Source organism: Crocodylus siamensis, chromosome 2 (assembly GCF_052110815.1).
Source record: "Crocodylus siamensis isolate JL-2025a chromosome 2, ASM5211081v1, whole genome shotgun sequence".
Classification (NCBI taxonomy): domain Eukaryota; kingdom Metazoa; phylum Chordata; order Crocodylia; family Crocodylidae; genus Crocodylus; species Crocodylus siamensis.
Window position 1 is genome coordinate 76,669,757 of NC_143396.1, and position 144,179 is coordinate 76,813,935.

General features: G+C 41.6%; 2 protein-coding genes and 1 long non-coding RNA gene across 5 annotated transcripts; 2 read left to right on the plus strand and 1 right to left on the minus strand.

Annotated features, from left to right (window-relative positions):
• The first annotated feature begins 763 nt into the window (after positions 1-763).
• Positions 764-2,957, plus strand: HMGB2 (high mobility group box 2). Its single transcript, XM_090036184.1, has 5 exons — positions 764-920; positions 1,152-1,316; positions 1,476-1,621; positions 1,716-1,890; positions 2,392-2,957. The coding sequence occupies exons 2-5, from the start codon at positions 1,167-1,169 to the stop codon at positions 2,545-2,547; spliced, it is 627 nt and encodes a 208-aa protein (XP_089892310.1). The 5' UTR covers positions 764-920; positions 1,152-1,166; the 3' UTR covers positions 2,548-2,957.
• Positions 2,958-13,239: 10,282 nt separating this feature from the next.
• GALNT7 (polypeptide N-acetylgalactosaminyltransferase 7) lies at positions 13,240-117,938 on the minus strand. Of its 3 annotated transcripts, none has more exons than XM_090036187.1 (12): positions 112,470-117,938; positions 62,521-62,972; positions 43,769-43,935; positions 33,952-34,082; positions 33,630-33,709; positions 32,462-32,644; positions 28,986-29,103; positions 27,509-27,631; positions 23,261-23,479; positions 19,700-19,798; positions 17,936-18,064; positions 13,240-15,662 (listed from the first exon to the last, which is right to left on the minus strand). In XM_090036187.1, the coding sequence occupies exons 1-12, from the start codon at positions 112,470-112,472 to the stop codon at positions 15,525-15,527; spliced, it is 1,842 nt and encodes a 613-aa protein (XP_089892313.1). In that variant the 5' UTR covers positions 112,473-117,938; the 3' UTR covers positions 13,240-15,524. The 3 variants fall into 3 exon arrangements, with proteins under 3 accessions (XP_089892313.1, XP_089892311.1, XP_089892312.1); XM_090036185.1 differs by lacking the exon at positions 32,462-32,644 and adding an exon at positions 32,114-32,296 and having other exon boundaries at positions 111,928-117,937; XM_090036186.1 differs by having other exon boundaries at positions 111,928-117,937.
• On the plus strand, positions 52,411-94,656 carry LOC149870422 (uncharacterized). The gene is made up of 4 exons (XR_016440747.1): positions 52,411-52,817; positions 70,303-70,387; positions 87,451-87,530; positions 93,288-94,656. It is a non-coding gene; the product is annotated as an uncharacterized LOC149870422 (long non-coding RNA).
• Positions 117,939-144,179: the final 26,241 nt, after the last annotated feature.

Consider the following 144,179-nt stretch of genomic DNA (forward strand, 5'->3'; position numbering starts at 1 on the left):
CCCAGCCATCTCCTTTGCTTTAATCAACCTGACCCGCCATGACTTGGGCCTCCTCTAGCTTGGGACACGTTTGCCCTCTCAGGCCGCTCTCACGTGCCTGCCACTGTCGAGTCCCTGCAGCAGGTGCCCTGCCAGGCAAAGCGGCGACACAGGAACATCGCTGTCCCCCGCAATAAGGGGCCGCCCATATCCCCTTCGTGCAGGCCGGGCGGGGGAAGGGAAAAGACCATGCGCTCCTTCAGCAGACAGGGGCAGCCCCAGAGCCTCCAGCTCCCAGCATGCTGCGCGCCTCGAGGTTGAACGGCCCAGGCCCGGGCCCGCGCCCGCGCCCCTGCTACCAGCTGCAAGTCCCCGCGCCGCCCGGCCGCTCCTACCACCCTCACAACCTTCAGCCTCTCTGCACGCCTCGCAGGCCTCCCGCCGCCTTTGTATTTTTAAACCATGCTCCTTCATCCCGCCTGGGCCAATCAGCGCACGAGTAGGCCGCAGGAGCCAATGGCAGCTCTCCCCGCGGTTTTTTAAACGGTCACTGTCCTCCAATCGCCGCCTCCGCGCCTAGTCCCGCCCTTCCCTCTCCCCATCGAACCGGTTCCAACGAGTCCCCGAGCCCACGGCCCCGCCTCCCCTCCTCCCCCGCGCGCGACCTAACCTCCGCGGGTGACATCACCGGGCACGGCGACCAATGGGCTGCGCGGAGGCGCCGGGGGGCGTGATCGGGCGTGATTCGAACGCACACTGCAGCCAATGGGACGGCGTGGTGGGGAGGGGGCGCGGCCGGGCAGGGCAGGGCAAGCTGCTGTGGCGGGTGCGACTGTGGAAAACAAGAGGCTGCCAGTGCCCGGTGGGGGAACCATTTGGCGGCAGCAGCAGGCGGACGCGTCATCCACGCCGGAGCCCAGCAGCTGTCGTCGCCGCGCCAGGCAAGCGCCCCGCTGCGCCCGCTCGGCTTGGGGCGGCCGGGACAAGCCCTTGGGGCCGGGCGGGTGGGGGAGCGGGTGACTTGGGGCCCGTCGCGGCCCCCATCGCCCCGCGGGCCAGCGGCCGGGGTGGGGCGAGGAGGGGCCGCGGGGGCGTGTTTAGGCGGGAAGCCGCGGGTGGGGGAGGGGCTGCTGCCCCGTGACGCGCCGCCCGTTGCTGTGCTCCGCGTGTAGGGACCCGCCGCCGCCATGGGCAAGGGTGACCCCAACAAGCCGCGGGGCAAGATGTCTTCGTACGCCTACTTCGTGCAGACGTGCCGCGAGGAGCACAAGAAGAAGCACCCAGACTCCTCCGTCAACTTCGCTGAGTTCTCGCGGAAGTGCTCGGAGCGATGGAAGGTGAGTGCGGGCCGGGCCCGGCCGGGCGGGGCAGAGCGGGGAGGGGAGAAGAGAGCAGACGCCGCCTGGGCAGCAGCTGCCGGGGGTGGGCGCTGGAGGCGGGCGGGCCCAGCCGCCCTGCCGCGGCTCTGACCCCTCCTCCCTGCTCGGCGCTCGCAGACTATGTCCGGCAAGGAGAAGGGCAAGTTCGAGGAAATGGCAAAAGGAGACAAAGCTCGTTATGACAGAGAGATGAAGAATTACGTTCCCCCCAAAGGCGAGAAGAAGGGAAAGAAAAAGGACCCCAATGCCCCCAAAAGGCCACCGTAAGTTGTCATCCTGGAGGAAGGAGGAGGGAGTGGGCGTTCACCATTTTCACTCGTGTAAAACGTGGTTGGGTTTTTTCCCCTCCCTCCTTAGATCTGCCTTCTTCCTCTTCTGTTCTGAGCACCGCCCAAAGATCAAGACGGAACATCCTGGCCTGTCTATTGGGGACACAGCCAAGAAACTAGGTGAAATGTGGTCTGAGCAGTCAGCCAAAGATAAACAGCCATATGAACAGAAAGCAGCAAAACTAAAGGAGAAATACGAAAAGGTATGGTGAAAACAGCCAGGAATGCACAGGTTGAGCAGTTAGAAATGAGATAGCAGCATTCACCCTGCTGTACACAAAACTGCACTTGGCTCAGCTACAGTCCTGAACACTGTGTGATGTTTGAAACCTGAAGGATGGTCAAAATGCCGAGTCATTAGCCCCAAGGAAGGTGGTGTATTGATCTGAAGATTTTAAGCCTTGTTTGGGGGGAAACTAAAACAAATCATTTAACATGGTGGCTTTCTCTCTTCCATACTGCAACTGCAAATTAAAACAGAAATGCATCTGTGACCACTTCCATAAATGCCTCATAATACATAGCCTGAATGCCTGAACCCAGGTGAAAGACACAGGAGTCTTAAGTGGCAAACATCACTTGTATCTCATCTGTTTTACATGCATCTTGCTATCTAATATACTAACAAAATCTTTTAAAACTGGTATTAAACTAGCATTTATAAAACTTCTGTTACCAGAAACTCAGTGCCTTTATTTTTTCAGGATATTGCAGCGTATCGTGCCAAGAGCAAGAGTGATGCAGGGAAAAAGGGTCCAGGTAGGCCTGCAGGATCTAAGAAGAAGGCAGAGCCAGAAGAAGAGGATGAGGAGGAGGAAGATGATGATGAGGAAGAGGAGGAGGAAGAGGATGAGGAGTAAATAGTTCTTCTGCTGTAAAGATTTCTGCTCAAAGCCCAATGTTTTGCTAAGAATGTGAACTCAAGTGCAGCTCATTAGCTTCAGTATAAAAACTGTACAGAATTGTGTATAGGTAATGTGATTCTCTGTAGGGAGACCTATATTTTTTAATGTAAGTGGTAGCTGAGGGCTGCTACACTTCAGTTTGGGGCAGAGAGGACCTGATGTCAAATGTTTTTTGCATATTTAATGGTTTTTTTGAAATTCAGTGACTGATAGCCTGATACCTTGTTTCTTTTCTTGGGTTTTTTTTGTTTGTTTTTAGCAAAGTCAAACAAAGAAAGTAGCATAATAGTTGATCTTATATTTTGTAGGATACTGCCTTGTATTACTTTTTTTAACAACTTTTGTAATAAAATGATGTACATGAATTTCTGTTGTTACTTTCTTTAAACTGCAAGCATGCATTACCATCCAGAAAGAACATTCTACTACAGTCAAGAACTTAGTTTTGCTTGTAAGCTCTTTTGCAATAGTACTTTACTTAGTACCCTTGCAAGGCCCTGGGTGTAAGTAGAATTGCTAGCTACTACTGTAATGTTAATAATTGGTGGGGCTTGAATTCAGTGTTTCCTCAAGAGATGAAGGTATCAACATAACAATTATTTATGACACTGTTCTTGTACCTTTGTTAATTTATAACCACTTTTTGGAGTAGAATTCTCTGACTGGTAGTTTTCTTTTAATAACAAATTAGGTTTGAATGTTGCTGGCACTTCTCAGGTTTCCAGTCAGAGGTGGCTTCTGAAGTTTTGTCTGAACAGTTGTGTAATAGCACAACTAGCAATAATAGCACAATAGCAGCTAGTCCTAAAACTCGTGGTAAATAATAGTTTATCACTTCTTTTAGTTCATTGTAGGCTCTGTCTAGTCAGGTTCAACATAGGTTCTCAACCCCAGTGAAAAGGGCAGAAATGACATCCAGTCTAATGGCTAGTAATTTTGTCATATTCCTCTAGTACAATAGTTCAATTACTTTCTAAAATGTTTACATTATGAAATAATGGGAGCTTGGATTTTGCAGTTGTGTAATTTTTACCCCACTCCCTACAAAACCAGGTTTTAAATTGTGCCTTGGGTCACAGTTTTAGATGGGGTTAATTCTGTTTTCACTGTAGGCACACTCAGTACAGTGATTCTCAACTAAGGTGCCAGGCGATTCTCTTATGGAGACTAAACAATATTAGGTATGCAACTGCCTAAGCAAAATTCACAAACCCAGAGAATAAAAAAAATGTAACTGTCAAGAACATTTTGAGTTTTTTGCAGCACAAGAGTTCTGTTTTGTAGACAAGAAACTAGTGAAAGGTAAGAGCTTGGATTTTTTTGAGGTGCCTTGAGTCTAGAAAGGTTGAGAAGCGAATTAGAGAAAATCAACCTTAGTAAATAAGTACGTATGCTATATAAGTTACGTAGCTATGCCACTGTTAAACATTTCCCTATACTTAGAGACTAGAAAAACTTTTTTTTTCCTGCTGTAAGTAAGTATTTAGAAAAGAGCTATTTTTACTCAGCCTTTTGGACAGAGTGGATTATATATATATTTTTAATTAAAATTGAGGGAAAAATACTAAGAAGTTAATTGTTCCAAATTTGGGAAAGTTATATACCTAAATGCTACTACCTAAATTTCTTTCCCAAGCAAGATGGGTCTACAAAAAATTTGATTATTTATGTTAACATTTAAACTAACAAAAGCCATCAACAGTGGCAAAAGATGTTCTTAGGGCTCAGAAGCCCTATCTATGTTAGTGTTTGACAGTAGGAAATGTTCTGAACTGAAATTCAGCTGGTAGCATAGACAAGATGGAAAGTAATGGACTGACAGGTTCAATAGTAAACAATCAGAAAAGTAGTGCTGGAAGGGACCCCCCCAGCCTAGAGGTTATCTAGGCAAGATCATCCCTGTCCAAATCGTCCCAAGCAAGTTTTTGTCTAGCCCTTGGATTTTTCTTACTACATATCCCCTTCCAGATTTACCAGCTGCCTGTGTACCGCTATCAGCACATTATGTTTTAACCCTTTAAATGCCAATTATAATGAAAAGTCAGCCATTATACAATTTCTCCCAAAAGCTCCCCAGAGATGTGTGCATACCCCTGGAAGTATGCAAGACCACTGTTTAGGAACCCCTGGTCTAATCTCTTACTAAGACTACACAGGGAGCTTTACCATGAGTAAAAAAAAATATATCACCCTAACCTGCCACAAGTAAAGCAGAAGGTCTGTGGTGCTCGGGATAAACAGAATTCCCTGATTACTAGAGACTGATGTGAACTTCAACAAGTCTCTCAAAGTCAGGTTTTTAGTTATTTAAAGCAGGACTGTCCAACTTGCATGTGCTGCCTGCATGCAACCCCTGACCTGCACATCAAGCTGTGAGGATTGCTTGTCATCCCTGCCTCTTCCCTCCCCGCCCCCCATGTTCTCCAATGTGCAGGTTTCTGTGAAAAAAAGGGCTTCTCAACACCCCCCCCTCAGGTTATGAACTTTTTAAAGATTTAAAAATGCTCTAAGACTTGCTAGTCAAGAACCCTTTTGGTGATCATCACTTGCACTTAACCCGTTAGCACACAGTGGGTGCGTCTACACAAGACATTTACCAACTGTGCAGTAAATATCTCAGCATCTACAGGTGTGCCCTTATTAGGGTGCACTAAACTAATAAACTCTGTAGCAGGGTAATACTTGTAAAGCGGAGCAGCACAGGGCATAGCCGTGCCTCCTCAGGCTTCCAGCAGCAGCCAAAGGGCCAGATATGATCAGTTGGCGAGCTGAATATAGCCCATGAGCTATTTGCTCACCTCTGCAATGGAACCAATACACACAATCCTGAACTCATTCCACCAGGGCCCAACCACAGAAAGTGGGTCCACCTTCTGTACCTCAAATCTGTTTCATTTGTCCAAGTGTAGCAAAAAGTATGTGAACTCAAGCCACTGGTCATGCTAGCCAGCACAGAATATATTATAACCATAAAGGTCAAAAACTGAGAGTCAGTTGCTATCAGCAGATTCAGCAACAAAAAGTTTAGCCTTAGCACATCTGAATATCACACACAATAACAAAGTTTGATAAAACTAAAAATCCACTTTGAGGTTTGGGGAGGAAATAATTGAGTCCTTGTGTCTCCAGTATGACAGCAAATAAGAGATCTCCTAAAGGTTTTGCTTCTAGGTGCTCTTTACTTCAGCACAGGAGCATGGCTCTTCATATATATATACACATGTGGCTTAGTAAAAGAAGGATGTGGCTTAATAAAAGACAACCAGCCAGGAAAATTATTTAATATGGAATTCAGAAATAATAGTTAGCAGGAACTCAGGGTGAGTATGCAGCAGCAACCCAAATGGAGGAAGAGTAAGGTAAAAGTGACATCAGGGCATGGATTTCACTTATGTTTCTTGCTGAAACAGCAGCCTCCAAGAAGGCGCTCTTTGTAGAGAAGTGAACGGGATGCCACTGGCTCAAACAACAAACATTAGTAACTGTGGTGCTAGGTTCTTTATGCACAAAAGGTTGTAGCCAACCCCTTTAGGTATTTCAGGGAGACAGAATGAAAAAGATGGGCCTTGACATGCAAACTTAGCAGACAGGCCAAACTACTTGCTAAATAAAACTTGACTGAACTAAGGGGTAAATTCAAGTTCCTCAGTACGAAGAGGTAATCCAGGGATACAGGTTGTAGCCATATTGATCTATCAGAACTCTGGGTAGAGGCGATACTCTCATTAGACTAACTAGATATTTGCAAAAATATATATATAAATATTTGCAAGCTTTTGGGCACATACCCTTCTTCAGGTACAGAAGAATGCAGCGATTGTAAAATTTGTCCTAGGTGGAAATGAAAATTCATATTTCGCAGGAGAGCTGAAAGTGTTGTATGATTTCCTGGTTGGAAAAGTTCATTTCATGCAAATTAGGCTGCAATAAAAACTAGAGCAGTCTATTTACCTCAGAGTTGTCTGATGGCAAGCAGGATGTTAAATTACATTTCGTTCTGGTTATGATGCTTCATATTTCACAGGAGGATAGGTTGATAGAAAGCTCTCCTGGGCAAGGAATTTCTTGTGTGTTGAGGCAGCTCTCTAAGCTCGCAAATTTGGCTCGTAACAAAAAGCAGGAGCAAAGGTGTCCGCTTTCAGGTTTCAAGGTGTTGAATTTTGCTTCCTTGTAAAATTATGAAGGTTTCATTTTAAAAATGACTAATTTTGATATCTTTTATATTTCAGGGATACAGGTTGTAGCTGTATTGGTCTACAGGCAAAAAGAATCAGAACTCTGGGTAGACCATCTTTTATTAGACCAACTAGATATTTGCAAAAAAAGTTTCTTTATTTGCAAGTTTTCAAACACACTCACCTTTCTTCAGACATAGGAGAGTGGTAGCAAAGTGGTAATCCAAGCAGAGGGAATGGAAGACAAATTGCAGAGATACTGTCTTCCACACCAGGCAGACAAGTGACAACTGTGCTATGTGTGTATGGTAGAAACCTTCCTGCTGTGGAAAAGGCAATCCTTAACAGGATCAGAGTAGTCCCATTATATCTATGAATCACCATCAGTCAGGCAAAAAGAATACAAGTGAAGTGGCCTGCCGCTGTCTTGAGAGTTGGGAAGCAGTGATAGAGGGATGCAGTACAACTTGGTTAACAGCAGGAGATCCAGGAACCAAGGTTGTCTTGGCCAGGTTCAGGGTAGCAAGATGACCTGAGTTTGATATTACTTGACATTCCTGATGACTCAAGAAATTAGGAGCAGAGGAAGGCAGGCATGATACCCTTCCACCACTGTACTGAAAAAAACCCCAGTCTTCTGAGCCTGGCTTTAGAAAAGAAAACCTGACACTTTATGTTCCTCTCTGTTGAGAGCAGATCTATCCTCAAGAAAGCCCCAAACAGAAAAGAAATGGAAAAGGTGATCTGCTCTCATGTGGTAGAAACCAGGCAAATAAACTGGGGAGAGATGAATTTGATGGTGGATATACCAATGCCATAGTGGTAGAACTTCCTTGAGAGGGTAGGACTTAATGCCTCCCCGCTTGTTTATGTAAAACATAGAAGTGATATGACCTGTCCCCACTTGCACATGGATGTAGGGGAGGAAGTTCTTTGCAGAGCTGTCTGATGGCTCTCTGTTCAAGAAAAGATACATGAAGGGTTGCCTTTGGGACAACTATAATCCATAGTCGATACAATTTCCCACCCTAGATGAGAAGTGTCTACCAACGTGATTGTTGATGGCAGAGGCTGGAAAAGCACCCCTTTGCAAGATGAAAAAGGCCAGGACATCATTTGCACTTTTATATGGTATCTCTCAAGGGAATGAACTGATTGTATTCAGATTTGCATGCTTCTGTGGTGTAGTCTGGCATGTGACATTGCAAAAGTAAAAGATGCTATGTGGCCAAGGAGGGAGAAGTACAATCTTACTGACATATTTGGATGTCACTCCAACTTGAGAAACAAATTGCTTCATAGTGAGAAAGTCGTCAGGGGGTAACCCTCTGCCACACTGTCCAAGATACTCCCTTGAAGACTGAACTAGTAGCAGAACTAATTTCTGGCAACTTACCCTGCCACCCAGAGACTGAAAGGTGTGATTTTCACCTGGCTGGCCAAAACAGCTATGACTATAAAAACTTTTTGGACAGTTCGTGTGGTAAGAAAAAATAATGACTGCCTGCAATGCGAAAGTAGGCACCTTGTAGGTCAAGAGATGACAAGCAGTTTTCTGTTGCAGAGATAGAGTGGTTATTGGTACTGCAACTGTTTTAAGCTTATATTTTTGAATATACTGATTCAGGTTTCTCAAGTCCAGGACTGATTGTTGTTCATTCTGTTCTCTTTGGAACCAGACAATAAGTGCTGTACAATCCCTTCCCTCTCAGGTGAGTTGGAACATGTTCCTCTGCTCCAGGAAACAAAAAAAAAAAAAAAGACTATAATTCCTGTTGGAGGCCCCTTCCCCTTGTCAAAATGGTTCCTGCAAAGGGAGAGGTGGGGGGATCAGGAGAGGAAAGAGTAGCAGTCCCAATGACCTAGCCACTTCTAGTTGTATCAAAAGCCAGCAAGTCTACAGAAGAAAATGGTGAGGCAGTTGTAAAAAAGGAAGAGAGGGAGGAATTGAAATTTTCTTTTCAGTATATCCTCAAGGCTCCTTTAATAGACTTGTCGCAATGAGAGAAGTATGAAGTTCCAAACTGCTGGTATCTATGTAGCCTCTGCCTCTTTGGAGGCTCAAACTGGCATATAAGAACAGAGGGAACAGATGCTGATCAGAGGAAACGATTGGACAGAGGTTGCCTGTGGAACAAGAACTGGTGGCAACAAGGTTTAAGTGGTCATGAAGGGCATTTATACAGATACCTTTTTGTCCCGTGATGTATTGGAAATCCACCGCTTTGGAGAAGACTCAGTTAATTGAGTCTGCTCCACATATGAGCTGATGTGAACTGCACCGCACTGCATGCAGCTGTATAAGTGGCGACATGCGTGTCAGCACGCAGAAAATGGCAGCAGTGCACTTTTGATTAAAACACCTTCTATGTGTTTTAGTTCAAAAGCATGCCACTGGCATTTTCTCAGCACTGACACGCATTTTACCACTTATACAACTGCATGCAGCGCAGCAGAGTTTGCATCAGCTGCGGTGCTTGCATGTGTAAAAATCCCCAAAGATAGCTATATTTCAAGCAAGCACAGAGTATTTTCATGAACGGAATCTCATCAGTCTTGCTGCTGAACAGCTGGACACCCTTAAATGGAAGACTATCAACTTTTCTAGACAGACCCAAGCTGAGAAACAAAGATATGTTCCTTGTGGCTATAAAGTGCAATGCACTATCCAGTGTTGAGAGCTGCTTGTCAAGCAGTCTTAGAAACCAGTTTGCCTTCCATATGCAACATAGGAAGTAATCCTTAGTGCTGCAGATCATGCCTAGCTAGTTGGTTATATAGTTTGAAGTCTTATCTGGGTCTAGGAATTTGCAGTGTGGAATTCAAACCTGCAAAAGAGTAGGTCTTCTTATCAAATAGAGCCAGGTGTCTTTGTTCCTTCTCCTTTGCAGCTACTAAAATAAGCGAGGGTGAGATGGTACGAGTGGGGAAATTCTGCACCTTTTGGGGGCACTGTACTTTTTGTCCATTTGTTTGTCAACAGAAAAGACAGGTTCAGGAGAGTGCCAAATTTTATGGTTTCAATGCTGAAGGAAAAATAGTCAGTGCGGAGGAAGATATGAAGTGAAGGTCCCAATCAGAACAAGACCAGCATCACAATGGCTGAATATAGAGATGACAACTGCGGTGTTAATTTGAAAGAAGACATTTTTTACTCTTGATATGTGAGATCCGTGAAAGTGTGATCAATCTGGAATCTGCACATATGGATGGACCTGAGGATTTGATACACCCAACTCTGAGTCTCTGTGGAAGGCCTCCAAGACAAACATTCTGGGAATCAGCTCTATAAACCTCCTCCAGATCCCTATGCAACTGGGAGGTCTTAGCTCCAAAATGATCCATATAACCATTCTTATGAGTTCAGTGCATTCCCAAGCACTCAGTGCATTCAGAAATGTTTGTGGGATGAGTGAGGACTTTGTGAGAAGATGTCAGAGATGAGGAGCAGAAGCATAACAAGGCAGCCAAGTGCCTGGAACAGTTGCAACACATGGGGACAGTGGCAACTTCTGAAGGCTACCATGCCACTAGCATGATTGTGGAGCTGCAGTGGCAGCTGTTTTTTTCAGACCCCTGTTGGTGCCTGGGGCAGCTGCCTGGTTTGGCTGCCCTGGTTGCTCCACCCTAGTTATGCTACTGATGAGGAGCCCTTCCTCCTTGCTTTAGTCAGTGAGCAATAAGGAGTCATTGTTTCAGTAGCCAGTCATTAGCTGCTGTGCTGGCAAGAAGCTCACCCTCCAAAACACTGCTTAAAACCAACAGGGATGACTGAGATGAACTCACTGCACTAATTTCTGGTAAGCTCACTGAAAGTTGACCCAGGGTCTTTCTTCTAGGCCTGAGCTATTGAAAGAAGGGACCTAGATTGATGGACATTCTGCCTCCCACAGTTCATCTAATACTCTTTTACCTGTAGCTTTGCTTTAGGTCCCCCCTTGCAGCTTCCATTTAACCTCCACCATCATGCTGTGGGATACATTACCCGTGTTGATAACTATTGATAACTTGTGATAACTTAATTGATTTTGAACTTTGCTCGAGTTGACCTCATTCCAGTTAAACATAAAGCCATTTCTTTGGCAATCAAAACCACTGACAGCTCTTTGCTGTCTTTCAGAGCTGTTCCCTTTAAGATGGCTCCTCGTAGGTCATCTTTCAATTGCATAGTGGGTCATTACAATTTGACTTTATCCACTTGGTACTTTGTATTTCTTGGTCTGGGTCTGACATATCTGATTCAGTTCAGACTACTACCATCCAAATGCAAACCCTCTACTATCACATGGGTCATGCAACTGCCTGTCTGACTTCCAGTCTGAGATGGCAATGCCTTTTGGGCTGTCTACACATTGTCAGAATGAGAACATGCAGCTCTGAGAGACTTCCAAGAAAACTTTACAAAAGGATTCATTTGCTTATCTGTCTCCCTGGCAGATGCCCAGTCTCTGCTAAAGAAGGCTGGCTACTATGCTTCTTTGTAGACTGTTGGTCACTCAGTAGGGTCCCCTTTCATAAACAGTATGTGGTGTCCCTCATTAATGAATTATCCAAGAAACTCCAGACTTTCATTAAACGTAACCTTTAGGGGCAAACAATTTGATCTGCATCTTCAAGGGTGACTAACACATTTTATACCTACTACAGCCACTTCGAATATCTCATTATGTCTTTTGGGCTCTTTAGTGCCCTAACTAAAGCATTTTATAGATATGTTACATCATTAACAACACTGTAAAGTATTTGTATTAGACTTGCTTGCAGTGGCACATCTAAACAACGCGCTCTTTTTCTTGAAAGACCAAGAGCAACACAACCAATAATCAGTAGACCACCCTAATCACATCCCTATCCTGACAGTTGGTGTGAAGCTGTGCAATATCAGAGAAGACAGCAGCTGCTATGAAGAGGTGACACCTGCTCAAAGCCTTGCTACCAGGGTTGAAGTCAAGGATTTGCCAAGAAAGAATATATGGCATTTTATCTTGACTTCCTTTCTCAACCTGGCTTAAAAGGACTGGAAAATATCACACTTGTTGGATGTCCAAGCCCTTCCAAGGCAGCAGAGACTAAGAGGCAGGAACCAACCCTCCACAAGAGTAGAAGCTTTGAAACCCTAGTAACTTTGATGAAAGTATCACAAAAATAATAAAAAGTGGAAGGGTCTCGAATAAAACAGGAAAAGCAAGCAAAAGCTTGGTCTCAAGGTACCTGAAAACAGAAGAATGGCACAACATAATGTGGTCCCAAAACAAAATGGTGTGTGTTGAAGGGAGGAGGAAGTGGTAATAGAGACTGTTCCTGTCCCTCACAAAAAAAAAAAGAAGGAACTCCGATATGAAGAAAATACCCAGAGAAACAGAGAAAGGTCAGAGGAAAAAAAGGGAAAAAAGGTCTCTCCCAAACTCACTAGGGGGGACCAGAAGGGTTTGGGAGAGACCTTGTTTCCCCTAGTGCCCCCTGGCATAACAAGGAATAACGGCCATAAGTTGTTGGAGAGTAGGTTTAGATTAGACATCCGTAAGAACTACTTCACAGTCAGGGCGGCTAGGATCTGGAACCAACTTCCAAGGGAAGTGGTGCTGGCTCCTACCCTGGGGGTCTTTAAGAAGAGGCTTGATGCCTACCTGGCTGGAGTCATTTGAGCCCAGTTTTTCTCTTGCCCAGGCAGGGGGTCGGACTTGAAGATCTACAAGGTCCCTTCCGACCCTACTTCTGTGATTCTATGGTGTAGGGCTTATAAGCAGCATGAAGAAATCCTGTTCCTGACAGGATACCAGCTGGTGCAATATCTCTGACTGGTAGGAAAGGCTCCTGTGACAGAGAGTTAATGTGACCACAGCATATTTGGCAAGGCTGGCTGTAAAAAAAGAATTCCATTTTATGAGGGGGAAAAAGTGTTCAGCAGTTGCCCTTTTCCATTTCAGAGACTGTTCAATTCAAATCAGGGTTACACCTAGGTCCCTACATCCCAGGTGAGTGCCTTCATCACTGATTTATTTTGGACAGTCTTTCTCTTCCTTTCCCATCCCCACTCTCCTGGACCTGAGAAAACATTCTGATTAAAGTTTTAACAAAACCAATGCATTTGTGAAAAGTTTCAGTTTTGTGAGTTAGCATTTTCCTGACCAGTTTCTATTTTCTGTCCTTCAAACCTGTTCCAGAGGTCTTTCCTAGGCTTATTTTCTGTGAACACGTTGGTTTCACATTACCTCTTCTTTTGTCCAATCAGGTTTGGGCAGGGGAAAAGCATGTCCAACTGTGCTAAGAAGCAACTCTCAGTGAGAGTTTTGTTACCATTTCACTGGAACAACTGGGCTCTCGCATGACAATAAGGACCTAAATAAAAGTAAAATAGAGTAGCTTCAATATTTTAAAATAAGTACTATTTGACGTTTTCAATTTAGATTCAAGGAAAAGAATTTTTAAAAAGATATGAAATAATCAGTATAGAAGTATAGTATAAGTATGGTAAAACCCACAAGTTAAAATATTTTATTTTATTTTCCTCACCTAAAAAACAAGCAACCCAGAATTAAGATGTACATAGGATTCCCAGATTTATCCCTAATAAAACTTCTGAGGATTTATACAATTTCTACAGAAACATACAGTGTATCAAAATCTGCATAAATCAAATTTATAAAATGTGTAGAAATGCATAGTGATATTATCATCAACTTACAAAGCAAGGAAATGGGAATTTTTTCCCCCAAGCAGGCTACAGTAGGAAAAAGTCATTATAGCAACAGCTTCTGATGTTCTCATGTTTTGTAAGGTTTGCAGTCTCACATACAGATTCATATTCACATACAGCATCAGTTTTTAATGAATTGCACAAAACACCCATTTAAAATGCACACCTGCACAATTTATGTGCCACCTTTCTTTCACTTATGCATAGTAACATGATTAAATTAATCTACCCAACACAAAAAATGGAGTCAGTTTTCATACACACAAAAACAAAAAATACCTACACCCTTATTTTCCTTTTTCCAGTTTTCCATCCTTTATTTCTTTTTCACACCTTTTGAAGGATAGCTGAACAGTTTAAGGACACCAGAGAATATCTTAAATCATTAATATATTATGTGCAGACAGGCAGGCCGGTAAAGCTTAAACTCTGCCTCTACTTACAACACCATTCATTAACTTCAGTGGAAATTCCATCCAATGGTAGTCTAGATCTGAGGGCAGAATTTGGTCCTTGAAACAAATATTTTCAAAACTCCAAGTCAGATGTTGTATACTTAACTATGACTTCGTGATGTCATCAATACCTTACTATCACAGAACCTTAAACTGGGAAAAGAAGAGGACTAGATATTGCATAAATGTAATTTACATTATTCAATGTAAATATTTCTATTTTTAAGGGAATGGGCCTAATAGAAATTCCCAATTAAGAAGCTAATCTGTACACATTCTAGTTAGCACACAACTGCAGTTGCATTATAATTCAACAATTAGGTAACTATGTTTTAATTTGGGGTTGTACCTCTACAGGAGTTCATAACTACATTCATTGGAAAAAAGAGCACTTAATTTGAACAGATACAGCTTCAGGTTTTCCTATCCTCTTTTCAAGTTTAATTCTGAATCTATAATTTCAAATATCCTTTCAAAGTCTGCACATATATGTTAATGATTTTTTTTAATTTTAAAGTTTCAGCTCATATGCAAGTAAATTCCATTTATATTTATAACGTAAGTGAAACATTGGATAAGTCCTAGTTTTATACATTGTGCAGCTTTAGCTTTTTCCTATAAGGCATGAAAGAACAGTTAGTGCTTGGAGTTCTTAGCTGTAATTCAGAGTGCTTACTTTCATCAAATGTATCACACAGTGCTAACTTTCAGGTTCAGTTTTCCTTTGCTATATATATATATATTTAAAGTTCAGTTTCTTCAACACTATTTAACATACCAGGTGTATGGACTTAGTCCTACTCAGCACCCCTGGTTTAACTTCCTTAAAATTCCAATGGTTACAGCACCTGCAGCAAATGGGCATATTGCAGTACTTTTGGAAACCCAGAGAATATTTCTGGTCTGTGCCTTATTTGACTTGTCAATATCTGAGGAGGACAGCAGTCAAAGTGGCAACCCAAATTTATCTTCAGTAATATAGTAATTTCATGGGCAGTACAAATGATCCCTATCAAGGTGACAGCTCAACATATCCATACTATAAATTCTGTCAAATATTTGACTTGTAAAATATATAGAGAAATGAAAGAGGCACTAAATATGTTGAAATTCACCTTTCAAAAAAGCAGCATGAGTGTGAAAGAAGGCCACCCTGGCTAATAACCTGTGGCAGTGCTAGGTAAGATGTAAAATTAAATAAAAAGATACAACAGGTTGATAATCACCAAGTTATATGAATAAGTCTGGTTACTCCAACCTTTCAAGTGTGTGTAAAAAAACTGCCTTCAGACCCCTGAGTGTAATCCCAAAGAAGACAACAGTGCTTTTTAACTTTGTTCCTATACAACATAGCTAAAAGCACATTAAATTACCAACATCTGAAAACAAAAAGATGTAAACATCTACAAAGTTTAAGGTAAAAGCAGTTTTGTAAACATTAACTGCAGATGATAATGTTATTGTAATAATCACAGTTCATCTATGTCCTTCATCCAAGTTGAGAGGTTCCAGGCTTGCAGCTGTACAAAGTTAATAGTTGCAGCAGTTTTCAGGCTATTCTCAGTCCTGTACATATTAACATGTCAGTAGGTAGGGTTTCTTTGTCTACACACTAAGAATATTGTTCATTTCCCATTTTTGTGTTGCTTTACTGGAGTCACACTCAGAGATAAAGACCTGATGTAGGACCTCTGAACGATCTAAGCATTTCCCCGAAGGAATATGAGTAAATCTGTGCAGATTCTGTAAAACAAAAAATCATTAGAAATAAATTGACTTTTTCCCACCTACTATATGCAGCAATCTTTTCGAATGAAAACAAGTTACCTATAGTTCCAGTGAAAGGCTCAATTATAAATTAATTTGAATAATTTGTTATGCTTATACTTTCTCATCCTGCAATACCACTAGCTGGTAAAGAAATGCATTTTGGTGTATTTTAAAAACCACACTTTCACACCTTAGTATCACAACTGTTTCTGAAATAGTTTTTCAATATTACTGCCCATCACAGCATTAAAGAATAACAGTATAAAGTATAGATGCATTTAAATGTGTCCTTTGCTACTTAGCTCCTACATGTGCTCCTGATGCTGCCATCTCATCTAAGGTTGTAAACACAATAGTGACACTCAGCGCATTAACACAAGGGAAAGAAGTTATAGTTTTTGGCTCAGCTTTCTCACTTTTTCTTTTTCCTTGACCGGAAAAGCACACATGTAAGAAACTTTGGCCCCAGACATCAGAAGGCCCAACTGCCCAACTAGATATAGCTGTGATCTCTGGCATCCTTGACCACTACCAATGAATATTTAGAGTTGTGTTTGCATCACCTCTGTTTTGCATCCAGAAGTACCACTGATAAGTATGACCCATTCCCTCATTCCTGTGCTCTGTATTCCATATAACCTAGAAATGAGGCAAGGCAGCTGCCTTAAGAGTAGGCCTGAATTCTTCTAAGGCCTCCTGTCTTGTCAGTGGTTACTGGCTTATGATCAAAGTCAGACTAAGGCAGTTACTTTGCCTAACACCTCAAGGCCCAGCCAGCCCCTCCACCACCTGACCCCACCACCCAGAGCATAAAGCTGAACACCCTCCTCCCCTTGGTGTTCCCTGCAAGCTCAGGCCTGCTCTACCCTGGCTTAAATTGCTGCTGTCCCAGGCATACATGTAGCTGCTATGCCCAAGAGCAGCTGACTGGTAAAAACTGCTCTGGAGTTTATTGCTTCATCTTCATTTCACATGTAGATGCATCGTCTCTGTACTACTGAGAATTTAGCATACCCAGTATGCTAGATAAGCATCTTCTATTGGTTGTAGTCAGAAAAATCAATGTGAGAGTGCATTCTGGCATTCAACACTTCAAATATATATTTTGGCCCTCAGATACAATCAACTGTGAGTAAACATGTATTTAAAGGATAGATTTTACCTTTAGTTCTCTACAGGAACAAAAACTCTAACCTTGGTACTTAAGGTAAAGTAAAACAAGCATTTTAAAAGTTAGATTCTATATAAAAATACACATTTTTACTAGACAGACTATCTGCAAAGGTATACTGACATACCAATTCTTAAAATTTCAGATACTGCACAGCTGCAGTGGACTTGTACCATAGCCATACTTCAGAAGACATGTTACTCAGAGAATATGCAGTTAATGCAAATGAAAAATAAGTGCTGAACAAAGCACAAGGCAATGTAAATAAGTAATTGGTCTTTATTTCTGTATGATTAAAATACATATTTGTTGAAAGTAGCACCATGTCAATTTAGACATCACATTCAAATTACTATTCAAATTACATTAATCTAGCTGTTAAACTTTACTCCAGAGACTATGTTCTCTTATGACTGCACTGACATTGTGGAACACTCTACAGTGTACACCAACAGGAAGGTTTTTGTGACCACAGGTTGTTGCAATCTCTATTACTAGTATGGAGATCAGAGTAATGCCAAAGGGACTGTGCTGATACAGCTGGGACAAACCTTTCTGGCAGGCATGCCACAAATTAGATCTGTACCCTTCCCAAGGTGTAACGCCAGTTCCCTTCCCCTGCCCAATCTACTCTTCTACTCCCTGCCCCATCTGCTGCTCTGTTTGTTGCTTCCTGCCCGACCTGCCATTGTGCTGTCTGTCCCCTCCCTGATCTGCCACATGCCACACAGAGGTTGCCTGTGACACTTGTGGCACATGTGCTGCATGGTGCCCACATCTGTACTAATTTATCACATATCTATGATAGTATATGTAACATAGTGGGATTTAAAGGGGCTTTTCTGCAGTGGAAGTCCTGAAAGAAACAAGATATAGTAGCAACAGATCACATTTCCCATCAAGATCAATTCCTCCTAATAAAAGAAAAGGGAGAGAGTGGCGCAGGGAACTGCAATTTTACTTTTGCTCCATTAAACATAGCGAATTTGGTCTTGAATCTTTGCTTTCAAGAATAAGAAAAAGAAGTCTAACCGATATGTTAAGGTCCATTTCTTATTCAGTGCCAGTCACTTACCTTGAAGTATTGCCATTCTTTGTATTCATTCAGATTACAATGCATAAGCGTAACTTTTGATCCATCAGCTCCCTTAGTCAAGCACTGGTCATACTGCATGAGCTGATTAGCTTCATTGATTCGGAAAAGCTAAGAGAAACATTTCCAAACATCTTCTTATTACTGTAAACACAACAACTATGAAGCAACTAAAAACCTAGGAACAATAAAATGACATCTTGAAAATTGCATCTGTCTGTGCTTGAGTAGGGCTAATTTACTTTTTGTGGTTTAACACACTAGCTTTTCACAATCAAAACCCAGTTTCTGGACTTAGGAGATTAACAACTTTAGCTTTAAGAAGAAAAAGGATCAATGCAAAAGATTTTAACTTGGTGGCTTCTGAAAACGGTTGATTCATATCATTTTATGAATTGATGGCTATCTACTACTATTTTACTACTACCTCTCAAAAAAGCTGGTAGCTACTGAATTTTATCCTGGCCAGTAATTCAACTGAGGACACCAACAGAATAGAAGACAAACAAAGACAAATCCAAATACAAACAGATGATTTCTGTTATTTTTTAAAACTGGTATTTGACTTCAACGTAAGACTGAAAAAGTTAGTTTTTGCAGGTTACCATACTATAGTTCAGACTACATCAACAACATAAGTCAACCAAACATTTTACATGGGAGATGCCACTCTACATCTGACTGCAATACTGCTATGACAAAGCTCAACCATGAGCCCTTCAGTTAATGATACACAATGACAACGAAAAGCATTCTGTTGTTAACTCATTCCTACCACTTTGCTTTGAACCTATATATAGGTTCAGCTAATATATAGGCTTCACATTTTGAAAAGATAACCAACTGAAGAGGAGAAAGGTATAGGACTATTTGAAGGATGCCATACTAGTGTTAATGATAGAATTGTGAAGATTAGGAAAAATAGTGTAGTAAACTTTGTAATTACAATTAGCTGTTAGGAATCAAGCTTGGTCACTGCAATTTAGCTTCACTTATAAACTAATCAGGATTTAAATTTCTTCTCTGGAGTGGTGAAAAATGTAGTGCAATGCATTAGTGTTCCATACAGGTACATTAAAGCAAAACAAGTTTAAGAAATAGCAACTGAGACTACAGTGGGTAAGGGATTATTTCCTGAAAATTTAACAACTGGTTGAGGTTAAATCATGCATCATCTCTGATACCCAGAGTTCTAACTGTTCTACTGCAATGATACAGATCCTTAAAGAAAAGCTTCTGCCTTGTCAATACCTACCTCACAGGTGCCAATCCTAATTCAAGAACTTCTACTGTTCTTCCTAATATCTACATAACTTCTAATTGACATATATACAATTTTACACAATATGTGCGCAACCTGCAGCAATATTTCCATTTAACAACATCAATATTATTACATCTAATTTTACAGTTTAAGCAAATCCCAAATTCCTACCCTAGAGTTTGTCCAATTCCTCTCCCACATCTAATCTAGTTTTTTTCAGTAATATAGATTTATGGACAACCTTAGCAGAAAAATAGCTTTTTGACTATTCTTTGCAAATGCTTCTCTCTGGTAGCAGTAGCATCCTCACATGGTTTTCTTCAGATGCTACTGCACAGTAGTAATGAGCTACTGTGCAGTAGCTTGTTACTACTGCACAGTAGTGTCACGTCATGGATAGTGCCTGCCAACATGACTTCTCAATAGCATCTCGTGTAGACGTGCCCTCAGAAAGCAACCCCTTTGAATTTCTAGTTTCTTACCTGATTTCCTCCCATTCTGTGGCATGGTCCAAGTTCAACAATGCCACCATTGTTGTGCCCCATGCTATCTATGCAATAAGCTGTCTCAAAACCCCTGACCTAGAAAAAAAAAAAGTTTTTTCAGTTTAGCTTGGTCTCTGTCAAACTGATTGCTGAAGCAAAGAAGTTTGGAAAATTCTTATCCTGCTTACAACTAAAACTACACACACCTTCTGAAGCAAGACTGCATGAAAGTTAAATTAAATGAAAACAATGTTAATTTTTCAGAAGAAAAATAGATTTATGACTCTATTGTACATACCACTTGGAGACCTAGTATAAGCTAATACAGACAAGTATTCTAGTGAGCATGTTGTATCAAAGTTTACTTGAAAACTAAAATGGTCACATCACCATATTTACCCAAATCCAAGACAACTTTGAATTTAAGATGGCCCCCCATAATTAGATTCTATAATTGACATATAAATAGCATCTAATTATGTGGGGGGTCATCTCATACCCATATAAGATGGTAAATATATGTTTCCATTCACTGGAGGGTGATCTTCAATTTTTCCCCCGATCTATGTTGGGAAAAGCAGCAGCAGGGTTAACTTCCTAACTCTTCACCCATTACATCCTCCTTCTCCCGGTGCCTGCCCCACTACAACTGCTTCCCCTACCATTCCCCCATCCCCCATATGCCTGTCCCCTAACCACTTGTCCCCTCTCCACTACTCATCTTGTTTGGTTCCTGTCTCTTGCCATTTGCCCCCACTACTTACCGTAGGTGGCAGCGCTAGCTCTGGCCCAGAGCACATACTGGCCACAGTTCAGGAAACACCAGTGAACAGCTTTGGCCCAGCACAGGACAGGCACAGACATGGTTCCAGCCCCACCCTTGGGCCTGGGTCAGGGCCAGAGCCATAGCAGCTTCCTTGCCACAATGTAGTCTTCCCTGTGCTCCCTCCCTGCACTCTGGGGTCTCCTCCTGCTGCACACCCATTCCCCTGCCACATGAGCCACCTTAAGCCACCCCAGTCCTGGCCAGGCAGCTTCATTATTTAACCAGAACCCACTTGTTAAATGCACCAGACTGCATTTATTGGGAAGTCATGAACTTACAAAATTAATGACATTTGTCCATCATCCATAAACCTAGTTACCTGGTTTAGAATGAATTTCAGAAATTCTTTCTACACCAGTGGTTCCTCTAAAAATACAAACAAGAAGGGAAAACGATACTGAAAATATTTACTTTTTTTAAACCAGGGGAAAATCAGTGGAAGATGGACCTGAAAACTAAGTAGCACTCAATAAGTAATCCTTTAAATATAAGGGGGGGAAATAATATGAAGGTTAACGAAGTAGCACAGTTGAACAACTTTCTTGGCCATCCTGGCTGCTTACAGATGTGAAAAAAACCCAAAACAAAACAGCAGTTTAGTTTCACCTTACGTCAAGTGCAGCACGTGCTTAGAAGCAGCATCACGTTAGTTTGAATCAGCTATTAGATAAAAGCACCAAAAAGCCCTGCTGAAGCACCTGATCTATACAGACGCTGGGTAGCCACATCAAACTAATGTGCTTCTTCTTCCAATAAAGAGCCGGGCATTTTTTCCTTCCACATCTGTCAGTGGCCCCTGTGGCAATATTACATAGATGGAGCAAATGAACATAAGACTCTTAAGTCTTTGTGTGATAACTGGTAGCCAATTAAAATAGATAAAAGAAAATTATGGAGAAGCATGTTGCTTCTGGATTGCTGCAACACTATTTTAAGCTTTCCAAAGCTTCTGACTGCTGTTTCTGTTCTCAGGGGTATCCTTTACCAAGTGTCCTTCTTTACCTTTTTTCTTCCTGATACGTCCATTTAGTCTCTTACAGCTTAGGAGCAACACGTAAAAAAATTTTCTTGTTCGTGTGCAGGTTTCAGCATCTGTAAAGCTGATGCACTAGCTGATCCAGTACCCTTGGATAAGAAATATGGCTTATGGAAAGCACACATTGGTGACCTGGGATTTGCCGTACCTTAGACTACACAAATTTTGTACAGCCAATTCCCCACAACACACTATCTGTAGATACTAATAAATTCCCCAAATCCCCACTATACACTGTACTGCTCTGTGCTTCAGAAGTTATATGAACAGATCTTTTATGGCAGTGAGTTTCTCTAAAGTACTCCACTATACATCACATGGATTAACCAACTGGCCAGAAAATAGGGTGGGACACAGGATTCATCCTCTGTTGGCTAGAATACTTTTTACCTTTGTCTTCACATCCTTCAAAAATTAATTCAATAAACTCATAGGGCATACAGGACAGGGCTTCTACAGAAATAGTCAACTAACTGGAAGAGAACAGAAAAAAGCACTGCAGCACTGCCTGGTCATTAAGCAGGAAATTCAAGTTAAAAGACAGACTTTTGTAAAAGTGAGTGTTTAAAACAAACAAACAAACAAACTAACAAACACACACCACAAGGGGGGGGGAAGAGTTTGAAAAAGTACACTGAATTTAAACCTTGCTTCTGGTTATCCTGTAGTCAAACGAGAATGCTGAAATTATGAGATCCAAGAATTGTAATTGCATACTATGATATCTTATTCAACTATAAATAATAATTAACGCTAAGATGGTACTGCTAAGAAAAAGTGCCCAACAAGTAGGTTTATAATGCATTTCCTATACTACAAGGAATATGCTACTAGCCAGTTTTATGCTAGAAAGAGGATTATTCCAAATAAGTAATCTTCCCCAATGCCTTCTTTATATAAACGCCTTCTTTACATAAACCAGATGAGAATTCATAGTGAAAGAAGGCACAGGGTTGTAGATATCAATGAACTACAATGACAGGCTGAGAGCTATGGGGCTCTTTGGCCTGGAAAAGTGCAGGCTCAGGGGTGATCTGATGGCCACATATAAGTTTATCAGGGGTGACCACCAGTATTTGGGGAAACATTTGTTCACCAGAGCGCCCCAAGGGATGATGAGGTCGAACAGTCATAAACTACTGCGAGACCATTCAGGCTGGACATAAGGAAGAATTTCTTTACTGTCTGAGCCTGCAAGGTCTGGAACAGTCTGCCATCGGAGGTGGTTCGAGCACCTACATTGAACACCTTCAAGAGTAAACTGGATGCTTATCTTGCTGGGATGCTATGACCCCAGCTGACTTCCTGCCCTTTGGGTGGGGGGCTAGACTCGATGATCTTCTGAGGTCCCTTCCAGCCCTAATGTCTATGAAATCTACGAAACTTAGCACAGAAAAAGTAATTCTGAAAATACAGTGTAATTAATTACATTTAATTATAAAAATAAAAAACCCTACATGTTCAACCTCAAGGCTCAGTCACTCTCTTATACTGTACATGAAGATTATGAATGAATCTTTATACCCGTCTATCAGGTACTTTCCTAACCCAATAAGTAACAGAATAAATCTGTTGTGTTCAGCTTAAATATCAAAATGCTTATCAAATACAACACCACTGGTTTCTCTGAGGATTCATAACCTTAACAAAAGAATCTCTAATAGGTGTTCTTTTTACATGTGTACAATGTACATACCTCTCCCCACTCCAAATTTTTAGGTGGTAAAGGATAAAATGAAATTATATCATAGGCTATTTCTTCCATGAACCATTTAAAGCTTTTGCAGTTGTGATCCTCCCGGAACTTTTTAAGCTCAGAAATATCTCCATATGGTAGTGCTTGGGTCTCTGGACGACTGGCATAAAAGTAATCTTTGTATTCATCCCACCACACTTCCACGACTCTGATGTAGTTCTGTGAAAAAAATTGATCATCACTACTAAAAAAAGTTAATTCAATTAAGTTTTTAATCCCACCAATTTAGAAATTCTTCCTGTAAAGGTATTAATGCATGCAGTTATTAAAACATACTCATAATCTGCCTTCCTTAAAAGCTGATACAGTAATAGAACATTTTTTCATGTATTTTAGAAGTAAAACTGCTGAAGTAAGCAGGCTTAACAAGGGATCTAAGACATTGTTAAGTCTAAGGGACTTCTTTTCTGTTAAGAGATATCAGAGTTTGCTTTCACCTTCTACACATCCTTCTCTTAAACTCCTATTTATTCTCCAAGGGATTCTACAGATGCAACTGACTTAGATCTTGAACATTTAAAATGAGAGAGAGCTTTCATCTTCTCTTTTATATCTGGATTGGCTTATTAATACTAATAGAAAGTATTATTACAAAAATTCCTAAAAAAAAAAAAAAAATCAGTAATAAAGGAAAAAAATTATTGAAGAAAGTTAAATGGACTATAACCATCCCACAATGTTCCTCATCTCCCTTCATGGAGCATTACCTGCTACCTAATTCTATTTATTTTCTTATATGACGCTCATTGTAGTACCAAAGCATTTTCCATAAGCATATCTGAAGCATGTGTTTTTTTCAGCATGGTAAAATATTACTATCATAGGAAAGTAGGTCTGGAAGGGACCTCTCATGAGGTCATTGAGTCCAGCCCCCTGCTCAAGGCAGGGTCATCTCTGACTAAACCACTGAAGTCAAGCATCTGTCTAACTTGGTCTTGGAAATATCCAGACATGGATATTCCACAACTTCTCTAGGTAGCCTGTCCCAATACTTGATCACCTTCATATTCTGAAAATTCCTTCTAATCTCCAATTTAAACTTCCTATGCTGCAGCTTGAGACCATTGTTTCTACTACTGACTGCTACAGCCACAGAGAAATGGCTACCTTCTTCCTCTTTACAAAAATATCACCCTTTAAGTATTTGAAGACTGTTATAAAATCCCACCAGTCTTCTCTTCCCCAGATTAAATTATTTTAAGTGGTAAAGGATAAAATGAAATGAAATTATATCATAGGCTATTTCTTCCATGAACCATTTAAAGCTTTTGCAGTTGTGATCTTCCCGGAACTTATTTTAGTAATTTCAAAATTTAGTAATTTCAAACCTTTCTCATATGTCATGCTTCCCAGGCCCCTAATAATTTTTGTAGCTTTCTGATGGACTCTCCAAACTGTCCACATCCAGATATAGTGTATCTGGACTTCGGCAAGGCTTTTGAACAAGATCCTGCATGACCTTCTCATAAACAAATTGGAGAAATGTTAAATATATAAAAAACTACTACAAGGTAGATAGATAACTAGCTAAGCAAAGGGTAATTATTAACAGGTCCATGTCAGAATGGCAGGAGGTTTCAAGTGGAGTCCCACAGGGATCTGTCTTTGGCCCAGTATGTTCAATGTGTTTATTAACGATTTGGATGCTGGCACAGAAAGCTTCTACAGCAAGTTTGCAGATGAGACAAAACTGGGGAGGACTGCAAACATGTTGGAGGATGTGAGTACCATTCAGAAGGATCCTGACAGACTGGAAAGTTGGGCTAGAGCTAACAGGATGAAGTTCAATGCAAACAAATGCAAGGTGCTACACCGTGGTAGGAGTAATCAAAAACACAAATATAAAATGAGTGATACCTGGCTGGATGGCAGCACTATGGAAAAGAACTTGGGAGTCTTGGTAGACCACAGATGCAATATGAGCCTTCAGTGTGATGTATCTGCACAAAAGGTGAATGCAGTTTTGGAATGCATCCATAGAAGCGTTAGGTACAAGCCAGAGGAGGTAATAGTGCATCTCTGCTTGGCACTGGTTACTCCTCATCTGGAATAGTGTGCACAGTTCTGGGCTCCACATTTTAAAAAGGACATGGAAAAGCTAGAGAGGGTCCAGAGGTGGAGAGCAAAAATGAAAGCAAGTCACATGAGAAGAGACTGAAGGAGCCAGGCATGTTCAGCTTGCATAACAAATGCTTAAAACTGCACAATAGCAGTTTTCAAATACCTGGAGGGCTGCCATAAAGAAGAGGGAAAACACCTTTTCTTTCTTGCTGCACAAAGGAGGACAGAAACCAACATCTTGAAGTTGCAGCAAAAGTAGTTTAGATTGGATATCCAGAAAAACCTTTTCACTGTTAGAACAGTGAGGCAGTGAAATAGACTGCGTAGGCAAATTGTGGAATCTCCATCACTGGAGGTGTTCAAGAAGAGGTTGGACAGCCACTGGTTAGGGATGACCTAGGTGTAGCTATGCCTATATTTTGCTATGGGTATTTCCCGTGCTTCTGGGCTTTGCTGGTTGGCCCCACTCCTCCCTTTCTGCTACATGTTGTTAGGGTAGCTTATCATATTTTATGCTTTAAAGTTGCACCTTGCTTACAGAATGGTGAATTACAGTATTGTTTAAAGTTTTCTTTTATATTCAGCCTCATTTAATCACTGCCTTATTTAATCAAGACCAAATTAAGCGATGTGCTTGTGATGGGTCTGTTGAACAAAGAAATATGCTGACAGGATAAAATATGGACAGGATGCTGACTGCAGAGAAACCAATCCAAAAGCAAGAGTCAAAGGAGTGAAGTTAAAGAAAAGCATAAAAGGGGGAAGCAAGAACGTTAAGTGTGTCATCGTTGTCATCATAAATCCAGCCTTCAACACCTGACTGGACCGTCCCAGCTAACTACGCACCCTTTGCTTCAGGAACTGTGTGCCCTGCCTCTTCTGTTGAGCAAAGTAACATCTGGGATTGGGTGAGATCATTGTACAAAGTATTTTTTTCTCTCTGAATATAGAAACTACTAAGATAGTACTTGCTGTACTAATAAAGTTAGACTTTGATTTTAGGACACTGAGTTCTCTGTGTCTGTATTTCTTGTTCCGTTTAAGAGTTAACTGTGTTCTAATGATTCCCAGGTACTATCTAGTGAACAGTGGTGCTAACAATGTGTCAGGGTGATTTTAATTCTCCCTCAGAGACATTTGTTGTTGGGTACAGCCAAGGCTGGGAACTCTGACTGGGGTCCTGCTGGGACCGAAGCCAGAGGTTCTTGGTTAGAGGGTCTTGTCCCACTGCTCAGGGTCAGGCTGACTGCCATATTTGGGGTCAGGACTGTGAGTTTTTGCCTTCTTCTGTAGTGAGAGGCATGTCCTTCTACCCAGCATCTCTTGAGCATATCTCGATAACAGTTCATAGAAGCAGGACATTGGATGCCATGGTTTCGTTGCTTTACCTGTGGCAGGTATATTGTGTCAGGGTTGATGGTAGTCCTATGTAGAGTTTAGATTATGGATTTGTACAGAATGGTTTGGATAGGGATGATCCTGCCTCAGGCAGGGGATTGAACTAGATGAGCTCTGGAGGTCCCTTCCAGCCCTGCTCCTCTATGACTCTAAGACACGCTACAGTACTTTCATCTAGGCTGTATTTCCATAGCTTATTAATGAGAATGTCATAGGAGACTGTGCTAAAATCCTTGTTGAAGTCAAGCCAGACTAAACAATTAGTATGTGGTTAAAGTATGATGTCTAACAGTACACAGATCTTACTATTCATGAGTCTTTCTGCAATTTAGCTTAATCAGCTTCTGAAATGGACTAAACCAAATATACAAAGCCCCCTGATGTGAATAAAAATCTGTTATCTGGAGGTTGAGGAGATCACAAAATAGCTATTCCTAGTTATTTTCCTAGGTAGACAATGACTTAGTGTTTAAAATTATACTAATATTTTACCCAACAAAAATAAGTGGATTTCTTATTAAAAGCTTTTTATAAGCAGCAAATATTTTTAAATCAAATTTTCATGTTCAGGTAGTCAGAGGAAACAAATTATTGACTTTTCCTAACAAAAAAGTGATGGTTCTTTAAATAACTCTGTATTGTGCTACAGAAGAGTTGTATATTTAAAATTTACAAGCTGTCTTTGTAAGTTTAAGATGAAACCATTTTCTGGCTTTAAGTCAGTCTTACCTTTAACGTAGGGGAAGATCCAACATAGACTGGCGGTGGATTTCCTTGCCAACCCTGGAGACGATAGATGTGTCCAACACGAGAACAAGGAACAAACAACAACTTTCCTCCACATTGCCAGATCTGCAAGTTCAAACACAAAATGTTGTATAATAAGTACAAGTACAATTCCAATAGTATGTAAAACAAATTCTTCTTATTACACTGATTGTATAACAGAGAACCTCACAACAAGTCGTTCTTGACTTTAGGACAGAATGAAGACTTGAAATTAAAGGCTGGGGTTCTATCCAGTACGTTCTTCAGCAACTCTATGAAGTATCTTATAAAGTATTTTATAAAGCAGCACCTCAGAATCATCTTTTCAGGGTCACATTCCACTATTCTTTGAAACGGCAGTTATAAATGAGTATATAAAAATGTGTCAGGTTTTATTTTCTTAAATATCAGTTCATATTTCATTTTCACAGATATTATTCTTCCTCTGATGCCCATCCCAATTTTTTTCTAAAGAAAATTATGTGGGAGACACAAGATCATTTAATTATCACAGACCTCTTATACTTAGGATTATTATAATTATTGTTATTCCAAATAAAAAGTAGGAATGGCTGATGGAACTCACAAAGAAAACTGCCCCTAACCGGGTATGAACCGAAGTAGTAATTTAAGCTACATATGGGCTTTCTTTTAATGGGACTTTGTTGTCATCTTCAAAAGATCAAATAAGCAGGTAATGGAAATGCATTTACACACCAATAATATTTTAACATTAAAATGAAAATGGTAAAGAATACTGAACTGATACAGTTTGAAACAATAACAAAACAACCTCACGGAGATCACTCTGGTTCACCCATTAATTTAAGGAAAAGTACAATTTAAAGACAGTCCAAATAATGCTGCATTTAAATCTTTTATACCTGAAGATAGGTATGAACCAAACCCATGAAAACTGCGCCATTCTCAATCAGGTCAAATTCCATATGGCCATCAGCCAAGCTTGAAGAACTGAGACCACTGACAGTGTTATTCATTTCATAATTTACTTTCTTCTTCTTACCTTTATTATTCAACTACAAGTTTAAGGGTCCCTGTCAAAACTGTTGGATCATAAAATAAATTTGGCACTTTTACTTCTATTAATCAGGACACTGTTCTCTGGTCTGTCTGCCATCTGAATTCCTGTGAGTGCCCTGAACATGTTGTTGATGAGTTACTCAGCTAGGATTTTCTCCACATACAACCTTTCTTTTTGCAAGCGAATATTTAGTTAAAGAATTTTCTATGATGGTGAAGAACTCCAGGATTATTTTTCCTTTCCCAGGAGGACTGGGAAAAGGGAAGAACAAAGACAGGTTTAAGTTTTTGCAGTAGTTTGTATTTAAAGTAATCTGTATTTATGACAGTGGAGATTCTATAAATATTTATAATTTTTAGAAGTTCTCACTTGAAGGCAGATCAATTCGGCTGTTACCTTGTAAGAGATTTCAAAGTTTTCACCGCCCCATATTTGAAGACCTGGATCGTAGAGACCCAGTTCAAAGAAGAAATCACGTTCAATGGCAAACAATCCACCAGCCATTGCAGGAGACCTAAGAGAAAGAGCCACAAAAATAATTCCTTTAGCCAACAGAACATGAGTGTCTTTTGGAAAAAAAATAAATTTAATGTAAGGTTCAATTTGCTGTTAATACATGATAAAGATTAGATGAATGGCAGTACATGTAGGTATTATAAAGCTTGCTGTGATTCTTTTGATTTGTGTAATTTTTTAAAAGAAATAATTGATTTCATTGCTATGGTAAATTTCACAGAATACTGGCCAGTAGTATTCTGTTAACCAAATTAAATCTACAGTTATACCCTATTAATTACATCAAAAGAACCATTGCACCATTTCTTGATGCAGTTTAAAGTGGGAGTAGGAGAATAGACCCTATTAGGAAACAATTTGTGTTCTGAGAAGCTGCCACATTGAAACCTCACTACACAACAAGAGATCTGTTACAGAGCTCTATTAAAAAAATCAATATAACAACCATGGAAGAAAGATCACACAGAAAATTTAATTTATAATTACGGAGGCTGGAAAAGTAAGTTTTATGGAATTTTTACAATGTCAAGTTGTACAGGTTTCAAATTAAATGTTACTGTTTAAAAATTGGTTTTGCCAAAAATAGCTCTTTTACATCACAAAGAACTGTTACATGAAAAGATGTTGTCCATTCCAGTTGAATATTCTATCACTGTGATTGCAATCAAAGTTCTTTGGCAACTTGCTAGTAGTACCTGAGAATGTGAATCTAGTTTGCCTATTTAACTGAACATCTTTTGCCCCAGGCCTAAAAAGCCAAGAAGAAAAGATAATGAGTTAAGCTTCACACACCTTTGCAAATCAAGCAGTTTATCTTTAAAAAATGAATGGAAACAGCCACAGAATTGTTCCTGGTCACCAAAGTAATCTGTGGCACAGCTATGAATTGAAACCAAGTTTTTAAGACCTGAGATAAACAATGTTTTCTGGTGGCAAGTTGGAATGACCTAGCTTGGGTCCAAGGCAGGCATGTGCTGCTTTTCTCTGCCACTTTCTCTGCCACCTGGTTGCGATGTGGCACGGGTGAGGCATCCAGCTGCTCAGCCACAGACAAAGTCCCCCAACTGCAGGCCAGATTTGCGCCACAGGCTGTTGGTAATTAACTTTTGCTCTAGACTACCCTTTTAAGATTTCTAAATTTTTAGTTGATATAGTATATCATTTTAATATTAGTGGCAGCATATTCCCCTTCTCCACAGAAACGTAAGACTGAGCAAGTTAATAAAACCAGAAGTATTAGAATTAGCTCATGCTTTCTGAGTCAGCCACAAGGATGGCTGGTTACAAATGTTATGGATCTATTACTCCCAACCAGTGCAAATCCTTGTTCAGATGTATGGGGAATTCTTTTTATGTTTCCATTTACTATACCACTTATTATAGTGCAGGGGTCGGCAACCTTTTTGGGCAGAGTGCCAAAAGCACCTGCAAGCTTGACTTGGAAGATATTGCCATGCTAGGGGCAGATGGCAGGAGAGTTGGGGGGGGGCGGGGGGGAGGGCATGATCCTTGTTGTGGCTTTGCAGCCCCAGCCACTTTCCTGCTGTCTGCCCCAAGGCATGTATGCCAAGTAAAATGCCTTCATGTGCCACATTCTGGCATGCATGCCTGGGGTTGCGTACCCCTGCTAGAGTGCCTTTCTAAATTGCTGCCATGTCACATGGATCCTTCAGCTATCAGAGAGCTGATAAATGTGATAGGACACCTTACATTTTACTATACTTTTGTTTTTTCTATTCAGGGAAAAAATAACTAGCTTATCTTCCTACATTACTTTATGAAAATGTATACTTTGCTTTACTTGATTCATTCTGCCACAGTAAAATGCATCTACTTTGGATATATATTAGGATAAGGATGTTTTCAGGAAGTGATATATTTTTGTTTCAATTAGTATTTTTAATTATTACCTCCAGAGCTTTTCTGAAAACAGTTCAAATAGCTATTTCTATTGTGTATGCAAAGTGTGATCTCAACCTTTACCAGCACTAAACTAATATTATTAACTTTTCAGTGTGGACAGCATTCTTCTCTTACATACTATGAAGTACTGAAGAGACCAAAGCTTCATAATATTCTTGCATGTTTTGCCATTTTCACAAGTGACAGGATGAGTGCCAAGTGAAGCATTAATTAGTTCTCACAACTTGTTCGAACCACATATAAAACTAGATAAAGCACAACTTTCTAGAGCTGCAAAGATTATATTCAGATGCATGTAATCTTGGTTACAGGGTTAGACTAGTGTAAAGGAAAAGCAGAGCAGAACCACAGCCTCTTAAGTAGTCTTGAAAGAAGTTCAGAAACCCACATTTTAAGCAAAAATTAAAATGTATTTTTTGTTGGAACAATATATCCCTCATGTATTAAAGGAAATAGGTTTGACAATATTAAAATCACTAGGCTCCTCCCACAAGAGAGAATGGAATTCTGTTTAGTTGATACTTTGCAGAGGTCTAAGGAATTATCTGAAGATTTTAAACCAATGAGTGTCTTTTTAAAAGGTCAGATGTGACCTTTTAGTTTATTGGCTTTTGATACATGCACATAAAAGCTATATGCACACTTTCAAGAGTGATAGTAGACTAGAGATTTTATGAGCTAAAAACTTTTTGAACACTCATGGCATGCTTATTATGGATCAAATAAGTAAACAGTTATTACTGCTCCCTGCATTACCAGTCAATTTTAGTACTTTACAAATTCTGTTAAGTCAATACATTTGGAAACTGAAACATACAAATGATTTACTTTTCCAAATAAAAATCATTAATCTAAAATACATCCTATATTTTGCTTGCAGTGTTAATTAGATAAAAACAGAGGTGGAGAGGTACAAGAAAGCAGCATAGACACAACCGAAAGATGCTTTTTTTTTTTTTTTTTGACACAGCATCTGCAGTTGTTAGGAGCATTAAAAAAAAACAAACAACCAAGCAAGAAGAACCTCTTTAGTAAATCAGTATCTACTTAAGAAAGGAAAAATGTGTAAGTGATTTAGTGATTACCGATACGGTTCAGTTTTGGTCTTTCTCATTTCCTTTTCTCTCTTGGACAAAGGCACCCTCTTCCATAGCATACTCCAATCCCATGCTCCTCTAGCAAACCCATCTTCGTCACCACCCCCTTGTGGTACAATCTCATAAGTGTTGCCCTCTATGACATCTATAAGCGGCACAGTGCATGTGGTTCTGCAGGATTGTGGATGGCGGCAGGGAGGATGAGGTTAAGTAGGTACATGGACCCATATGGTACATTTATGTGAATCAGAGTTCATGGGAAAAGAAGGGGGAAAAATGACAGGGTTTAGATATTCATTCATTACAATTCACAGAATGAAAAACAGCACTCTTTACCGATAAGGCTCAGTTTTATGTTTTCTTTTGGCCTTTTCCTTGTGGCTTAACGGAATACGTTTCCACAGCAAACTCCAGTCCCAGGCCCCTCTGGCAAAACCATCTTCATCCCCACCTTGCTGTGGCTCAATGGAATAATCATTCCCATCTATATAATCTATTAGGGGCACAGTACATGTAGTTCTGAAACATTTATAGGAGGGGAAGAAAGAGCAGAATACATTTAAGAAAGGTAATCTGTCTAATCTAATAGATCCACTATTAACTTTTTACTATTTCTACAATGCAACTGAAATCAAGTGTAAAGATCAGGAAGATACTTTCCAATACATGTGTTATTGTAAGAGTGTCGAATGCATACTGGAAATATTTATTTCCTGACAAGGGGCTCTTAATAAAATATCTCCTATGGCCATAAAGAAAAAAACGGAAGCTTTGGTAAATATTTAGTATTTTCCATAATTCCTATCTATATTGAAATTCAAGAAATTTCACTACAGTGAAACAATAAGAAAAATAAAAGTCTTGCTCTTATTTTTGCAACTATAGACTTTAACTATCCAAGACTGCTATATATAATTTCCTTATAAACGCAGTCTTTTGGAAAAAATATTGCTTTGTTAAACCATGAAAGTGTTTCAGTACTGGTTTTTAAACATACTGGCCAAACACATTGTTAAGATCACAGGGGGTTTAATGATCTGAAAAGTTCCATTACATCAAATTTTAGTACTCACATACACCCTCTCTCTCTCTCTCTCTCTCTCTATCCTTGCACCCTTTCTCCCTGCCACTCCCAGGCTTGTACTCCCAGTTTAAATACCATCTTTTTGCTCAGCTTTAATAACAATCTTGTTTATGTAGGTTCCTCCTTTGCCCCAAGTAAGCAAATTAGGATATTTCTAATAGGGTTTATAAGAAAGAATTAAGGAAAAACTTGTTGGCAGCTTTGTATCCACCTTTCTTCAATTCCCCAATTAAAATAAGCTATATATTATTTGCATGACTATTTTAATTGTTACAGACAAAATCTTCTACTGAGTGATTACACAATAACTGTAATACAAGCAATACCCTAGATATGGCTGAAACATGTAGATTGTTACTGTGGCTATTTTTCTTCCTAGAGTAGAATTCCGAGATAGAGAAACTAACAGGAAAGCATTACCTGTCCTTAGATATAGGAGCTACAAGTGGTGCATACCAATTAACTCCCACCTCACAATGGGCATCAAGGTAAACCAAAACCTTTAAAAACAAAACAAAAGAGGGAGAGATAATCTTTGGAGATTTTTCTATACCAATGACACTGATTCAATAAAGCTTATCATTTTAAATTTCTGATACACATATGCATTTAAAAATTTACACAATAATGTCTTAAGAATTTAAGCTTGACTTACTTGAATAATATTCACAATATAATACCAACAGTTTTATGCATCTGTTTAAATTAAAAGATTTTTTTAAATTTATCAAACATTTTCTACCTGTCCAAGTTTAGCCTTCTGGGCTCCAATGCTTCTAGCTTGAATTAAACCTTCTCTCCTCTCATTTCGAAATACCTTTACAAGGCCATTCCACTGCTTAATATACTCCTCTAGTCTTTCTTTTAAGTGTGCTATCAAATAATAAAAAAAAAAAAGTTTTCCACATTATAATTATAACCTTTGCACTTACAGAACTAAGTGAACATAACTGACCAGAGCTAACAAGTCTAGAAAGTTAAAACTCAAAATCATCTCAGATAAATATTCTGCAAACTATTGATTACAACCTGCTACTTAAGTGGGATGACACCTAGATTTGAAATTCTTTGATTTTCCAGTAGGAGCTACACGAGATAGTAACTTCACTCTATCAATTTGACCGTAAGACAAGAGGACTGACAAAATCATATTTTTCCATTAATACATGGGATGTCAAGTTTCAGGTTTTACTCGCATCCAATAAATTTGAGTAACATACAAATCAAATACAGGAAGTAAAGTGTTCGTTATAACCAACTTGTACCACGTCATATTTGACAGGAAGTGATGGAAGAATCCATGACTTCACTTGACACAATAGCTGAAGGAAGAAACATGCAGTAAATTCTGAGCAAGCAGTCCATGACTATTCACTAACTCACCTCATGATTTTGACTTGATATAAATTAACTGTGCTAATGTGTACAAAATCTTTGTTAAATTTTGTGTTTGGCTCCTAAAGCTGCTGGGAACTTGAGTGAAAACTCCAAAAGACCCAGATTTCTGCCCACCTTCCCCAGCTACACACAAGACCATACTAGCCAAGTCCATCTCTGATTGAGTATTGTTTTTTTTTAAGTAGAAACTGTATTTAATTCAAGAAAAATGACTAAGGGGACCAGATTGTGGTTCAACACCTGATGATCAAATCACAAGGACAAGCATAAAGTAAAAAAGATGGAAAACTACTGATGACAGCTAGAAGTATTATGAAGCAAAAAATAAGGTTTAAGAAAGGGTAGAAGATAGGTTGTATAGCAAGGCATTTTCCAGCCCCCTCTACAGCTGGCTTCTTAAGGCTGACCCACTGAACCTTACATTTAATAGTAATTGAATAAAATGGGTGGAGACCAATAGGGAAGTTTCTGCCCAGTGGGAGTTGAGCACCCAGGCTAGAACCCAGGGAGACCTCCCAGTTAGAACAGTATCCATCTCACTGAGTTGCATTGTTCCTGATCCCACCTTTGGCTGTCCAGGGGAGGGGATGCCTCAAGGGGAAGGTATAATGACTAACCTGGGACCTTGAGCTGGAGCACTGTATTGGAAAGCAGGAGATACAGGCCTAGAATCTGGACCTTTCACTGCATCTAGCACCAACTAGCTGTGGATTTTTGCCTGACTACAGTTGGGACATATGCATGAGATTCTATGATTCTATACCTGGGCAAGCATTTGGCAGCACAATCCTACCCAACCAAAGCCTAGCCCTGCTGAGTGTACTTAGTTGAGTAGCTGAGCAGACATTTGTACAACTAAATTGTGCCCAGAATAGAACCGCAAAATATACATGCCAAAACTGGCACTTGTGCACCTAAGTTAATTAAGCTGTTCAGATTTGTTTACAGAGAACACCTTAACTTTAGTCTCAGGGATTCCTACATTTTACTTCATCTTTGATTAAAAAAAACAACACACCTCTCAATACGGATTGCAATTTAAATTAACAAGAGGGTACTTGCCTGAATAATTGCAATGAAAAAGCAAAACACAACCACATTTGTTTCAGTGATCATATACCAAGAAGAGAATTTTTTTAACCATCTCTCTTTGTACTACTCATCCGGACAAAATTTCCATAAAAGATTTCTAGAAATTTCATAGTAAAAATAGGTAGGCACAACATTAGACATGCCCTCGTCTTCCTCTCTTTGCAAATCTATTTTAAATATCTGCGTTACAAACATTTCACAGGGACATAAGCTGAGCTAGAAAAAGAAAATTTAATCTGTAAGACATAGTGTACATAGCAAGTGTGATCAGAAATTTAGAGAATGCATAAACTACAAGTTACTGGGTCATACTAAACAAATACTAGTAAAATCTTTATATCAGAACATTATGTATTCTATCTATGGCATACTATATGCTACAGAAAAACTGTCAAGAATGCTTTAGAGACTTTTTAAATACTGAAGTAATTTTCAAATCTTTCTGTCTGTGAAGCAGCATTCTTTAGTTATCTCTGTGCAAGGGTCAAAGGGAGCCATAAAATCCTTTAACACCAATTGTGGAAAGCTTTCCTGAAGTATCAAGACTTTAAAGTTAATTAACTTAGACTCTTCCAGCTCTAGGAGTTCCAGTTCCCAATGAGAAGTCATGAATTTCCCCTTTCCTAATATTACAGGGTTCTAAGGTCTAGCTTTGTAAAATCTCAAGAGAGTAGACTCTACAGGCTTTACATCTAGAAAGGAAGTCACTGGCCTAGCAATAGATACAAATAAATCAAATACAGTTATTTGATGTCTTTAAAACTTAAATAGGTGGTGTGAAAGGGGAAAAAGGAAAAAACCTTTTAAAATAAATCAGAAAATATTCAGTCCAATTTCCCCAGATTTTGTTGCACTCTCAAAATTTAATGCAGAGGCTGATCATAATATTTAACAAAGATTCAAATATTCATCCAAATGTACTGATAAAAAGCAAAGTTATAAAAAACTTAACTAAATTTCTTCCCCTCTCATCTGTTCAGATTTTACCTGATTGATTTGCTTGCCACCTGTATTTTTCTAGTTCTCAGTTATGGTAGTTCCTCCTACATCAGTTATTGTGAATTTCTGTTACTGTACCACTACTAATGCAGGGCCACGCATGTTAATGATCAGACCACCAGCACAGATAGGACCCTCATGTTAAACGATATTTGTAGCACTTTGTAATACAAACGTACTCAGATCACAATTACATGAGTCAGTAAAAACACTGGAGCCAAGTGTAGGCTCTTTCTCTTGCTTCTATTACCTTATAGGCAGCTGCACCAGGGGTACTACAAGAATGGGATTTAACACAAGTGGTTAGTGGAAACACAAACTAATATCGCATGAGGACTACTGAAATACCAACACTGAAAGTCTGTGGCTGGTATAAATCAGTGGCTACAAATGAAGCTGTAGCAATTTAGCCCAGCTGAAAATCTGGCCCTTTTTCATCAGGAAGGATATTATGGCCTTGGATCAGCAAGGAACATTAGCTGAAGCCAAACTCTAAACATCCATCCCACTGACTTCAGTGGAACTATTCTCAGGATTAAAGTTAGATAAGTACTTAAGTACTTGAATCATGGCTTAAATGCAAAAAGGTGATAATGGAGCACTGAGTCTTACAGGAAAACTAGAGAAGGTTTAGGAAATATCTGAAGTTAAGGGTCCTGTAACAATATTTAAAATTAACCATTTCCTTTGTTATCAGACACATTTATAACAAAAGAAGATAAAAATTAATCTACACTCATAAAAAAGGAAGAAAATGTTGGAATTTATGCACTCCTCATTAGATTAACATCCAGTTAATATAAGAATTTCCATTTATAATATTAGAGCTGTGGGAGCTTTATTAACTTGACAACGACTTGCAGTAATCACTGTCTTTCTCTACTTTTGACAAAGCAAATTAGCAAAAAGAAATAAATAAAACACAAAAGAAAGAGAAACCCAACAATCTGGAAATTCTTTATAATGAAAAAATATACCCAGAAGAGAAAAAAGAACACAGAAGAGAGAATAAGAAGAGAGTTGTTCAGCAAGAAAACTACTACCAACAGAATATAAAACAAATCGTTTTTAAAACATTAAAGTGAACGAACAGTAAACTGTTTCTTCTCCACAACTAAAATGGAATAATTCCCATAAATACAAGCCACGCAATAATGGGTACCCTTTACAATCTTCTATAATTTTGAATGTGTGTGTTCAGTAGTACTGCCAACAGCAACATATTATCTTAACTTTTTTCTGGGGGAGGTAGGAAAATGATGTAAAAACTGTTTACAAATTCTCTTCTGTCCACATAAGAGCTCCATTCCCCATTACTAAGCTGCCAGTACAACTTATTCAGCACACAGAGCTCCTGAATAAGGGCTCAAGTTTCTCAAACAACTTTGTCTGGTAGTTACATTTAACAAGTTGTACAGGAAGTTGTGTCCAGACAGTCTCTGATGGCTGGAATGGCTGTTATAATCCATGTTTGAAACAGGTGGAGAAAGGAGAAAATTCTGAAGCTAACATCTCCAACTACTACCTGAGTACTACTTTGTGTTGGCTAAAAAAGTATAAATACACCATTGCAATTATTTGCCTAATTTAGATTTCATAACTCCTTCAGCAACCACAGTTCTGATCCATATCTCAGCAGCATATTTGTCTTTATTGTTTTCATATAGCTCAGCACACCCATACCCTCATTCTCTTATTACATCCCTTGGTTGCAATAGAAAGAAAAAACATGAAACAAAATCCAAGAGTGATTTGGATTGCAAAATAAAGTCAATTGGTTATTCCTATGCTACTTAAGTGTGCACCCTAGAATAGATGTTTCTTTACAGTATTATATTTGAGTACTGGCACAGTTAGGGGGGTCATAACATTTCATTCTGAGCTTAGTAGCTGATGAAATAGGCATAACTTCTCAAAATTTTGCAGCAGCCCAATTAAAAAAATACAGCATAACTATATTATGAATATTACATCATAACCATAACTGTATTGTTAAATTATGAATTAGTTATTATAGATTCATAGATGCTAGGGTCGGAAGGGACCTCAAAAATCATCGAGTCCAACCCCCTGCATAAGCAGGAAAGAGTGCTGGGCCTACATTACCCAGCTAGATACACATCTAGCCTTCGCTTGAAGACCCCCAGGGTAGGGGAGAGCACCACCTCCCTTGGGAGCCCGTTCCAGACCTTGGCCACTCGAACTGTGAAGAAGTTCCTCCTAATATCCAATCTAAATCTGCTCTCTTCTAGCTTGTGGCCATTATTTCTTGTAACCCCCGGGGGGGCCTTGGTGAATAAATACTCACCAATTCCCTTCTGTGCCCCCCTGATGAACTTATAGGCAGCCACCAGGTCACCTCTCAACCTTCTCTTGCGGAGGCTGAAAAGGTCCAGTTTCTCTAGTCTCTCCTCGTAGGGCTTGGCCTGCAGGCCCTTAACCATACGAGTGGCCCTTCTCTGGACCCTCTCCAGATTATCCGCATCCTTCGTGAAGTGCGGCGCCCAGAATTGCACGCAGTACTCCAGCTGCGGTCTGACCAGCGCCCGATAGAGGGGAAGTATCACCTCCTTGGACCTATCTGTCATGCATCTGCTGATGCACGATAAAGTGCCATTGGCTTTTCTGATGGTTTCGTCACACTGCCGACTCATGTTCATCTTGGAGTCCACTAGGACTCCAAGATCCCTTTCCACTTCCGTGCCACCCAGCAGGTCATTTCCTAGGCTGTAGGTGCACTGGACATTTTTCCTCCCTAGATGCAGCACTTTGCATTTCTCCTTGTTGAACTACATTCTGTTGTTTTCTGCCCACTTGTCTAACCTGTCCAGGTCTGCTTGCAGCTGCTCCCTGCCCTCCGGCGTGTCCACTTCGCCCCATAGCTTAGTGTCATCTGCAAACTTGGACAGAATACATTTCACTCCCTCATCCAAGTCGCTGATGAAGACATTAAAGAGTATCGGTCCAAGCACCGAGCCCTGCGGGACCCCACTGCCCACACCCTTCCAGGTCGAAACCGACCCATCCACCACGACTCTCTGGGTGTGACCCTCCAGCCAATTCTTCACCCACCGGACTGTGCAGTCATCCAAGTCACAGCCCCTTAACTTGTTCACCAGTATGGGGTGGGATACCGTATCAAAGGCCTTCCTGAAGTCCAAGTATACAACATCCACCCCTCCTCCTGCGTCGAGGTGTTTTGTAACCTGGTCATAAAAAGAGACTAGATTGGTCAGGCACGATCTGCCTGCCACGAACCCATGCTGGTTTCCCCTCAGCATAACTTGCCCTGCCGGGCTCTCACAAATGTGAGCCTTGATAATTTTTTCAAAGACTTTGCCAAGGATGGAGGTGAGACTAACTGGCCTATAATTGCCCGGGTCCTCCTTCCTCCCCTTCTTGAAAATGGGAACCACATTGGTCCTTTTCCAGTCCTCCGGGACTTGACCCATGCGCCATGAGCGTTCAAATATTCCCGCAAGTGGCTCTGCAATGATGTCGGCCAGTGCCTTCAGTACCCTCGGATGGAGCTCATCCGGGCCTGCCGACTTAAAGGCATCCAGTTCTTCCAAGTGACCCTGCACCACCTCAGGGTCCACGCATGGAAGTCTGGTGCCTTGCTGCTGCCTCCCTACACTCCCAGTGAGAGACTTGTCGTGCCTCTCGCTTAGGAACACTGAGGCGAAGAACTCGTTGAGGAGTTCAGCCTTGTCCCCTCTGTCCGTCACCAATTGTTTCTGCCCATTTAGCAGAGGTCCTATTCCTCCCTGGGCCTTCCTTTTACTCCCTATATATCTAAAAAACAATTTCTTATTGTCTTTTACTTGGGTTGCCATCCTCAGCTCCATGGTAGCTTTGGCCTGTCTAACTGCCTCCCTACAAGCACGAGCAGAAGAGGTATATTCCTCTTTGGTGATCTCTCCCTGTTTCCACTTTTTATGTGCTCCCCTTTTGGCCCTTAGTCTGCCCTGGATTTCTCTGGTCAGCCAGGGAAGCCTCCTGGCCCCTTTCCCTCTTTTACCTCTCACGGGGATCGTCTCGCTTTGTGCTCGAAGGATAGTTTCCTTAAGGCACAGCCACCCTTCTTGGGCTCCCATTATTTCAAAACTACTACTCTGTAGTGTGTCTTTCACTAATCGCCTGAGTTCACTGAAATCAGCTTTCCTAAAGTCCAGCACATTCACCCTACTAGTTACCTTACCCACTCGATGCCTTATGTTGAATTGTATTTTTAGGTGATCACTGTCCCCCAGATGGCTACCGATCTGTAGGTCCCCTACTATGTCATCCCCCGTTGCCAATACCAGATCCAGTAAGGCATTCCCCCTAGTGGGACCATGTACCTCCTGCGTCAGGTGGCGGTCCTGTACACAGGTTAGAAACCTGTGTGAGCGGTGGGACTTTGCTGTCTGTGTCTCCCAACAGATGTCCGGGTAGTTTAGGTCCCCCATGACCACCGCCTCTTTAGCTTTTATGTTGATTAGATCCTTATAATTATATTACGCTCATCCCATAGCCACCACCATTGTGGCCAGGCAGATCTGCGCTGTGCCAGGTTGGGAAGTGGCTTTGGCAAAAGTGTGTTTTCTTGCTGCAGTCCTTCCCAGTCTAACCTGCACAGTGTCTTCTGAAAAGAGATACATGGTGCAGATGGAACTGCCCCATGTGCCTCTCTTCAGGAGGCCCATTTATTTCCAAGCTGCTGGTGCCACAGGTTGAAACTGCCCCATATGCCTTGATTTTCTGGAGACACATGGAGCTCAACTGAGAAGCTGCAGCAGAGGCAGCACATCTGACTGCACTACATTATACAGGTAGGTGCACTGCTTCTGCTTTAGCTCTTCTGGGTTCAGCTCGTGTCAAGAAGGGAGAAGCAGCTAAAGCAGGAGCTTTACAGACTTACTTAATCCATTGCCATATATACCAACTCAATGAATGAACAAGATAGGAATAATTGGTCAGGCTCTGAAGATACTAGCTCTGAATAAGAACCACCATACGAAATCAAAACCAATATAACATTCTCTCTCTCTCAATGTCCAGTACAAGGTATATCAGAAAAGTGTAAAAAGCCAGTGCCTTATTTACAAATTAAACTTCCCTGTAATTGTAAATATTCTCAACCACACAAAACACCCATTTTGGTTTTTTTACTACTACTAAGCACTGTGCCAAAATACAATTTTGTGATAGTCAGTTCCACAGGCTCATTATGCATTACATAAAATATGCATTTTCTCGATTCGGTTTTAAAATTCAAACCAACCTTTTCTTATATATCATTCCTTCAATTCTTCTCTCAAATCAGCTCTACTTTGTACTAGACATTAACATTTCAATACTAGAAAAGTCTGTGCACATTCACGTATATATCAATATATATAACACGTTATACATTTAAATAATACACTGTGTACAGTATATTTATTCCCTTCTTGCTTGCCACAAGTGAAAAGGAAGATGGGTGGGAAAGGATATGAGCATCTGAAAACTTTGCTGACGTTCCCATAGAATCATAAAAAATAGTGTTGGATGGGACTTCAGGAGGTCCTTTAAGTCCAGCTCCCTGCTTAAAGCAGGACCATCCCCCAACTACATCATCCCAGCCAAGGCATTGTCTAAGTTGGGTCTTAAAAACCTCAGAGGATGGGAGAGTCCATAATCTCTCTGAGTAACCTGCTCCACTGTTTTAATACCCTCCTACTGAGAAAGTTCTTCCTAATATCCAAAATAAACTTACCTTGCTGCAATGTGAGACCATTGCTTCTTGTTCTGTCATCTGTCACCGAGAAAAGTCTAGCTCCATCCTCCTTTGAACCCTGCTTCAAGTTACTATTAAATCCCTTCTCAGTCTTCTCTTCTCTAGACTAAATACATCCAGTTCTCTCAGCCTCTCCTCAGAAGTCATGTGCCCCCAGCCCCCTTACCATTTTCATTGCGCTCCACTAGAGTCTCTCCATTTTTTCCACATCCTTTCTCTAGTGGGGGGGCCCAAAATTGAACACAGTACTCCAGATGTGGCCTCACCAGTGCTGAACAGACGGGAATAATCACTTTCCTTGACCAGGATGCCATTAGCCTTCTTGGCAACAAGGGCACACTGTCAGCTCATATTCAAGCTTATTGTCCACTGTAACCCACGTCCTTTTGTGCAGAGCTGATGCCCAGCCAGTCAGCCCCCAGCTCCCTTGTACATGGGATTGTTCCATCCTCAGTGCAGGACTTTACACTTGTCCTTGTTGAACCTCATGAGATTTCTTTTGGCCTAGTCCTCCAATTTGTTGAGGTCACTCAGAATCCTAGCCCTATCCTCCTGCGCCTGTACTACCCCTGCACCTCTGCCCAGCTTGGTGTCATCTGCAAACTTGCTGAGAGTGCACTTCCAGGTTGCTGATGAAGATACTGAACAAAACTGGCCCCAGGACCAATCCCTGGGGCATTCCACTGGACACTGGCTGCCAACTAGACATTGAACCATTGATTACTACACTCTGAGCCCAATGCTACAGCCATTTACTTATGTAAAGTGTGTATAAGAACTTGTTTTTCTTTCAAAGACCTATAAGAAATGACACATTCAAAATGTCCTTATAAAATTTTTAAATACAAAAAATATTATACCAGCTATGTACATTTTCACTAATCTTAGTCAAGTTTAAAATACAGCAAAATTTAAGCCAAAAACATAAATAGCATAAAATATCCTTCTCATCAAAATTAGCATAATCTTTTTTGTAATACTATTCTAAAAACCATCTAGGATGATAGCTATTAGGGCATGCTAATTAACCACTGTCCACAACATCCTACTTGATAATTCTACGGGGAGAAGAAACCTGATGTAAATATATATACACTTAGAACACAGATACATGCATTTAGACCCAGCTTTTTTCCTTATCAAAGCAATTCATTGAAACTTAGTTTGTATCTTAATGATAGCTAAAAATGACTCCATAATGACATATTTTTCTTGGATAATTGAATACAATTCACATAAAAGGACAATAAATCCAAGAAATGCTTTAAAAATGAATTTCTTTCTTTTTTTTTTTCATAGATAGCATTACCTTTGTTACTGAAATCATCAATCAGTACAATTTCTGCCAAATACTTCCTTGGTGTTCTTTTAATTACGCTGTGTACTGTTCTCATGAGTGTGGACCATCCTTCATTATGGAAGACAATGATAACACTGGACGTGAGTAGGTTCTCATCATAATGCCAATATTTGCATCTGTAAAATAATTTATCCTGTTACACTTAGATTGTTAATATTAGTCAATAATGTGTCTGTACAGATGAAATCTTAACTCATACTTTTGCTTTAGATTAAAGATAATCAGACTCACAGCACAGAATAGCATTACAGTATCATACAATCATGAGATTTTAAGACCAGAAGGGAGAATGATGATCATCTTGCCTGATCTCCTATATAACATGCCTATAAAAAAAAACAGCATCCAGGGTTTTGAAAAATCTTTAAAATTTTTAAATCTTTAACACCAAAAAATCAGAAATTTAGAGTAAAGGAAGTAGTCTAATGTTTCCATTTGTATTACTTGTTTAGGATACAAAACTTAGACAGGCTAGCAGATCACTATTATGAACTTATTAAATGGATTGTTGCCCACTCCATCTCAAAGCTGCAGTTTAAACAATCCATTCAGAACTGAACACATTTAAATACATAGTAATTAAATAAGCAGAAAAGACAGAAGTGCAGCAGCTGCATATGAAAAACTCAGGTACCAGCTGCTGAACATAGTTTTTATAATGCAGAAAGCACTGGTAGAAAACTGCTACTTAAAGAGCAGAAAGCACTGGTAGAGCTACTTAAAGAGATTTTATCTTTGCTGTAGAAAAAAATTTAGCCACTGGCAATCACTGGTACATATAAACTGTCAGCTGTAATGAACAACAGCTAGCACTGTCCTAAAACCTACCCCCTCCTCCCAACCCCCAAAGACAAAAGAAGCACCGTACGTTTTTACTAGATCTACTTCTGGTGACTTGCCCAATTCTGTGCAACTGTAAAATGTTTTTAAACAAATAAAACAACAATGAACAGGTAAGCTACCAAGAACAAATTCAACCATGGCCCAATAAGGCCACCTTCTTTTTAAATACATAATGAGAAAACAAACATTAACTGCATTGAAAATTTCAAGCAATGAAAGCAAACTGTGTGACCTAACAGACCAACCATTTTTAGAAAAAAACAAAGACTTCGTGGGCCATTTTAGAATCACAAGCATAATGTAAGCTAATACCATATTTACCTGAATTCAAGATGACTTCAAAGTTAATACAACCTCCCCAGTAATGAGATACTATTCATGGAAAATATATACATTTGTTATAAATTTTCCATGCATACAATCTAATTTTTGGAGGGTCATCTTAAATTTGTCCCCCTAACCACTGCAACAGGGAAAACACTTGCAGGGTTACAGGCAGTTGGAACAGGGTAGTCAGGCAGCCTACTCCCTGCCCCCAACTCCATTTGCCTCTTCTGCTACATAACTCCAATTCCGTGGTGGCTGCCCCGCCCCCAAGGAAGGCCCCTACCTGCCCCTTGCCCTCCACTGCTGCCTGTTCCCCTCCACCACCCCACTGCCACTTACCCTACTGCAGCTCTTGCTCTGGCTCCACTCTGACCCAGGCCAGAGCACAGAGCAGCATGCAGGGGGCAGTGGCCATGGGGGGCAGGAGGCATGGAGGAACAGCAGCTATAGCTCCCACCCCAGGTCAGGACTGGAGTGAGACCAGAAACCCAACCCTATCCCTACATACATACTTGTACTCATATCCACAAAATGAGAGGCTCTTTGCCCCATGTTGAATATGGGGGGGAAAATCCCTTCGTCTTGAATTTGAGCAATATGGTATGTTAATACCGAGTACCATCTGGTTGAAAATGTATTTAGAATTCTGAGCATCTAAAATGTTAGTACCACACTTGCATACTTCATGCATAGTTTCCCCAAAATTCAGCCCACCTCCCCAAATAAAGGTGAGTGTCTTAAGGCGGCAAGCTGATTTTTCTGTCTAGAACAGAATCACCCTGCTTTGATTCCTACTCCAATGTGCAGCAGCAGCAACACTATTCAAGCAGCTGAGGAAGTCAGTTGACTTACTGGCTCATTGTTCTTCATTCCACAGGTATTAATATTTAATCTATCCTTTTAATGGCCTCAGTTACACTATCAAGCGAACAGTTCTTCAGGCAACTTTGCTGTCTACTAGCAACTCCTGGTTTCTTCTCCTATCCCATAGTCCTGGAGACTCCTAGTCCATATTTCTGACAACGATCAGTACAAGATGCTGTCATAGGAAAGTGCAAGGAAAGTTGTGGGTAACTATGGAATAACCCGCTCAGAGAAAATTATTTTCTAGTCCCCAATGCTTAGTCAGCTTATGTCCTAAAACATACAGGTTTGTATACCTTATAAATGTTTTATTCTACCTAAAGCAACTGTAGGCTTAAGTACAGATAGTCAAAAGGCCAAGGCTAAAAGGCACCCTAGGGGAAAACCAGGAACAACGGTCATAAACTCCCAGAAGGAGGTTTCAGACTGGATATAAGGAAAAACTTCTTTACAGTTTGTGGAACAGACTCCCAGTGGGCGTGGTGCATGCACCTACCCTGGAGATCTTCAAAAGGTGACTGGATGCACACGTTGCTAGGGTTATTTGACCCCAGCAGTCTTTGTTGCCTAGAGCAGGGGGGCTAGACCCAATGCTCTCATGAGGTCTCTTCCAGCCCTAAACTTCTGTGAATTTGTGATTTCAGTCTTTGCAGGTTAGTCTAAACTGCAAAGATTAAACTGAGAAACAACTGGACATACATTTACTTTTGATTCAGGAAATGCAATCACATGTCTGCAATGGCTCAGGCCAGAAGCTTGGGGGGGTGCGCTAGAGCATGCACCTTTGGTGTACAGCCAGCATGGGATACGTGTTCCCCTCTTCTTCGTGCTGCCCCTGAGATCTCTGGGATTTGCAGTCCAGAATCACGAATCACATCAGCAGGATTCCGCAGGGTTGCTCACAGAGCCAGACACAGGCATGGCCAACCTGGGTGGCCACCTGGCACCCAGACAGGAAGGGGGCCCGAAAATGGTAATTTTTCCTATTGTCTGATTATTATTACCATTATCTCTGGTGAAGGGAGGCCCGATACTAAAAGTTCACCTGGAACTGCCAGGAGTCTAGGTTTGATTACTTAAACCAGTTTATGTGCAATTTTTGTCCCTAGCCACAATGTCTCATCATTCATACAAAAGTTTTGATTTTTTTTTTTCAATTAAGTTTAAATCCTATTTTCTTGTGACAGCTAGTCTCAAATGTTTCGGGCTCTTTAAAAATGTATTTGTGTGAGTGTAAAACATTCAGCCTTTCCATTTCATAACATTCCCCATTTTCTTGCATGATTAAAAGAGAAAATAGTATCTACATCATATTTCCCCTTTCCAAATTAATGATCCCAAGCTTTTTAGTCTGTCCATGTCTCTAAATAATATTATTTACCCATGAATCCCTTCTACTCCTACTGTTTTTTAAAGATATACATAGTAATGAGCTGTAGACATAAAAATACATGCGATGCCATTACTATTTTGTCAACATTTTGTATTCAGTTCTTCATACATTCTAAGATTTTCTGTGTGTTCTGACCACTACCAAACACTAAGTGGAAAGTTTCTGAAATGCCCACAGTGACTTAGACCTTTATCCTTGAGTAATTACAGCTGACTTAAAAACAAACTATTTATATAACTAGTTCAGATGATTCGTTTGAAAATGCATTAGGTCATATATCTATATTAGAGGCTGCCCTGCCCAATCATCATCTTCTAATTTATTTGGTCCATCTGAAATTGCTGGTAGTCTCCCTTAATCTTAACTAACCTAGGCAGCTTCACATTTTATCACCTTACCACTCCTTTTTGAGATATTAATGAGATTAAACCTAGTACAGAAAATAAAGTAATACTACTGTGAACCTTTTGCCACAGTGAAACTTAACTTTTTTCCACTCCCACACATCTCTCAGCTAGAGAAGTTTCTGGTAAAAATAAGATACTCCAACTTTGTTTTCTGCATATGTAACCTGCATGTCTCCATTTTCCAAGAATACCAACTAAAAACAGATCTGTAAGCTGCACATTTAATATGCCCCATGTATATATCCCTAACTTCCCTTGGACGGTCAACTGTAAAGAATTCAACATCTGCTTGAAAACAAATGATGTTCATTATGTAACTGAGTGTTTCAAAGATAAAATCCACAAAGCATCCAGGGCTGAAAAAAAGAGTTGGAGTGTTTTGGATATATAGAGACATTTGTCCGGATTATATATAATTTTATTTGTACAAGGGGAAAGAGTGCAAGAGATAGCAGTAAGCTCATATTCTTATTCATGCCAGACCAAATTTGAAATCTGGTATGCACAGGCTCTTCTGTTATTCCTGTATTAATGTAAAAGTTGTTGGAGGTTATACACTAAGCAAGAGTTTCCCTGTAAGTTAGCTGAGGAAAAGATTTTCTACTATACATATTACTAAAGAAGAGTATACCTCCTCAGCTTGCAGTTGTAGCAAGGCAGTTAGAAAGGTCAAAGCTACCATGGAGCTGAGGATAGCATCCCAAGTTAAGGATAACAAAAAATTATTTTTCAGAATATAAGGAGTAAAAGAAAGGCCCAGGGTGGAATAGGACCACTACTGAATGGGCAAAAGCAATTGGTGACAGTCAGGGGGGACAAGGCTGAACTCCTTGATGAGTTCTTTGCCTCAGTGTTCCCAAACAAGGGGCAAGACCAGTCTCACAATGGGACTGTAGAGAGGGAACAGCTGGGCGCCAGACTACCAAGTGTTGACCCTGAGATGTTGTAGTGTCATTTGGAAAGACTGGCTGTGTTTAAGTCGGCAGGCCCGGATGAGCTCCATCCAAGGGTACTGAAGAAACTGGCTGATGTCATTACAGAGCCACTGGCATGAATATTTGAGCACTCATGGCACACGGGCCAGGTCCCAGAGGACTAGAAAAGGGCCAATGTGGTCCCTATTTTCAAGAAGGGGAGGAAGGAGGATCCAGGCAACTATAGGCCAGTCAATCTCACCTCCATCCTTGGCAAAGTCTTTGAAAAGATTATTAAGACTCATACATGTGAGATCCCAGCAGGAAAAATTATGCTGAGGGGAAACCAGCATGGATTTGTAGCAGGTAGATCATGCCTGACTAATCTAGTCTCTTTTTTATGAACAGGTTACAAAACGCCTGGACACTGGAGTAGGGGTTGACATCGTTTACTTAGACTTCAGGAAGGCCTTCGATACGGTATCCCACCCCATACTGGTGAACAAGTTAAGAGGCTGTCACTTGGATGATTACATAGTCTGGTTGGTGGCCAATTGGCTAGAGGGTCGTACCTAGAGAGTGGTAGTGGATGGGTCGGTATTGACCTGGAAGGGCGTGGGCAGTGGGGTCCCCCAGGGCTCGGTCCTTGGACCGATACTCTTCAAAGTTTTCATCAGTGACTTGGACGAGGGAGTGAAGTGTACTCTGTCCAAGTCTGCAGATGATATAAAACTGTGGGGAGAAGTGGACACACCGGAGGGCAGGGAACAACTACCAGCAGACCTGGGCAGGTTCGACAAATGGGCAGAAAACAATAGAATGCAATTTAACAAGGAGAAATGCAAAGTGCTGCACCTAGGGAGGAAAAATGTCCAGCACACCTACTGCCTACGAAATGACCTGCTCGCTGATCTTGGAGTCTTAGTGGACTCCAAGATGAACACAAGTTGTCAGTGTGACAAAGTCATCAGAAAAGCTAACTGCACTTTATCATGCATCAGCAGATGCATGACAAACAGAACCAAGGAGGTGATACTTCTATCGGGCGCTGGTCAGACAGCAGTTGGAACGTTGCATGCAGTTTTGGGTGCCACACTTCAAGAGGGATGTGGATAAACTGAAGAGGGTCCAGAAGAGGGCCACTCATATGGTTAAGGGCTTGCAGGCCAAGCCCTATGAGGAAAGACTAGGGCACCTGGACCTCTTTAGCCTCTGCAAGAGAAGGCTGAGAGGCGACCTTGTGGCTGCCTATAAATTCATCATGGGGGCACAGAAGGGAATTGGTGAGGCTCTACTCACCAAGGCGTCCCTGGAGGTCACAAGAAATAATAGCCATAGATTAACAGAGAGCAGATTTAGACTGGACGTTAGGAGGAACTTCTTCACAGTTAGAGTGGCCAAGGTCTGGAATGGGCTCCCAAGGAAGGTGGTGCTCTCCCCTACCCTGGGAGTCTTCAAGAGGAGGTTGGATGGGCATCTGGCTGGGGTCTTCAGAGCCCAGCACTCTTTCCTGCCTATGCAGGGGGTTGGACTCAATGATCTATTGAGGTCCCTTCCAACCCTAACATCTATGAATCATCTATGAATCTATATGCTAAGGAGGGATTACATATGTGCACTGTGCTCTGCTTTACCAATGTAGTTATACTCTGCTCCAGTGGCATGGTGGGGGGTGGTCGCTGGAAGCCCAGAGGTCAAGAGTTCAAAGGCATGGTGCAGCCCTGTCAGATTCCAATGCATTCCAAGTACTTTGCCACACAGGGACATGAACAAGGAAAGGAAAGTGTATTTATGTGGATCAACACTGGAGATTTAATTGCACCGATCTGGAAGTACTTCCATCATCCATTATCATGCACTCTACTGGTCTCATGTTCCAAGATGAAATGTCAGTTGAAAAACATTCAAGAATTCAGTATAAAAACAGTGAAAAACAATCTGTGAATTTGCCTTTTGAAGGAAGGAGGTTGTTTGATATTGGTTTCATTGTCCCTCCAAATTTTGCCTTTACATTTTAAACAGTATTTTAACATTTGTGAACCTTAATTAAAGAAAGATGTGCTAATTAATAAAGGTCTAGAAATTGTATCCTCCACTACAGAAAAGCTAAAAGAATCACATAAAAAGGAAGAAAGCTCTCTTGCAAAATAAAAAGCATCCATTATGCTTGTTTCCTCTTTCTTGAAGGAAGAAGATTTTTAAGTGCAAGATGAACCTAACAGTAAATCATATTTTGTTCTTAAAATGGGTTAAAACTGCTAAGTCAGATTACAAAAACCAAACATGAAAAATGCGAGAGCATTCTAACAGCATTTTTTCCTCTATTATATTTAACGTTAGTATTCTTTGACAGAAAAAAACAAGGTTTGGTGGTCTTATGCTACACATTCAATTTAAATCCTATAGATGTTTTAGTAGCTTTCACACATATGAACTGAAAGTTGCTTTTGACTAAATATGTCATCTGTAAGCTGTAATATATAGCTGTATCTATACTCCTGGTATGATCACACTCTTAGCTTTTTTCAGGGAACTGATCTCATTTCTTGGATTGTCAGTGTAGTGACTCATTATGAACAACCGCATGAGTGTCAGTGAGTCTACAATAATCCCTACATTCAAGTCGGCTTTCACAGATCTGCATTTGCAGCTGGGAGTAAGAAAAATTGTCTAATGCACACAAACAACTGCAATGAATCTCCATTGTGAGCTAAAGTGCTAACTTTTCTACTAAATGTTAAACTATCTTCAGTTGTTGAAAACTGAAGTGCTCCTCTTCCTTTCCTTATAAATAAATGCTTTTCCCAGCTGCATTTCTGTAGGACAGCAACGACATCTAGTGGTTGGCTAAAAAATTGCCAGGTCAAAATTCATTCATATTAAACAAAATACATTTTCCTTGTATATTGTAGTCCAGGCAAAGAGTAGCAGTGATTAAAATGCTGATAAGAGGTTACAGATATGCCACATCTCTGACATTTCTCCCAAAGCAAAGGCAAGCATTTAGCATAGGAGAAATTAACATGCTTGTTTTTTAAAGGAACAGAGTAGTTAGTCATGCTACTCTGAAGATAGGCCAAGGGCAGAATAGAGGGTGTAGACAGAAGTGCAAGCTCCTGGCTGTAACTAAGAATGCTTTGCAGGTGCCACTTCTGGAAGTAGCCATGGGACGTTGATGAGTAAGATAGGCCGCAGGAGACCACCCTCCTGCCAGTGCAATCAGCCGCTGGGGGGCCCCTCATCATCACAACACTGTAGTTTGGACCTCCTGCTGGAATCCTCCTGATTTACACCCCTCTTCTGTGTTTTCTACGTGAGCTTTTTTAAGGTCATGACAAAATACAAACAAATCAACAAGCAAAGTACATAAAATATCCCCTTACACAAACTCAGATTTCTAACTGTTTTGTGGCATGACAGCTCTGGTCTCTTACTACTGCTCTAAGAAAAATAAGGCAAATTAACCACTAAAAGGGGGAGGGAGATAGCTAACTTAGTCTGAAGTCATGTAGAAGGCAAGGCACAGTGTCACTGTACAGACTAATTCAAGAGATACACAAGCTTTCATATGCAACAACTTTGAGGAAATGCCAATGCTTCATTTTTATTCTGCTTCCTCCATTGTTTCCAAGAAACAAACTGAGCAGTAACTGCTATGTTCTAAAGCTAACATTCGTTTTGAAGGTAACATTTGTGTTCCTAACCTATACCATTCATATTCAGAAGTCACCATCTGAGAAATCTGCCTACACAAAGCTCAAAAGCACATAGGGCTGTGCACACACAGGAGGCAATATATTTACCCAACCCTCTGGGTTTGTCAGCACTGACGAGTTACACAGCATTTGGAAGAAATAACTGGAAAAAAGACCCGGGTTATATAGTGTTAATTTGAGGACTGAATTAAAATGCTCAGTATAGACAAAGGCTGCCATGTTTAAAATTATACAAATTGGCTATAGTTTATCCTCCTTGAGCAACTGACACAATGTTAAACAAAAGTGCTTTTCTGAATTACAATTTATATTATATCAGTTTATTTGTATACTAACATGCTAATCTTTCAGTTACAAACTTGATGGGAAAATGGCATTGAGCATATAGATTCATTATTTATTGTGTTTTCTTATGTGTTGCAGATCATCTGACATAGCATGGATAACAATCTATTTGCCCAATGGCATTTAAAACAAAAGGAAGTTATGCGGCCAGTGAAAATGTTTTAGGACTGGGAAATCTCCAAGATTACAGTAAGAAAAATTCAGTTTATTCAAAGCTTTCACCAGAGCTCTGACAGTACTGAGCTCTCTTTGCTTTTGATAAACTAAACTAATGACATCACATATATGGTACGTAATGTACATGAGAAGTTTTTTCTCTTACCAGGGGAATATTCTAACCTTCAAGTGCATCAGCTGGAGAAAAATTGGAAAAACAAAACACACAGTGTTAAAAAGTGTGTCAATTCTATCTATACTACACTACAGGTTTCACTGTTAGGAGGGCTGGCAGAGCTGAAAATGCTTGTTTTCCTACTATATGCAAGGCCCAGGAGTCCAATCTTTCCTTGCTATGTGGAGGTCTGACAGCCAATGGCTGATTACATTTTAAACAACTACATACTTCTCTCTGGAGTCCTGCCAGATCCTTAAGTTCTTACATTCAGAATTCTAGGTTTCTCACTTAAGTTTGGCTATTTTAATTCACTTGATTCCCATAATCTTAAGTATCAGTAAAACACGTGGAGTGGTATGCATAATAAAACTACTTTTCTCTTCTGCTATTCAAGGAAAGTCACTGGCGTGCGTATCTTAATTTTTCCCCAAGTACCACATAAAATGAAAACAAGTCCCCAGTGGTTGGTTTCCAAGGATGCGGACACAAACAGTAATTACTGAAAGCTTATTTCATTAAACAATTTCGTAAGTGTGATTACTGTTGTGATGTAATTACGGAAATAATCACCACAGTCATGAAGGAAGTATGCTTTAGAGTTGAGCCTTTCCACAAAGTCCCCTTGGCTATGGTGGGATTGACTAGAAAATGAACTGTTGTTCAAAACCTATTAAATTCATGTTATGTACTCAGCTCATTTCTGGTAGAAAGGCAAAAATAATGCATCTTATGGAAACCTTTCAAGCTGTTATCCAACTGAACATTTATACTACTTTCTCCAGATACGACGTTGCCAATTCGGTGCAATAATTTTGCACCTTTAACATAACTTTGGCAATGTAGAGGGTTCTCCTTCATCAAGCTGTTTTTGAAGGATGGGTTCACAATTCAGTTTTTTTAAACGAAGTCAGTTTTTAGACAGATTTCATGAAAGGAAGTGTAAAAATAATATAAAGACATTCTACAACACTGCATTTGGGATTAAAACATTACATAGCACCTCCACCCCGATACAACCATTACATTTGACTACCTTGTTCTGTTCTCTAAAACGCTGGGGAGACGAGAAAAGAAGGGAACTCCATCATACTATAGACCCCTTCCGTTGAACAAAACTATTGCTGCTAAAGCTGCATAATTTGCAAATATGTATCAAAGCCTAATTTTCCACCAAAGATTAAATTAGATACAATATATTATATTAACAAAGCAGCAAGTGATTTCTAAATATATTGCATAAAGATAATTTGTTCATGGCACACAATAAGCAACTGATGCTTTTGAAAATGTGAATTTTAAATAATCCAAATCAAAGTAAAAATAATTGTCCATAAAAAATCTTATGACTAAAGAATGTTCTAATTTGGTGGCCAAAAGGAGAGGGAAACTGGCAGCAGGGGAAAGCTGGAGGGGCCAGGGACCAGTAGCTGGGCTGGGGAAATCCTCTGCAAGCCAGGCACCCAGTCCCTCGGGCTTCCCCTTGCCCACCCCTGCCATTTAGCTGAGTGCCAGGATGATTATTTAAAAGTTAGGGGCAGGAGCCAGGCACAGAAAAAGTCTCCTCCACCCGGTTCCCACTCCCACTGACTTTCTCTTGTAGTCCCTCTGACCAGGGCTGCACCCAGGAGCAGGGCTGGAGGGAAGTTTCCCCAACCCAGCTCCTGCTGGCTGCCCTACTGTGCAGCAGCTAGCAGCAGGGTGGCATGGGAAGCTGGTGGAAGGCAGAAGCTGGGTTGGGGAAACTTTCCCTGAACCCCACACCTGCTTGCCAGCTTTTAAAGCCAGTGCCCCACTGTGCAGGATGGCGATGGAGACTCAGTGAACTGGCAAAATTTCCTTGCCTCTTGAAACTGGGGACTGCTAGGTTTAGGGAAGAGACAGAGAGAGGTGCTTGCTGCTCCCATAATCTCCTGGTCTATGGGAGGAGGGAAGCAGCTTCTTCCCCCTACTCCCATGCCCCCTACACCTTCTCAAGATCGGGGTGACCTAGATCTTGGGAAAGCACAGAACCTTTTCCATGGCTGCACTCCTCCTGGCCCGCAAGAGATAAGTCTACAGACATTCAGTCTCCTCGGATAAACTCTCCACAGAGCACTTTAACCCTAGTTAATTGTTCCAAGGTTATTTTTCTCCTGAAGCATTTTTGCTCCAGGAGATAAAGCCTGAGGGCATTTACACGTATACATTTTCATGCCTGGACATGGCAGAGATCTGTACGCGAGCTGATGCGCACGGATCTGTGTCGCTTGCAGTTGTATAAGTAGCAAAATGTGCATCAGCACGGAGAAAATGGTGGTGGTGAGCTTTTGAACTAAAACACCTTCTATGTGTTTCAAAGCGCCCAGAGCTGCAGTGCTTACATGTGTAGAAATGCCCAGTATGTCTATACACATCTGCTTTCTACCAGAAGAACAGTGATTCTCCCAGTAGAAACTGGCTTCATTCTTCTCCTGTGCTCTCAATGTCCACCCCATTCCCTTGAATACCAGCACCCATACAGCTTGGAAGAGGAAGCTGTCCAATTTCAACAGAGAAGGGACAATGTCCAGACAAGGCTGGGGGAGATGGCTGGTGGGGAGGGGAGAAGTATAGCAGAACTAGGAGTCTTGTGAGACTGGAACGGAATGAGGGAAAGAAACTGACCCTGAGTGGTGCAACGAGGCTGGGATATAGTGAAGGGAAAAGGGGACGGGAGGGAAGGAGAGACCAGAACCCAGTTAGACTGAGTGAAGAAGGCAGGAGGAGCCAGAGGATTAGGTCTAAATGATGATCAGTGAGGTAAGCAGGAAGAAAGATAAATTTTACAAGGAACTGGAGTGTAAGGAGATAATTTAGACTGAAATGAGCTAGAAAGGACAGAAGAGAGGTCAGATGAAGAACTGAGATTGGTTGGACAAATGCCAAGACAAAGATGAGAAACGTGATGAATGGAGATGAAACTAGAAACCTGATGAATGGAGACTGGGACTGAAACAAGGATCCAGTAGCAAAGAGAAAACAGGACTTTGGAAACACAAAGAAAGGATGGCAACAATTGAGTCTAGCAACTCTAGTTCCATTAAAATCAGGATGGAACCCAAAATTCCTGAGTATTACCATTCCTCTTCTGTTGCATATCTACACCTGAAGTGTGTCTCACTGCTTATTAGAACTGATTCATATACTTTACTTACTTGTATACCATATACACTACCCCCCTCCCCCCAACAATTAGCCCTCCAAAATTGGGGTATGCATGTTGGGATGTGTAGGGAAGCTGATTTCTGCCTGGAATAGAAGCACGGAGAGGTTGTAAAATGGCTACTGCTGCTCTTCCTTCTCTCTTCACAAGCTGGCTACATGGAAGAAGGGACAGCATCCAGTCTTCAGCATCAGTTAGTTTTAACCCTTTCACAGCCACTGATAAATTGGCACTAGTTTAAGCGAGAAAAAAAATCTACTTTTCTAATTAGACCATATTTTTCTACTTAAAACAACAATTTCTCATCCAGCAAAGCATGCTGCGTTCTTCCTTAAGCCCAATGTTTAGATGTCAATTTCTTTCTCTGTTCTGGATGACCCTTTTGTCTCCAGGTTGCAAAGGATGTGTGACTCTTGTTAGTCAAAGAAATTCAAGTTTCAGGTAGAACAGATAAACTGCCCTTTCTGTCAAAGTGTACAGACACTTTACAATGGCATTTTCAGACCAGTGTGCCTGGAAACTGGCAAGCAGAATCAGCTGGTAAATTAGGGAGTTCTCATAGAAATTGCTATCCATTTTCCTCTGAGCACTAAGGCTCTGGGGGAAAAAAACCCTCTGCAAAAGAAAATAAATATGCATAGATTTGGAAAATATATTTATTGGTGGCCATATGACCATCCAGCAGACCTTAAAACTGAAGTCATGACTATTTTGCCACAATTGTCAGTGTTCCTAACAACTGTACTTTTCAACTAAACTAAAGAACAACTATTTCCTGAATTTACTTACAAAGTGAATGCTATGACAGTTTGAGAATTACCTTTCTTGCTTCAAAATATAATATTGGTTTTCACTGGAGAAAACGCCCATTTTCAAAAACAAAAATAAAATAAAAGAAACCCTACTGATAGAACCATAGATGGTAGCTATTATAAGGTGCACTCTGATAGACAAGAAACATGATAACACTTCCTCTGAAGGTTCAATCACAGTAAGACTAAAAGGGTAAAATTTACAGGGTTAGAACAAAGTCACTACCCTAAGGAAGCACTTAGTTTTGGGATTTGTGCAAAACTATTCTCTAACATGCTGAGAACATTATGCAAGAAAGACTTGATAATTTGCTTAATAATTCATATATCCATAATACACCTTTTTAGAAGAACTGAAGGAATGTTTCACTGATCCAACATGCTAGTTGTGTGATACACTTTGCACTAGACAGTAGAAAAAGCTCAATTTTTGCTTTCTCCTCATCCAAGTGATCATTATAAAATCATCTAGGTGAGAGGATTCATCTTGCACTAGCAGACCTCTTCAGACCCTGCTAAAGATCCACAGTTAGGTTAATCAGGCCTGAGAGGCATGCACAATATTAATGCCAGTTTCTCATTCCTAACTCTAGCATTGGCATGGAAAACATTGTTCAATCCCCTGGCTTATTTTCAAAAATCAAGATACCCCTGGATAGAGGAGGATGAACAACTGCTAATCTGACTTCTGCCACTTAAGTCTTAGTATTCTACCCTTTTGTAGGCAGTGCATGTAGAGATGAGAAACTATTCCATTCAAGACAAGGACATATATATAAGGATTAGACTGGTAGAATGCTTCCTTGCTATTCTGAAAACCATAACAGCCATCTTGACTGCCAATCTGGACAGGTCTGTTATTCATGAAAAGAGAAATATTTCAACACCTCGGTGAATCATGTTGTAGTTACAGATAATGGACATGATGTTCTTTCCTTAAGTATCCACTCCCTGAAATGCATCAGGAAGATTCCTTAGCAACACTCATCCTAAAAATCACACTTGATTTTCTGCATTCACTAATGTAGGAGTGAGAGTAGGAAAACACATAATTGGAAAAAAACTGATGTAATGCATTGACAGTGAATGGGGATGCTTACAACTACTAGGCAGTTATTATAAGAACTTTGGAAGACAGAATCATATGAAGGTCAGAATTCACCATGGGTGCCAATAAATGGTGCCAAAGAAACAAATATTAATTTTTGTTTTCCATCAAGGTCACTGTCTTCTGTTAACTTCCTTCCATGAAGATACCTTGCACCTGGCAGTATATTTCAGCACCTCAAGCCTATTATTGACTGCTCTGGCATCATGAATTTGTCCTGAATCCAAGATAATTATTCTATACTCACTTCAAATTTTCTCTCTGTACCGATCCCAATCAGAAAAAAAAGAATGAACCTTTTCCTTCCCTAAAGCAATATTACTGCTACCAAGATTCTGATGAGAGATACTGTAAAAGGCGCATGTAAAATCAAATGGGAAATGACTGAAAGCAGGAATCAGAAAAAACTATCCATGTGTAAAACATAAGAATTGTCAGGGTAAAATTGGAATGTTTTGAGGACCAGCATCCTTTAGAAATGTTAGATATTTTAGACTAGGTCGTGCTTTGCTTGTTCCCTATTCTCCAAGGTTAGAAATAAGGACAATGGGATATAAATACCCTGAGGTGAAGCAGCAAGGAGAGTGGAAGAGGTCAACTGTTAACAAAGTGGCAGCAGGTGGGAAGTAACTGACCTGAAAAGGCACCTCTCACATTTTCTAGGGCTGGCAACGTTTGCGTTCTGTCTGGTGCCATCCATCTGTGACCCGTGGGACCGCAGGCAGAGAAGGCGGCAGCTGAGCCGCCTGGTCTGGACTACAGACATTCCCAATCAGTGTTTCAGCTGGCAGGCTGCCATTTTGGCTTCACTCGTATCACAGAGATAGAGGCTGCTTGCCATACAGACAGCTCTCTCCCAGTCCTGCCTGCCTTCTTTCCTTCTCAGAGGAGATAAGGGCCTAGGCAACCTGAGCTTCGAGGAAAACTGAACTATATGCTCCTAGCTAGCTCAGCGTCCCAAAGGACTCCTGATAAGAAACAGAAAGAGGGAAACCTCCTTCTGTCTGACTTTTCTTAGCACCGCTCTCTCCCAGAATCCTGGAGGAGCATCAGCCCCTGCAAATGTCTCAGGAGAAACAGCAGAATCTAAGGATCAAATTCCATCCGCACCCCCCCACCCAGATCAATGCTGATGTGGGGCAGAGCTGGGAGCTAACTAATTTACCAAGGCAACTTGCTAAACTAGAAATTTAAAATTAAGTTTGGAGTTTTCCTCAAAAAAAGCTCTGCAGCAGGGAGATATGGTTGCGCTGCTGGCCACGGTGGGGCAGAAAAATCTGGAGGACTTCAAGAAGCAGAGAATCCCTTCCTATGGGTGCTGGACAGGCCTGCTGCCAAGCCAGAAGTATGCTTTGTAAAAGACCTGCAACCCTTAACATACAGCAGAAACGGAAATGCTACACTGTACACGAATTGGATTCAGAATACGTTCCTTTCCTGTTTAACAAACACACTAAAGGCAGTAAATTCAAATACCAAAGCACAAAGAGGTATGAATCAGGCCAGCAGCTGGCTGATTCTATCCCAGCTCACGAAATGGAAAACACACATCAGAAAAAGACAACAGTTGAGCCATAGTAGCCAGCCAGTTATCCAATGGTTCAGCTGCCACAGCTGGTGACACAATCCAAAACCTGGCATCAAACCTTGTGGTTGGCATAGCTCCATAGCTAGGGATGGCAAGGAAATAAAACAGACATATTTTTCACAGGGAACAGAAATACAAATGGCACACACATCAGGCTAAAAACAGACCATCGACTTGATTTGGACCTAATAGACTTGATTCAGACTCAAGCATTTTCTCTCGCAGCAAACCCCAGACCTGACAGATGGATAAGCCCATAGTTCCAAATTAAGTACCTGTAAATTATCTGAATTAATACTTTGCCTTGGAACAATCGTCGCTAATTCAAATTAACTGCTATTTAAGCCTCGTGTAAATGATTGCTGCATCTATTTTGATACAAGTCAGTCTGGACCAATCAGCATTGCATTAAATTAGTTGTCTATTTTTAGCTTCTATGATCAGTATAATGAAACTTAGAGGACCTTTTCCTAGTACAGGTTTAAGAACAAACGTAAGTATCAAATATGAGAGGCAAGGATTTTTTTGGTATTATATCTTTTATTGGAACAGGTTCATAGTTAGGCTTTATCCCAACTATACAGCTGAGTTGGTCCAATACAACCTGGAGTCCTTGGTCGTATTGTTCAAGTCCAGCTGACCTGAGGAAGAATGCCTTGCATTCAAAAGCTTGCCTAACTTCATCCTCATTATGCAGTTGGTCCAATAAAAAAATAATCACCTAAAAAATCCTTGCCTCCCATGTAATTCCTGGACATTGTGGCTACAAACAAGGGGTGCCTATACACGTGCTCCAGGGTGGGGGGGGAGGGGACATTTTAATTACAGCGGCTCTCAGAGCCGCTCTAATTAAAATCACCCTCATCATCATGTGTAGTCAACATCTCATGCTTCAAAATGGCAGTGAGGGAGCTTCAGTTAAAATGTCCACGCTGCCATTTTGAAGCATGGGGATGCTGAACAGACATGACATGCCAGCTACTGGAGTGTGTTAGCATGCTTCAGCAGACTCGACTAATTGTGTTACTTGGCACGCATCAGAGCAGACATCCAGCACATGTATAGATGCCCAACATGACTCTAACATAGCCATAAGTATCAAGTGTTATTTTCCCTTCAAGATCGGAGCTTACTGCCGCCTTTCTGTAACTGTAAAATATCTTCCAGACAGAGTAACCAAAGGGGCTAAGGACAGACTTTAAACATAAACTGGTTTGAGTGATCAAAAACTGGATTAAACCTGTAATAGAACAGCTGTTTAGTGCACATAAACCAGTCTGAAAATGGCTCAAACTGGTTTGAGATAAACCTGGTTGAATGCAGTATCAGATTTAACTGATTTGAGTCAAACTGGTTTATAGAATGTCTGTCCCAATGCCTTCCTGGTTTAAGTTAAATCAGAGTTCTCCAGCATACCAGCATGCTTTGCAAACCTGGGAAGGGCTCTGCTCTCTACTCCAGGCCAGCAGGGCTGGCCCCATCCCTCTGCTCCCTGGCTGGAGCTCCGGCAGAGACTGCAGGTACAGCAGCATCTGCCTGGCTTTCTCCTGCCCCACTCCCCCTGCTTAAGCAGGGATTCCTCCCTACCCTCTGCCTTACACAGACAACTCTCAGCATTAGCTAGCATACCACATGCTGGCTACAGTCTGTGCTGTGGGAGACAGGACAATGTTGGCTTAGGGCATTTAGAAGCAATCAACAGGTAGTTGGTAATGTCCCTTCATTCCTTCCTTGGAAAAAGTTGTTTAAGAAGAGCCTGAACTAATGAGAGGCTTTTGTTTTGTTTGATGGGATGATAAAAGCTAAAAACTCCCTGTGTAACTCCCTGCTGTGTAACTAAATGCTGTTATCAACAGCTGTGGGGGGTGGGGGAGGAACCCCTCTCTAATCAGAGCATCCGGCCAGGGCCTGGCCATGCCTCCCTCAGCCCAGCACTGTGAAAGGGCAAGAGGGCTGCTCTAGCACCCACTGGCTTCTAGTCTGAGCCGCTGCAAGCATGTGCCTGCATTTCCTCAGCCCAGAGAGGATGTCTGTACGATTACAAACAGTTTACCTTAGCCAGGTTAGACTAAACCTGCAAAGATTGAATTAAACCAGGCTCAGGCTTTTTGAACATCTATCCCTAGCCAGAGTAGTTAGAAGAGACCGATTTAAAAAAGGGAGTTGGGAAAGACTGGTAAAACATCCCACTCCATACCAAAACATACTCAGAAAAACCCACATGCCAGTTAAAAGACCTATATTTCTAGAATTTTTTCCTTCTCCTTAATATACAAAAAGAGTGAAGTGCTTAGAAGGGGCATACTAGTGTCAGGTTTGAATTCTGAACATCTTTATGGGAGATCTGTACTTCTGTGAATGCAGGCAGGTTAGCAGTTACACCTGTATATCAAAGAGAAGAATATATTCCTTAGGTTTAGTTTTATGCTTATAAAAACAGCTCAGTTTAAGAGTGTTTTGGGAAAAAGGAAACCAGGGGCTGGGAGGAAGTGTTTAAAGCACTGTACATAAAATTTTAAGGAAAATAATGAAACCAAGGATTTTTTCACAATATAAACAACCTGAGGATATTTAAAAAATAAAAATATATAATGATGACAGGCCATCCTAATTAGCTTGATTGGGCATTGGAACAGACTACCTTGGAAGCTTAGTCAAAAGAAATTAAATACTCAACAAAAGAGTAAGTGAAATACTACTAGTATTAACATAAGAAAATGTTTAGTATGATCCAGCAGCCTGCTTTGCCAAAGTAAGATATCTCATTATTCGGTTTCATCTCTATTGCATTTTAAGTACTTGATTAAAAACCATTTACACATTTCCCATCCATCAAGAGAAAAACACAAAGAACGAGAAGTCTGCTTACTCTTCTTGACGTAAGTCATTAACACTCCGATCTAGCGAGATCATATCACTTGCCACCATATTAAACCCAAACTCTTTAATGCTGGCTTGAACAGTTTCTTTGTAGTCTGGTCCTAAAACAAATGGCTTTGCTTCCTCTCCAGGGCCACCAGCAACGCCATGAGGTTCAGGTTCTTTGGGTTCAAAATTACCAAGGACTCCAGGTCGTAATACAGGATCACGGTATACAAGTGTCTGAGGCTTAAATGTGAGATACTGCCTCTGCATGATGTTCTGCTGTTCACCACCACGATGTTCTAGTTCATTTTTGGCCTTATTTTTTCTTCGAATAGATTCCAAGTCCACTTCCACACCTTCAACATGAGGCCAAGGTACCACAGGTTTGAACTTCTCATTTCCGGGAGCTAATCCATGGTCTCCTTTGTTTGGCATTGGTTTGTTGACTTCGTCATCCTATACATACATATAAAAAATAGTAGGGAGTCATTGGAAATCCTTATATAAATTTAGAAGTCTAAATATTTTAAATCTAAAAATCTTAAGTAGATAATCAATGCTAATATATTAAGCAGCAACAGAGAGTATCGTTTAGGGCAGTAGTTCTCAACTTGTTTAGATTCAAGGCACCCCCCAGCCCCCCGAAAGGCCAGCTCTTAGCTTTCAGTTTTCACACGATTTTTGACAACAGAAAAATAGAGCAATTCTGTTCAAAAAACCTCAAAAAGATCACAAGGAGGGGTGGGAGACCACAGGTTGGGAGCGAAGAGCCCTGCTGAGGAAATTAGGTCATAAATGGGGTCTAAGGAAAAGTTTAAGATGCACTGGCTTAGTATTTAAGGTACTTCCTGGCAAGTGGGAGAGGTCTGGGTTCAAATCTCTTCAGAGTAAGGTGAGTCTAGGATCTAGGCCTCCCCCTTCCTGGATGAATGCTCTACCCCACTGGGCTGGTCAGAAAAAGAAAAAGGAATCCAAGTTGTCTATTTTTAGAAATGCACTAAAGAGGTATCTTCAAAACCTAGGCATTGTGGGCCTACGCACTGTGAATAACAAGTAAATACAATGGATAGCTTGACTCAAGTGAACAAGATCATGAATGGGTAGGATTTCAAAATCCACCCCTGTGCTTTGGCAGCTTCTATTGGTGACATCTAAGCATTTGTGAACTCTCTCTATCGTTGCTTTGGACGTGCTTTAACACTTCCCATTTTGCTTATATATGAAATGCTGTTAAGCGTCTCCAAAGTCTCCACCACTGATGTCTAATTCAGTAATTATGACACTCAACATTTAGGTGAGGCAGCACTCAAGGGGATAATAAGCTGACCCCTTATATTCAGGAGGAAAAAAATAACATTTTCCTAACCTGAAAATAAGCTGATATTTCTGTCTGTGAAGTTGATAAGTGCTAATCCCTTTACAACATTTCATAGTTAAATCAAGTAATCAGGGAAAGAACCCAAAGAATCCAAGAAATACTAAATGCACTAAAATACTAAAATAAACATGCACTGAAAATAAAAATTGCACTGAAAAACATTCTTGACCTGGTGTTTCTACTGAATGCATAAAAGTGCTGCACATACAAAAGCGAAGACTGTAGAGGAACCAATTATAGGTCGACCCCATGTGTTAGTCAAACGTAATTTCGACAGTTCCTCTGGAGAGGAAAAAAGTATACTTAGAACAACTTGGGTATTATGGCATATCCAAGTCACAATATGGCAACATGAAGGCAGGAGTAGCTCTAGTTCAGAAGCATGTACTAGTTGCAAGAAAGAATATCTCCTTTGTATAAGGAAGGAGCTTTAATACATACAATGATTATAAAATGATTCCACCCGTACCTCATACATAACTTATTTTTGAGGAAGTCTTGCAAGGTCAAGATAGAAGAGAAAGATGAGCATAAGAATGATTGCATTTTGTAAGGAGGTAAAAGTCTGCACTGAATATAATCAAAAGCATCGCTGGAAATAAAAAAAATCTTTTTTTTAATGTGTCAGCGTACAGTCAACAAGTGACAGGTTTATATACTGAAAATTCATAAATAAAACTTTAGTTTATTAACAAGCATGTCAAATATACTTTTGTTTCACTTCTGTTACTTTGTTTATATATATATATATATAAACATTGCTATAGAAGGAGCCTTTGCATATTCATTTAAGTATCGGAATTAAAAAGCCAGCTAACTTACATCATATGCCATCTCATAAGTATCGGCAGAACAGTACTATGAAGCCATGACAGAATAATGGCCATAAGAGCATCTCAAAGAAGAATGCTGGTCCTACAACTAATTTGGCTTACATTTGGTTGTGTAAGAAACAATATCTGGGCAAAACCTGGCTGTGTTTTTCAGTTTCTATCCTTTCCTTCTGTGCAGTTTATAACTCTGCCAACTCCTGTTCTGTGACCTTTCTTAATAGTCTAAAAATGAGAGCCTATATAATCATGTGCTAAATAGCTTCTAAAGTCTTAGACCTTGTGATGATTTATACCACAGGTAGCTGGGTACTTGATTGAGGTATTTGTTAAAAGGAGGAAAAATTTTAAAGTTAAAGTGCATGCTTATCAAAAAATACAAAACCTGCTAATTTCCTATACGTGTATGTTTGCATATCAAGCTTAACAATACTTAAAAAACTTGGTCATTACCCAACTGAGAAACCTTAACATAAGAACCACTGCTCACCTACAATTCAGAAAGAAAAAATGCATTCACATAGAGTGTTTCATTTCAAACACCCACAGACATGTTGTGCTCTAAAATGGCTTTTAGAAAAAAATAAAAATCTTAATGGGTGAATATAGTTTCTTTACAATAACTCCTGTTTCTGGGAAAGAAAGCAGCTGTTGCAAGACTAAAAAAAAAAAAACTATTTTCATGCTAAGAATACGTCCACACTAGTATTTGGGACAGAGTCTGAAGGCCACCCTCACATGAACTGCCACCTCACTTCTGTACTGCACATGGTGCTCCTTTTCGTTAAGAGAAGCCCTTCTAAATATCAGTCCACATCTCTTTTCTCATTTGGCTCTAACTACAGAATGCAGAGATAGGGAGACGGGCTAGAAGTCAGGAACATGGAGTCATGGCATTGCTTCTGTGGCTTGCTACGTTCTGAACATGTTCCCGGCCGGGACAGGTGAGAAGGTCCAGTCATGATACTCCACAGTATCCAAGCTGACCTGCTGCCAGGGATCAATCTTAGGGATCTTCAGTGTTGATGGGCAGCCCTTAGTATTAGTGTAGAAACAGCCTACATTTTCAGTGCTATACACAACAATTAACTAACTGCAGCCCATCAAGGAACTAAGACTGCATCCATATTAAAGAAATGTAGGTTGCTTAATAGATTTGGTTCTTTCTAGATTATTTGTAACATGCTGTACAATGACAGATGAGTACAGCAAATGGCTTGAAACTGCATTTAATTATATCACTTAAATTGAGCCTGTTTCAGCAAGTAAACCTGATCTCCCCTCATTCCTGTTCCACAGATATGTTAGCATGCTAGTAACTGCCAAACTTCAAATAGCCCTTCAGTACTGCCTCACAGACGGGTGGCTCATTTAGTCTACTTTCTACACTCTTCTGTACAGGAATCAACTTGGTCAGAAGCCACTTAACCATACAACAAAATTATATGGGCAACTCTGCTATTTCTAGCTCTGCATCAAGCTGCTGATAATGCCCTCCCCACCTTCCCATCTTAGAGTGATACTTCAGGAACAAATAGCACCTTATTCACAAGCTGCTCAGTTGGACAGAAAAAGATGTTACAACTTTAGTCATATTACATGGCAAGGCAGAGAGACAAGCAGTGCTGGGTGACAAGAGAAATATGCTGGATTTTAATTGGATATCTAAGCTGCTTGCTGAGTTTCTCCACTGTAAAAAAGCACTGCTGGGACAAATAAGACGTTTAAAATAGCTTTACATAGCCAGAAAAAGACAACAAAAGATCCAGGTTTGGGTAGAAAGATTACTCTTTCTTAAAAGACTTGAAAAAAATACTGAAGTATGCCCCTTGCTAAGCCCAGAACACAGCAGAGCCTGGAAGGGTGATCATCTAAAACAGCTGTGCTCAACCTTTTGACTTTGGGGGCCAGATGAGCGATGCCGGGCCCATCGGCCAGCTGGACCAAGCTCTAGAGCCCAGCACTACCTCCTCCTGTCCCCTGCGCACTGGTCCCAGGGGCACAGTGACACCCTGTCTGACCCCCTGCATGCCAAGATCGAGTCCGAGGGGTTTGGTGCTACCACCTCCTATCCCATGCACCTGAATTGGATCCTGGGGGCCTGGCGCCACCCCCTCCTGGAACTGTGCACTGGAATTGGGCACTGGATCCAGCACGTAGGGCCCGGGTCTCACCATGGGTCAGAAGATTTGGCAGTAGAAAAAAGCTGTCACTGCTCCCCCACTGCCAAATTTCAATCTGCAACATGAAAAGTAAAACTGCTACATGAAAAGAATTAATTGGTTCAATGCCAAAAGTCTACCATCAGGTAATATAGTTAGTGTGTGTGCCAGCAGGCAGCAACTAAAAAGCATTCAGAGGTTCTTGCAATACAGGCAGAAGGTAGGTGCTACATACTATAGTCTAAAGCAAGACTGGATTCTTATCCCATTATTTGAATTAACTTTTATAAACCCTATGTACCTCACTATTAGTTTTTCCTCCCCCCTACCCAGGTGGCCTTTCCCAGCAGCACCCACACCTTTTTTCCTCCCCTTCCCAACCCTTTGTATCCTAATCACAGCTTTCTATTTATAAGCTCTGCTTCCTACAGTCCCTTGATAACATCTGATGAATAAGCTACTGCTTACAAAAGCATATGTAACTCCAATTTAGTTAGTCTATTAAGTGCAAATCGACCCCGCCTTCTGCCTGACTTCAGACTAACAAGCCTAACTACCTCTCTTCCTTCACAATTTCGAACAGCTTAATTTAGAAGGCATGAAAGATGGTAGAATCATTGTGACTATCTGCAGTGCATTTCGTAGAACAGCATGTAAGTCAAGTTATAGATCTACACATATAATAGTCTTTTGTTTCTGGCATTTCAAACAAATAACACAAATTTGGAACATAACTGATGCACAAGTACTTCAGGCAGCCTACTGCAAGGACAGTTTTACTCTAGACCTAATTTTACATCAGGGTGGGCAAAATACGGCTCGCGGTTCAAATGCGGCCCACAAGGCCATTCTATCCAGCCTGCGGGACCCCTTAAAAATTTAGAAAATTAATATTTATTGGTCTTTGGTTCCTGTAAAAAATGACAGGAATCAGGGGCAGTAGGACCCAGGGGAAGCCTGGCAGGCTCCCACAACAGCAGGGCCCATCCAGCCCCACCCCCCCCAGTTGGAAGGCCCAGCAGGGGCTTCTGGCCTGGGACCATGTGGCTGTACTGATGCCAGAACCTCAGGTAAGGGAGGAGGACCATGGGCAGGGAAGGAGCCCAGGGAAAAGCATCCCGGGGAAGAGTGCCCCCTCCCCTGCTCCATGGCTGGCACTCCTTGCTGCAGCTTGAGCAGGCACAGGCAGCCCCATGTGGGCTGCGAGCAGCTGCAGTGCGGGGTGCCGGACACGGGTGGGTGAGGGGCCACTTTTCCCCACACTCAGCAGCAGCTTGTAACCCACCCCCGCAGCCAGCCTGGGCCTTGCACCAGCTCCGGGCTTGCCCACTGGGGCTGTGCAGTGGCCGCAGCGGCCCCCTGCTTGCCGTGCTGGGAAGTGTTTGCTGGTGCTGCCTGCCCAGAGCTCATGAGCTGGACAGCCCAGAGGCAGCGGTGGCGAACACCACCCAGCACAGCAAGTGGGGGGGCTGCAGCTGCTGCTGCCACAGTGCAGCCCCAACAGGTGAGCCCAGAGCTGGTGTGGGGCCCAGGCTGGCTGCAGGGACGGGTTATAAGCTGGTGCTGAACGTGGGGAAAAGCAGCCCCTTGCTTGCCCCATGGCCAGCGCCCCACACTACAGCCACTTGCAGCCCACCTGTACCAGCTCAGCACAGCCCCATACTGGGAGTGCCAGCCACAGGGTGGGGGAGGGGCCGTTTTTCCCCCATGCTCAGCACCAGCTCATTCCCTGCTAGGGAGCAGGGGGTCGGGGCTGCACGCTGCCCCCAGCCTGTACCCCCAGGCTCAGGGGCACTGGGAATGAGCGGGTGCACACTGGTGTCCCGAGGCCAGTGCCAGCGGGGCCCAGAACTGGGCGGCAGGAGCACAGAGTCCCGGACGGCAGGGGCTGTATAGAGCTGGGCCAGCTCCCCCTTCTGCCTGCTGGTGCAGCCCAGCCCAGCCCAGCTCCACAGACTCCTGCCAACCTGCACCTGACTCTGGGCCCCACCTGTGCTGGCCCCGAGACATTGGTCCCAAGACATTGGGACACTGGTCCCAAGATGGTGACCACGTGGCGGGGCACCCGTCAAGGGGCAGGGCTACCCACACGGCCCTCGACAACTTGCCAAAACTGGTTAAATGGCCCTCTGCCCAAAATAATTACCCGCTCCTGTTTTACATCCTAGCTGCACTACGTGAAGAACTTCAACCTATCTTGGCATGCTGGCTTTAAGGCTGGGGTAAGATGGCTCTCTCAACCCTCACAGTATCTGGAAAAGCCTAACCCTTGAACAGCTTTCTAAGTAACCATGGTTCTGCAGCATTTTTACCTGGTTTGCTTTGTACTTTCTCAAATGTTTCTTCTCATTTCCTAAGGGGGACCCATATTTACACAAGGACATAGAGACCTATAATGAAATTGTTCCACTGGCAACACCATGAGAGTTTTCCTCCTCTTCCATTTATTTCTTGCATGCATGCCCCTCCTGCTCCCACTTTATCATATCAAACCACTCCTTGGTTTTCAAGTATGGTTAAATCCTGTTTTTACAATATAGAAAGTAACTCTGATCTGTCCACACCTAATCAATCAATACTTTATAAATCAAGGACCTCTAATACTCGCTGATGTGAACCAGTACTGGGAATGGTAGCAACCATCTGATTCCAATTTTAAGAGTTTAAGCTCTTCAGGATTGAATGCATTCTCCCAAAATCCATCAGAAACAAGTAACACATTTTGAAAGTAGTCATCTATTAAAAGGAGGTGATGTTACAAAACAGAAATGTTTTTCCAATAAAACTGACAGGGGTGTTTTGTTCAGGACTCGCTCAGTTCTAAAGGGCACCTATCCATGTAATGGAGGTCTCCTCCAATGCATGCTGATTAGCGATTACTTGAGTCTGCTAGAGCACGCTAATTAGCATGCTCTACCAGCCTCCACATCACATGTATGTGTCGTCCTTGTGTTCCAAAATGGTGGTATAGGCGCTTTAACTAAAGCTCATCAAACAGTCAACAAGCTTTAGTTAAAGTGCCCCTGCTGTCATTTTGAATGGTGGACGCTGGATACACATGCCGCTGCAGGTGCTTTAATTAGAGCAGTTCTCAGAGCCGTTCTAATTAAAGCCCCTCTCCCCAGCACATGTATAGACACCCAAAGAGATTGACAAGAGCTGTATTTTATTCAGTGTCTAAACTCCAACTGATCAGCACTGCTTAAAATTACCTCCCCTGCCTTATACACAGCAATAAGTTCCAGCACAGACTCATGTGAAGCCTGCATAAGTTCCAATATTCTTCCTTCCCAGCTAAACCAAATAATCATCATTATTAATACAATATATACAATCAAACCAATACATGACAATTGTTCAACAGATTCTGAGCTGCTCTGTAAGTTCATTAGTTCTCTCTTAACCTGTTGTGACAGATACCAGTAAGATGATCTTGGGCAAGAACCATAATTCAGCACCTTTTCTTTGCCTCTGCTACCTGAAGATGTCACATACTTCTCAGTAAGTACATCTATTTTCATATACAGAACGGACTACCACTGCTTTTTACAACCCTTATTTTCATCCATAGGAAACTGTCATCTGTAGAAAGTGGTAGCAACTTTCTGGACCTCAAATCCTGCTGCACCTTTTATTTTGCCTGATCTGCCTCTCTCTGTATGTAAAAATCCCCAGGGATTTAGGCATCAGTTTCTAAATTAAATAAAAATGACAGCAGGTGATGACCCATGGTTCATTAAAGCCATTCTGTAATAAAACAATAATAAATATAGATTAAAGTCTAACCAAGTAGCTTTACTCTGCTGCGGATTTATTATTTTGACAAAGTTTTCTACCAATTCCCTGGATTAGAGATTAAGAATACTAGCAGCTACATGTCTAAACTCTGTGTACTTCACTACGAATTGCTTAAGAGCATGCCAGCTAAACTGACCCCCATTGTTTATACTATTATGTCAGGTAGAATACAGCTATCAAAAATAGATTTGCAGAATACTTGTTTAGCTGTACTGTATTCTAAAAAGGCTCTCTGTCAGGGAAGTGAGAACACTAATTTAGGACAAATATAAGGTTAAGTCCAGCCAATGTAAACAAATTGTCCCTATTTTGCCCATTAGGGCTAATTGTTCCCGTGTCTTTCCCTACTACTTGGCCTGTATTTTTGGCATGTGACGGTCTTACCAGCTTCCCCAAAGTTACTATTCATTTGAGATGGGTAGATGTGTCCAGTCTTTCTTTTGGAGTCTTGACAGATATGTATGGGAGGATGCACCATTCTGGGACTGGGGAGTAGATCCCAATCACATTTTACTTGCTGATACAGGGGGAGCCCACTGCGGCTCATTTACTACAATATAATGCTTTAAGTTGAGTTACGTGTGCGACTGGTTACTCTTTAAGTCCTTACTGGTAGCATTTACTATTAACTCATTAACTGTGTTTTAAACACAACATGAGTCGAGGGTCACGTGTCTTTTTTCAGTTCCTATAAAACCTTCACACATCCTTGTTAGCAGGTTTTTTGGTAACACTTTTAGACCAAACATTCTAGTTTCTTAAAATAAGTCTTAGCTGGTGCTAGGAGCTCCCCCTTAATTTAATAATAGGGTTGAGAATATGCTGCACCAGCAATCCTGCATTAATAACCTTAATTATTTTCTGCAAGCTACTATCCTCAGTTGTCACAATCCACAGCCGATACAAAACCAGACAGGGTCAGGGCTTTATTAATTATTACTGTTGTTATTTAATCATCAAATTCACATATATGGAATTGGCTCTGGGCTTTCCTTCATGGCACTTTTCCCAAATGCTCTAGGACTCATGTCTACATCAAATCTCTGAGTTTTATATACCAAATCCTACATTTTTTAGTTTTAAAAAAAAACCTGTTTTCAGGGTGGAGGGTACTGCCCTTTGGGCAACGACAAGAAGTGCTTTATGGTTATTTTCAGCTCATGCTAGCCTCCTATAAATGGGGGTATGATTTTTTTTTTTTTAAAGAACCATGAGCTAAGGCCAAAACCACCCATTTCAGAATACCAATCAATTCAACTTTGCTTACACCTCATGATGCTATGCGTCATGGATTCATTAGATTTTTGCCATACTTCTGCAGGAGGACCATGCCACCCCTCTCCTGGGATGCAACCATCGACAGCTGAGTTTCCATTTAATGTGAAAATACTTCAGGACTGGAGACTTTACCTTCAGTTTCTCAGGTTTTATATAAAAGATTTGCACCCTATATCCATTGGCAATCTTTCTATTCTCAGGCTGTAAATTCAATTACCTAGTTTAGGCACAACATCTCCCTATATAATTCACCATTTTGAAGAATATTTGTACCTCTTTCTTTTTGTACTGGAGGAGACGCACATAGGTGATGGCTTCAGCCTTACTGTGACTGCTACATTAAGGTGTCTCCCATGTATGTTATTTCCACCGCATGTTATTGACTTTTTTTTTTTAGCTTTAGCTCAGCAGCTCTGGTAAGGTATGTTCTTCCATTTTTCCCAGATGAAAACTGTTTTGTCCAGATCAAAATATCATGTATGTACAACTTAGTACCTTCTTTTTATGCAAAAATGTGCATAATTGCTTAGATACTGAACAGCGCAAAAATGGCACTCCAAAGCAGGTGTCTTATTTGCTTCTAGATTGAGTCTCATTCATCTTCTACTGCATTGCAGTCAATAGCTTCTGTGAAGAGTTTCTGTGACATAGTTCTGCTCATCATCCTCTTCACTATAGTCTTCTGCTTGCAAAATGATGTGGTCCAAAACAGTTCTTACATCATTTTCCAAATGCTGGAAAGTATCTTGGGTTGTAAGTTCTATTTCCTGTGCTGTGGCATTTTAAGTATCTTGACTTGATCTCCACCTGTCTCTCTGGGCAACATGTCTACACATCTACGTCTACATGTGCAATTAATACTATAAAGAGTTACTACACAATAAAATACATCCACACGTGCTCCCTGTTGGGAGCAAATCAGTTCCTAATAGGAGCACCCTGGTACAGGAGTGCTTCAACCCTGATCTGGCCAGGAACTGTCCTGCTTCTAGGGCAGCTCTGGGATTTCAGTGCCAGGATGGGAATGGGGGGAAAGGGGGACAGAGAGTTACCCTGTTGCAGTGCTGCTTGGCTCCCAGCTCCTGGGTGGAGCCCGGAGATGAGTAGCGCCAGAACTGATGCTGCGTCATAGCCCAGCCCCTGGCACGGATCTTTGAAAACTCCTGGCACTCTGGTGTAGTGCCCGAAGACTGGAAGAAGGCCAATGTGGTGCCGATCTTCAAGAAAGGGAGGAGAGTGGATCCGGCTAACTACAGGCCCATTAGCCTGACTTCTATCCTGGGGAAGATCTTAGAAAAGTTTATTAAGGAGGCCATCCTTGATGGACTGGCCCAGGCTAACATCCTAAGGGATAGCAAGCACGGGTTTGTTGCGGGTAGGTCTTGTTTGACCAATCTCATTTCCTTCTATGACCAGGTGACCTATCACCTGGACAAGGGAGAAGAGATTGATGTCATATATCTTGACTTCAAAAAAGCCTTTGATCTGGTATCCGACGATTACCTCTTGGCCAAACTGGCCGGTTGTGGCCTTGGCTCCACCACGATCCGCTGGCTGGGAAACTGGCTCCGTGGTCGGACCCAAAGGGTTGTAATCGATGGCAGTCACTCATCGTGGTGCCCTGTGACCAGTGGGGTCCCTCAAGCCTCTGTCCTGGGACCCATCCTGTTCAACATCTTCATTAATGATGTGGACATTGGAGTCAGAAGCGGACTGGCCAAGTTCGCCGATGACACCAAACTTTGGGGCAAAGCATCCACGCCAGAAGATAGGTGGGTGATCCAGGCTGACCTGGACAAGCTCAGCAAATGGGTGGACGAGAACCTGATGGTGTTTAATACCGAAAAATGCAAGGTTCTCCACCATGGGAGGAAAAACCTGCAGCATCCTTATAGGCTCGGCAGTGCTACGTTGGATAGCACTACAGAAGAAAGAGACTTGGGGGTCATCATTGACCACAAGATGAACATGAGCCTGTAATGTGATGCTGCGGCTAGTAAAGCAACCAAAATGCTGGCTTGCATCCATAGATGCTTCTCAAGCAAATCCCGGGACGTCATTCTCCCCTTGTACTCGGCCTTGGTGAGGCCGCAGCTGGAGTACTGCGTCCAGTTTTGGGCTCCACAATTCAAAAAGGATGTGGAGAAGCTTGAGAGAGTCCAGAGGAGAGCCACGCGCGTGATCAGAGGTCAGGAAAACGGATCTTACGATGACAGGCTGAGAGCCATGGGACTCTTTAGCCTGGAAAAGCGTAGGCTCAGGGGTGATCTGATGGCCACCTATAAGTTTATCAGGGGTGACCACCAGGATCTGGGGGAACGTTTGTTCACCAGAGCGCCCCAAGGTATGATGAGGTCGAACGGTCACAAACTCCTGCAAGACCGTTTCAGGCTGGACATAAGGAAGAATTTCTTTACTGTCCGAGCCCCCAAGGTCTGGAACAGTCTGCCAGCGGAGGTGGTTCAAGCACCTACATTGAACACCTTCAAGAGTAAATTGGATGCTTATCTTGCTGGGATCCTGTGACCCCAGCTGACTTCCTGCCCTTTGGGCAGGGGGCTGGACTCGATGATCTCCTGAGGTCCCTTCCAGCCCTAATGTCTATGAAATCTATGAAATCTATGATGGAGTTCCCCCTCCCATGGCCCCCTAGCGTTGAGGCCGACTGGAAGCAAATTTGCTCTCAGCCAGCCTCTACACATGTGCTTCTGTGCAGTGTTTATGGCGCAGTAAGTTTACTACCTGAATTTATGGGTAGTAACTAACTGCACAGTAGACTAATTTACTGTGCAGTGAATGTGCACACATGTACACGGTGATGCTTTACTGGGGAGTAGAACAGTCTACAGCACAGTAAAGTATCTTGTGTAGACACACCCTGTCAAGTCTCTCTCCTTAGAATATTTTGGATTTGCTATAATATCCAAACTGTTAAAATACAGTCCACCCTTTGTAAACTTCACTCTTAACTCGTTTGCCTTACTAAGCAAATTCCAATTGCTTTGGCGAGGGTTAACCCCAGATCTTTCACTTGTATTTCCCTAAGTGATTTGTACAAATACCAGTTACAATTTGGTCTTTGGTCAGGAATATACTTGGTCATCCAGAACTGCAAAACACTGGCCCACCCCCCGCAGATCAATCACTGACAAACTTTATCCTTTCACATTTTCTTTTTTGTTTTATTCAGCTTAAAATAATGTCTTTCATATGTTTAAATTTAATCTGGACTGCAGGACTCCTAAAATTTCTAATGCAGTTTCACTGTCAACCTCTGTTGTTAACAATAAAAGCACTCAAATGCTACAATTCCATAACATTATGCTCGTAAATGCCTTTGGCCAAACAGAAATTTGTTGCTGTTGAAGCAAATACAAAGTCAGCAGAAATGCCTACCCATTCAGGAAGTGGTACTGGTTTAAGTAGATAGACTATTGGTATAGCAGAATTAATTATACCCTCCTGCTTCCAATACAGATGCAGTTCTGCAGGTATGCAAGAAGGGGAATTGGCAATGGTATAAATTATCTTTATATTTTTAAAACTGCATATACACTAGGGCTTATACTGGCTTAAAAAAAAACAAACAAACACACAGCTTTTTCTGAACTAATTATACTAATACAAAAAAGCCAGAGCATGAAAAGCTGGAAGCCTGAAGTTTATCTTCTGACCATAGCAGTAATTGCAAGCAGGTTTTGCTACTTATTAAGTCATCCTCCAGTCCAACAAAAACCTTGGTTTCTTAATAATCATATAATAAACAGAGCTGTTTAGTAGATGCAAGGATCCCACATCAAAATGCCACATTTACTTGAATTGAAGATGAGCCTCTCCCCCAAGCTTGCCCTCTGCAGCTTCTGCCTCCGTCTTCCCCTTGCCCTCCCTCTTACTGTCAGACACAGCTCAGCTCTGGCTGGATTCCCTCAGGCACAGAGCACAGAAAAAACTTTGTCCCCTGCCCAGGCTATCAACAGAGCTAATCCAACACTGCTACATGGCTCCTGCCCAGCAGATCAGCAGTGCCAACATTGCTGCATGGCTGTCAGGGGCTGATCTTCCACCTACTGTGCTCCCAAAAGAAAACAGAGCCTGAAGAGCCTCTAGTAATAAAGGTAGAGGGAGAGTGGTGGGGTGGAGATGCTGTGGGGAGCTGGGTGGGTGGGTACCAATGGCAGAAGAGGGACAGGAAGGCTGTAAGGAGAAGAAATGCGTGGGGCAGTGCAGGGGAGCCACCTAACACTCTAGCCACAGCTTTCCCTGCTGCAGCAGTGGGGGGAGGGGAAGGGGGAGAGGAGTGAATTCAAAATAATCCTTTGATAATTAGATTCTAAACCTGGAAGATTGTAACAAATTTATAAATTTCCCATATATAGAATCTAATTATTGAAGAGAGTCGTCTTCCATTCAGGGTTAACTTAGATTTGAGTAAATATAGTAATCAAAATACAGGACAAGCCATTTTGTGTAACCATGTAAATTTGCATTCTAAGTTGCTAATCTTAAAGGGAATCAGTTTACATCATTTTTATTATGATCATGTGTATGACTGAAGCATAAAAATATTCCTAGAACTTTTATTATAATTGAAAAGGGTGGGTTTTTTAAATTATAATTGAAGGTGCTTGGTACCATTTGATTTCCTACTCATCTTAAAAGATCCCCCCTCAAACTCACATCCACACCAATGTAGAGAGTCATTTGGACAATGGAGAGTTCTTTACCCCAGAGAAAAGGCTTTAATGAAAAGAAAGCTTGTTCTACAGCTTGTCTTTTTAAGGACTGTGCATAAATCGGTACATCTTGTTGAAAAGTAGTGGTTACTTAATTAACCAAAAACTTTGTCTGCCAAGTGAAAAATGTCTGAAGACAGATAATGAAGTATGACAGGGAGATGAAGAAATCAGTGGGAAAGTATAAAACATGGATAAAGAAACAAAACTTGCTTTCAGGGACCAGAACCAACCCTCAATGATTGCATAATGCAGATGAGAGCTGTGCAAACTCACAAAGCTAAGAATATGTCTAGCTCTAGTCAATGCCAATGCCTCACATGTTCATGAGCATTCAGTACTATGAGCATGTTTCAACTAAGAGTTTCCCCTCTCTGTTAACCCAGCCCTTGGAAATATTTTCTAACCTCACTAGTGATGCTATTGTTAAACCTATGACAGTGTTTACATTTTAAGTCACTGTCAGAGAAAAAAGGATGGGAGGAAAAGACCCCAACTGTGCTGACCCATTTTTCTAGACAAGAGCTAGATGATAACAACTGCATTGGAAAAATGGAGATTGTGGTTCCTGCAGCAGCTATAGGATGATTCCTCCTTCCAGCAACTAGCTATATTGCTTGCTGAAGCAGAGAGGATTGAATAAAATCCAAGGGTCTTCAATCACCAATTTTGATACGACAAACAGGAAATTTTGATCGAAATCTTACTCTGCATTTGTACTTTCAAGTTATTTTTCTAACAATGGTCCATTCTCATTGCTTGCTATTACCATTAACAAGAGGTTGAATTGTAACCACATACAGCCTTTTAAGTAAATGTTGTGCTTCTTTTTCCTACTCAGGATGCTAAACTATATCTGTACACATTTATTTATGTAATTATATAACTTGATATACTTTAATTTAGATTCTTAATGTACATAAAATTATATTAGAAAAGGGTGAACAACTCATTTCTTATTTATTATTATAACTCATTTTTCTTATTTCATTTTTCACTTCAAAAGTTGTGCCAGGCTGCATTTGGATGGAAATTAGATTCAATTCAGCTAAATATGCTAAAATAGCATTATTTTAAATTAGTTACAACATTCTACTTTAAACGTATACATCCAGCATATTTAATCAAATTTTTAAATTTCAGTACAAACGATTTAATAAACAGAGGACATAATTATAGTTAGTGACCTGATGGATCTGGTTATCATAGATCAGATTTTCAGAGATATTTAAGTGCAGTTCCCAACCATTTTCACAACTTCAAAAGGAAAAAAAAGTACAGATGAAGAAGAAAATATTCCATTTCAATTTAACAAATCAAAAACCAGAATTAATTAAAGACAAAACACTTTTTGCACAATACATTTGGAGAACTGGAAATGCCAATGCTGGACCATTATAAAGACTTAAATTAATACTTAACAAAGTCATGATATTAGAGCATATTTATGAAGCTTGAGTCAACCTAAGGTACATCAATGACACCTTCATTATATATAAGGCTAGAGTCTGGATGAACACCTTGCCAGGGTCGTTTGACCCCAGTTACTCTTTCCTGCCATGGCATGGGGTCAGACTTGATGATCTGCTCAGGTCCCTTCCAACCCTACCAACTATGAACCTATATAGAAATACGCAAAGGAATCAAGAGAAATTTCACCAGGACCAATGATTTCTACTCCTCCACCAAACTAACTCTGAAAAGTTTCACCCAGCAAATTCATTACCTAGAAACCATGGTGAAGGTTAGCAATGGCTGCTTTGCCACTATGTTATATTGGAAGCCAACTGATTAACACAGCTGCCTTCACATTGCTGACTTTCATCCTAAGCACACCACTAGATCCATCATCTACAGCAGTGGTCTCCAACCTTTTTAGGTCAGACATCATTTTTTGGAATTCAAAAGGAACCAAAGATCTCCCCCTCCCCCCCCAGCAGATAAGTCTGGGAGGGGGGAAAGGGCAGTTTGAGGCGGCAGCCCTGGCCCCACTTCCTCCCTCAACACTGGGGCTTACATCTGCAGGCTGGATAGAATGGCCACATGGGCCAGATCCAGCCCGCAAGTTGTATTTTGCCCACCCCCACTTTAATGTGTTCTTGTAGCATTTCCTCTGGCCACCATGAGATCTCAAGCCATTACTAAGCTGGGAGTAGAGAGTCAGGTATTCGGATACATCTGGTTCCAGTGAAGTTGGTGCTTGAGGATCACAGGGCACGTCTACTCTGCAGTGGTTACTGTGCATTTAGTTTAGTACCTGTAATAACACATACTAACTAAACATGAAGTAACTGGCACCACTGTGCAGTAGTGCTGGAACATGCATTTTAGGGACGCTGGTGCATAATAGAATAGTTCTACTGTGCATTAGTGCAGGTTTTGCCTGCCACACTAATGTACACTAGAATTAATTTACTGTGCTTGAAGCATCTCATGTAGAAACACCCACAGATTCAATGCTGGTAATACTGGCTTCAGCCTCCTTCTGCTAAAATGGAGGTATCATCTTGCCACAGAGAAAGAGCCCTTCTCTTCCAGTTAAGGAAGTCTTTGTTCTCACCGTCACTCTCATCGAACTAGTCTGGGTGTTGATGGGTGGAATACCCAATGGACTCTGCACATGTCCATTTGAATGGTGGTTTTAAACACCTGCCAGAGTTCCTCAATGTTGCCTTCATTTGTGGATAGTGCAGAGAGCTTTCCATAGAGACACTGCTGAAGATCCTTAAAGACCTTTGGGTCTTGAAGAGATTTGATGATGAGTCCTTTGCATTGCTTTTGGTTTTTTTCAGTGTTTCAGAGCAAGATGGATCCTCATAATGGTTCTGACAAGATAGTAATCTGTCCAGCAGTCATCGGTTTCCTGCATGGCTCGTGTGATACATACATCCATTTGATCATGGGCTCTAAGAAAAACACAGTCAAGGAGGTGCCAGTGCTTAGAGTAAGGGTGCCTCCATGTGCTGTATTTGTCACTCTGTCTGAAGATGGTGTTCATGATGACAAGACCATGTTCCATGCATTTGCACAGGAGAAGGATGCCACTGGAGTTGGCTTTCCCTACTCCTTTCTACCCAATGCCACCATTCCAGAGTTCCAGATCATGTCCAACCCAAAGAGTGATCTTGTTCTCCTTGCAAGTATTAGAATGTGGTCACGGTTGGAGTAGAACTGTTCTTTGACAGCATCAAGCACTGGGGCATACATGCTGACAGTGGCAGGATACTGGCTGTTGCTGAGCTTAAGAGGAAGTGTCATATGACATTCGTTAATGCCCACAGAAAGCTAAGTTGGCTGACAAGTTGATTCTTGATGGTGAAGCCAATACTGTGGACATGTCTGTCCTGGGACAGTTTCCTCTTCTGGAAGAAGGCATGGACTCCATTCTCTTCCCTTAGCTTACCCTCATATGGTTGTCTTGTCTCACTCAGAGCTGCAATGTCTATATTGTATCTTACTAATTCCCTGAAGATAATAGCAGTACTTCTTTCTGGTTGCTCCTTATCTTGACTATCCATCAAGGTGCAAACGTTCTATGTTGTGAACACATCTCCACCTGTCCCACAATTACTACACCCCACAACAGAACCATCACCATTCCTGGATCTTACACCTACACCTCCAGAAATATAATACATCTCATCCAATACATGAAATGCCCTGATAGACAATATGTAGGAGAAACCAAACAACAACTGCGTATCAGAATCAATGCACACCGAAAATCCATCAAAGACAAAAAAATCCAATTACCTGTGGGTGCCCACTTCTCACAAGACATTCTCTCCCTCTCCAGTCTCTCAGTTCTGATCCTCAAAGGAACTTACAAAACACCTTTCATAGATGAACTTACAAACTTCACCTCATAAATCTACTGGATTCTAAAAAATCATGGACTTATTATAGACTTTGGATTTATGACACATTATAACCTGCCTGACATCTGATTCACCAGGTACCTGCTTGAAGCTGACAATCTGCATTCCTTTCACACATTTCCCCCGCCACTTCCCTACCTCCCCTCCTATCTCTACCCACTGTCTTCCAAACTTCCACTCACTCACATTTTCACAGATTTCTTATCACATTTTTAGCTTCTTTTCTACTTTGGAGAACTCAGAACAAACAGCGGAGTCTCCCAATGCCTGAAAAAGGGTGTTTGTGCCCAAAAGCTTGCAAAGAACTTTTTTCCAACTATTTAGTTAGTCTAACAAAAGATATCACATCTACCCAAAGAACCTTGCCTTACAAGATTAGATGCAGGGACTCAAGCATGCTGCACAGGACTGTTCTTAAGAATGTTAGAAACCATGTAAGTTCCACTTAGACGCAGCAACTATTTCACTTTGAGGAGACAGATGATTATACCTAAGGGACAGGGAGGGGGTGGGTGCGGTGGTGGTAAACTTTTGCCTGCAGACAGCAAAAACAAACAAACAAACAAACAAACAAACAAATATAAAAAAATCAAGCTTGTCAACACAAGCATGATCTGTAATAACTAGCTGCAACTAACATTGGATAGACTCTTCAATCAACAAAACAGACTATAGGAAAGGAGTTTGGTCAACTCAGCCCACAAATGGGTATCAGCATCACCAAAACAATTCACAACTTTGTTGGCAATCAAAACAAAGGTCACTGACTAAACAGAGATGAAGTCAGAACTACCCTCTCACTTCTTCAACACGTGAAGACAGTACAAACACTTGCACTGCCTCTTTCCATAATGTACTGATTCTGCAGTTAGCCAGATGATTCAGCCTCCAAACATGCCAGCAAACTTAGTGCCCCCTACTCCCTACAATTCATGTGGTTTGGGATACCAGCACTCAAAGTCCTGCTGCAGCACTTGGATTGCTCCAGGCACTGGAACCCCAGGGACTCTAGTACCCAGAGTGCCCCAAGTGTCAGGAGTTTCAGTGCTCAGAAGACCCAGAATGCAGTGGTAAGGACCACCCTGAGTGTCAGAGCCCCCCAGGAAGCACCCCAAGAAGTAGGAGCCCAACAGGCAAGAGAATACAGTGGGGTAGGATGTATAGGGCAGGCAGCAGTAGCCAGAGTGCTGGAAGAAGGTGTGTATAGGAAAGAATACTTGATTTGGGGATGCTGTCATTGCACCCTGGCTGAGAATCACTGGACTACAGTATACTAGTTTAATGCACTGCTGTTGGTCATACTCCAGGCTTGTAGGTTTTTTTGTGCAGAAGTAGAGTTATTGCTATGGCTTCAGCATTCCTTATATAAGACTTGGCCATACTTGGTACTGTTAGGAGACAGCACACTGCTAGAATTGCTTAAAAGAAAATTGAAAATCCCTTCCTCTCAGTCTCTATGTGGTCTATCTATGAAATGTCAAGATTCTATCATCCTTAGTTATGATTTATGAATAGTAAATATAAGCTTTTTGTTTGAATAATAATAAAGTCTCTGTTTTGCATAACAATCTACAAAGCATAAAGTTTCCATGAACTTTGCCAGAGTGCAAAGGATATGGGAAAGTCACCTGAAAGTCACTAGGGCTAAGTAGTCAGTTAAAAAGCCTGAGGCTGAATTGATTTAATCTTCGCAAGTTACTTTAAACTGCATAGATTGAACTGATAAGCAAGTGAAGAGACATTCACTTCTGATTGCAGAAATGCAGCCACATGCCTGCAGTGGCCCAGCCCAGAAGCCCAGGTACACTAGAGCATGCCTGCCTGCTCAGCGGGAACAGACAGCTTTGGCCAAGGCTAGCCCACCTACCCTGCAAGAGGGAGTTTGCAGGGGAGGTGCAAAGCATTCTGGGATGCTGGGGGAATTGTGAGTTAACTTGAATCTGGAGGGATCTGGGACAGAATTTCAATAAACCGATTTAACCTAAATTGGTTAAGTCTGATACAACATCGATCCAGGTTTATCTTAAACTGATTTTGGCCATTTTGAAAGTGGTTTATGTGCACTGAACTTGAATTGTGCTACAGATCTGAATCAGTTTCCAATGATTTATACTGGTTTATGTAACTGGTAATTTCTGTCTCTAAATCCAAATATTCACATTAACACCTCAAGAAATATTAGCTGTGTTGTGTGGCTAGACAGATGAAATAAAAGATTTTATTATTGCTTTGTCCCTGATCTCTCCTTTCAGCCCTTCATTCTTACATCTTCTCTAGGTACGATATTCAAGAAAATTTGCTTGGCCTTCACCAAGAAATTATAGTTACATATAACCTGCTTAATGAGGGAAACAAAATTCTTATGTCCTGCTTGGTTTTTTTTAGAAATATTTAGAGAAAAAATAATGCAGTACTTACATTTTAAATTTAAACATCAAAAAGTTACACAGGCATAAAGTCAAGTGGCACTGCAGCTGATTTACTGAACACAGAAAGGACTTTAGCAAATTGCCTGCTCATTTAGTGACGCACATAACTAGCCACCTCACAGAAGACTTATTTTCTTTTGCTGTGAAGTGCAGAAAATAAATCTCAGAATGCATTTAACCATTTTGTATCAGCAGACAAGGAACTACTATGATTAATGTGTGGGCAGTCTATGTTTCATATATCTTCTATAAAAAGGAAAAATCAACAAGAACACTACTGTTTAATGCTTTACAGTCAACTTTCTTCAAAGACTACATTAAGATACAAACTATGTATGTTAACTCCCTCTCAAAAAAACTGTCATTGACTTCATTTTTTGGATTCTGAAGGTACCAAAACTTTATTTTCTCTCCTATGAGATGTGCCAACATACATTTTAGCAAAAGACAGCTCTATGAAGCCCTTCCTTACTAGTTAAAGACTGACTTTGGGCATGCCTACAACACAATACCAGCACACCCCACCCACTTGTTCCACACCTGAAAAATGTACGGATGAGAATGCTCTTGGGTCACCTCCAGCTGCTACTTAAGCACACTGGAAGCCAAGGTCTTGAAAGTGGCTGCAAAGTGACACCCTGGTCCAAAACAACCAGACTTTCTATATTAGAAATATGAATAGAGGAACAGGTGGGCAGGCTGTGAGCAGACATGGCCCAACAGTCTCACTGCTGCTCCTGCATATATATGTCATTTAAATGCTTTAAACCTTTACATTTGGTTATATTGCCTTGAATCTTGGGGCCCCTCAGGGGGCGGGGGGATGAAGGCAGGTAGCTTTAGTGATCCACAATTTGAGGTCACTGAACCAACACTTACAAAGATACAGCACCTAATAAACAATATTTCTTAAAAGCTAAAAAGGTACCAACTTTTGCCACACATGCTTCAATGCTGATCTTTCTCCAGCTAACGTAATTCACTCGACATTTACCCAAGTGAGTGCAAGGCATTCATTTCCTCCAAGGGTAACATTATTGAAATAATAATAGAAAAAGGCATCTAGATTAGGCAATGCTAAACAGATAATGCCAGATAATGAACATGTGCAGCAAGACAACAAAGATGGTGTTTCAGACAACCAATTTTTAGAGGCCCTAGGTGGCTCAAGGAGACATTCTATGGCAGGGACAGGCAAAATACAGCCCACAAGCCAGATCTGGTCCACCAGGCAATTTCATTCCACCTGTGGGCACCCATCAACTAATTGTACCCTGCCCCCCACCCTCCCTTAAACCCCACAAATCCACACCTTTTCCCTATAACTCCCCCACATATACACCCAATATATCCTATGCCCTCACACACACATTTACACCCCTTCCCATATCCCTCCACACACACGCAATATACAAAAGACTTTATTTTTGAGTTATTATGCAATCACATCTATATACACTACATCGGGGCAGGCAATTATTTCGGGTGAAGGGCCATTTACCCAGTTTTGGCAAGTTGTCAAGGGCTGGATGGGTAGCCCTGCCTCTTGACAGGTGCCCCGTCCCCTGGTCACCATCTTGGGACCAATGTTTTGGGACCAATGTCTCAGGGCCAGCACCAGTGGGGCCCAGAGCGGGGTGCAGGCTGGCAAAGGTCTGTGGAGCCAGGCTGGTCTGTACCAGCAGGGACAGGGGGGAACCGGGACAGCTCCGTAGAGCCCCTGCCAGCTGGGACCCTGTGCTCCTGTTGCCCTGCTCTGGGCCTCACTGGTGCTGGCCCTAGGACACCAATATGGGCCCCATGCACCCACTCACTCCCAGTGGCCCCCCCACTGTGGCACAGGCAGGGGGCAGCAGGGAACAAGCTGGTGCTGAGCGTGGGGGGAAAAGCAGCCCCTTGCCTGCCCAATGGCCAGCACTCCCTGCTGCAGCCGCTCGCAGCCTGCATGGGGCTGTCCTGAGCAAACACAGGCAGCCCCACACAGGCTGCGAGCAGCTGCAGCACAGGGTGCCAGCCACGGGGCGGGCGAGAGGCCACTTTTCCCTGTGATCAGTACCAGCTTGTAACCTGCCCCCGCTGCCAGCCTGGGCCCTGCGCCGGCTCCAGGCTTGCCCGCTGGGGCTACGCCATGACAGGAGCAGCTGAGGCAATGGCAATGTTTGCCACCACCGCCTCTGGGCTGCCCAGCGTGTGAGCTCCGGGAGGGCAGCAGCAGCAGCAAACACTGCCCAGTGCAGCAAGTGGGGGGGGGGGGTGGGAAACAGCTACTGCTGCCATGGCACAGCCCCAGCCGGTGAACCTGGAGCTGGTGTGGGGCCCAGGCTGGCTGCGGGGGCGGGTTACAAGCTGGTGCTGAACGTGGGGAAAAGCAGCCCCTTGCCCACCCCGTGGCCAGCACCCCGCACTGCAGTTGCTCGCAGTCCATGTGGGGCTACCTGTGCCTGCTCAGGACAGCCCCACATGGGCTGTGAGCAGCTGTAGCAGGGAGTGTCGGCCACAGGGCCAGGGAGCGGCAGCTTTTCCCCGGGCTCCTTCTCTGCCTAGGTTCCTCCCCTGCCCCTCCTCTGACACTTACCTGAGTTTCTGGCACCGATGCAGCCACATGGTCCCAGGCCAGAAGCCCCTGCTAGGGCTTCCAGCTGGGGGTTCAGGGCTGGGTGGGCCCTGCTGTTGTGGGAGCCCACCAGGCTTCCCCTGGGTGCTACTGCCCCTGGTTCCTGTAATTTTTGACACGAACCAAAGACAGATAAATATTAATTTTCTAAATTGTTTAGGGGCCCCATGGGCTGGACAGAATAGCCTTGCGGGCCGGATCTGGCCCACAGGTCGTTTTTTGCCCAGCCCTGCACTACCCAAACACAAATTACAACTAAAATATTTTTTGTAATAAAATTAAAATATGTTACAATAGGTGTTTGACTTAGTATATGGTTTGTTTTTCTGATTCTAACATGGCAACCCTCCCATCATAAAAGGAGTATTTCTGGGGGCAAAGATCTGGGGTTAAGAATAGGACTTTAGGTCCCAAGATGGGGGCGGTGCACCTGGAAAGGGGCAGGGCTACCCTTGTGGCTGACAGTTCACCAAATCTTGTAAGCGGTCCTCTAACCAAAATAACTGCCCATCCCTGTGCTATGGCTTTTAAACTTGGCAATGTAAATCCATAATCTGCCTTTGGCAGGAATCTGAGAAAGAGTTGTAAATGTGTCGCTAAACTGGGTGGGGAAATGTAATCTGAGTACACACAGATGCATGGGGTTCTCTTAGTTCAGTGAATAAATGAATCAGTATTTATAACAGCGGGTTTAAGTGAGTGAAAATACAAATTGTTGGAACAACACTGAAAGAACTGTTTGTATTAATACTTGTAATTTTACTAATAATGTTTACCACTTTTAAATATCTTTGTTAAGAACTCAAATCACTGAAAATCATAGTTCTTCATGTGAATAATGACTTGTTTACTTAAAATGGAGCATTGAAAATAATGAAAGATCTCTCTGTCTCCTCCAGACTCATCTTTCACATGAAGCCCATTACATGAAAATAAATTAAAATAAAAAAATTAAAATGGTTTGATGAAAAGATGAAGATTGTGAACACTTGAAATAATTTCCAGGATAAAAAAATATATAATTATATATAATTTCATGTGATGTGTCCCTTTCCCCACATCCTTCATATCTTGCAACTTTGGATTTACTGCAGGGCAAGGAACATTTTTATATGTGCAGAGTGTACTGCACAATGAGCTCTTGGAGTCTATTACAATATCTGGAATTTATGTACATTTGCAATTAGAAATGATAGCTTTTTATAGTTAGTAAACAACAAGTTATTAATCTATATTTTTTGTCTGGCAACGTCTCATTTTACATTGCCAAGAATAAACTCTGTAGTGGCTAATCTAGTGTATAACCTTATAAATAAAATGGTCAGAAACTAAGCTTTTCCACTGAAAGTTAAGGTCAAACATTAAAAGGTCTAGATTTTCATAATATTGCTGCTTAATTTTTTTCCCCTTCTTACAGAAATGAAGACAATAAAGTTCCATCAGTGTTTTTATAGATTCTAGCAGTACTTGAAATAATTTACTCAGCTTCAGAGGTCAGAAGAGAATGCAGTGGCAGATTCGTAGAGGAAAAATCATCTTTCCACCACAAAAACAGAAGTATCAAGAAAGCATTATGTTAAGTTTTGTTTCAGAATACAGGCTTCCCTCTGGAGACTTGTCATTTTAACTCTCCAATATTGTAACAATTTTATTAAAGTTCATGAACCTCTTACTACAGTCCGACACCCATTTTTGTTTAAGCATCATAGTATTTTTTAATGCTAAGTAAAAACATTAGAAGTAAAGCACAATTAAACACATGATTCTGTGCAGAAATATGGTACTGAAGAAGAGCATTTCTTTTCTCATTTTCTTCCTTTCTTATCTTTGGAAGGTCATTTCCAGGATAAGGAATATGAAGGGAACAGGTTTTGAAGACTGTTGAAACCAGAGGACAACCTTGGAACCAAACCTGTATGTAGAAGTTGTCAAACCTGATTTTCATAAGCATTAAACTTCAAACTCCCACTAGACTGTAATGCAGGTGCAAGTATTCTACATTTATGAAAAGTGAAGCCTATATTTATTGCACCAAGACTACAAATGCATGAATGAAACTTTGCTCTGTTTTATCCAGGTTATTATATGTGTTTAATTTGTTTACTTTTTTTAAAGGAAGATGGAATTCTTAAAAACAACCTAAAAAAGAAAACCAACATACCAGTTTTGTACTTAGTTCAGGGAGAAAACTAAAGATTGTTTTTTTAAGTAGTCCTGCTGATTAATTTGTAACTGGGCAATCGTTTAGAGTTCACTTCATACGCCATTCAGAGTAGTGAGGAAACATTCAAATCACTCCAATGGGTAAGATTTTAAAAAGGAAATGTTAATAAAACAAGTGAAGGTCTACAATAGTCAATTCCTTTAAGAGAGAAAGCTAAGAAAACAGACTTTTAAAAAGTTATTGATTTAGATCACAAATAAGCAGCTAATAGAAAGGAATACCCAGGAATTTAAATAGGGAGCAATAACAATGCAAATTAGTATACTGTATATTTAAATAAAAGCAGCAAAGTGAAGCCAGATATAAAATTAGCTAACAAAAATAAATCACAAAAATACGGTTAAAATTGTAAAAATAAATTGTAAAAATAAATTGCATATGTATGCACACATATATGCTCACACATTTTCACAATGCTACACTCATCGCAGACATTTTTATACTAGCTTGTAAAAACAAAGAATTTGCAAGCTTTTTCTAGCCGAATTCATATCACCTTATTTCTAGAGATTAATAATAGCAATAATATTGACTTGGCCAATCAACCCTGTCAAGAGCAGATAAAAGATTATTTGAAAGCTCTGGCATGTATTTGACAACAGCATGATACTGAAAATAAGAATGAACAAAACAACTTTACTTTTATGCAAAACAAAGTGACAAGTGTCAGATACCCAAAAATCAACATTTTACCAGTGTGTTGCTGATCATACATCCCAATCTTAAGCAAACCTGCCAAAAAAATTATGGAAATTTGTCTGAGTTAGGCAGCAGATCCTTTTACTTCAGTACAGCCTTCACAGCATTTAACATGACATGACTACACTCTCAGATACCAACAGAAACTGATTTTGGAGAAGACGCAGTCAGATTCCTTAAAAAGTTCATATGCCTGCTGGCTAGTAGAAAGAAGCTTTCCTTACCCCTAACATTTGCATCTGATGTTTCCAGAGCTTATTGATATTCCTCCCCTACTGCCTTTTCAGTGGAGCCAACAGGAGGAAAAAACATATTAAATAAAACTGGCATTGGTTTTCCTGCCCTTCTCATTTCCAGCCCTCCACACGATATGAAAGAAAATTCAAGAACTGACTCATGCACTATTCACTGAAAAAAAAATTAAGTTACTCATCCCACCAATACCACAACTCAAACATGCTCAGGGCTGCCCAATCACTATAACTTGCACTTTACTTACTATGTAACCAGAACATTAGTCTTGACAGATAAACTATAATATCCCTTAACACATAGTCATACATACAAAATTGACAGATTAAATTCATATTACAAATTTTAGAAAACTTGTCTTGGACCTAGACTATATACTTATGAACTGTCAATATTTGTATGAAAAGTATGTGTCACAGCTCAGAGATATGTTGGTATGTAAAACTGGTAGAGTGATTTTTACATCAATATGGCTATTAGTCTGAATGCACAAACTATAAAGGTTACAAAACATTTAATACACCTCAACTGATCATTTTTGCATTCCACAATACTTTTTGAATTGTGAAATATGTACAATATCAATTAGTGATACTCAGTCTTGATTAAGAAGTCAAACATGCAGCCAGCATTAAGCAAAGACCTTCACGATATACACCACTAGCTGAACTATATTGTATAAGTTTACTACTGTGCAAGAGGAGAAAAAAAACAAACCTAATACAGGACCAAGTTACTATATTGTTAATTTAATACCTGTACCTAATGTAGGATCAATTTACTCAAATATAAGAGGAGGTTCTTTCCTCCAATCAGCATGGGGGGAAAAAGCCCCTCGTCTTACATTCACACACAAGGGAATCTCATTAAATACACTGCCTAGTGGTTAAAAAAAAAAAAAAATACACTTCCTATTAGTAAACTACTACCAAAAGCAGCACATTTTCAGTAATAGAAACAACTATGAAGTTGATTAAATGCAGCCAACACTGAGCATGACTATAGAAAATATGGCCCATACAGGTCAAACATACTAATGGGAACTTACCATGAGGACAGGCTAGTACAGGGTGGCCATATGTCCCGGTTTGACTGGGACAGTCTTGGGTTCTGTAGGCCAGTCCCAGCCAGTTGGTCAAAAGTCCCAGGTCGGAATCTGGCGGGTGGCATGGTACATCAGACAGGCAGGTAAGTAGGCACCACTGCCGCTGTGTGGAGACAAGGAAATGTAGGGACCTCGGACATGCCATCTTAGGGTGACCACATATCTGCCCACCTTGCTCTGGAGTAGCAGTGGTGCCTGCCAATATTTATTTCAAAGTCACTGTTTTCAAATTTGCTCCTCACTTTCATGTGCTCAGGGAGAGCAAGATCTGACAGTAAGCAGAGGTAGGGGGAAGAAGTTGAGGGGAGCAGAGGGCAAGGGGACCAACCTCCAGATTTATTTTCCCTGCTCTAGCAGTGGGCAGAGGATAAATTCAAGGCAAACCTCCAATAATTAAATTCTATACCTGGAAAATTATAACAAATTTATACATTTTCTAGATATAGTATCTAATTATTGGGGGGGGGGGTTGTTTTCTATTCAGGGTCATCTTGTATGAAAGTAAATACAGTAATATGTACATAGTCCAACAAGGAATAGTATTTTAATGCAAGTGTATAAGTTTAGTAAACAAGAGTAAAAATAATATTGTTACTTTTAAATAACTGCAAAAACTGTATCCAGTACAGTAATAAACATAAAAAGAGGGCAGGGACAGAGATACTTTGATAACATTTTCTGCAAAAGGTAATACTGAAAGGCCACCTTTGGCTTGGGAACTGTGATTTAAATATCACTGTAAAAGATTAATCACTTGCACAATATTAAAGTATAACGATGAAGGGTTTTGTTATAGAACATACTTTATCAATTTCAACTGCTTATATTTTTAAGAACACAAAACATTTAGTTTCAACTAGTTCAGTTTTAAGTCATTTGGTTCTAGAACTACAAAAGCTTTAGCAACCTCATTAAAGAAAATCGATATCCTGGATCCCTGTAATAAAGGACCAAAACCTTTCACTTTCATATTTGGCATGGCAGAAAGATACAGAATAAAAAGGGAGGAAATACCCAGCAGTTCAAGGGCCCACAGGACCACTCTTTTCACATATTTTTCATTTTCACTGCATTTCTGGGGCCAAGGAGCAGAGATGATAGAAAAAGGCAGATTACTCTTGTTATTTAGATGTGCCACACTCACCCCATAATATTTACACAATAATCTGTCACGTATTTTGTGTGCCACTGTATTTTCTGTAATACAAAAAGTACAATAACATTCAGAAAAATAAGTCCAAATTGTTAAAAAAAGACAGCTCTGTCATTTCTTATGACTATTCATAGTTGGGAGCCACTCTTAAAAATTACTATTGTCAAAAAACACAACCCTGTATATGGACAAGTTGCCAGGAAAAGTTAAATTCTTATGATTATCCACAGCCTTTCAAAGCCCATCAAGTCATTCTCCCTTTGCTGCTGTACTAATTAGTCAAGCCTATCACTGGATCTCTGGAGTGCAGTATTCATGCTGTAAACTATGTCTCATTAGTATCCTTGAACGTAGGCTTGAATTGCAGAATTTAAGTTTCTAAATATATGATAAAAAACAGAACAGGTTTAGAGTAAGAAATAAAATGTTGCTTATCAACCTCCAGGCTAAGAGAAAGATTTTCCAAAGGAGTATAAAGACAAAAGAGCTGGTACCACTAGTTTTTCCTTACTGCAGGCTGAGAATTTTCTAATTTAGTATCTAGTTAAACTTGAGGGCACAAGAACTGAGGATCAGTTATTGATAAGGTAAATAAACAAATAAATAAAAATACTATTTTAATCAACTTCTTAAATTCCCAATAAGAATAAGCAAAAAAACCCCAAAACCCAAAACTTTTCACAAGGCTTTAAAACTATTCATCCTCCAACTGTTTTATAATTAGATGATGGTGTAGTAGCACATACTGGTTTTACTGGCACAGCTTTTTTGTTGGCTGAGGACAACTGTAAATTGCCAAGACATATATATGAAATGATATTCTCAAAAAAGTACTCTTTTAAAAGCTACAAAGCCATACTCCACTACATCATCCTGAGTTACGTGGATGCCACATATACATAGTTTAAAATAATTTTCTGCAATATTTTTTATTTTCACACAGTCAGAAAAGCCAATCATCTTAATTACAATGGGTATATATGTACAAGAAAAATGAAACCAATTTTATGGGGGGAGAAGAGGGATCACAGGATTACACCATTTAGGTCATCTCACTTTACATAGAAAGTCAAGATTCCAGAGTGTAAATGATAGCTTCCATCTTGTACAAATGAGCCTTTGAGAAAAAAATTCAAACACAGATTTGTTGAATTAAGTGGAACCTGGTGACCACTTATGGCAGCAACTAAGAATACCTTGTCTGGAAGGACAGGTAGGGATCTATGGGGGAACCTGCCTTCTCACTGGGCTGACAGTAATCAGAAAGGCCCTGTTCATTACATGATAATGCTGTAATAAATAGAATAATGCCAGTGGCCCAAAGAGTGCTTCCATATGAGCTGCAAGAGCTAGACTGTGGTTCCACTGTAGGATCAAATCTTGGAAGTAACTTTGTCCAATCCTACAAAAATCTTGGGGAGAGAAAATACCATCTCATAGGTAAATAATGACCTAGGTGCACTTTACTAGTGCCAGGTCCAAAGCCCCTGGTTCTTCCTATCACCTGGCTGTCTGAAACTAGTAAAGCAAACCTTTTCTGGACTTGGAAAGCAGATTCTCTGTGAAAGAAGCCTCTCACACTTGGATGCCATACCTTGCCACACTGACTTAAAATCTTCCATCTCAACCTGAAAGATTGCAAAGAATAATATTTTCTTCCCAATAGTGTAGTCTTTTAGGCTCCTTCCTTGGCTGGGTTTTGTTTTGCTTCTGGAATGTTCTTAAGTTGCAGGGTTTTCTTATCTACTGTCCCCAATATCAAGGATAGGGTTGATGAGGTATAGAAATGTTTTACCCAAATATTTTACCAATAAGAAATATTGACCTATTTTTGTCCAGCTTATACAAGGTGGGGGGCAGGCATGGCTATACATTCTTGCTGGGTTTATAATAGCCTCCTTTAGGATACAGCCATTTTCCCGCTGATTCTAACTGCATATTGTCCATCAAATTATGTGTAGGCTCCTCCATAGGGATTTGAATTGACTGAAGACAGGTTCACCCACATGCTGCTGGGGACAGGAGGAGCCCAGCCAAGTCTGCACCAGCCAGCAGAGGCGGTGGCTACTCCTCTTCCCACACGCACTGCGTCGGCAACATCAAGCTGACACGGTGCGTGTGGGAACCTTGTCCCTTCCCCGCCCCTTCAGCAGCCATTAGGAAGCTGCTGAAGGGTTGAGGGAGGGACAAGAGGTGGGAACAAAAGTAAACAGTGTTTCTTTTTGTTTCCCATCGCAGCACCAGGGGCCTCAGAAAACAGCTTGGCCAGATGTTGGACAAGCCTGGCATACAGGGAGATGGCCCTGAGGACAGGAGGGTAAGAAACCATGGTGTCCAGCAAAGGTATGAACCCCAAAGGGTCCAAGGGGAGCCCTGGGGGGGGCAGCACACCACGGGGAAAAGAAAGGAGAAGAGAAACTAAACAAAAACAACTTACCGGCAGCAGGAAGCACGGCGGGGATCGCAGCAGAGCGAAAAGCGGCGGGGGGTCCCGCGCGGCTCATTAGCTATGGTTTATTTAAAGGGGAAACAGCTGGGGAAGCGGGGGAGGAGAACCAGCGCGGGAGAATAAGAAGGGAGAGCGAGTGGGCAGAAGGGGAGGAGAGGTGGCAAGAAAGCGTGGGGAGAAGAGCTCCAGAGCCCACTAGGAAGGTGGAGGAGCTGGAGAACGGTGCTGCAGCCTCACGGGACGAATCTGAATTCTGCCCAGGGGAAGACGCTGCCGTCGGGCTTGACAAGACCCAGGTGTCTCGACTGCATATAACCCTGGGGCGCGAGGAGAGTCAAAGTTGAAAGCTTCATTAACACAGAGGACGACGGACATAGGAATTAAGAGGGAATCCTCAAAGGAAAGAAGGACTGAGACACGACGGTGGGGATACAGGACCTCGACCAAAATTTGTGAGCCGAATATCCCCTTGATAGGGAGCGTAGCTTATTTTGTGGGAGGTGATCCCTTGAGCCTTGTGGTTAAATTAGCATTTTTTTTCTTTCTTTCACTACTAGTGTGGTTTGTTTGTGTTGGCCTGGGTCTCTGTATTATTGTTCAGGGCTATTGAGTTAGAGGGAACGTAGGATCCTACAGGTTAGGCTGGCCGAGAAGGAACCAGGACTTCCGGGGCCCCTGCGTGAGCCTAGTTGGCACCCAGTAGGGTCCCTCATCAAGCGGAGGGCCAGCCGGCAGCAACACCTATAGCACACTGCTGAGGCAAGGTCTAGGGCGAGGTGCAGGGGAGGTGGAGCCTCGCGAAGAGCATCGCACTTCGACCTTGGGGAGGTAGCCAGCGTCAGGTGGCCATCCCCTCCACCACTGAAATATCATCGAAGTCATGGCAGGCGGGATACAGAGGGGGAGTACGCCTGAAGCGGAAGACCGAGGACTACTCCCTTAAGAGACGGAGCGGAAGGTTACCACCAGGCCCCTGGGCAGGGCAGCAAGGGACCGAGTAATCAAACTAACATACTTTCCCATCTTTTGTATTTCAATAAAATGTGGAATATTACAGTACAGCTTTCCCTCAATTTATGTGGTAGATGCAGTCCCCCCATCGCAGCAGTCCAACCTGAGTGCCAGGAAGCCTGATGCCACTGTTGGCCCTAGCCTGCACCAGTCACTGGCCTCAGCCTGCTCTTGTCCGGCTGCAGGCAGCTACCTGCCCCTGCTTCAGCCCCGGGAGTGGTGGACATCATCTGCTTGCAGCCACTGAACTATGCCGTACTGGGGGGGGGGGTCCAGGGCATGATGCCCTGGGGGAAGCGGAGCCCTGGGGGGTTCAGGGCATGGCACAACCCAGTGGCTACAAGCCGCTGGCATCGGCCGCTCCCAAAGTAGCTGCAGCAGGGGCTGCAGTGAGTGGGGCTCGGCCCCACAGCCCTTTCCCCTCCCCTTGCCCCTCTTCTTTCCACCCATGGCCCTCACAGACTTACGTGCTTGGGGGAGGTGAGAGTGAGCCTATGCCAATCACATAACAGTGAGTTTACCTTTTGTATGATGAATTTCAGGTATAAAAAGGGTCATTGCATAAGAGCGAATTCGCATAAATCAAACCAGCATAAGTCGAGGAAAACCTGTAAATCCATGGAAAATGGACTGGCGGGCACAGAGCAAGTCAAGCAGTCAAATGTATGCAGTAGGTGCATTTTATCATAAAGATTTTGCCACCCACCACATGTGTGGTATATGTAGGACATGCACACAGAACTGAAATGTTTATTTTCAAATCTTGCCTAAAGAAAAATTTATAAAGAAGCATAGTAGGACATTATTCAAAAAATAAAACACTTAAACAATATCTCTTTCTTCTGTAAAGACAACCATCTCAGTCATATCTTCTGTGTTATTCTTCCGTTAACAGAATTAATAGAATATTCAGTATGATTCTATTACACCACCTTCCCTGAATCTTTTAGAGCCTTTTTAAATCATTATTCCCAGTAGTTTTTCTCTTTGCAATTAGCATTTCAAACTAAAGTTAGATTCCTAATGTTTTTAAAACTCACTTGGAGATACTACTGGTTTATTTCACATATATATTGTTAAACATCTCAAACCTTCAAAAAAAATCAAGAAATCAGGAAACAAAACAGACTTTTCCTATCCTTTGTGTTACAGCTGAAGGTGTAACCACAGTTCTCAGGCTCCCAGATAAGGGTCATTTGGGATACTTTGTACAACAGGTTAAGACAAGTCCAGAAAGCTTTACCACATGGCTTTAAATATGAAAGCCAAATTGTTCAGCTTCCTTTGAAAGAATGTTACCTGCATGTCTAAATTAGATTCTTCAGCCTTTTTTTTTTTTGTCAATAAATACTTCTGGTCTTGTAAAACCAGAATTTAAAAAAAAATCTTCAGTTCAATCAGAAGTTTTTTAAGTATTAGTATTTTTAATTTTAAAGAAAATTTTACAACACTCTCTATACTAGAAGCTTTACTTGAATGTCCCATCCATTTACAGTTTATTTTTATTAAAAATTATGACTGGAGTATTTGAATAGGATGTAAACTAATGCACTGGTTTCCTCCAAAAGCTTTCTAACAACTTTCGTTACTTTGCTGATGTTCATGGCTTTTCAGGCACCAGAGATAATCGTTGCTATTCAAAATCCAATAGACTTAAAAGTGAAACAAACAAAAAATTAAGTTAGTTTCACTCTGCTGCACATCAGTGAAGTCAGGAGCAATGGTAGAGGCAATTCACAGACTGGTAGAACGGCAGAGCTGGAAGGGACCTCACGAGGTCATGCAGTCCAAGCCCCTTCTCAAGGCAAGATCATTGCTACAGACTAGATTGAAGGACTCAAGAAGAGAGGATGCAGGAAAAATAGCTTAAATACAGACCAGCCTTGTGGCAGCCAACAGGTTCTGTACTGTTGGGAACAATTAATTCTTTTATCATTGGCAACCAGATTGGTATGAATGAAGGAAGGAGCAAAGAGGCTTCAAAATTATATCAAATCCCTATCAGCCACAAGCAACAAAGAAAAAGGGATCAGACATAGCAGCTAGGTAAAGATCACAGCACCATCCATTCCCTCTGCCATAAAAGTGAGAGGTCTTGGCTCGTATCCCAGGCACTACCCCTTGGAGAGTAGGGCCATTTTTCTTAGGCTATGCTCTTCACTGTCAAAAAAGCTAGGATGTTATACCAAGGCAGCTAATGTGGATTGTCTATCTTACTGTTGAAATTAAAAGAAGTAATTTTTTTTATCTTCATGTAGCAAGATAAGGTCAACACTATTACCCTCCATACATTCACCCACAATGGACTGGATTATCTGGCAACTATATATCAGTGCCATAAAAACAGGCATCCCATAAAGACACAAATCTACTTGAAGAGTGACTCATAAATCCAGAAAAAAATAAGAACTCTTTTTTCTGTCAGTATAAATTTACTTAAGGCTCAGCAAAATCAGATCTACTCTATCAATGAGTATTCAAGATACCATTCAACACTTGTTGAATCCCAAGTGGAAGTAAGTTAGTATATATAAAAGAAAAAACAGGCTATCCATCTTACATAGTAGAATTCTGGGAGTATATCTGAAATGAGGAGAGAGCATTCACACTAGTCACCACCCCATGGCTGTACTTTTAAAAACAATCTTATTCCAGCATTCTGGAATTTTTTTTGCTACTGCGTAAATAAGGAAAACAACAGCATCTTGAAAAACGTTCACTTTGCGGCTTCTGAATTAGCAAGCATTGGGTTAAAATCTTTTAGTAAATTGACATTAGTCAAAGGAGCAGAGGAAATTAAAACATAAGGGTAACATAACTTTTGTCCAGGCAGGTAGAAAAGACCTTGAGAAGCTTATTGTTCTCATCTGATGCTGCTGGTAATGGCTTGCTTTTCAGTTAAAAAATAATCTAATGCAGCTGTGTGGCCATAGGAAACACTGGAAAGAGAGAGGTCACTATTCCAAATAGGTTCTAAATATAACAACCCCATTCTTTCCTTCCCCACTTTTAAAGTTAAATTATACATAAAAGAAATAATGTGAAAGCTTTTTTCTATTTAGTTACCTTTACTAAACTAGGATTATAGAAAACTAAAGAAGGTAATATAAGCATTTACATTTTTAAACCAACTGCTTGCAGCAGATCCTGTTTTGCATAATAGTGAACAAAATCTAATGATTAAAAATAACAGTTGGACTCAGCTTTTCTTCAGATCAGGCAACTTACGTTTCTAAGAAAACATACATCCCTCTCTATGCTATAGGCCAGAGCTATTAATGTAATAGTGCAAGACTGCCAAGTCAAGCCAGTTGGCCTCCTGTTGCTGATTCAGAATTTGATAAAATAGGACGAAGACACTGTCATTTTTCATTAGGAAATGCCAGCTCAGCTCAAGCAGTTTGTGACTCAGTGTAGGTTCAGAGTTTCTGGGGTGGGTCAGTCCCACAATACAGAGGTTATATACTGCCGGGGTTGTGGCAAGACACACAGGTTCTGCAACAACATCCTTCCTCTAAGGCCAATATGAAACAAAAAAAAGTGAAGTTAACACACTTAACATTCTGCAAAATAGTGTAATAACAGCGGAAATCCGAACTACAGAAGCTTAGGACAGTCCAAATCTCTCAATTCACTTCTTTTAAAGGTAAGAATTCACTTTTTTTTTTAAATAGGAGTTTTAAACAATCATCATATATCATAATGGTCACTGACCTAAGTTTCGCTTTAAGTGAAGTCTCCCATTAACTGAAAATTAAGCATCCTATTGTCTGATCAGTAAACAGTCCTGATTAACCATTATTTTTAAATGACAGCCCAACAAACCTGCTGCAATGACTGTACTGGACGCGAATTCTACAGTTCCATGTACTGTATCCTTGCTCAGTGTGGCACTAGTGCACTACAAGTGCTTATACACGTGGGGAAGGAGGCTTTAATTAGAGCGGCTCCAAGAGCCACTCTAATAAAAGTGTCCAGAGCATCACAGGTATCAGCATCCTTGAGCTGAAAAAATGGCGGCAGGGGCACTTTAGCTAAAGCTTGAACAAGCTTTAATTAAAGCACCCTCATCACCATTTTTCATTGCAGGGACGCTGCAGTCTTCTGGACCATGGTAATTACCATGTTCCAGCAGACTTGATTAATCTTACAGCACATCAGAGCAGCACATTGGAGCAGCCTTGCTGTATGTGTATAGGCGCCCTACATGTTTACTTGTGGAGTTGTATTTTAAAACCAACTAAGAGGGTCATCATTCATCATATACTGTTCCTACTAGTGCTCATTCCTTGGACAATCTAGCACTCCTCCTGCAACAATGGGGACTCCTGGAAATCAATACCAATTTTTTAAAGACCTGCACATTTTCAGTTACTCTGCTCTCAATTATGGGTTGCTCTTTTCTATTTTCTCAGGCTTTTTCAGTTATTCTGTGCATAATATTAAAACCTACACAACAAGCTAGTCCGGTATCATACACATTTAAAGTTTATAAACATTTACATAGTTTTGAAGAATCTCTATATTGAGGAAGAAAAGGTTCCATTTACTCATAAGAAGATTTTGATAAGTTAGTGGTAGCAGCTCTGAGACTACCATTTTACATTCTATTTGTTTCACTGCTTGTATTAACTTGTAAAGATGAAAAATATAGCACTGTTAACTTCTACATTAAAAAACCCAACATATTGTGTTGCAAATTTTTTTTTTTCAAATGTTTGGGCTTTTTAACCTTAGCAACATCATTTTAATTTATTAAAAAACCCTTTACCACAGGAAAATATGCAAGTAGACAGCAGCAATATTTCAGTCGTTGTTAATTATTATAAAATTACTTTGTGTATATTTATTCTGAAACATAAATTGAGAACATGGAATTATAGTCTTTTCTTATTTGCCAAAAATCTGAGATTTTTTTTTAAACCCTTGTATAGAAAGAGTTGAAATAGGCCTGAGGCTCTTTCAGTGCTTTTTCCAAAGGCAATTTGGAAAGGCATAAACACAAGAAAATGCCATGAAAAGAAAAACAACTCCATGCTTACAATGGAAAATGTCATATCTACTTTTTGCCACCAACAACTCTTGAAAATACTAAGAATATAAGAGGTGCCATACTGCAGTGGAGACTAACCTTTTTGGCAAGTGTGCCACCGGTAAATCCAACACCCTTCCTAATTGCCACTTTGATCCCCTTCCCATGCCAAATCTACTGCTTTGCTTTCTTCTCCCTGCCCTGTGTTCCTTGCCTGATGTGCTGCTCTGCTTTGTGCTCTCTGTCCTATCTGTCACTGTGTCCCCTGGTCCCTCCCCAATCTGCCATATTCCACAGAAGCTGCCCATACCACAGCCTGGCCACCCCTGTAACAGTGGGTCAGATTCAAAGGTCCATCTAGCCCAGTATCTCACAGCAGCACAGCGTGGATGTTAAGAAGAGAATTAGTCCGGGACCGACCTAGTCTGGGACCACTTAGTTTCTTGTCCTCCTTCCCTAACAGCTGCCATCTTTGGAAATCTTTATTTGGAGGCTGTAGCCCATCTCACATAAATTCTGTCTAACCTTCTTTTGAACCTGGTTAATTATTCGCCTCTGCAACATCTTGTACAACATCTTGTGACAATGCATTCCACAAGTTACTTATACACCATGAAAAAAACCTTCCTTTTATTTTAAATTTGCTTCCTAATAATTTCATTGCATATCCCCTAGTTCTCATACTGTGAAAAATGGTAAAAAGTATAACCCTATTTACTCTACCCATGCCATTCATTATTTTATAGACCTCTATCCTATTCCTCCTCAGTCACCTTTTCTCTGAAAGTCCTAGTCTATTTGCTCTCCCCTTACAAGGAACCATGGCTCTGCTCTTTCTTTTTATCTTCTCTGTGCCTTGTCTAGTTTTACTATATCCTTTTGGAGTTGAGGGGAGGACTAGAACTGCAATCACTATTCAAGGCATGGGCATACAGACTAGCCACAGACTTCTGTTTTCACTTCCTTTCTTAAGAATGTTAGGGATTGTATTTGCTATTTTTGACTGCTGCTTAACAATGGGCTGATCTTTTCAGAGAAGTATCCGCAAGTTTCCTATGTCTGGCAGTGTTTCAGGCAAAGCAAACTTCTTCCTGTACAGTCATTAAGTGTTCCATACATGAGGGGTGTCAAACTCATCAGGCCCTGTTGGCCAAATGAATACCATGGGGCCAGCCCACAGGCTGGATGAATGGTGTAGAACCAGTCCACAGGCCAAAACAGGCCCATAGACCAGTCCTACATGCTAGAACCAGCAGGCAGCAGGGCAGGTCTGGCACAGGTACTACAATCATACAATCTCACCCCAGCCCCGTGATATGTGTACCTGCCTCGTGCACTGCATGCCCCCACACTGGTCCCATGCACTGCATGCACCTGCCCTGTCCCACATGCCACGTCCAGTGTGTGCCTAAATCCTGATCCTAAACAAGCTGCATTCAGGCCAAACCTTAACCTTACGTACAGAACTCTAAGAAGGCAGAGCCAGCTAATTTCCAATTAATTCAGTGCCAAACAGTCTGAAACATCCCTCATTGCATTGCATTGCATCAGGTCTCAGGTAATTATGCAGGGGAAACCTTAAGAAATGGATACCCACAAAGTATTATCAATTATAACTAACTGAAAAGACGTTCTTCTTCTTTAATCTGTGACTGGAAGCTCCAGGTTCCCAGCCCCTTGAAAAATCAGGTACAAAATGTCAGCAGGGGAGTGCCTAAAAATTTGTGCAAATGTTGGCCTTAAACAGAAAATGTGATTTAAAGTTACAAAAGACTTGCAGAGGGACTCACCAGCATACTATAGCACTGGAAACTATTTTAAGTCACTTTCAACTGATTCAACTTCAAGTTGACAATACTACTTTAGAAATAAAAACAAACAATAATCATGCTTATTAAAAGCTATTTTGACTGATTCCATAAAAATTCTGTAATGTTAACTTCTACATTTTGAAAAGTTACAAAAACACAATAATACAGATAAGACCACACCCAGGAAAAATCATACATGTTGTTTGATTCATTTCAGATACACATATTCTTCCCAAAATAAAAAACGTTATCCAAAATAAAGTCTGCAATTCAAAAATTCACAAGAACACGGTAATTGCACATCCTACACCCAACTACTACCATATTGTATGTTAAGACACCTTAAAATGCCCTTTAGACACAGAAAACTTATCAAATATACCTGCACATTTATAACTAGCCTATTTAGGGTTACCGTATTTCTGGTTCCAAAAAAGAAGATACCTGTTGAGGGGCAGACCTCACTCCCAACCCACAGCCCCCTGGCCCTGCCAGTATCACTCGCTCCAAATCTGTAGCCCCCATCCCTGCTGCTGCCTCTCACTCCAGAACTGCAGACCCCTGGCCTTACTCGTGCCCTTCAGTCCCAACCCACAGCCCTCCACCCCTGGTGCTGACCCTCACTCCTGACCTGCAGATCCCCAACCCTGCCAATGCCCCTCATTCACAACCCACAGTCCCCTACTTCCCACCCCCTGCTGGTACTCCCCTACTTCCCACCACACTCCCAAGCCACAGCCTCTCCAGCCCTGCTCGTTCCCCTCACTCCCAACCCACAGCCTCCTGCTCTCCCCAGCCCTGCTGGAGGGGGCTCCCAGCTGCCCCCGGCTCAGAGCGCAGTGACTCCAATTCATGTGTGGCAGTGGTACAGGTTAGAGAGAGGAGGAGGGGAGGCCTGTGGCACCTCCTGCCCTGGGCTGGGTCTCCTACACTGCACCAGGTGGCCTGCCCACAGCCCCCCTACCCCCAGGGCACGGTCTCCTGACTGCCCCATGCCTGTGAGCACAGACACTGGCCTTGGTGCCTCCAACCCAGCCACAGAGCTTCCAGCTTCCCCCACATGACCCCCGTGCCCCCTTCTCCCACTAGAGGGGCAGGTACCTCTGCCCTGCCCACCCTGCTCAGCCGCAGCCTAGCGCCAAGACAGCTTCCCCCCAGCACTGCCGGCCCCCTTCACACACCCATACCCTCCACACTCCCTTGCTACCCCTCCCGCCCCGACAGTCCCCAAGCCCTGAGCCTCCAACCCCTCTCCCCATAGACTTACTTGCATCCAGCTCATGAAGTTGTTCCCACCACCCTTCCTGGCTGCATGTTGGCCACATGCGCGTGCGCACAAACACACGCACGCGCACACACACCCCTTTCCCCGCTCCCACCAGTGGAGCACAGCAAAATCCCAGACATTGGTTCACATTTTAAAAAACTGCCAGGACGGAGATCAGGGGATACAAAAAGAGGACACATCCAGGAAAACCCAGATGTATGGTAACCCTTAAGACTATTATACAATTTTAATGAGACCAAACGAACTTCAAAAAACAAATTTACTTTCTGCCAAGATATCCAACGTTAAAGGTTGAGAAAATTCTGAATTCAACAAATGTGCTGTCTGCCATTTCGCCTACCAAAATATGCTCAAGATGCGATTATTTCCTCCTCTCTGGTCTCAGTGCTAGCAACTGCACTATATATTTGAGTCCATTCAAAATGCTGTTGCTACTTTCCTGGCTTGTCACTCATACCACCCACTTTCCCTCTACCATTTCTTTCAATAGTTTCCACTCTTCTATATCACATGAACTTCTTGTCCTTACCCTCAGATCCCTTCCCAGTTTGGCTCCACTCCAGCTGTCAGACCTACCATCTTACTGAAGTTAATACCTGCCTTCATTCAAATGACGATACCAGCTTTAATCATCTTATTCTCACAAGCACATTTACCCTTTCTCCTGAGCTACTCCTTACTTAAGAGAAAATTAGAGTTTCTGCTATGATTTATACTGCAAGAAGATGGCCCAAAGGAACTAATTTAAACCCACATGAACAAAGGGCTTTTCAAAATCAGGATTCAACTTGTCATTACATAAAGCAATTCAGCAAGTTATTAAGATATATAGCATCTTCAAACCTGACCCCTCTTTCTCCCCCACTGGATTCCTAACATCATGGCACCTGAGCACATCTGTTAAGATTTCAGAAAGTTTAACCCAATGTGTCTACATATTTGCTTATAAAGGAGCTTAGTTTTGCACTACTATGACATTTGCAGTCTTAACTCTAAACTTTGCAGTTGCATGGTATGTACCTACACACCTCTGTCAAGCCTAAGCCTGGTGGCTAGGATGTAACCAGTGATTCTCAGCCAGGGTGCCAAACAGCCTGAAACATCCCTCCCAGGCAGAAGGAGAGCTCTTGAAGGGTGCTGCCAGGGGCGAGATCAGCAGATAAGTGCAGGCTCTGCCTGGATGATCCCCCACCCCCACTACTTACCCCCTCTGCAAGAAGGTAAGCACTCTGTCCTCCTTGCCACCGGGCTTCTTCCCCTGCACCAGTGACCTCAGGTAACCCTGGGGCCACTTGACCTTAAGTAACCCCAAGCCTCAGTTCCTCAGCCAGCTTCTCTCTAGTCCACTGGTTCTAATCCTGGTTCTGTCAGCTTTCACTCCATATACTTCAACTCTCTCTCACCTTAACCTACCCCCAAGTACCCCAAACACACACATACATTCTGTACCAAGTTAGGAACTGACCTGTGTGTATATAGGTGGTTTGTGTGTGAACTGGTGAATATATATATCATTGTGTGTACGATATACATATTAGTGATCCGTGTATGTGTACTGGGTGTGTGGGTATTAACAACTGATTGTTGTCTAATTTTTGGTGTGTGTAGTGTGTATGTGCTTGAATTGGTAATAGGTATGAATGTGCCTAAGCTGGTAATCTTGGATGTGTATGTGCCTGAGTTGGTAGTGTATGTGTGTATATGCACCTAATTGATTTTTGAGTGTGTGCATGTGCAGTTGTACACCATGCCCTGTGTACACCACAGTCATCATGGTGTGACCAGTGGGGTCCCCAAGGCTCTGACCTTGGACCCATATTGTTCAACATCTTCATTAATGATGTGGACACTGGAGTCAGAAGCGGACTGGCCAAGTTTGCCAATGACACCAAACTTTGGGGCAAAGCATCCACACCAGAAGACAGGCAGGTGATCCAGGCTGACCTGGACAGGCTCAGCAAATGGACGGACGAGAACCTGATGGTGTTTAACACCGAAAAATGCAAGGTTCTCCACCTTGGGTGGAAAAACCTGCAGCATCCTTATAGGCTTGGCAGTGCTACGCTGGCTAGCACTATGGAAGAAAGAGACTTGGGGGTCATCACTGACCACAAGATGAACATGAGCCTGCAATGCGATGCTGCGGCTAGTAAAGCGACCAAAATGTTGGCTTGCATCCATAGATGCTTCTTAAGCCAATCCTGGGACGTCATTTTCCCCCTGTACTCGGCCTTGGTGAGGCTGCAGCTGGAGTACTGTGTCCAGTTTTGGGCTCCACAATTCAAAAAGGATGTGGAGAAGCTTGAGAGAGTCCACAGAAAAGCCACGCGCATGATCAGAGGTCAGGAAAACAGACCTTACGATGACAGGCTGAGAGCCATGGGGCTCTTTAGCCTGGAAAAGCGTAGGCTCAGGGGTGACCTGATGGCCACCTATAAGTTTATCAAGGTGACCACCAGTTTCTGGGGGAACTTTTGTTCACCAGAGCACCCCAAGGCATGATGAGGTTGAACGGTTATAAACTACTGCAAGACTGTTTCAGGCTGGACGTAAGGAAGAATTTCTTTACTGTCTGAGCCCCCAAGGTCTGGAACAGCCTGCCATCAGAGGTGGTTCAAGCACCTACACTGAACACCTTCAAGTTGCTTATCTTGCTGGGATCCTATGATCCCAGCTGACTTCCTGCCCTTTGGGCAGGGGGCTGGACTCGATGATCTTCCGAGGTCCCTTCCAGCCCTAACGTCTATGAAATCTATGAAATAAATCTATGAAATAAATTAGTTTTAGAGGTTATGAAGGGGAGCCTCAAGTCAAAAAGGGTTGAGAACCACTGATATCAATATAATACTTTTATATGTTGCGTGTTCAGAGGTTCTTTTTACCAGCTCCCAATGGGTGCCCTAGTAGAGGTTAAATATGACACTTGTTTAAAAAGATGAAATTAAAATAACTACAGTATCTCGGCCCAAAATCTCAAGGGAATGGGAAGGAATTCCAGAGGTCCCCAGATGTGAGGGAAATTGGTGGAAGTGAGACAGCCCTGATTTAAGTTATAGGTTATACTAGATTATCATACTAAAATGAACTAAGGACTTTACTCTGAATCAGAATGACATGATTGGAAAAAAAAAAAAAAAAGATAAAATCCCTTTCTCCTAATCTGGACCAAATCTTATAATTTATGGATCAGTGTGAACTGGGTATACCATTCCCAGCATTCTGTTCCACATCAGCACATTTTTATCTTATAACAGATGTCTAACAAATACATTCTTCTATTAACAAACATGTGAAGTATCATCACCCTAACTGAAAACAGTGGCCAACTAAGCAGAGCAGCCTGGGTCTGACAGCAACCAAGACAACCTTTTTTTAGAGAAACGTACAAGAAGCCCTGAAGTTGGCAATTTAAGACTAATTTGCTTAGGGGGATTTTTTCTTCACAATCTTCTATTAACTTAACAGAAATTTATAGCACAAGTGTATCCTTACCTAAACTTCTGCTGTCTTTTTAATATTTACAATCATAATACTAGATAGTCTTGGCCATAACAAGGTGAGAGAAGCAATTTAAAAGGCCTAGGACTGATGTGAATTTGACTCAACATATTTTGTTTGGACAGTTATTTCAAATTATTTCTGTTTGGTTACCCAAGGTTGTAGGCTTTTAGACTTTTCAGGACAACTCTCTTTTATCCCATTTCTATTTGAGGTCTTTCAGTACTACCAAAACATAAATAATAGATAGCCAGTCCTTTTTTGGATTCCTGTTAAATTATATGATAGCCTGTGGAGATCTACTGTGTAATTGTCTGCAAAATTACCTCCTTTTCAGTTCTAAACTTGCGTTCAGTTAGAATGAACTTGGTCCTCTACTGTCAGAAAGGAAGTAAAGCACCTGATTTTTTCACATAACTTGAATTAAAGGGCACATAAAAGGTAATGGTCCCAATTTTGTCACTTTCTTCATATGTAAACTTTCCATCCCTCTAATCATTCTTATCTTTAGTCTCCAAAAGCTTTCCTGTTTCAGAAGTCTTTTGAGGAAGGGCAAGTAGTAGTAAATACAAATTTTCAGGTAAGAGCATACCAACAATTAATGATAATAGCACAGTAAGATTTTCAGTACTATTGTCTGTACAGTTGTTCTCAACCTTCTGCCCTCAAGGGCCCAGTGAGTGGTTTGTGGCCAATCCACAGGCTGAATCCGGAGTGGGGTTGCCACACAGGGTCAGTCTATGAATAAATTCTGGTGTGCTGGCTCTACCCTGCACGCCAACCTGACTCTGCATCCCAGTTATGGCTACAGAGCAACTCTACTCCCTGAAGCAATTAAATGCGCAGGGCCATGCCATCCAGCCCACAGGGCTCCCTACCAGTCTGGAACTTTGGCAGTGGGGGAGTAGTGGCAGCACTAATAGCCACTACAATTAACACTACCACAATTCCCCCAGCACCAAATTTCCAGATCCATGGGCAGCCCTATGGATTGGATGACATGGCTTTGCGCACTGGAGGTTGAGAACCATTACTTTATAACATTCCTGGCTGATCTAGGATACAAGATTTATGCAGCAGAATGAGCTCTCAACATTTGCTACTTCTGCTCTGAGATGGTTTATTAGCATTCTACTCCCTCCTGTGTGTGTGTGTTCACAATACAGACTGGGAAAGTGCATTATTTAACCATGGCTTTAAAAAAAAATTAAGATCTATTTTTAGATAGCTGAAATTCTCCCTAAACCAGCATAGTGTAATCTAGATTTTTCTTCCACTGAAAGAATAATGCAAGGCTTTTTTTTATAAAAAGCAGAGTTATCATGCCCTTGGTTTAAAAGCAATGTTTTAGACTAGTAGCTAGTGACCAGAATAAATAATTTTATCAGGAAATCTGAACTAAGGCTGATAAAAAGCCATTTCAGAAGAGTAGTAACAACTATAAAATTTCTTGCTACGATATTTAGAAACATTATTCAGGTAAGTTTAGCTCAGTAATACCCACAGCAGTCACTGGAAAAAAGACTGAGATACGTGCTTTGTAGTACATGAGCATCAGTTTCTCTCCTACTTCCAAAAAGCCGTTACTAATCTGTAAGATATATAGTTGCAATTGAATTCTAACATGCACCTGTGCTTAACCTGAAAACAACTCTACAGAAGAAGTACATTCGGAGTTGCCAGTGTAAAGTATGCTGACTGCTAATTTGGTTAGACTGCTGTTTACCTAGTTTTATTAAAACTCAAGATTTTGGGGAGCTAAGTAATTCTATTTCTAAAAGTAGTTCAATACATGCCACTATCCTCTTCTTTCAAACACCCAATACTTGCTGAATTACCTCTTTCCTTTGAATCACTATAAAATGAATATTATTTTATCCCTCAAAACAAAACATTTAAAATGTTGATAACCTTCTATGTTTAGTCAAACTTTTTCCCCCTTTCCTTCTATTTTAGTGACCACGCGCTTCTGTTGTTGCTCAGTTGATAAAAATTCATGACAAAGTTATCACACTACTTTTTTAAACGTACTCAAGGCATAAATAAGGAAAAGGTTAAAAAGAAAACACACGCACCCATAGACGGATGTGACGCTGCACAGGTACAACTAAATAATTAATTAGGAAACAGACCATTCATTGCAGGCAGTGATGTGAAGAAAGGAACAATTTAAGATTGAAATCTCATGCTAAATTAATCAGCCTGGGAGTTTGGGAACAACAGGTAATATCTTGTTACTTGCAGAATTAGATTGTTTGATAGAATAATTTTTAGAACAGAACTGCACTTCAAATCCTCCTGCCAGTGACAATGAAGACACTTCATCCCCTCTTGGTTAGTTTATTGTTTCTTTTTAAACCTTCTCCAAAACCGATATGTTCCAATAGCACCAAGCGTCCCAAAACTGAACCTAGGGCCACTAACCTGGGTTAGTCGCAAACATGATTTTATCCAATTCGAGCTACTCCTCGCTTAACGTCATGCTTATGGTCTTGAAAAATGTGACTTCAAGCAAAACAATACTAAGTGAATCCAATTACGTCACTAGCAACTGGCAGCCAAACAACATTACAACCAAACACCGCACAACTTTAAATGAGCATGTCCTCTAATAGATCAGGGACGTAATAACGAAACAACATTAACCGGGACGATGTTAAGTGAGGAGTACCTGTACATAGGTCTCCCACCACCGTGAATCTGTTTGGATTCCTGTAACAATTCCCTTGATCTCTTTCATCTTCCAAGTTAAATGCAATACCTTTTACTGTTTGTATGTTAAAAATTAAGAGTATAAATTTGCCTTCAGATTTTTAGTTTCAAAATGCATGAACTAACATGGTTACATTCCACTTCATCAGCCCTTCCAAAGACAACTAATTTAACTGACATATATAATGTACAGAAAGATTTCTAGAAATTACCCATTTCCAACATAAAACAAATACTTAAACAACCCCGCCCTCCACCTCTCCCAAGATGTGTGCGCCTCCAGGCACAGATCTCTAACATAAGTGACAGTTTCATCAAGATGCACTCTTAAAAGACTAGATACTGTACTGAAGATTATTCACTTTCTAAATCTGTAACTGCATATTACTAGATAAGCCATTATGATTTACATACTTTTATCCACCAAAAGTACATATTAAAGCTACTCTATGTTTTGCATAACAGCTCCTTCTCTGTCTCCATCTCTTCCAAATACCAGGTTTCCTCTACTGCTCACTAAAGCTGTGGACACATGTTCATTTGCTGTGCTATACTGCCTCAGCACTTTGTAGTGCTACAAAAATAAAGTGCTACATGGACATGCATGCTGCTGCAAGTAGACCCCCTGTGACCCTCCTCCCACCCACTACACGTAACTGGACACACATAACATGTGACTCTTTGAAAACAAAACTTTTCTGTGGTGGATCCACATTTTTTGTGGCACTGCAGATGTGTGAACCTTCACTTTCTGTAGAGCTACAAGGGGGTTTCGGTCCATAATTTAAGGGCTTCTTACTCCTCCTACAAATCATTGCTAACCCCTCCCCTCTGGTTTCCTCAGGCATACAAACACTAACATTGAACAGGAAGTCCCACAAACTTCTACTTGTATTGATTATATATTATATGTCCTTGCCATGATCCTATAAGCCCATGTATTGCACTATATAAAAATAACTAACCTGACTGATATGTAAGATCTAAGCTACTTTGTTTTTCTGAGTAAACACACTAGCAATCTACATCTTCATTAAAAATAAAACAATATTCCAACCTTATGACTGAAAGTCTATCACTGAAATGACAACTCTTGGAATATGTCAGCCTTCATATAAGATACAGGTAACCATAACAGAATGCTTCGTCCTTGGATTCAAATATTTCAAACTTGTCCTGACTTGCTTACAAAACATACCTCAGATGGGAGCAGTTTTCCAATCAGACTCCTTATATGCACCTGCCACAGCACTCACTAGGAGAGATTGCAATCTCTTATGACCAGGGTGATACATCAGTTAACATACAGCCTTCAGATACCACTCAATTTGTTATGCCCATGGCGCTAAACTTACGGGTTTTCCAGCATTAACACTATGAACTTTTATTTTCACAGGTTGGTTCCCAGTCCCTGATTCTTGGTAGATGCTTGGACTACAGGCTTTAAGTCACAAGCAACATTTCCTTATTTAACTGCAATAATTCAAGGCTTGTGGAAACTGTTCATTTGATAGCACCGCTGCCCTTATATTTGAATTGTTACACTACGTGCATGCAATGGAAGTACAAGATTCATGTTATCAGTGCACCTCACCTGCACCTACAGAGGAGCCACTTAGGAATTACCCACCGAATAACAATACTATTGGCCATAATTTGCCATTTTTCTCTTTAGGAGACTTCAGTTCCTAGATCTGATAAATAAGACATGTAAGAAGCCCTAACAATAAAAAGAGCAAATCATTTTAATGATTTTAAAAACTGAAATGACAGGGCATAAATATACCCTCTAAAAATGCAACTAAAATTCCTACGGATTTTAAATGTGGATTTTCTGCACATGCACAAAACAAATCCTGATCTCATTTTTTAATCGCATCAGCCTCAAAAACTTTGCAAGCTAACAAACTGCACAAGCTCCAAAGGAGCCATTCTGGTATGTCATCCCAGCAATTTCACCAAGGTACAATAAACTCTAACAATTTGGGGGGAAAAAAAAAAGAGCGAGTGAGCAAGAGAGAACAACATTGCTTAAAGGAATCCAAAGTAATTACCAGTTTTTCAAGAATTGATAAAAACTTTTCTTTGCTAATCACTGAAAATAGCCAACTACACAACCCAAGAACATGGGGACCGGACTTGATGATCTTACAGGTCCCTTCCAGTTCTATTTTTAAAAAGCCAAAAGAGCTGCTCTTTGTTCTTAATCAGAACTATGACATTTCTTCCTTTCTTGGGCAAAGGAAGATCAGTCAAGATTCCTCTAAGCCTCTTTGGATGCCTGGATCTCCGAACATCTGGCTGAAGTGGGAAAAGCATTCCAGGTCCTACCAAGCCAGGAGCAGACCTGGCTGACTTTCACTTGGGGGGATTCTGCCCAAGGACAAGGAGTCACTGAGCCCATCTGTTTCTCTGACCCCCACCCCCAGTCCCAGCGTTTGTCACCAGCTGCTGGTGCCATGCATCTTCCCAGCCACATCTACAGAAGCAGCAGTCCCAGGGTCCCCAAGCAGGGTCGGGTGTCCCTATTCAAGGTCTCCCTGAACACACCACGGGTCCCCGAGCTGCTACATAGCCCCTCTCCCCCCAGCATCCCTGTCTCCTGCGGACCTGCCACAGCCCAAAGCAGCTGTCTTCCCCCTGGCACTGAAAGGGGCTGCGGGAGAGGGTAGCTTGCCCAACCTGGGTCTGACAGAAGGGGGCAAGGCCCAGGCTGAGTGGGGCGGCCCTCCGGGCTCCCCCAGGCAGCGGGACCAGCCCCCCGGGCGTGCCGGGCCTGGCAGGAGGTCAAGTGCACCCCGTCCCCGGCCGGCAGAGGGCGGCTCTGCTCCGCCGCCCGAAGCTGTGCGCGTCCCTCCCCCCGGCCGGGCAAGCGGCGCCCGATGCCGCCCCCCGCGGGCAGGAGCTGCCAGCAGGGGCCAGAGAAGGGGAGGCGGACGAGAAGACCCGGCCTCGCCGCCGCCCCGCGCGCCCCTCTCGGGCCTGCAAGCGCCACAGGCCGCAGCCGCCGCCGCCCGGCCCCAGGCTGCCGCGGCGCTTGGACCCGGAACCGGAGCGGGCCCGGGACACGCACTCACCCGCATCCTGCCCCACGGGCTCGGCTCCTCGGCGCGCGGCGCCAGCGACGACCAGAGCAGCAGCAGCCCCAGGAAGCCGCCCGCCACCAGCCCGACGCGCAGCAGCAAGCCCAGCTTCAGCCGCATCCTCATCCGCCCGGCCCCGCTCCCCTGCCGCCGCCGCCGCCGCCGCTCCTCCGCCCGCCCGCCCGGCGCCGCCCCCTGCTCGCTGCCTCGGCGCGCCCGCCGCAAACTTTTCCTGCCTGCGGCCCGGCCCGGCCCGGCGCGGCGCGGCGAGGAGGAAATCCGCGGCAGCCGGCTCCACGTGGCCGGGCTGGAGCCCGCGGGCGTTGCCGCCTCCGCCCCCTCCCCCGCGGCGGGGAGAGCCGTGCCAAGCCCTGCGGCTGCTCGCGGCGCCCTGCCCGGCCGCTCCCCTCCCCGGCGCCGGGCGGGGGCGCGGACCCCTGCTTCGCCCACGCGAGCTCCCCGCGGGCGCCGGGCCTCGCAGCGCCTCACCCGAAGGCAGCATCCTGCCTCTGCCACCAGCTGAGGTGCCTCCTCACCATGTATCTGGGGCCATGAAGACAGATTTCCTTACGTCCTCCAGGGGATAACTGTTCTTCTGGCCTGGTTCGAGGTGTTGGGGCTTAAAGCCTGCTTTCTGGAAATGGGAGGTTCCTCCCTAGCTTGTTTCTGTGCCCACATGGCTGAGGGCAGGCGAAGCTTGGGGCATGTGAGCCCCATGTTTCCTGGCTTGGGCCTGCACATAGGATGCCCACTAAAAGAGTTTGGAAATATCTGAAGCCCCTGGTAGGGGTGGAGGATGTGACTGGGCTTGCAACATGAAACATTTCTTTTAAAAAAAAAGTGCATTGTGCCTCCAACTGGCAGGCTGGAAAGGACACTAGAAGTGCCATGTAGGAAACCAGACCGTCCTCCGTCTTGTCCAGTCTCCTATGTCACTCCTGGATTCAGCTAAGGGCCTGTGGGCACTGTCTGGCATGCTCTGCTCCGTGCTCACAAGGGAAACTCGACACGCTTGTTTTCCCTCTGACTGGCACTCCTGTCTGTTTTTTTCATTTGTCCCCAAAAATTTGTTGTCCCCTTTTCCTGCAGCCTCCCTGCCTAAGGGAGGCCAATGACTGACTTGGTAGACTGCACCCACGTGTTTTAAAGGATGACAAATAGGCCCACATTGCACCTGGATTCGGCTGAGGGCTGGCAGGTGCTGTCCAGTGTGTTCTGCTCCGTGTCCCCACTTGGCAGTCTTCTTTTGAACCTCTGACCTCCGTTTCTGTCCGTTTTCATCATTATTTGTCCTAAGCATTCAGTAACTCATCACTAGTGTCCCCTGGATTAAAGGGGGCTTATAGTTTCCTTGGCGGGCCTGGCCCATGAAATCCCTTCAAGTGTAAAAAGGCCTGTCACACATGGATTTGTCTGAGGGCCAGTGGGCACTGTCCAGTGTGCTCTGCTCAGTGTCTCCCCTTGGCAATTATTATGAACCTCTGACTTCCACTCCTGTCCCCATTTTCATCATTTTTATCTCAAGTAATCTGTAAAATGTCATTTGTGGCCCCACATACTAATGGGGGCTTATAGTTGCCCCTCGTAATAATGGGGGCTTATAGTTCCCTCGGCAGGCCTGGGCCAACGGCTCTCCTTGACGTATTAAAAGTCCTGTGTTGCACATGGACTTGTTTGAGAGCCATCGGGTGCTATCTTGTGAGCTCTGCCCAGTGCCCCATCACCTCCTGCTTGGCACACTAGTTATTAACCTTTGACCATCACTCCCATCCCTGTTTTTTATCATTTGTCCCAAGCAATCAGTTGCCACTTTCTCAGTAGTCCACCTCTCTGAGTGGGGCTTATAGTTTCCTGTAGTGGGCCTTTAGCCCATGAATCCAAAGTGTCCTGTGTCATACACAGACTTGTTTGAGGACCAGTGGGGGCTGTCCAGCATGCTCTGCTTGGTGCCCCCTCTTGGCACTAGTGTTAAACCTCTGACCTTACTCCCATCCCTGTTATGTCTGCAGTTGTCCCCAGAAATCAGTTTTTGTCTACCTAGTGACCTCCCCTTCTGGACACTGGGCAGCATTCTTTAAGCAACAAATAGGCCTGTGTTGCACATGGACTCATTCAAGGACCAGTGGCCACCGACTGGTGTGGTCTGCTCTGCAGCTCCTTCCTGATCCCTTATTTCAAACCTATTATGTCACTCCCTTCCCTGTTTTCTTTTCATTTTGTGCCAAGAAATCTGTTTGTCAGTCACCTCCCTTTTTCAAGGAGTTTTATAGTTTTTCCAGGCATTGGCCATAATCCCTTGAAAGTAGCAAACAGGTCCGTGTCACACATGGACTCATTAAGGGGGCCAGTGGATGCTGCCGGTGGGCTCTGCTCTGTATCCCCCTCCAGGGTGCTCATTTGAACCGATAACCTTCACTCTTGCCCCTGTTTTGTCTTTTGTTTGTTCCACGAATTCAGTTGATACATACCCAGTAGTTCCCACTATTAATGGGGGGGGCTGTTGCTCTGTGGGCTGAAGGTCCATGTCCCCAGTATGTGTCAAATAGGCCTGTCACACATGGACTCATTTGAGGGCTGGTGGGCACTGGCCAGTGGGTTCTGCTCTATGCTTCTCTTCAGTGCACTCATTTTAAACCTATGACCCTTACACCCATCTTTAGTTGTCCCAACCAATCAGTCATATGCCCTTCATGGCCCCCCTCATCAAATTGAACTTGGGTGCCACTCCATTCACAAAAGTTATGGTGGAGTGTTTCAAGTTCAGTGAGGTGTGCCTCAATATAAAAAGGTTGAGAACCACGGTTCTAGAAATATCTCATGGATTACTATATCTCCCCAGATAATCTTTGCTGTTGCAGAAAATAAGAAACTAAACAACTTCCTGACTTTGTATCATTACTTAGGCTATCACTCTACAAATAGTCAAGAATACAGGCTTAGCTTTATTCACTAGCTCATTGAAATCCAGTCCTTTTGTAGTCCCTGTCACCATAGTATCAACCTGCTCTCTTGTAAACAAACTGTTGTATACAGCCTGAAGAAAAACAAGGATGGTGTAAGTGCAGAACTGTTTCCCAAGTCAATGAGGTTTTTCAAAACTTGGGGGTAACTAAAAGAGAAAATAAGCCACCTGTTTCCTTATTTGACACTTGCATTCAGTTGCAGTGAAAGCCAAGCATCCGATCACTTCCTTTTCCAAAGTTTTGAAAAAATGTGTAATACTTCAAGCATAATTCTCTTCTGAAAACCACTATGTGAAAGCACCTTGTTAACTAAAACATCTGTGCGTACTCGGTCATAGCATGTTACTTTATTGACATTTTTGTTTTCTATTCTGTTTGCGCTGCAAGAATACGCTATATCCAAGAATCCTGAATTTTACCTTGCAGCGATAATTTACTATTAGAGTAAAATGGGGTATTGCATCATGAGTCTATTTTTTAAGGTAACTTGGTTCTTAACATGCCTGGGAATTGACTGAAACTAGTATAGCTCGATTAGTGCTGTTGGATTGTTCTTTTCTCTGGAATAATTTGGTGTGGAAGGGGAGAAATATAGGCTGATGCTATGTTGAAGTCATGCAGTTAAAAGCTCCAGTCCTCCAAGCACTTAGCAAGTGCCTAACTTAACATGTGGGCGTGTCAATGACAGTTTTACATCTGGAGTTTGAAAAATTTACCAGACACCCACTAGTTATAGGCAGCTACAAAGGACAGGAGTCACTGAGGTCGTTATAAATTAGAACTTCAGCTCTTAGAAGGATAATGAAGATAGCTTTCCCCTTTCTGCTCTGACTAGAGAGAGGCAATTAACAGGTTTAGCCTAAAATCAGCAGAAAATAAGCTAGGGTGGCCCCTTAGGCTGCAAACAGATGTCCCAGTTGTCCCAGGATAAGCCATTTTATCCCAGGAGAAACTACAACTGTGCAACCATTTTAATGCTCAGAAAGCAAAAGACGTATGTGTACCAGTAGGTTCAAGGCATAGTACAACTGGGTACTAGAAGAGTTTCTTTGACTGACTAGAATGGTAAGTCTGACAAACTGTAGCCTCTTCAGACCATCAATGGACCATCATGTCCATTGTCCAGGGATAAGAGGTAGTGAAAGTTTATCCCGGGATATTGCAAAGTACATCTGTACAGTTATCCTGGGATTGCACCATTGACTCAATGGCAGAAAAGCAGCACTGCATTTACCTGCTTACTAAACCCTGATTAGGAAGGTGGTGTATGTACACAGCAATCCCACAGTATTTATATTCCCAGGTAAACACAGGTATAACCTATCCAGGGACAAATACAACACCTTTTCTAGAGACTAACAAATTAATCTCTAAGGTGCCACCCTACCCTACCTTGTGTTGTGAAGAGGTGAAGTCACTATCCCCACCTAGTCTCAATTTTTGGGACCTTCTCTACCATGGCTGATATTAGTGTTTCCCTCTATTACTGCTCATAGCATTTTCAGGAAGAAAATAATCATTATTTTTTAGTCTTAGAACTGTTCACAGGATTGTACAACTGACAACAGCCTGATAGCTACACTTTGCTCCTGTTTGGCAAACTTATGATCAATAACAAAGCTTGCAGACTAAGGAAGACAATGTTGTATCAGTTCACATTTGTAAAATCATCTGCATAAGCTTGTTTCTAATTGAAAGTGCAAATTCTGTAAAAATCAATAGATGAGATTGCCAGGCTCATCAGGAAAAGCTTCATGTGAATACTGTAATCCAGTGATCCTCAACCAGGGTGCCTTGAGAGCCTTTCAAGGGTGCCACATGTTAGCACTGCTAGGTGTGCAACCATGATTCACATGCTAACCTCAGAGAGTTCAAAGAAGACATTCTGATCTGTTCTGGTCTGAGTATTTAACAGAAGAATTGGTTTATTATTTTTACCTAGTGAAAAAACAAGCCAAAACTAAGAGCTGGCATTATGTGAGGGGTGCCATAAATCTAAGATTTCATAGATTTCATAGACATTGGGGCTGGAAGGGACCTCGGGAGATCATCGAGTCCAGCCCCCTGCCCAAAGAGCAGGAAGTCAGCTGGGGTCATAGGATCCCAGCAAGATAAGCGTCCAATTTGCTCTTAAAGGTGTTCAATGTAGGTGCTTGAACCACCTCCGATGGCAGACTGTTCCAGACCTTGGGGGCTCGGACAGTAAAGAAATTCTTCTTTATGTCCAGCCTGAAATGGTCTCACAGTAGTGTATAACTGTTGGACCTCATCATCCCTTGGGGCGCTCTGGCGAACAACCATTCCCCCAGATCCTGGTGGTCACCCCTGATAAACTTATAGGTGGCCACCAGATCACCCCTGAGCCTGCTCTTTTCCAGGCTAAAGAGCCCTATGGCTCTCAGTCAGTCATCGTTAGGTCTGTTTTCCTGATCATGCGTGTGGCTTTTCTCTGCACTCTCAAGCTTCTTCACATCCTTTTTGAATTGTGAAGCCCAAAACTGGACACAGTACTCCAGCTGCGGCCTCACCAAGGCTGAGTACAAGGGGAGAATGATGTCCTCAACCAGGGGTGCCATAAATCTAACAGTGGATGCCTTGAATCTAAAAAGGTTGAATACCACTCCTTTAAGCCCTGCTAATGACAGACTCTCCTGTAAATTGCCTCAAGGCAATAGTCCCTTTTTGACATTGGCAGATAAGTGTGATTTTTCTTGTACAGGAGCAGAAGTTTCGCTTCTGGGAGGTAGTTTTTTTTCTAGTGGACAGGGCAATGGGGTAGGAATCATAAAGCCTAAGCTCTGTGTCTGGCACTGGCAGTGATCAGCTATATAACCATGGGCAAATCACTTCAGAGCACATCTGTTTTTCTTGTCTTCTTTATTTGACTGATACGATCTTTAGAGAAAATGACCTCATCCATTTTCTGTTTTAGAGCACCCAAAGCAATGGGATCCCAGTTGTGGTTGGACCTTCTAGATATTGCCAAACTTGTAATAATGAACTTGGAAGTCAACTTTTCTGTTACTTACAAGTTTTTAAGTATTATTCTTTCCAGGTAATCAAAAATGTTTTCTCCTAGATATTTAAATACAATAACTAGCTCAAAACTAGTCTTTTTAAAAAATAAAATAAAATGGAAGAGTATATTATTCACTATGGCTCAATTCAAAATGGTCAAGTAAAATCTATTTAGACTGTCCACAATAAAGCCCTGTTGTTTTAAGTTGTGACTAAGTACAATTTTGAAGAATATTTTTCATAACGTTATGAACACAGGAAAACAAGCTTTCTCTCCCTCTCTCATGTTAAATACAATTTTTCTGCCAGTTCAGTGAAAATACAATTACACTGCACAGTTATACGCAGTGCTTTATCTCCTCAGAACGCTGTATAATCCTGAAGGGCACAGATTAGAATCCTCCTGAATTTAGTTAAGGAGCTATCCTGTCAGCATACCTCAGCCCAGTTAAACCACATCTACTGTCTCTGTTCAAAGACTACTAATAAGGATGCTAGATGTCACAATATTCTTTTTTGTGTATGAAAACCATTCTACTAGGCATTGTATCAATTCCACCTATTAGTTTTCATATAAGCCATCAAAGAGCTGTCAGACAGTATTATTTTTAGTCATTATTAACCTTTGCTGTACTTGAACTGGTGACCTATTGTGACCTAAAGGTGAAGTATCCAATTACCAATCGCCTAAGGCCTAAGCCATTCAATCATCTTACTGCCAGGGATTTGGGGGATGGTATCTGGAGCAGGGCCACTAGAAAAATGTCAAAGCTGTTTGCATCATACAAACAAGGCTTTGGATATACAACTCAAGAACAGTCCTGATATACTTGCCCATCCTAAAACATTTTAGCTACTGACTTCAGTTTCTTAACCATTTTAATGCTCAGAAAGCAAAAGACATATGTGTACCAGTAGGATCAAGGCATAGTACAACTGGGTACTAGAAGAGTTTCTCTGACTGACTAGAATGGTAAGTCTGACAAACTGTGGCCTTTTCAGACCATCAGTGGGTGGTATTTTTGATTTTCAGTCTTCTGTACTTGACCAGTGCTGTTGGCAGTACCAAAACGTATTCAGTTTGTTACTTTTAGCCTTGGGGTACATGAGAATGTGCACACACACCTTCATATAGGCTCTTTCACCTCATGTAACTAGGTGAGGCTGAGAGGGGCACCAGCTCTGGGCATCAATTTGCGGGTGTACCAGAATGATACCCACTCTGCTAGAGTCTTCTCTGCACAGGAACTGAGCTTGAGAAGCCCTGTGCTGCTTGGCTGTAGGAGCTGTGTGCCAGGACATGGTAGAAGTAGTTCTATAGTGCATAGCCCTAGAAACCAAACCCGAGCAGCCCCATGCTGCCAGACCATGTCAGATGGTGCAGGGACATGGCATGAGCATCAGGGGGCTTTTGAGTCCTCACAGCAGGTAAGACCCATGCCCAGGTGGTTCAGGCCCACTCCAGCTCACCATGTAAGGCTAGGCAGCACAGGGCTGCTTCTGCTGTGTCCTGGCATCCAAATCCTACAGTCAGGCAGAGAGGCTTCTCCAGTTCAACTCTTATGGCTGGCAGGGGGATGGGGCGAGGGGTAGAGGCACAGGGCTGCTCCATATGAGACAAAGGAGCTCTCACCACCCCTGAAGTTTTGCCTACAGCACCAACATTTATAGTTTCACCTCTGCCTTTCAGTCCAATGCAGCCAGCTCAAAAATCAAGTGTTTTTTTGTGAACTTTTATTTAAAGTGTGTGGTGCTTTGGAATAACAATGAGTTGTAGGGGTTCACAGAACAATTTTACCTTGAGCACTATTCTGTGCCTAGGATTCGTGGAATTTAACTGTTAGAATTCTCATTTAATCTTCTGTTTCTTTAGACAATATATTATAGGTTTGGTATTATTGCAGCCTTGGAGCTGATGCTGTCTGAAAGGAAATGTTAGCAATTTTTTTGAAATTGTATCCATTTAAATGCACTGAAATGGGAATTTATAAGCACTTTAGTAAATGAGCAGAAAGTTTGTCTAGCTTCATTTTAACTCCATTAATATCAATGCTATCATCCTTTGTTGAGATATTATAACCTATACTTCAATAGCATATTCTAGCTGAGGATCTCAAGGTGGGCTCTTGCCCTTCATGAATTAAAAGTCACAGTGGGGGTTAGTAATAGTATTACTCATACAAATGGAAAAAAAACTGGTGCAGAAAGAGGTTACATTGTATATGGAGTCTTTGAGAAGCAGGAACAGGATATAGATCTCCTGATTCCCAGTACTTTGAGTCCCTTGGCTTTGCCTCCCTCTAAATTTTTTTTTCTTTCTATTAGTGGTATAAATCACCACATTGAAAACAAACACAAAACAATTGTGGGAGACTTTTGTAGCCCTGCTTCTCAATTACTCTTGTTACATATTATGAAGAGTTTCTATTAGCTAGAGAAGAAATATGAAATCATTTCTGTGATGAGGCTCATTTACCTTTTTAAAAGTTATGGTTTGTGAGCCAGGTCTATGAAATTATACATGCACTACCCTTGATCTGCAGCAAATCTACTGCTAAAAGTAATGAAATATTTGCATGGACAAGAGAAGATTATGTCCTAGCATTATCACTGCTGTGGAAGAGTCCACAACATTGACAGTGTCAGAGAGGAACTGGACACAGCTCTTGGTAAGTTTTTTAATACAGGCCTCAGAGGTTAGACCTAAAAGGTGCTAGACAGAGAAGTTGGCTGCATCTGGGTTGATTTTTGAAAACTGCCCAATCAACTTGCTTTAGCAGTAGTGGTAACTTTTTCTCCTAAATGTTGATGCCCCAGTTACATGCCCCAAACATTCTCAATTTTCTTTCCTTAGAAGAGATTGGATTTGTCTTGAGTTGTGGCTCATTTTTTCCAAAGCACTTCTCAGACTTCTTGTTGTACAAGTACCTTTAAAGCAAGAAGGTAAAAATACCATGTTACCAGACTTATACTGCTGTATGATTCCTCATGTCCAGAGGTAGCAGTTCCTTACTGGGTGGATGCTGGGCTCTAAAGTTGTATGGCGGCATTCCAAATGAAGAAAGCATTCTTGGTTTGGAATAATGCAGGAGGCTGTCAGTGAGCACATGCTATGATGGAAAAGAGGAAAGATTTCTATGCCACTGGAAAGAAAGTTTAAAAATATTTTTAAAATATTTCAGACAGTTGATTGGATGAATTGAGATTTAGGTTTTAAATGTCATATTACTTAGGATGGTAGGTGATTTTCAGTCTCATTTATTCTGAGGAAAATGAATGCAAATATGTCAGTAATACCAAACAGCTTCAGGTCTTGACATTTTCCATAAACGCTTCATCTTTTTCTTCCTGACTTCCTGATTTGGATTTATTGATTCACATTTACATATTCTCTCTTATCTAATCTAGACATTTTTCACTATAACTCCTACCATGATTATCCATCAGTATTTTTCTACTTGTACAAAATATTCTTGACACACAGTGTACCTTGCCTTCTTTTATCCTCTTTGTCATTTCTGTAAAGATCATTTTCAGTGTTGACATTCTTGTCATGAAGTTTAACCCACAATGCTCCTGTCACACCTACTTTCTCATATTTCACCTTCTGAAGTTATCACCTCTAACTTATCCTTTTTTCCACAACATCACAAGAGAAAGTGAACTTAGTATTAATGCATTGTACCTGACTGTATAATAAAATACACTCTTTAGGACATAAAAGACAAACAACTTCCACAGATGAATGCAAATAGCTAAACAAAACTTTTTTATTGGACTTCTAAAAAAACATAACCTACCTTTAAACTTAAACTCATTTGTTGCTTTAGCTTTTACAAATATACTATTCAGTCCATTTGACTTCCCTATCATAACAGCTGCAATGCTGATAAGTTACTTGCCTTTTACCTCTTTAACGTGCACATGACGTAAATTGCAGCAACCACATCCTGTAGCTTAGGATAAGAGATTTCCATCCCACTCAGTTCTCAGGTCTGGATTCAGTAAAACATATGATTACATTAATTTCTGTTTTATTCACATGTTTAAGTTCTGCACTGAAGAGAAAGGTGGGAGGGGTAAAATTCCTGGTATAAAATAGTTAAAACAATGCACATTTTGCATATTCCAGAAGTGAGCTATTTTTAAAACAACTGCAATATCTAAGTATATTGGTGCTTCTTTTAAAGTGTCTTATTTCCAGTTTTGAGGGAAAATAGAAAAGTTTTACTTTCAACCGAAAACAAAACATACCAGAGCAGGATTATTCCTTTGCCAATTGCTAACATTTTTTTGAAGGGATCAAAATCTTTTAAAAGTTGTGACCAATCCACATGATATATTGTCTTGTCAACTGGTAACCCAGTACCTTTCATGAATAGACATTTAGAGTAAAAATGTGTTCACAGATAACTCCTAGGGTTTTGTGTGCTTGTGGTGCCTGCAAAAAAATAAAGAGTCCAATCTTACTAATTGCTGAGCTTCCTTGGGGGAATCCAAGTAGTCTCCATTCCTGTTGGAAAAAATGCTTAAACAGCTTAAATTGCAGGACAGGAAGGGATTATTTCTATTAATATGATACTATGCCTGATCGTTTTGATGAGGCATTGATCAACTTATGCCTTCATATACATATGGAGTCATTCAGTGGGAATTGCCGCTGTGAAATCACAGGCAGAGAAGGCTGAGGAACGGCAGAACCTTTTATGAGCAAGTTTCATACTACTCAACTTAGGCTCCTGAAATGGATTTCATTCAAAGTAAACTAAAAGTCAGCAATGCAATATATGCTCTAATCCCCACATATTGGCTGTTTTGGAATTTCATCATATAACTCGCTCAATTTTATTCCAAGTTTTGTAGTATTTGGTGTTTTTCTGAATTTTCACAGGCCTTAAAATAATTAGCTTCCACACATCTCATTTATGTCTCCACTGTGCAAATCTCTTCTCAAGTGTGTATTCCTAATAACTTCATTGTGTACAATTGCATATTAATAATATTGGAAAAGTACATAAGCAATTTTAACCATGGTGTCACTTTTCAGAAATACCAAGGTTCAGACTGGTGGGTAGAAGCAGATCTTTATTTTGTACTAATATACGTTGAACAATTTAAAAGACTTTGCTTTATTAAGTAAGTGTTTCAATCAATGGGGGGCTCCCTCTAGAAAAAGGGATTTACAGTAAGTAGAACAGATATTCAGTTGTAGTCTAATGAATTTTTCCACTTACTTGTAAAATCCTTGTCCTTGAAACCTATTTAATTTATTTCATCTAGTTTCAACATGAAAAGAATGCTTTACACAGCTTAGATGGGAGAGGGAGTTACTTGTATTAGCATGATTTTTAAATGAGACTGTAGCCATTGGACATATTTAGGATAGAATTGAAAATATGTACTCAAGGGATCAGACAATGGAAATTGTCCCTGTACAAATTAAGAGTAAAGTTGATTCCATTACATTATTGAAGTCCTGAAATAAAAACGAGGAATGGGAATTACGTTTAATTGTACTTACTTTCTACTGACAATATCCATAGAACTGGTGGAAGAGGCTTTTGGTAATAAAGAGAAGGATAAGCAGTGAAGTGGGAACCACAGGAGAATTACATAATCTCAAATTTCCCTCAGGAAATACATTGTGAACCATTGGTTGTTGCATTGTTAAGCCACCTGAAAATCCAACTGACTCCATGTTAACTAGTAAATGCAATTAGATCAATCTCAGGCTTAAATGCACTTTCAGCCTTTTATCACCAGACCACTGAACAAACAGGTTTATAGAAATCAAAAGGAATATAACAAGCTACCCCTCTCTCCAGCTTGTACCCAAAATAGTAATAATACCCTTATCCTGTAACTTGCACTGCTCACTTTTTGGAGTCAAGAGTTGATCTTTACAAAGGAGAGAGAGGTGTGATCTTTCCAACATAGAGGTCACCTCTGATACTATTCTCCCTGATATTCTCTGAGTCCTGTCTGTAATTAATCCTCAAGCATTCCTTCATCACAAGTTACATCCTGACAGCAGAGATTTGCCTTAGAGAAGAGAAAGTTCCCTTTCTTTACTCCAGGAAATTCCTCACTACCAAACAACTATATGTATAAAAACTTTAAAATATGAAGTATAAACTTCGGTGATTTCCTGCTTCACTGAAGTCAATGGGATTTTGCTGTTGACTTCAGTGGAGTCAGTATTTCACCTTAAGATTTTATTGGAACAGAGTCATAAGTGTTCTCTAATACTAAAGTTGTCACTTCTCAGAAGATGAAACCATTGGGTTTTTTTCCCCCATTGGAGAATTTGTACACAGGATAAAGAGTCACATTCTATTTTACCTAGTGGATTACCAAAGTGCAGCTTGCGACCACCTGTGAGTTACTTGATTAAAATGCTCTGGGTGCATAAGCACCCTGCCCCCACCTTTATGGCAGTAAGGAAACATCTGCATGTCTCTGGAGGCAATCCTGTTCCTATAATGGGGGCACATAAATACACGGTGAGGGTTTTTGGGGTGGGGTAATAGAATTGCTCTCTGCTTTAATTGGGTAATTCAGAGGTGGTCTCAAGCTGTACTTTGCACACAGTGGATGGCCAATAGAATTTATCCAAAGTATTTAATCAAAATACAGGTGAGAAGATACGGAACAACTTCAAAGGTAAAAGGGATGGGTAAGTTCCCAATGTCCCCTAACTCCCTTTGAAAGTCAGTGGGAAGTGGTGCCCTGAATCCCTTTTGTGCTTTTGAGGATATCCCCCTTAGCTTTCTCTGTTCGCCTTCTAAAATTATATAAATATTTTATTCCTGGGACTAAGTCAATGTATTTGGCTCTGTGTTGTGCCTAAATCAGGACTGCAGGTGTACACTACTGTAGTGAACCAGTGAATACACAGAGATGCCAAAATCAAAGCCTTACCCTCAAATTAGGGTGACCATGTGTTTTGGGCAAACCAGAACACTTGTCGCTTCCATAGCCTGGTCCCAGCCATTAGTCCAGAAAGTCCCAGAGTGGAGTCTGATGGGGACACAGAGTAAAATAGTGCACCAGGCAGGCACCACTGCTGGTGGGTGAGAGCAAGATGGGAAAACTGGAGCAGGTAGCACCCTGCCCAGTTCACCATGCGGCTCTGCAACCCTGGCAGGTTCTGCCCTTTTGGACTTTTGACCAACCAGCAGACTACAGAAGCAGTGAGTGTGCCAGTTTGCTTGGGACATATGGTCACCCTCCCTCAAATCAAACCTGATCAGGCATGTTTTAGTATAACATCAAATTACAAACAATTAGAAGATATTCAATTACCACATTGTATATATTTGCCCTTGAAAATATTAACACTAGAATCATCAAAAAGTGGCTTTACTTATATTTAGTAAAAGATCTGATTATGTGAGGTGTTGAATGTCTCCTATAGAAGTGCCATATATCTACCCAGCATCTAGCTGGACTGTGTCCAGAAAGATGACAATATGTCACAACCTATCCATTTTCCATCTTTGGTTTATGAACTTGCCATTTTTTATATAACTAACTACACGTACAAGTATGCCTTTAAACTTGAAAACATTCTATTTCAAGACCCATCACATTTTATTAGTTATGAGGAACAAGAACTACTTGTTTTTAATACCTTATTAAAATACAGCTCAAGAACAATTCAAACTTTGTGTATCACTAGTGAGGTTATTGTTTTTTTTCCAAGCCACCTTCAATTTTGAAATGATGTCCTTGAAATGTACAATGTTTACATATCAAAGATTTTGTTGCATTTTATACAATACAGTTGTCAGAAGAAAAGCTTATTTAAATAGCTTCAGCTGATAGCTTATTGAATTACATAATATTACAAATGTAAATGGGATGTAGACTGATTTACATCCACTTTTCTCAAGACTGTTGATTAGAGACAGGAGATGCTATGAATAAGTGCTTGCCACGTGCATATTAAAAACACTTATTTTGAAAATTTGCATTTTTAAAACTAACATTAACACAGTCAAAAGTCAGGGGCAAGGAGTAAAAGAAGAATCAAATTGGATACATTTTTCTAAGAATTTTGCCTCAGTGAGGGCTTGGCTATGCTTAAATTTATTATGGGACAACTTGGGTTATTCTACATTAAAATCCTTTGCATCCATAAATAAAATCTTTTGTGAATCATTGCTCTTTGTAACATATATTATTAAAACTGTCTTGAAAGTGGATTAACTTAGGTCTGGGATGAGTTTATATTCAAGAAAGTTGGGTTTCAACAGGAGGACTTGACAGATATGCAGCATTTGTTATGGAATGTGAATGCATCCATGTCTACTCTTTTGATGGTTACGTTCCAAAGCTTCTCTGCTTACCTGTGAGCTTTCTAATGGTCCAAATTCATGCCACACAGGTCCACAATGCCACAGGAGCATTGTTTCAATGCTCACACACAGATATCTGTGCTAGTAGCTTGTGCTGAGTTCACATACTTGTGGCCCGCCATACGTGTTACCCATCAATCATGTGCTATCATACTTCACAGGGTCTGTAATGAATGAAATACTGGAACTTACTGATCTCTGGGGAAAGCAGCTTTATTTTGCCCATTTTTTCAGCTTTAATATGCACAGGTATACAAGCCAAAATTGTAAAAGGTTAAGAAACACAACTGAGATACTTCTAAAGTAAGACAGAGGAGATCTGAACTATAGACATGCAGAGTTACAATTTAACTGTATGGAAATGTATGATGATCTGCTGATACCAAGAGGAACTTTATTATGTCTTTGCTAGCTAAGCTACCACTGTATCCGAGTGTGGTGTGAACACCATGACTGATCTGCAAAACCTGAATGTCAACAATCCAGTGACCCCAATTGATCCTGAGCCAGGGTTGCAGAAGTCCTGAATCTGAACCTAGAGGTAGAAATCTGAATTGTGGATGAGGGGAGTTGCTGTAGGTGTTACACCGTTACATTAAAACACAATGTAATGGAAGGGCTTTCAATATACCTAGTTATTAGTGTTATGTTCTGTAACCACATGGATCTAAATATTCTCTGCCACAAGTACTTTTAAGCCTCCCTCCCCCACTCAGCTCTAGACAGAATTATTTTCTTCTATTCAAGTATCCAGCAAAAACCTCCATAAGCCAGAGGAAGTAAAGGATAATCTGTCTCTCCAAGAATGATTGGAAGAGTAGCAACATTATTAAGGCCAATAGAGACAATGCATGTACAAATGTCATGCATCAATGAAAAAAGAAATCCAGATCTGGCCTGGCACCACAATCCTGTCCAGGTCATACCATATAAATACTGGTGAACCTGCCTGCATATTACTGAGAACAGCACCTTCTTTATAGTGCTGCATACCATCATCATGACAGTTCATATGGTTCATCTAAGACCTCTAAACTGGTTCACACTGACTGCTAGCTGTCAGAGAGGTGGCCACATTTTTCTCCGTTCTGATGGTACCTCTTATAGATGTTTCTCTGTTGCAGCTTTGGGAAGTGCTCCATCAAAATAATAATAATAAAAAATCTAAGAAAATGTCATTTAATATCCTGAAGTTCTGCCATCTCTGCTGGTAATCCCATGTCTTCAGAACTAACCTGTCCCATAGGTCAGTATAAATTGGCCAAGCCTTGAAGTGATACTCCAGTAAATCTGCTCTAGAAAAATATACTAGAGAGAACCCTGATTGTTTTCCTCATCCACTCAATGCTTAATGCCTTGGTTGTAAATTCAGTGCACAAGTTGATGTATTTTATCAGCAGCCTATTTATATTTATGACTGAAAGAATCCCATTACTTAATGTATGTTTCCTCCATACAGAAAATACTTTAATAATGGCACTGGAACACTGAAGCAGAAAGAATAAAACTAAAGGAATAATAAAAATTAGTCTGTTTGACCACGAGTCCCAGAAATCCATTGTCTTCTATAGGCTTCCAGATGATGAAGTAAAAAAATTCTAGAAAACATACAGCACAACAGTTGTGGGCTGTATTCCCAAATATGCTGGGCATTTATTTCCAACCGCTGCTGTTTTATGTATTCCCAAAGTTATGAGGCCACTGAATCGTCTTCATGAAATAAAAAATTTCATGAATTTTTTCACACACATGCCCCTCAGTTTTTGCATGTGCATGTGCATACACACATGCATGTGCACACACACACTACTTTAACAACAGTTACTAGAAACACTTGGCATGGATACAAAAAAACCCTGCAGTGTGCTGAAAGTGTACACATGCCCTAATTAGAACGGGTATCTTTTGATCTGCAAGGGCTACCCCATTGCTTTTTTTTTTTTTTTTAGAAGCAAACAACTGTTTTTTGTTTATTTTTTAATTAATATTGTACTTCTTTGGAAATCCCTATCCAGTGACCCCCTTCCATTTCTCAAGCGCTGTATAATTTTTGTGACAATTTATTTTTGCCTTTAGTAAGCGAGCCTTGTCAGCCAATTGGTTAGAGTTCCCATTATTGTTAAATCACTTAATTTTCCAAGACTGCTCAAGGTGAAATATACAAGAATTCAATAGCACTTATTTGGTATTTCATCTTCAAATATACACATAATTTTGCACTTGAAATACTAGACAATATTTTTAATAAGTCTTTACCACTTTCTTTGTTTTACCATTCAGTTTTAAGCTCTGAGACAGATTCTCAAATAACCAGAGTGAAATCAATGAAGTCATATAGATTTATACTAGGATCTAGCTCTCTTACTTTACTTTCAGTTTTACCAGTCTTTTCTTTAACTAATCTCCCAGCTGCCTTAACCACATCTACTTCCTACTGTACCCCTTCAATCTTTTTCAATTACCTCCTTCTTAACATATAACCCCTCAGTAATTTTCCTTCCAAATCCTTCTAAATCCTATTTTTTCCTTTTTTTTAAATTAACTAATTGTTAGAAGCATTTGTAGCTCTTTGAAATTATACGTCTGAATATATTGTGGTATGTTGACTCTGAGGGCTAAAGTTTCTAAGCAGCTTTCAGAATAATGAGATTTGTGTGCATGGCTCCCATGTACTGCTTTGAAGATTTACTCTTTATAGTTAAAAGATTTTAAAGAATCAATTTCTTTGTGCTGTTCTCTTGTAAACACTGTGCCCAGAGCACATAGCCTTTACAATGAAGTTTTTCCTCAAGATATTTGTTCCACCAGAAATTTTTGGTCTTTGTAAAAGCACAGAACATTATGGCTTTTTAACCTAAGAGGTATATCCTTTCTTCATCCAATGCGGTGTATAATTTTGTTGCTCAATTTGCCTATAGTGTACTTTCAGCCTTGCTATCTATATATTTCCAATAGGATTCTGATTCTGCTCTCTTTGTATACCCACTGTTGGCTTTGATAGAACACAAAAGGTATATGTGATTGGCACTTAGATGTATAAATTATATTTCTTTGTTATAGTGGAGATAATACTTTACACTTGTATTGTAGTTTTCATTTGTTCATCTAAATGTGTTCTACAAATGCTAGTAAGTACCCCTTCTCCTCTAAAAAATGGATATTAAGGGGACACAAATTGGTTAAATAATTTGTCCAGAAAACACAGCAAGTCAGTAGAGGTATAACTTGAAATGTTGGGCACCCAGAGCAGTACAGAAAGGGTGAGGGTGTGGAGAAATTGTGAACACTGAGCTCCCCATTTAAAGGCTGCTGCAGTTGTGATGGCATTGTTGCCACCTCAGCACAAGCTCCTCAAACAAGGGCTGCAGCAGCAGCTGCATAGGCTTTCTGGGGGTTATGCTACTGCAAGATTGAGACAGAGCTGGAAATAGAACATATTTCCCAGGTCCCTGCTCTAGTCACTAGATTTGCTCTCTCACCCTTGGATAAGCACTAGTGAGGGATGGAAAAATCTCAGTCAAGGATAATTTAGGAGCAGCTACAAAGAGCAGTAGCTGGAAGCCCAGGAGGGCCCCACATATGCACTGCTTGGCAATCATGAAAAGAACTCTGTAGCCCAAAGCCGGTAGAAATGGGAGAGGACCATACTTAGCAGCAGGAGAACAAAGGAGAGCTCTACAACTGGCTAGGTTATGAAAAAAAATTAAAGGAGCTGGGATAAGATGACAGAAAGGGGAGAGTTGTCTCCAGTTAGGATGTCTGTGTGGAGCTCCATCTTTTTTGTAATTTCCCTTCTGGTAGTTCAAGGCTACCACCTCTACTTTTATATGAGTCTAGAACAATGCAGACACACAAGAATAAGTCCACTAGAATCTAGGTAAAAATGCAAGAGCAATAGAGTGGTATAAGAAAAAGAGAGAGGCGGGGAAAAGGCTAACATCAAGCAACCTTTAACGGAAGCTTTTAGATAATGTTAGTAGAGAAAAACAAAAGTTTACAAGAGCTTCATATATACATATATACCTTTATACTCAAGTGGTTAGCAAAATTTAAGTCTTGCATTCATAGATTCATTTCAGTTGAGAAATCAATGATGAAGTCAGTTATCTCTGCTGTAATTGTTTATCCACAAGAATGTACAGCCTGCTTTCTTGAACACAGAAGGAATCAAATGACCAAAGGCAGTTTACTTCCTCGGAGCTCTAAACCCCTTTTCAGCTATCACTTGTGCCTAAAAAAAGATTTATCTCCTGGGTACATGCCAATGCCCTCTAGGCTGTTTCAGGCTTTATTGTTAGTCTGTGTGCCATCCTCCTCTTTGTATACACCCTTTCCAAAGCAGTATTCATTAAATACTCCTCCACCTCTAGAACATTCACATTTCTTAACAGGCTTGCATTTGCTTTTGTTTCAGTTGGAAACTTGCCTGCCTGTCTTAAGCAAAGGGTGGTGGTTAAAACTTTCAGTCCTACCCCTACTAATATGTGAATGAATATTCCTGATACTGGTAAGAGATAGCGCCCTAGTACCCGAGAAGTAATCGGATGCCAAAAATATTTAGAAAAAAGATTTCGTATAAGAGACTAATTTTGCAGTTTGGTTATCAGAAACTATGCCTCAGAATTCTTGCAGTGCCTTCAGCCATTAGGACCACAATCCTTTCATAGTATTTCCAAATACTTGATATTAAATACAGTCAAATTCACTTGAGTCTGCAGTGTGTTTGATCCAACAACTTGGAGACTTTGTGAACTGTTTCTTCTCAGGGTTTCTTAAGTAATAATTCACTATTTAGCTGTATATAAGTAAAGCTGTTTGTTTAACCTTCAAGACTAACTAGTTGACTTTGCCAAACAAGTTGTGTTGTTGCTATTGATTCTGCCACTTGCATGCCCTGTGCTAGCTAAGACACTTTGCTGCTGCTGTGTGTTCTGCTTCAGACAATACTTGAACCTTGAAAAGAAAGCTCACAACATCCTGAGACACATTAGAAAGGAGCCTCCTCCCATGTGTCATGATTTACTCTGGCTTCCAAAGATTTTTTAAAGTAGTATAACCTTGGAAGATGTTGTATTTTATTTTATTTAAATTTATTTTGTGGTGGGTTTTTTTTTAATGAGGGAGAAGAAATAGCAGGAAGAGCTAAAGGCATATGTCTATGGAATTTACATTTAGCCATGAAGTGGATGGGTTGGGGGTTTTTTTTTTTTAGCACACAGACTTTTCCTCCGTTTATCTATTTCACATTTAAGACTCCACACTTCTGCTCCTTTGGCAGTTCTTGTGTAAAATAGTCAGTCCTGTTAATCTCACTTGCCTATTGACTTTAAAGGACTTGCTTAGAATTTCCCCTTTTCAAATTCTTCCATTTTATGAGGAAGCAGAAGAAAGGGAGTAGAAAGAGTGTGTGAAATACTGAGAAAAAGATTTCTTCAACTTCTTCCTAACCCCCCACCCTCCCCAACTATAAGACAGTCTTATCCTCTCTTGCTATAAAGGTGCACATCTACTCTGCCTTCTGACTCATTTCAGACCAAGAGCCTTGTTACACTACAATTTTGGATGGCTCCTGAAGCTCTTAATACTTGGATTGTCTGCACATTAACACCTCAAACTGGTTTTAAGCACTTACGTGGCTTAAAGTTGCACCACTCCAAGGGAGGATCATCTCTGATCCGTGCTACTCAGCTTCTGTTATACTGAAGGTGTAGCTACTTTAGGCTATACCTAAACACCCCCTCTCCCCTGCTGGCCCAGATCAGGCCCATTTCCCCCTCTCTCCCCAACACCCCAGATCCCTGCTCATTGCCCTCCCCACCTACTTGTATCTGACTGAGGGAGCAGGCAGAGAAGGGTTTACCCGCGTGTCCACCCCTGCCTCTGCTGCTCTCTGGGAGGACTCATTCCTGAGAAGAGCAGAAATCTGGCAGCAAGAGATGGGCTGGCAAGTTGGTTAACCATGCCCTGCCTTCTATCCTGGGACAAACAGCTGGGCAGCTACAAGGCAGGGGTGGGGGGAAAAACAGGGGAGAACCCTGAGACCTGGAGGTGGAACTGGGGGAAACCCTGGGAGGCAAGAGGCAGGGGGATGCTTGAAATGGGAAGTGGAGTGGTTCTTACCTTTCAGGCATCCAGGTTCCTACTGGCCTGAAGTGTACCTGTTCCAAACTGGAGCTAGTACTAACACTGATCAACATTTGTGCAGCTTTAGGAGACACCCATGGGTGCCAACACAGTGCACCCACCTTTAGGAGTCTCTTCTTTCCCCTTGTATTCTCATCTGCCATGTCTCAGTGTAAGAAATAGGCAGTGGAGGCTGGCCAAAGGGTAAAGAGAGCTTTGGGAAAGGGCACCCTTGTCTGGACCATGACTCTCTTGGCCATGTCCCACTTAAAGTCTGGCTGTGCCTTCAATCTTGAAGCCCACTGTCCAGGGCCACAAGCTTCTGGCTCAGCTTTAGCCACAACTTTATGACCTCAGGCTACAGGCTCCATAGGCAGCTGGGGCCGTGACTCCTGCTTTCCCACATTCCACTATGGCCTTTCAGTCCCTGGCAGGCTTTGCCCCTCTCTGCCTCAGAACGTACCCTGAGTCTTTATCTTCTGTCTTCTCAAGAGAGTCTGAAATTCACGGCATCTCTAAGCAAGTGGCCTCCCCATCCCCTACATCCAAAATTCGGTCTACCGGGGGAACAAAACCCACAATATAGGCGCCGTTCCAGGCCTAGAGACATTCCATCCTGCAGTGGCATGCTTCAAGCAAAAGAAAAATAGAGAAGGCTCAAGGTACCTGCCTTACAACCAGCACAGGGTCTCGGTTTCCTTCACCCTGGCTACAACTCTGCGTTCTCCTTTCATGGTCTGGGGTTCAGCCCCTGAGTCCCTCTGCCAGGGGCTCCATCCCCTGTAGCTTCTATGGCCAGACTCTTTTATGGCCTGAAGCTTGAGCTTATAAAATGTGTTCTGGGTCACCTGACATTCCATCTCTGCCCCGTGGGCTTTCGGGCACTTTCTGCACCTGTGGCCATATTGCATCAGCTTTCTCTCTCCATGAGTTTGACTCTGGCAATGCTAAGAAAGCATAAGTAAAAGAAAGAGGGAGACCAGGTGGTTGTGGTCGGGGGGGCACACACAAAGGAGAGAAAAGGAAGGAATGAACTGGCAGAAGAAGGGAGGACCAGGCACCCTTAGACACCTTCCCCTCTAGTAACAGGTTTAGGGGCCCCATTACAGTGGCTGACTGTAAGGTGTAAGACCCTGACACAGCTAACTACTTCCTGCTTATCCCATCTTTAACACCAAGGTGTCTCGTCAGTAAACACACAAACTAGAATGATTACTACACGGTGATAACTAAATATTGCTTGCATTGTCTCCAGGCTCCATTATAGCTATACAGACTTTATAGAAAATACTTTAAAAATTCGTTGTTAGACAAATAGATAATCAAAGGCAATAATTATCTACTCCTCCTCATGACTACACAGCCACCAGCAATACAAAAACTGTTACGGTTAGTGCTAATGTATTTACATACACAAAGCTCCTTGGCTACTAATTGTAAAATTATAGCACTTGTAAAGAGTATAGAGAGTGAGCATTACACTTAATAAGGAGAAATATATGTGGAACCAGTTATACAATCAATGCACTATGCTGCACATTTTATGTACACCCCAAAGTTGTACCATTACATTGTTTTGTCCATATTTAAGATGTCTGTATCTATTGATTACAGACTTAATTACCTTCTGAATAAAAATACGATGCAGGAAATAGAAAGAGAGCAATGGTAAAATCATTGTACCAATACAGTGGCTTTTCTGCTGACTTCTCAAAGCTATTGGGGAATGCTATTGATTCAAAAATAAGCACACCTAATAGAGAAGGTATGGAAAGGAACAACAACAAAAAAGGAGGGTGGAGAGTATAGCAGATTTAAGGTTACCTTGACTGTATTTCCAGACTTGCAAATATTTAAGTTTCCTTTGAGTTTAATCATAACTTTTGAGTTGCCTGTTTTCCAGTGTTTGGATTTTTGATAGTGACAGTGACATTGTACTTGTTGTTTTTGGTTTTGTCCTGGAGTTCCCAGTTGGTACTATCAACCTTAAATTCACTTTAATATTTTTGTCTCGGAATATAAAAATCTTTAGTTTTTTTTATTCCCTTCCTTAAAGGACCTGCCCTGCTCAGATCTGTTCTTCAGTACTCATCAGGAGTAAAGGAATCTGCTACTGCACTTCTGTATTCTTACAGCACAAATCCATATCAGAAATCTTTCTTTTAATCCTCTTCAAATGCTGCGAAGCAAATTCTTTCTTGCTGCACCTGATAGCTCAGTAAATGGTTAACTGTTACTTGGCATGGTCCTTTTAAAAGAGATGAGCTAGCAGAGACCTAAAAACACATTTTTGTTTCTGTGGCTAGTTCTATGTTATAGTTCAGTAGGCAGGGGTGTTTTTCCACTCTGGACATACAGCTTCTTTCTTATATTAACCTCATTTAACTCTATGTACCTCTGGATAAAAGACTAAGCTTTCCCTCTTATGAAAGGAACTTGCCAGATGCTCAAAAGTAACATTCATATTTAGAGAAATCTAATTTACATATAGATGCTTTAAATATATAGAAGGGCACAAAAGTTATTTTTGCAATCCATGACACTCTGTATTGCAGGACTTGTCAGCACAGGCTTCACATATTAAAGGCTTTCTTACTAGAGGAAGGAGGCTCCTTCTTGCAGCTGGGAAACAAACTCAGACTAGGAAAAAAAACGCTATTTAAAATAGATTGTAACATTAGCTTGGTCTTATTCCTGTCCTGTAAAACATGCAGCCTCAGCTTTTGTCTCTACCATTCTGAAAAAAGGTGTAATGGATCCCAAACAGGGATTCTGCCAAACTGCCTTTATCAGGATGCCATTTCCTTGGCAGTAGTCCTGTCTCTTTAAGCTAGAGGGTAAGTGTGGCATTGGACATATATTGTTTGCAATAGGGAAACAACCTGCACTAGTAAAATGAGTTTGTACCATTATGTTGCTTGCAGTAATATGGAACTGTAGTTGACCCAGGAAGTCCCTCCCAGTTCTATGTCCTATGTTCCTGTAGCCCTTCCTGGAGAACTTGGCAGAGTAATCAGCATGTCCTTAATGGAAGCAAATCTTGCAGTCCAAGGAGCCAGTAAACAAACACAAGAGGCTAGGACAATAAAAAGTTAAAAAGTGGGAGTAAACCTTTGTAGCTTCATTTGAACAAATAAAGAAAAGCCAATACCAGGAGTGACTAACGTCTAGTTAGATAACTAGCTCACATAAACTAATGTGAAGTGCACAATCAAACTTCCACACCCAGTGCCCTCTGAATCGCCTCCCCACCCACCTGCTTTTCATAAGCTAATTCCTCACACATATTGTGAGAGACAGTAAACTCTAGTGGGAGGATAGGAAGCTGGAATCCTTCTGTACTTCTGAGGCTCTGTGTCAGGGATGTTGCTAAGAGCCTTCTCTAAATTCTTCACCCCAATTTTGGGCCTTTCGGTGGGGACAGGAACCCATGGCCTAGTAATGGCAGAACGAGGTCATCTCATTTCATGATCTGGTGCTCACCAATCTGACATTTTACCCAATGTTCCCACAAGCAGTTTGCAGAGTTTTAGGCCTTTTCTGCCAGTAACCACAACTGGTGTTTGCAGAAGATACATATAAAGAACTGTATTTTCCATCCTGTTGTCAACTCTTGTGACTTCCAGCCTTTTGCTTAAAGACCCAGTGCTTGGCGTGGTTATATGGTTAAATGGTTAAATATATGTAAATTAAGTGGTTATTTGTGTAAATATATGTATGTTAAATATATATGTATAATATATTAGGTATACTTCCACATATTTATGGAACACATACGTTTCTAGTCTTTGCAAAGGAGAAAAAAAATTGAAAAAATAAATCTAAAGATTCAAAAACCCAAATAATTGAAAAAAAACAATCATTTTAAAATCATTTCATGGTTTTTGTTAATACATGGGTTGGCAATCCACTGTCTATTCAGCCTCAGAGTTGTGCTTCATTGTTTTACTCCTTCTCCCCCTGAGGACAAAGCTGATGCTTTCACAGGGTCTCTGGTGACCTTTTCCCAATTCTACTGGCTGCTTTCCAAGGAGGTGAGCTCTTGTTGCTATAGCAATTGAAGCTAAAGCTAGCACAGCAATCACAAGGTTTTGGGATAATTTCACTCCCCTCCCTTGAAACACTCCCCTCTTGTCCAGAAGTCACTGTTGCACAGAAAGTGAGCCCCTGATCTGCAGGACCCAGAGAAATTCCACCTGGACTAAATGACATAGTGCTCCTGTTATGAGCTTTCTTTATTGAGGCTAAATAGAAATGTTAGAAGTACCCGGTTTTCCCATCCTTAATTTCCAGGGTCAGTAACTCCAAATAATATATATTCCCTGGCGACAACAGTACCCATGGCTGTTTTGCCAGATGAATTCCTAGGGCTCTTGTATTTTGTATCTTGTATAGGGCTATTGTCTAGAAGCCCAGGTTTCTACTTCGTATTTACAGCTATTTCAGAATAACATTTTTAATCCTAAAGAGCTGGTGTTTTTAGGCACTGTGGCACACCCACTGAGTACACATCCCCCTCATACTGTTTATTGCTGGTGATAGACTCTAAAATCTCTCTTTAGGTGATGATAGACTGTAATTGATTGGTATTTGTACTTGTGGTTTCCACAAACTTGCATTGATCCATTGTGTTTGAGTGAAATGTCAGGTATGGGATGGATGGTTTTTCAATGTTTCAAGCTTAGGGGTTTTTAGGGTTTTTTTTTTAACACTTTGACAGCTTGGTGACCTTTCTAGATGCATTTTTATATACTAGAAAAAATTACAGCCACCCTGAATTTGCCAGTCAAATGACATATTTTAAAGAGAAATCAATATATTCTGTGTGATGTTTATCTGTATTTGAATGGCCCTTAATGTAGGAAATAACACAAGAAATTTCTCTCCATGAGCAATGACATCTTACAGTTGATTAGCTTTGTGTTAAGCTTACAATATCAGGGAGGGGGCAGGGAGAGACTCTTCATGCTATGCTACAAGACCCCGCAGGCCATGTGTGGCTTTTTTGCTGTACTTTGAACAACCTTTCTCTCCCTCTGCACATATCTTTTGTTTTCAGTAGCTGTTATTGCTGATGAGCTGTTGTATAAAGATAAATTTTGCATCAGCCAGCAAAAATATCTGGGCTAAGGTTCTTTCTGATCATCTCTGCCTGGTGTTTTATAATAAAAATCTGGCACCAAGTTTATCTTGCCTGTGGTTCCCAAAAGTCACATATGACAGTGCATGTTTCTGTTATAACTCCAGTGATATTTTCTAAAGCAGTCGACTCTCTGCCTAATTATACAACTTTGGGAAAATGTACCTATTTAATTATAAAAATACTTTGCATTACAAAGCTTCCATGAATAGGAAGCCCCTGTATTTTTTGCAGGTTGGCTGGGTATAACTGCCACTTTATTCACAACACCTGTAAAGGTTTCTGTAGAATACAATATATAGACAACAACAAATGTAATGACTGAACAATAAGGATTTAAATTCCTGAGCTGGATATTTTGTTCACATTCAGCTGGAATAAGATACCATATATGCTCACATATACCATGTGAATATAATATGCACATTGTTTTGAAAGGCAGACTGAAGGAAACAATATGATATTTCCAGAGTTATGGATGCATATAGCAGGGACAGCTGACCCGCCCTCTCTTTCTAAAGGTGAAATATGAGGAGAGAGACCAGGAGCAGCAAGCAGACAGCAAAACAGCCCTAAGAAAAGTTAGTTTGATTAGTGGAACATTAAAGACCATTAAAATATCAGACCATTACAAAGGAAAGATGATCATTAACACCTTGAGAGTGAAGAACAATGAGCCATTAAGTCAATTGACTTCCTCAGTTCCTGAATAGTAATACAACAACTGCTGCACTGTGGAGTAGGAATCAAAGCAGAGGCTTCTATTCTGTTCAGAAAATCAGCTTCCCTGCTTAATACATGCACCTGGACTTGGGATCAGGGGCGAGGATTTGGGGGGGAGGTATATGTTGTACGCGAGAAAATACAGTGTTATTTAATCACTAAGATAAACCCCCCTTGTGACAGTGATATGATACTGCTGTAGGTGTTCACTTCTCTTTGGTTAAGAGAAAGTGGAGACTATGACAGATTTCTGCATTATTTTTATTAACGCTATGAGCAACCCAATTTACCTACTAGGTTACATACTATGTGCTGCTGCCCAGAGCTATTAGAGACAAAGATCTGAATTAACTTAGACACCTGCCATACATGAGATAAGGAGTGTAAAGGACTACCTGTGGCTTAGCCAGGGGACAACCCTCAACCTGGGAAAAGGAAGAAACAGGAAGCCTGGAACAAAAGAGAACAAAGGAAGGTGCGGGGGGTGGGGGGAATCTTCTGATGAACCAAAAGAAAAAAAAACTGGAAGAGATGCTGACAAGTAGTCGGTCGAAGCAGCTGCAACCATTCCAGCTCTCCCTCCCAACCAAAGATCTAAGTCTGCTAGAGCTATGCCAGGCCTGTTCAGCTAAGCAAGGAGAAGTTATCAGGCTATGCCCAGTTCATGTGTATAGGCCTTCTTTGTTATTTTAACTTATAGTGCTGACTTCCGTGCGCCTTTTGACAACTGACTTAGTCTTTCTTTTTTTAAAAGACCGTTCTGTACCCTGTTAACATTTTATTTGGCTATAAAAGTCCAAAGAAAGATTTGTGCATGCAACCACTCCAGATTGGTACTGGTGGAGGAGCTGCTGTGTGAAACAGGGCTGCTGAAGCCTTGTGACCCAGTCTCAGAGAGTCATGGGACTCGCCTCTGCGTGAAATGCACTCAGGGGAGACAAAAGAAGGGTACAGGTATCAAATGCTCTGTTATCTGTGACACTTGCTTACTGCAGTTTCTCAAACCCAACTGATCTTAGTGCAGGTTATCAAATACCACTTGCATATACAAAGCCCTTTAATTAGCTCTCCTGAAAGCAATGACAAAATTGATAATATGAAAAGAACTGATATTGTTATCAGAAGATTTTACATGTAGATCTTTTTTAAAAAGTCAGGTTTTTTCATTTTGCATAACATTCCAAGATCCTCCAGGGTGGAAGTTAATTTTTTTTAAGATTTTGCATGCATTTCTGTTCCTTTTACTTTTGATTATATTAAAAAAAACTGGATCAAATTTATTTCCCACACAGTTTGATCTTACTTTCTTTGCAGCCCATGTTTAAGTCTTTTTCCACTGATTTGAAATCCATATTCTGACATTAACTAACTGCTAACATAGTGATATGGAACCAGTTCTGGATTAAATAAAACCAGTGGCAAGATAAAATAATTATTCACTTTGGAAGACCAGGATAAAGCAAGCTGTAAAACATATAGAAAAACAAATGAAAAAATGGATACAGGATGGACTTAAGTTAATTTTCCCCCCTCTGACAACAGTCTGCAAAGTTCAGAGAGAATACTACTTCCAAGATAAAAAAGCTTCTTAAACCAGTGCTCCTCTGTCCTATGGAACCTAGATTTGAAAGACAAATATTGTTGGTGTGAAGAAATCTTCCACTCTCTTTCTCTGTCCCTGGGCCTGAGATATCCCATACCCTCCTTGCCCCCCATCCTTGTGGTGCAGAGACTCTTTGTCTCATGTTTGCACCCATGCACCTGCCGGGCTTGTTTGGTGATGCTGGGCCCTCCGCCTGGGGATGCTGACATTTTTAAAAAAGATAGGTCAGCCTCAACCAATGCCTGTTGCTGGTTGGAACTTAGTGTTGAGGTTGTAAGTGTTATAAAAAGGTGTCACTCCATTTTGGAGGGGGAGAGACATGTTTGGGATGCTGAAACAAGTGTAACCGAGGGTGTGCCCTCCCTGCCAAATGGAGAAGTGGTGATAGGCTAGGGTGCTGAGGGAGGGACGTCACTGCCTTACATGCAGTTCCCTACAGAGACAACCCCACGAGTGTACACTTAACTATATACAGTTTTACTATTACAAATATAATTAAAACATTTACATGCCAGAGATAATTGAATACCTGATATTACAAAATAACTTTCATAATCTCCAAGTCAAGAAATGAGTTACCCGATCCAATGAATCCAATAATATTCACCCCAGTGGGTAGAACCCAGTACTGAAAAATATGTACACAACTGACCCAAACATTTCTTCAAGCTCATCAACATCATGGTTAACAACACTAAAATAATAAGAACAATATTATTTATAAAATATAAAGCGCAACCTAAACTCAGAACCTCAACCACATAGAAGTCTAATTATGAATTTGTTCCCAGAGCCAGGAGAACAGGGGGCCCCTCACCCACTCCCAACAGGGTCTTGGGACCCACCCATTGGGAGGGGTCTTCCCCCCACTCTTTTTCAGGGCCCCAGTGCTCCAATAACTCACAGCCCTTCTGATGGTCCAGCTTGTCCCAGCGAGATGCTCCCCACCAGGGTCTCTTCTCCCACACTGCCTCTGGACTCCCCTTGTGGCCTGGTGCCCCCGGCCTGGGCACCCAAGCCTTGCAATTTCCTCTGCTTTGGTCCTCGTGACCCTCTGCAGATTTGCTTATGCCACTCTATGCCCCGCTCTCAGCATCGAGGTCTAGCTTCTTCACTCAGCAGGGTTGCTGGGCTCCCAACTGCCTGCCTCACACTGAGAAAAACGGGATGAGGCGGCCTTCCCCATTCTATGTGCCCTGCTCAGCACCGGGGCTCTTTCAGCTCACCAGGGCCCTATGTGGGGCTCCGGCCTTCCATTCTCATACTGGGTGGATAACCTGAGCAGCCTTTCACTACTCCTGCTCACTATTCCTGGATCTTGCCCAGGTCCTGTGCACAGTGGTGGCCAGCCACTTGCTGGGATTTGCAAGCTTGAGCCACCTTGCTGCGCTCCTAGGGCCTGGACTCCGTGTGTTGGACCACACACTGTGACAAGCCCAAGGGTCTCACACCCCTCGCAGGGCTGCTCCATGCAGTGGGTCCTGCACCGTGATGAGCCTAAGGGTCCCACACCCTCCCAGGGATCTTCAGGAACTTGGGGCTTTTTCCCACTGGGGCAGCTCTTCCCCAGCTTTTCTCACTCTGATCCTCCAGACCAACCCTTCAGTCCTACTTAATCCCAAATTATGGAATCTCGAGCCCAGGACTCATCCAGAGCTCAAAAGGTAAGTCTGCTACACAAGCAAAAGGCCTCCAAATCTCCAGCAGTCTCTGGATGAACATGTGAGTATCTTACCTGAAATTTAGCCAGTCATGTAGGATTAAGTGAACTAGATGTGTATCAAAAGGGTCAACAAGCCCATTCTGTTTTGCTCAAAACATTGTTTTTCTAATACTCTTGTATCTTGTACTCCTTCCCCATTCTTCCTCTCTTGGATTAATAAAAGGTATCTGTTATAGCATACCTATCTGTGAATGCTTGAGATGAGGGACAGGTCTTTATTCTCCTAGTAGAGCTCAGTAGAGTATTACCTGAAAACACTTGAGGTGGGCATGACTTTTTACTTTCCTCCTATACAAGAGGCTACTTGTGAATGCTTCAGGCTAAAAGAAGCACCCCAAAATACTATGGTAGTCTAAGCATCCTGTGACAGTACACTTTTGGTGCTTGCCATTTTAAGGGCAGAAGCAGGCAGCTGCCAGGTGCCTGATGAGGGCAGCCATTTTCAAACATAGGCCAGCAGTCTGTGTTGAGCAGCCAAAGAGGCAATGTTGGGCTGAGCTGCTCTTGGAACACCTTGGAGGTAAGGGTGAGACTATGGGGATGGAGGAGGCCTCAGTGATCCTGGACATGACCTGAAACTGTACCTTTCTGGGATAGGGAGGTCTGGTGGCAGCCCCACTTGAAAACCAGGACCGTGAACCTCCCCGGTGTATGGTGGGTCGGGGCACCTAAACACCAGCCCCCAGCTTTGGGTGGATTACTAAGAGGAAGGAGTGGGGTCAGGCACAGCTTCAGCCACCTGAGCCCACAGGGGTGCAAGACTCTGGAGGCCCCAGAGAGGGGGCAGTTGTGGAGCCCTAGAGAAGGGGGCAGTTGAGAGACCCTGAGAGAGCAGGGGTGTTGGTGGGCCCACCCAGAGTAGGGTGCGTCTTCACGACCTGAAGAACTGAGCATAATTTGGGGTTAAGTAGGGGTTGGTCTGAAGGACAGCCCCGGGGGGGGGGAGTGTTGAGAAGTGCTTCCCTTCCGACCTTCCTTCAGCCCATGGGCCAACCCCCCAAAAGATCATGGTATTGTGTATAAGGAGCCCGGTGAGGGGCTAGGGCGAAGTTGGCCCCCCGTTTGGTGAATTGGCTGGCACTACCCAGGTGAGGGTCATGGGAGAGGCCCAAGAGACTGCATGTTGCCAGCCAAGGCATGATTCATATAAGCCTGATGGCCAGAAGGGTCCCTCCAGGAGACAGCAGAGCAGAGTGAAGGGGGTACAGTATGGTGCAGTGAGCAAGAGACCCCGTCAGAGAGGGGTGGTATGAGTGTGTGTGTGTGCGAGACCTGGTGGAGGACTAGATTTGATCTGGCTTGTGGCCAAGAGTATGAGAACATCTTGGATGCCCTCTGTGAGGCATGGGCCATGGTGTAGGGGAGGTACAGAGCCGTGGACCGCGCCCCCTGGCATCCGGGCATAGAATGGGCAGCCTCCCATATTTACCACCAGTTTGTAATAGCAAAGTCATGGCAGAAGAGACTGGGCAGACTGTCTTATGTAGACAGGTGAGCGGGCTGACTTGAGACTCGGCCTCAAGCATGCCCCCTGTCACACATCCCCGAGGTCAACAGGGTCTGTGTACCCCAGCTTGTACAGAGCCCCAACAGTTATGGCGTCCTTTTTATATTCAACATACAACTTTAGTCAAACTAATGATTGCCTTGGAGTTGTTGTTTAAAATACATTGTTTTCTTTGAAGAATTGTAATACAGGTAAGTTACAGTAGAATTTCCACTGAGTAATTTTAGTTGCTTTGATTGCAGAAGGGATGCAGTTGCCAATGCTGTCTGATGTAGCTTGAATTTTCAGACCAGATCAGGATATTATCAAGAATCACTCACCTAATGCTCATTGTTTGCCAGTTCCCTAATTTCTATTTTGTCAATCAAATTTGATGTCCTTAAACCCAATCAAAAACAGCTGCTATCTAGATTTCTTCCTGTTAGCTAAATACACTACTGCATGGCCCTTTTGTAGAGTACAGTGCAATGCTTCTTAACCTGCCAAATAGAGGAGGAAGAATGTAAATCACCTTGCAAGTTGAATTGTGGCCCCTGCTGTCATATGACAGCTTGCTTTGCTTTATTGTCCATGGCACAAATAGTACCATGCATGGAGATCCAAAACCAAACACTGACACATCCAAGTCAAATATTAGTCACGAGATACCTGTGGCTCTGTACAAACTGACTCTTAATTCAGTTACATATTACTTCATTACACGAGATGAGAAACCCAACCATTTCACACTTCTTTGCTAATTTCGTTAATGACAACAGCAGGCTTGTATTTTCTAAGTATTATATACCCCTGTGTATGGCACCTGTTTGGTTTTAGCCAACCAACTTGACTAACTGCCAGTGTTAGGAACCAAAAAGATTCCTCTTTCCCTTCCATAAAAGGAGAGGCTTCCTATTTCCCTTCCTGTATTGAAAAAAGGCCTTGCTGTTGTGGCTGCTGCCCTGTGAACTGATATACAGTCAAGAAAAAATGAAAATATTCAGTTTTGTGAGAGTCTGTTCTCAATCTGTTCTGCAAATGCAGTGTGTACGCTGCAAGGTCCAGGCACTCTTTGCTAAGAGGTAGTTTTATCAAAATCTTAAATTA

What these genes read in the sequence shown, in the direction of transcription:
- HMGB2 (XM_090036184.1), top strand. Translation starts at nt 1,167, where the DNA reads ATGGGCAAGGGTGACCCCAACAAGCCGCGGGGCAAGATGTCTTCGTAC. An exon ending in AATGCCCCCAAAAGGCCACC is followed by an intron (nt 1,622 to 1,715) that starts GTAAGTTGTCAT and finishes CTCCCTCCTTAG; the next exon opens with ATCTGCCTTCTTCCTCTTCT. An exon ending in TAAAGGAGAAATACGAAAAG is followed by an intron (nt 1,891 to 2,391) that starts GTATGGTGAAAA and finishes TTATTTTTTCAG; the next exon opens with GATATTGCAGCGTATCGTGC.
- GALNT7 (XM_090036185.1), bottom strand. Translation starts at nt 112,059, where the DNA reads ATGAGGATGCGGCTGAAGCTGGGCTTGCTGCTGCGCGTCGGGCTGGTG. An exon ending in GCCCGTGGGGCAGGATGCGG is followed by an intron (nt 62,973 to 111,927) that starts GTGAGTGCGTGT and finishes ATGTATGTATAG; the next exon opens with GATGACGAAGTCAACAAACC. An exon ending in AAAATTTGGAGTGGGGAGAG is followed by an intron (nt 19,799 to 23,260) that starts GTATGTACATTG and finishes TTTTTTTTCTAG; the next exon opens with GTCAGGGGTTTTGAGACAGC.